Source organism: Centropristis striata, chromosome 16 (assembly GCF_030273125.1).
Source record: "Centropristis striata isolate RG_2023a ecotype Rhode Island chromosome 16, C.striata_1.0, whole genome shotgun sequence".
Classification (NCBI taxonomy): domain Eukaryota; kingdom Metazoa; phylum Chordata; class Actinopteri; order Perciformes; family Serranidae; genus Centropristis; species Centropristis striata.
The window spans coordinates 26,606,307-26,750,485 of NC_081532.1; the positions used below are offsets into that span (position 1 = coordinate 26,606,307).

The 144,179-nt window shown below is 36.6% G+C and overlaps 7 protein-coding genes across 13 annotated transcripts in view; 4 read left to right on the forward strand and 3 right to left on the reverse strand.

Moving 5' to 3' along the window:
- The first annotated feature begins 37,279 nt into the window (after window positions 1–37,279).
- LOC131987784 (cannabinoid receptor type 1B-like) lies at window positions 37,280–40,991 on the forward strand. Its single transcript, XM_059352647.1, has 2 exons — window positions 37,280–37,700; window positions 38,521–40,991. Exon 2 carries the CDS (start codon window positions 38,597–38,599, stop codon window positions 40,025–40,027), a length of 1,431 nt encoding a protein of 476 aa, XP_059208630.1. The 5' UTR covers window positions 37,280–37,700; window positions 38,521–38,596; the 3' UTR covers window positions 40,028–40,991.
- A 2,276-nt stretch (window positions 40,992–43,267) lies between these two features.
- LOC131987786 (akirin-2-like) lies at window positions 43,268–46,910 on the forward strand. Its single transcript, XM_059352648.1, has 6 exons — window positions 43,268–43,421; window positions 43,761–43,940; window positions 44,179–44,322; window positions 44,447–44,596; window positions 46,052–46,123; window positions 46,271–46,910. Exons 2-6 carry the CDS (start codon window positions 43,763–43,765, stop codon window positions 46,279–46,281), a joined length of 555 nt encoding a protein of 184 aa, XP_059208631.1. The 5' UTR covers window positions 43,268–43,421; window positions 43,761–43,762; the 3' UTR covers window positions 46,282–46,910.
- A 422-nt stretch (window positions 46,911–47,332) lies between these two features.
- Window positions 47,333–67,975, reverse strand: orc3 (origin recognition complex, subunit 3). The gene is made up of 20 exons (XM_059352646.1): window positions 67,818–67,975; window positions 66,868–66,919; window positions 64,989–65,086; window positions 62,604–62,742; window positions 60,712–60,816; window positions 59,586–59,740; window positions 58,658–58,797; window positions 57,076–57,235; window positions 55,702–55,815; window positions 55,439–55,572; window positions 54,384–54,447; window positions 54,174–54,290; window positions 54,001–54,080; window positions 53,198–53,331; window positions 52,965–53,053; window positions 52,754–52,851; window positions 52,444–52,585; window positions 50,494–50,610; window positions 48,663–48,742; window positions 47,333–47,561 (listed from the first exon to the last, which is right to left on the reverse strand). Exons 1-20 carry the CDS (start codon window positions 67,839–67,841, stop codon window positions 47,456–47,458), a joined length of 2,148 nt encoding a protein of 715 aa, XP_059208629.1. The 5' UTR covers window positions 67,842–67,975; the 3' UTR covers window positions 47,333–47,455.
- A 3,065-nt stretch (window positions 67,976–71,040) lies between these two features.
- Window positions 71,041–87,386, reverse strand: znf292a (zinc finger protein 292a). The gene is made up of 8 exons (XM_059352645.1): window positions 87,204–87,386; window positions 82,405–82,559; window positions 80,148–80,226; window positions 79,222–79,357; window positions 78,902–79,104; window positions 78,208–78,344; window positions 77,744–77,885; window positions 71,041–77,617 (listed from the first exon to the last, which is right to left on the reverse strand). The coding sequence occupies exons 1-8, from the start codon at window positions 87,351–87,353 to the stop codon at window positions 71,477–71,479; spliced, it is 7,143 nt and encodes a 2,380-aa protein (XP_059208628.1). The 5' UTR covers window positions 87,354–87,386; the 3' UTR covers window positions 71,041–71,476.
- A 1,814-nt stretch (window positions 87,387–89,200) lies between these two features.
- cga (glycoprotein hormones, alpha polypeptide) lies at window positions 89,201–93,177 on the reverse strand. Its single transcript, XM_059353349.1, has 4 exons — window positions 93,120–93,177; window positions 92,363–92,477; window positions 91,447–91,631; window positions 89,201–89,384 (listed from the first exon to the last, which is right to left on the reverse strand). Exons 1-4 carry the CDS (start codon window positions 93,144–93,146, stop codon window positions 89,310–89,312), a joined length of 402 nt encoding a protein of 133 aa, XP_059209332.1. The 5' UTR covers window positions 93,147–93,177; the 3' UTR covers window positions 89,201–89,309.
- Window positions 93,178–106,337: 13,160 nt separating this feature from the next.
- Window positions 106,338–115,476, forward strand: LOC131988120 (heterogeneous nuclear ribonucleoprotein Q). Of its 3 annotated transcripts, none has more exons than XM_059353146.1 (12): window positions 106,386–106,557; window positions 108,806–108,965; window positions 109,955–110,073; window positions 110,375–110,482; window positions 111,154–111,267; window positions 111,523–111,699; window positions 111,837–111,972; window positions 112,344–112,549; window positions 112,652–112,801; window positions 112,914–113,035; window positions 113,135–113,460; window positions 113,939–115,476. In XM_059353146.1, the coding sequence occupies exons 2-12, from the start codon at window positions 108,818–108,820 to the stop codon at window positions 113,962–113,964; spliced, it is 1,632 nt and encodes a 543-aa protein (XP_059209129.1). In that variant the 5' UTR covers window positions 106,386–106,557; window positions 108,806–108,817; the 3' UTR covers window positions 113,965–115,476. The 3 variants fall into 3 exon arrangements, with proteins under 3 accessions (XP_059209130.1, XP_059209129.1, XP_059209128.1); XM_059353145.1 differs by having other exon boundaries at window positions 106,392–106,557; window positions 113,936–115,476; XM_059353147.1 differs by lacking the exon at window positions 108,806–108,965 and having other exon boundaries at window positions 106,338–106,557; window positions 113,936–115,476.
- Window positions 115,477–118,420: 2,944 nt separating this feature from the next.
- The window catches only part of LOC131987726 (sorting nexin-14-like), a 44,480-nt gene continuing 18,721 nt past the window's right edge, over window positions 118,421–144,179 (forward strand). Inside the window, exons 1-20 of one of the 5 annotated variants that reach the window (XM_059352581.1) lie at window positions 118,421–118,698; window positions 118,870–119,053; window positions 119,980–120,100; window positions 122,071–122,144; window positions 123,656–123,734; window positions 123,829–123,872; window positions 123,952–124,039; window positions 124,120–124,204; window positions 125,088–125,244; window positions 125,443–125,518; window positions 127,681–127,725; window positions 127,843–127,923; window positions 129,031–129,145; window positions 130,314–130,469; window positions 131,851–131,975; window positions 133,632–133,690; window positions 135,865–135,891; window positions 137,562–137,708; window positions 139,477–139,609; window positions 142,588–142,774. In XM_059352581.1, the coding sequence (XP_059208564.1) occupies window positions 118,917–119,053; window positions 119,980–120,100; window positions 122,071–122,144; window positions 123,656–123,734; window positions 123,829–123,872; window positions 123,952–124,039; window positions 124,120–124,204; window positions 125,088–125,244; window positions 125,443–125,518; window positions 127,681–127,725; window positions 127,843–127,923; window positions 129,031–129,145; window positions 130,314–130,469; window positions 131,851–131,975; window positions 133,632–133,690; window positions 135,865–135,891; window positions 137,562–137,708; window positions 139,477–139,609; window positions 142,588–142,774 (1,936 nt within the window). In that variant the 5' untranslated portion in view covers window positions 118,421–118,698; window positions 118,870–118,916. The remainder of the gene's footprint in view (window positions 118,699–118,869; window positions 119,054–119,979; window positions 120,101–122,070; window positions 122,145–123,655; window positions 123,735–123,828; window positions 123,873–123,951; window positions 124,040–124,119; window positions 124,205–125,087; window positions 125,245–125,442; window positions 125,519–127,680; window positions 127,726–127,842; window positions 127,924–129,030; window positions 129,146–130,313; window positions 130,470–131,850; window positions 131,976–133,631; window positions 133,691–135,864; window positions 135,892–137,561; window positions 137,709–139,476; window positions 139,610–142,587; window positions 142,775–144,179) is intronic. The other 4 variants (XM_059352580.1, XM_059352584.1, XM_059352582.1 and 1 more) reach the window with 4 other exon arrangements.

The following is a 144,179-nucleotide window of genomic DNA, read 5'->3' on the forward strand; positions in this document are numbered from 1 at the left end:
ATCTATAGAGCACTTTTTATACAAGAGATGAAGCTCAAAGTGATTTATAATACAAAATAAATAAAAATACAACACATTTAAAGAGTTAGAAAATAATATTAGACAATAAAAAGACAGTAGATGAAAAACTATAGATGTTAAAACAATAGAATGAGCCTGTCTGAAGCCATTCTGCCTGGAATAAATGTAAACTGTTGTAAAATTGTATTCTGCCATCAAACGGATGGAAGAATACTTGAGTGACTTTTATTCCTAGGCACGCCTCATCATTTATTGGCCAGTAATTTCATAACAAAACTTTGTTTATAGAGCACTTTTCATACAAGAGACGAAGCTCAAAGTGCCTTATAATGAAAATAAAAATTCAACAAATTAAAAGAAGTAGACACTAATATTAGACAATAAAAAGACAGTAGATGAAAAAATATATAGGTAAAAGAAAAAACAGACAATAAAATAAAAATAAATATTTAATTAAAAGGCAAATTAAAAATAGTTTTTTACAACATACATCACAAAGTAATAACTAGTGCCCATGGTTCTATAGTTTTCTGTGTAATATGACTGACTCTTAAAACCGCATCATGTTAAATCACAATTTTTCCTTTTTTTTTAAATGTTCATCTATATTGCCCATAAAATGACGATATGTTTTGGTATGAAGTAACTTTTGTGCTACTAATACATCGTACTTAATGTCATTCTTCTTATTTTTAATAATTATCTAATTTTATTATTCTTTATGGTCTTTTTTTACTTATATATTCTTTAATCTACTGTCTTTTCATTGTCTAATATTACTGTCTATTTGCCCTTCTTTTAATGTGTTGTATTTTAATATTGTTAATGGTTACCTTGTGATATATTTTTGTCCAGGCATTAATCAGCTTCCATGTAAGCCTCAACTATACTCAACTACACCAGCCCAACAGACAAATATGAACCCTGACAAGTCGTTGATGAGCCTGATTTTAAACATGAGGTTCCAGCTGACTGAAGGAAACTGACAACGTGTCAGTCGTGCTTGCTCTGTCCTGTCAGCATCACTATCAAACAAAAAGCACCCTTAGAGGAGACCCCCAGAAACCCTGCCTGCAACGTTCGATATCGCACAGCAAGCTGCTTGGTAGCCGGAAAATATCACCCGAGGGCCTCAGAAATATGAGTGTGCATGTGTGTGTGGGTGCATGTGCAACTTGACAGTCCCGTTTCTGTCATTAATGTCACATCAGTGCACACAATGTGCCTCTGCGTTCTCCGAGCTGGAATACATTAACACCTCGGTTTATCAAGTTGTCCCTCATCTTCTGGTGGTGGAGTGGGGGTGGGACGGCACTGTACAGCATTTGTTCTTGTTTTTGTGATGGTTTATGATGGCACACTGCTTCAGCCTGGTCTCTAAATAATGTAAACCCACAAAAAACAAGTATATTTTTACACTATCAGGACTTATGCATGTGAATTTGATTAAAAAGTGCCTTCTTGAGAGCCATAATCCACATTTTCATATGCATTAGAGTCTTTTCCAGTAAATGAAAGCTTTCACATTTGCTGTTCCTAACACCCTTGTAGCAAAAAAAAAATCCTCTGGCACACAGATAGTGACACATTTTCTCATCTCGGGTTGCAACAGACAGGAAGTGATTTGTTTGTAATGGATAGAAGAAGAACTTGATAGTCTGCACAGGCGCATAAAGCCATTATTGCTGTGCAGAAGAAGTACGGAGCACAAAATAGAGAAGAAGATTTGAAAAAGATGCCACTGTGATATTCAGACCAACATCACAGTGCACAATGAAAATGTTTCACCGAAATATAAAAACCTAGATTGCTGTTTGAACAGAACACGTTTTTCCTGCCTTGGGTCTGAGTTGTATATATCTTCTTGTCGGTCCTCACAGCTGCCCTCGCTGCTTCAGAGGCAGTCCTTGCCGTAGCAATGCCCTTTCTTTTTTTGACAGCGATGAAAAGGCTGCTGTCTGCCCCCATAACATCACCCTTTGTGGGCAGTGTGTTGAACAGTGGGTGTACGAGTAGTCCCTCCAAACACAGTGGAGACGCAAGCAGCAGGGTGTGTGCACAGTGGAGCTGAAGTGCAGAATTGGACTCGTACAGAGTTGTTGTGCTGGATGGTCTTTTATGACTACAACAAATAAATCAGTGCATTAAAGTGAAATGTAGCTGTTCATCCATGGCAATTAAGCTGATAATAAGGTTTTCTTTTGTATTACACCTTCTTTTACATCAGCAACCAGGAGGAAGGTGTAGTTAAAAAGACAAGAGACTTGTTGAAAACAACTACTATAAGCCCAAAGACTGTTAATGCATTGATTGTGCAAAACAGACCCCACCTTAGCCAGATTTTAATATGACCCACACGTATTACTTTAGAAGGGTTGATACTCTCCTTGGTACACATAGTCTTCAAAATTCACTGGGTGGGATCCTGAGGGGGCAGGATTAATTTCAGTTTTCTGCTCCAAAGGAGGGAAGAAACACCTCCTTCTATTCAGACGATCCCCCAGCGCTGAAAATTGCCACAAGCAGAAACCGTTTAAATAAAACATAGACGACTACGGGGCAAAAAGTCTGCAGAGAGGACTGGGGGAGCAATTAGGGTTCAGTGTTTGTTTCTAATAGTGAAAAAAGGCTAAGACAACAACAGAAATATTAGTTGTTTTTTTTTAACAATTTCTGATGGGCAGGAGGGAAACTGCTGCGTCAGATTAGACCTGCCCACTGTGGGTTTGACAGCCTTTGTGACGCAGAAGAGAGGAGCTGCTTGATGAGATGATTAGATACATGCTAAAAATATATAAAAGTTGGCAGAAGTTCAAGTCAGTACTCCATCAGAGTTACAATTGCCCATATATGATGATTAAAATTGCAGCCAAGTTTTGCCTCAGAATGTTACAGCAATTGCTTGTTGCTAACAAGACTTTACCTGCCTACAGCAGCTATTGTCAACCTTGGGGTCCTGACCCCAATTGGGGTCGCGAGATGATTTCTGAGGGTCGCCAAATCATTTTGGAAGTCAGCTCTGTCTCCACTGTGTTAAAGTGTTCATGTGTTTTAGTCTTTTTCGTCTTTTTCTGTCTTTTTTGGTCAATTGGTGTCTTTTTTTGGGTAATTTTGTGTCTTTTTTGGTCAATTTGTGTCTTTTTTGGGTCATTTTGTGTCTTTTTTTATGATTTTGTGGTCAATTTGTGCATTTTTTGGTCATTTTGTGTCTTTTTTGGTCATTTTGTGTCTTTTTTAGGGTCAATTTGTGTCTTTTTTTTTAAAAATCATTTTGTGGTCAATTTGTGCCTTTTTTGTCATTTTGTGTCTTTTTTGGTCATTTTGTGTCTTTTTTTGGTCATTTTGTTTCTTTTTTTGAGTGATCTGAACTGTGTGTGTGAGATTGTGTTCAATGAGCGAACCACATGCATGTTAAATTGGGGGTCGCGACTCAAAAAAGGTTGAGAACTACTGGCCTACAGAGTAACAAGAGTCAGAGTGTACAGCCATGATGCAATTAACTTAATGCACGAGGAGGGGGCGTGGTCATTTTATACAGTCGATGGGCGTGGTGCATCGGCTGCAGGAGAAAGTTGTGGAGAGGTCTCAGGAGAGCAGCACCAGGTGAGAGTGATTGGCAGACCTGCATCTTGTTAGTTAATCACTCTCTCCTTTTAACACAGTAGCATGCTGGACCTGGGAGGGAAGACCGGCGACAACACTGAGACTGAGGCCATGTTTATACATAGCAGGATATCGTCCATCGTACCGTGTTTTTTTTCTCCCCTGGTGCGTCTGAGATGTTCTGCACCTCTACTGGACAGGGATAAGGCCAATATACTGAGATGACCTGCTTCCATCATGTTTGTTGTTGTTGTTCTTGTCGCCGTCGCAATTATATGACGTCAGATGCTCTGACGCCGTTACTACAGCAACCTGTCAGATCAGTCAATAATGTCGCCCAGTCTGAACAGAGCCATATCTGATTTGGACACTTTGAATTTGAGTAGGAATCTGATTTGAATCAGATTCGCCTGCTTTCTGAACACGGCCTTAGAGAAACAAATATCGTGTGAGCGGCAAGTGGCTAAACGAGACTACAGTGGTTGTCAGGGACATTATTATTATTATTTTGACATCATCACACCGGACACGTGCACAAACTCTCTCACTAGTCCGCCTCACAGCCTCTAGTTGTGTTGTTTAGTGCTCTTGCTAACAATTTGTTAGGCTACGCTCAGGTTTAGCTAGCTTGTCGGAGAGCATCTGAAAGGCTTTGGTGTTTAACCCTTGTGAAGAATATTCTATGTATTATATTCCTTGTCTTAATGGCAAAAAAGACCCACTATTACTAACTTAACTCCTAAAATAAAGCAGCATTATTGTAGGCCTATTTAAAACCCAGACAACCTGTCTTTCATCAAACATTTGTGAATATCTCGATTTTCCCTCTTCACAGTTAGGGTTAAAAAGACTTAGAACTAATTTGGCATTATAGTTATGCAGATTAGCGACAAAATACAAAGCTTTTCCAAGACCTCCAAGGTGTATAAACAACAACAATAAATGGGATAGAAAAATGTAGGAAAATCATCAAATTTTGACATAAATTAAGATAATTTAGTGTTTTTTTGTTGGGAAACATCGTGGCGGGGTCATTTTTTACCCTTAAGACAACACAAGGGTTAAAAAGGTGGTTGCTAACGAGTGGCTAAATGAGACTACAGTGGTTGTCGGGGACATTAAACATCATCATGCAGGACAGAGGCGGCAACTCTCTCACTAGACCACCTTACAGCCTCTAGTTGTGTTTTTCAGTGCTCTTGCAAACTCTTGTATATTGAAAACTATGTAAATTAACAATTTATTAGGCTATGCTAGCTTAGGGTGACCAAGCGTCCTCTTTTGCCCGGACATGTCCACTTTTTACGTCCTGTCCGGGGCGTCCGGCCGGGTTTTGTAAATTCACGAAAATGTCCGGTATTCACTGTTTTTCATAGGACCAGTACACGTTCACGTAAATTGACCGGCGCTTTGCACACAATTTTGCGAGACGTAATTACCAAGAGGCTGCCCTGTGGGCGGGTCAGCGCCGCGCACACACAGAGAGAGAGAGACAGAGAGCAGAGCAGACAGAGGGCAGATCGAACAGCGGAGCAACATTGCACGGGAAATGCCGAAGCGTAAGTGCAGCTTCACAGATGAACTGCAAAAAAATTTTCCGACGTACCGTCACAGGTGGGAGGCGGAGTGCACCGTGTGCAATGCTGGCACATATGTCTCAGTGTCTAATAAAGATGCTGGAGATCTCAAAGCTCAAAGCTCAAAGACAACTAAAGATGAAAAGTATAGATCCTTTTTGTTTAAGTTAGTATCTTTGTGAGACTCTTCTATTATTTATCTTATTGCAGTTATTAAGAGATATATTGTTGAAACTAGATTTTCTAACAGAAGAGTTCATATTTAGAACATTACTTCCTATTATTTATTCATTTATTTGAAAAGAGTCTACGAGAGCTATTATTTTGTTACAAGTTTTTACAGATTTCAATTTATTTTATTACAGAAGTTAATTTTGCACCCTTGAAGCATAATAAAGCATGTTCATCAACCTCCGAGAAGCCTGTCTGAATTTGTGTCTCGAGGCCGTGCCGATTGTCCTCTTTTTTGGAAATCAAAATATGGTCACCCTATGCTAGCTTGTCAGAACCGCTGGTTAGCTTATCGGAGACCATCTGAAATGGAAAGGCTGTGATGTTAAAGTAGTTCACTATAGCATAGCATTAGCTTTTTACTTTTGTCTGCTGCATTAATGCTTCAAACATCATAAAAGTGGTGTCATTTTGTGAAGATTATCCTGCTGAACAAAACACGTAAGAAAAAAAAACAAAGAAACATACTTTTATTTGCTCTCTGTAGACTTCTAAACAATCAGTCAGCCAGTGGAGTCACCTCCTGCTGGCCATTAGGAATAGTTTAAGGTACTTCCACATTGGTTCACGTTTCAGACCTGGAGGTTGCTGCTTGCATGATGTTTCATATCATATCACTCTCTCTTTCACCTCATATCCACTCTTTGTTTCTGCACCATCAGAATGGAGGCAAAAATACTCCTACACATACATTTTTCTTGACATATTTCAGCCCTGACCAACCAACACTGTGATCAATAGAGCCATGCTTTTAGTAAGGCTAAAGAGTCAGAAAAAAAACCTACTGAGAAATACAAGTAGTTCAATTCAAAGAAAAGATTCAATGTCTTCTGTGCATTCAATTTGCACCTAGAGACTCTAGTTCTCACAGAGCACATACCGTATTTCACCTTTATAAATGAATGCCTTTCTGTGTGTATGCCTGAGCTCTTTCTCTCTCTCTCTCTCTCTGCCTGTCCTTCCATCTCTTCACATTCTCGAGCCAGCCATCATGTCAGGGAGAGAAGCTTGAGTGTTAATTGGAAGCTCTCCCACGGGAACTCGTAGGCGTCTTCCTTGTCCTCTGTGTTTATCGGCTAATGTGATTGCCACGGCTCTCTCGGATTCATAGCTACTCCTGAATAATGAACATGCTTAGTATTCCTTTCAGACTCTTGTGACCTGTTGTGCGTGAATGATACTTAAGCTTTAAAAAAATTAAACCCCGACTGACACAACAGGATTTATTGTACTACAACAGACACAGTGGTATGTGGTTTTTCTGATGGCTGCTCTCTTGCAGGGTTAAATGAAATCATTAATGCACGCCCTCCTCTGACACTTGTAGCATACTGATGCTTTTAAAAAATCCTTTGGGATCATTTGGAATATGAAACATGGGGCTAAATTAATAACAGTTTGGCAAAATGTTTATTTGCTTTCTTGTTAATTGCATAAAAGAACATTGGTGGTATCAATCTTCTCGTCCCTGTTGGCCGGAAAGCAAATATTTTTCAAAATGTTGCACTATTCCTTTAAATAAGCCCATTCAGTAATGGCTGATCCTTGGTCTTGGAAGCACGAGATTAATATTTGAGGCTGGATGTCAGAATTTGGCATTTTGACCCAAATCTCATCGATCAGGCTCCTCTGCTTGGCTCAGCGGTGTGATTTGCATTTGATTTAATGCAACAGTTAAAAAAAACTGAATTAAACCACTCCACAAAGATTTAACTTAATATATATAACATATCCTTCTTCTACCGTGCGGCGTGCAGGCCCAGAGGTCCTACTTCTGAAGCTGACGAAGTGAAATCTTCGCATGCATGAATGACACCACAGCTGAAGCGAGATAATGTGCGCTCACAAAATTGCTTTTGTCTAATTTGATTTTGTAGAAGATAAAGTCACAAGAAGTTAATCCTCCTCGTGAGTATTTTCCATTTGTTTTGATATTGTGTTTGATGGAGATTAAACACGGCCTGATGTGTGTGAGTGATATAGTGTTTCATCTTAGAAATTAATCTCGTTATTATTCCTCAGCTTGATGTTTATTCAAACATCATGAATCAATAACATTTGTCAACCAGATCATTTTTAATATGCTCTCTGCATCGCTGGTAGTAATAAATATCAATTTACAAGCATTTATATATAAACTAAGTATTTATAAACTGAATCATGACGCATTTTAGAATCACAACTATATCATAAGCGTTCAGATCATAATTATTATGACTTTAAATCGTTAATGATACTATTTAAATAGCAATAGGTTATAAAGATGAACACAGTTATAATTAAATGTAAGCTCTGGCACACAGAGACTCACTCAACAGCCATTTGGTTCATAGACTCAGTCTCATACAGGATGTGAAGACAGGGTTACTCACCACAGGAAGCTGTTCACAGCCTGATTAGAATAGGAAGCAGCATTATATAATAATAGCTTGATGAAGAAAGAACGCACACAAAATGTGTCCAGTGCAGACGCTCGTTTGGTTCATATCTGTTTTCTTTTTTTGGCTCATTTATCATCCAAATAGTTTAATTTTTGTATCATTGTTTTGCCATATTCTATGATATCCATATCGGCTTTGCTGAAATTGTATTTTGGAGATGGTATTGTATTTGTATTTTTGACTGGAGTTAATATCATTAAGAGCTTTTAAATCTAAACTGAGAGCACTTGAAGACGACTCTATAACATTTACGGGTTTTTCATAATCTGTTTGTTAATGTAATCATTTTTGCTGTTTTGTTTGTCCTTGGTTTGTGTTTTAATTATGTAATTTTGTAACTGTTTTGTATTTGCTGCTGCCTATCTTGGCCAGGCAGTGGCTACACAGGGGCCTACAGGGGCCACTGCCCCTGTGAAGAAGCCCTTGGCCCCTGTTGTGGCCCCTGTGTCAAATTAATAATAAAATTATCAATTTATAGCCATGAACAACAGAACAATTCTAACCTATTTTTTGTTCCAACGATACCTTATTGAACACTAAAAGGAACCCAGAATGTGTCCATTGTATAATAGTTTAATTGTGCAATGTGTGTATATATATATATATATATATATATATATATATATATATATATATATACAATTAGTCTAGAACCGCCACTGTGTCCAGGTCTCCCTTTAAAAAGAGGTTCTTAATCTCAATGGGATTTTCCTGTTGAAATAATAATAAAAAGTTTTGACCCTTTACACATCTCACGCTAAATATCAGATGACACATTCACGCTCCCCTTTGTTTGGTCTGTTGATAATATTTCAAACAGTGCCCTGAGATATCTTCTGTGATGATTTAAGTAAAAATGAAACTGAATTGATTTTAATATTAATCCCACAGTCCAGCAGCAGCCTCAGGATAAACCCTCGATGTGAGTCTGTCACAACTTGTGGAACATCATGTTCTTTGTATTCTGCTGTGGAACCGTCAGCCTTGTGCGTCTCGTTTTGTTTTGTTTGTTTTCCTACAATTGCCTGTATTTATTTCTTTTGCATTTTTAGGATGCCGTCCCGCTCCTTTTGTTTGCTTTCAGCTTCAAGGTAAAACAACTCGCAAAACAAAAGAAAAAAACAGCAATGCTTTCAAATATTACATTTTATTCAGCCCCGACATGCAACCTCCTGCCACTCTGCTTCCAGCTCCCCTGTGTTTATCTCTTTTCAGCACCACTGGGGCTGTATTTCACCACTGAGAAATAGGTGTCCTCCTTTTGGAGGTCATGCTGCTGGCTTTTTCTGAAGGTTTACTATTTTGCTTGTCACAAAAACTATAATTCACCGGGAATAAAAATGTAATTTTGATCCAAATTGCGACATTAGGAGTGGCATGTGAAAATGAAATGGGGACGCTTTTGAAGGTGGATAACATTACTGTGGCTCTTTATGCAAATGGAGGACATACTTTTGCCTTTATTTAGTGTTAATGTTCGTTCTAGAACACAACCAGATGGCTGTTTGGACAGTAATGACACATCAAAAGACAAAATGAGAAACAAATCGCTGCTAATACATTTGCTTCTTCTAATGATTAGAGCCCAAACCTGTCGGCTTTAATATTGTAATATTAGGCTGTCTGTCCCGAGCTCCCAGAGCTCGTACATCAAAGAAATAATTTAGACACCTTCTCTGACGCCACAGACCTCCTCACACTATCTCTCTCACACATCAGCACACTTGGCGAAGCAAGCTGTGAAGTGTACTGAAAGCTTCACATTCAGTCAATGTGAATTTAGGAATCATTGGAAAATGAAGTCGATGAAATGCTGATTTCGTCGTGGGAACAGGTGTCGCCGCGTGACACGTCATTAATCAATCAGAACTTAACAATGAACTCCCGACTCTGGTGGTCATGACCTTTGACCTCGCCCACAAACATGTGTTGGAGAGAGACTGATGAGGGTTGAACCTTGGTGAACCCAAAGCTGGGCTAAAACCGCTGAGCCAAAACTGATGTAACACTTCTCCTAACATTACTCATGTTCTGAACAGAGACAGGAGCAGCCTGCAGATATCACAGGAGCACAGTGTATTTATATGAGAGAAACATGTTTGGTGTGAACATGTTTAACGAAAATGAAAAATTAGATATTAGATAAGTCTGGTAATATTTTACTTTTTCTCTAACATACAGGTGCATCTCAATAAATTACAATATCATAGAAATGTTTATTTATGTCAGTATTTCAATTAAAAAAGCAGAAATAACACATTATATAGATCCATTACACACAGAATGAAACATTTAATATCTTAATTTCTTTCATTTCTTCTATTTATAATGATTATGTCTTACATTTACACTTACACTGATACTCCCCATCTCATCTCATACACACACATGATTGCACTATTGCACTTAAGGACTTGGACTGAAAACATTGTTACTTAGAGATATATATTTTATTTATACATATATTGCTGACACCGTTGATAATGTTGTGTTTTTGTTTTAAGTATTTTTCTCATATTGATATTAATATCAATATTTTGAACTGTGCAACTGGAGGAGGACTGCTCCAAACAAAATTTCGTTGTCTTGTACAATGACAATAAAGTTCTATTCTATTCTATTCTATTCTATTCTATTCATTTAATGAAGACCTAAAATTCAGTGTCTCAAAAAAAAAGTAATATTACAAAAGACCAACTTTAAAAAGTATGTTTAATATGGAAATATTGGCTTCTGAAAAGTATGTCCATCTATATGACTCAATACTTGGTTGGGACTGTTTGACTTGAACTACTGGAAATGGACTTTTCCATCATATTCTAATGCATTGATATGTATATCATTGAATCAATGAATTGTTTCTGAACCAGACTGTTACACTGTGGGACATGTCTCTCTGTGACAATGAATATGGGTATTATCAATATCACTATGAAGTGCTCTTTGGTGTCCTCAATAGAATCCGTCAGTCATCATGAAAATGTAACAAAATAATGAAACTCTGAGGTCTTATTATAAATGGCCAAACATTTACACACATATCAGTACAATGATACGTCGCCTAAAATGTGTTCCCTAAAATGCATGTCCCCCACACTGCTCCGCCTACTACAGTGTTTAGGTTTAGGTTTAAGTTTAGGTTTATTTATTTGCACAGTTAGAATTACATAAAATGACAAAGATAACAAATAGTGTAAAGTGTAAAGGGAGAGGCAGAAAACACAGATGGACTCAAAGCCTCCACCTAAAATGTCATAGTTATAAGAAAGTAACAAAGTAACAATAACAAACTGATAATAGAAAAAAAAAAAAAGTATAACATCAACAACCAGTTATAATGACAATAGAAAAATAACAATATAAAAACAAAAATATGAACATGATATAAAAGCGTATTTGTGTGTCAATTAGAATTTTAAAACAGCAGTTGAATGAGCTTTTAGACATCTTTTGAAACGGTTAATAGAGATGGAGTTCTTTGCCAGATGGGAAAAGGTATTCTATAAGTGTATATAATTAGTGGTAAAATTATGCTATTTAAAAAACAAAAAACATGGTTATATTGTCCACAACAAGTTATTTGATAAAACGAGTCATTTTGATCAATATTTTCCATTTTCATAATCATATCAAGCATTTTTCATGTGTCCCTGAAATTGCAGTCCACCCTGTCATTATGGGTAAACTGCCCCTTTTAGAAACCCTCTCACATTTTTCCCGTCAATTTATCTTTCATTAATGGAGGCTGAAACAGTGGCTAGTTGCAGAATAAGTATTTACGCTTATATTTCGTAATTTTCATCACATTATGTGTGTCGCTGAATGTTGTAATGCTTAACATGTCGACCCTGTCATAGTGAAATAACAATTCATATAAAAACCTTTCTGAAATTTGAAATATATTTGTCAGTACACAGTCAACTTGCCAACTGAAGACCAGGCGGCAACCTCCGGGTCTGAGCAGGGAGGCAAACCAGGAAGTGCCTTAAGCTGCATTCTACCAAAAATTCCAGCAGGGGGCGCTAAGTTTGGCTGCAAAAAGATTTCTGTCCATTCATTTCAATGCAAAATTTGAAAACTTCTCACTTGATTTATTACCTCAGAAATCTTTTTTTAGGACAACACTATGGTCTCAATCACTAGTTAAAAATATTATTCGATTTGATGTTAAAAGTTCTAATAATGGCCCCATTTAGAAGAAAATAGAAGATAAAGAATCGTATGATTTGGGGCGGGGCTACCTTTGATTGACAGGTCACTGACAAGGCAAGCCGTCATCAGGAGAGAACCAGAACAATGCATATCCACGGCAACGTGTCAATAAAGTTATATATATCATTATATAGATATAAAAAAGACGTTTAGCGGTTTGGTCTCACACTTTGACCCTTTCACTGTATTTTCACTCAATGACAGTTTATTTGAACGTTTTGTTCAGTAAAAATGTCTTGTTCAGCGTTTGGTTGGACTAACAGACACTCCAAGGAGTCGCTGCTCAGTTTTCTGAGGTCAGTAACGAACATTTTGTTTTTGTTTTTTGCTAGCCAAAACTAACATCCCAGTTAATGCTCCAGTTTATGCTAACATGAATTAGCAGCAGCTTCTCTCAGTCAGGTTGAGCTGTAGAGAGGCTGTAGTCAGTGATCAGATCCCTCTCCTCCTCCACAGTCCAGATATGGTCTGCTCCCCGTATCGGAAACAAGATGGTGACGCAAGATGGCGACGAGTGTAACGCTGAATTCGATGCTTCCAACGGGCCACAAACCAATGGGTGACGTCACGGTGACTATGTCCATAATTTATATACAGTCTATGCTGAAGATCCATCTATGCTAAATTAAATGCTAAAATTAGCCAAAAATGTAATTTTTGCTGTTTGCATGTACATTGTCTGCCTGTGGTTAATTGATTAAAAATAAGTGTGGTAGCTTGACCAACATGCATTTACATACAGCATAAACATCTACTAAATACAATAAATATGAAGTTCAATGGAAAATCTAAACTTTTTGGGGGGAAATGTGGAAGTCTCAAAGGTACCTTCTCCACCCAACGAGGTCATGTTTTCAGTTTGGTCTGTTTGTTTGTCTGTATGCCAGCAGGATTACAGAAAAAACCTAGTGGCCTGATTTTCATCAAACTTGGTTTAAACTTTGAAGTGGATCAGCATCATCACACCTCTCAGCCTACATGACACTGTGGGCTCCCTAAGTAGCTCCTTCAGCAGCAGACTGCTACACCCATGCTGTAAGAAGGAGAGTTTCCCTCTACAACACCTGCACCACCTCATCATGTTGTAGTTTCAGATCAACACCACACCTTTGTTAGCACTTATCAGTACACTACTCACCATGCCTTTTATATCATCTTGATCTGTGTTTATATTTTTCATTTTTCAAATTCCTACTTTTTTTACCCTCTCCCTCCACCTCCGAGACATGCGCGCATTCACACACTCGTCTCCATATGATCGCTCCGTGTCTCACCTTCACCGCGCCGAACTAAATACTATCAACCTGTCCGGGCGGTCAGACGTCCAAATGCACTGTTGCATTATGCCGTTTGGTAGCCGCCAGCTAACATTAGCTAACAGTTAAAGTTGTTTTAATCACACTAAACTACTGTTTTGAATAACTTCCTGTCGCTAAACGCATGCAGCTTTCAAAATAAGAGCGCAGTGTGTTAACAGAATCGACCACAGAATTGTCCAAATAAAATATACAAGAACCCTTATTCTCCTTTAAAATAATTCTTAAAATATGCAATGATTAAGATGAGTATATATGATGCAATAGTTGCATTAGAATGTATGAGAGGCACCAAATTTGGGCTTTTATGGAAAAAATTCTAGCCAGCTATTTTCCCACACTGGCTGGCTGCTGGAAAGCATGTTGACAGCAATTAAAAATGACAAAGTAGGATAACAAAGATTCTATAATACGGTATCTCCTGACTGTGAAAAATGTTATGTGAGGTGTTTGCTCACATTTAGCTCTCAAAGAGCATGAGATTGATGCATTTTACTTTACAAGAAGATGTTTCTTTACCTGCTTGACTGTTTCGACTGAGACTCCAATCTTCCTCAGAAGCATCAGTGTGTGTGTGTGTGTGTGTCTAGGGCATTTCTTGTATGTGGCTTGCGCATGGCACAAAGGTGTGCATCCTCGATTTTGAAGATTTTTTAATTTTTCAAAACATCATTATTTACGTAGGACGTGTTGCGGCATTGCACTGTTTCCGATTTGACGCCTTTTAGGGGAGCTCCGCCCCATTGTGTGATAGGCCTACACCTGGTCAGTAATGTTCAATGTGTATGTGCTGGATGGTGTGGTAACTTAAGAAAAGTAAGTGTTTTATGGAGTTGCAGACGTTGTAGTGGTCTGCATAGCCACAATATATGAAACACAATAGTTACCAATCAGTCTCTACATTCCACAATACACCTAATAACCCTTACTCACATTATTCACATCCATCTGTTTGTGCTGCATGTAAACTAATTCCCTCCTATATCTGTGTCTGTATATATGTCTAACCATGTTGATGATTAAGTTTCTTTTTCTTAAAATAACTATTTCTGTGTCTCTTTATATCTCAAAGTACATCCATGTATTACCCAATATTCACTTTGTATATTGTATATACGCAGAGTATTACATCTCATTGTACATCCCACTTTAACACACAACCTCATTTGGCCATAATTGAAAAATCTACTTAATCTCCTTCTATACGAATACATACTTCCTACGGGCACTGCACTTGTATATAAAACGATCTGAGTGGGTCCATTCTGCAAAACGAATACTTTTACTTTTAATACTTTAAGTACATTTTGATGCTGATACTTTTGTAATTTTACTTCAGCAAGTTTTGAATGCAGGACTTTTACTTGTAGTGGAGTCATAACAATGTGGGATTAGTAATTTTACTAAAGTAAGAGATCTGAATACTTTTCCCACCACTGATTCTTGGTCAGTGGTTTTGTAGCATAAATTCACAGAAACTGCAGCCTTTTTTACAACCGTGAACTGTACGTGTACGTATAATGCGTGTGCTATTTTTTTGAATTTCCGCTCTGTAAAGCTCATATGTGTTGTTACAGGTGGTATTGACAAAACACACTAAATTATTCCAACTTTATGGGCGACCGTGTATGTTTCTCTCAAACCTGTGGGAACTGAAAATAAAGGTTTTATTATGGCAAAAATAGACAATTTCATTCTCTGTTTTGCACTATTTTCCTGATCATCTTTGCAAAATTTTAATTTATCTGCACATTATTGCATTTATTTTCCTGCAAATGTTTAATTTCACAGTAATGTCCAATTTCTCTGTAAATATTTTTATATTTTAGCAAAGGTTTTACTGTAAATTCTGATTCATCATAGGTTAATCTATGATAGCAGCTTCTAAAAACAAAGTGTAGTGAACAAACAATGCAGTTTCAGTTTTGCTTTTTAATGTTATTAGTGAAAACAAAGGTAGAATATCAACCACATGATCTGTTTAAGTGTAAATCTATCTGAAATGGAGCACAATATAAATGTGAACCACAGCTCTGAATTTGCAGCAGTTTTCCTGAGAGGTTCACGATGACGTATTGGAATTAACTTCAATAAGAGCAAGTTTTTACAGGAGCGGTCACTGTGACCTTGAGTAGCGTCCCCTTAATGAAACCACGCAGACTGATAAAATAGCAAGCATAATAATTTGATCTGTCACTATCGTGTATCCCTAAAAAAAAAAAAAGGTTCTGGCACACAGCATCGACAAGCAAAGAAAAAAGCAATCTAGCCTGAAGGATCCTGACATGTTGATGGACTCCAAATAATAATAAGAGAACCTGAACTCAACACATTCATCCCCTGCTTTCAAACACAGTATCATCAAACCAGCTGTGGATTACTTCTTTTGTGTTGTCTCAGAGTCTCTGCAGAGTTAAACACACACACACACACACACACACACACAATGGTGTAAGCCAGGTGACCTTGTGCAGTTGTGGCGCAGCAGCGTCTCCATGGTGATGCACCTGAAATGCTCACAAAGAAACGGTGCAGCTTTTATAATTTTCTCAGCTTGTAAATCAGAAATAAGATTGATAATTGTTCCTGTCTAGACGCAGGGGACTCGTTTTCGGCAGGGCTTCATGTTATTACTTCAGCGTTGGAGGAGGAATGAATACAAATAGTGAAACATGCAACTAACAAAGTCGCTGAAAGGAAGAAGATTTAGATTTTGAAGCAGCCAGAAAAATGTTAACTACATCTATCTTGGAGGAGAATAAGTCAAGTCAAGTCAAGTCAAATTTTTTTATATAGCACATTTCATACGGCAGACGTAAACTCAATGTGCTTAACCCTCTGGAGTCCATCTATTTATTGAAAATACACATTTTTATTTACAGTAATAACTTTATTTATATATGATTTGTAGACAAGCTGAGAAAGCCAGTTGAAAGTTCAATCATAGGAGCTTTCACAGTGTGCCATTTATGTTTCTAGACCATTTTTACAATGTTAATTTTCTTTCTACAATGAAAACTATTACTATTTTCAATTTATATACAAATAGACTGTTTTGCAGTTTTTCTGCTGTTTTTGTGTGTATAAATGGTTAAAAAAGGTACATTTCCAAAGACACCCGTGTCTTTTGTTTGTATATTCGGTTCCTGGCAGCTTTATACTTTGTTAATTAAAATAAAATGAAAAATCTGACTGATAGCCAAGTTTGTGTGGAGGAAAAGGAGCCATGCATGTGATGTAAGGACAGACTGAAAGATGCTGAACAGAGACAGAAATTAATGCATAGGAAGTTGACAAATTTGAACCAAAATCTCCCGGAATTCAGAGGTTTAAAGTAAAAATCATACATGACAGAAATATACAATATACATACACTAAGCATTGCATTAACATTATATATAAAAACAGTTAAAATAAACCATACAATAATGTGACAAACATAAAAACATATAATATAGCATAAAAAATGAGGGTAGAGTATGATAAGAGGTTGTGGTATTATCATTGTTAAAAGAAACAACAATAGTGCTGCTTTTACAAGAGCCTTTTACCCTTTACCTAACTAAAAGCTTGAGAAAAAAAGATCTGTTTTTACTCTGTTTTTAACCCTTTATAGGGCACTCCTGGAAATTGAAAATGTCAACCCAGAAGTGTTATTGGAGGATATTACAAGACTTTTTCCAAAATGTTTCATTTTTATATTGCAAATCGAGGTCAATTGAGTGATTATTATTATTATTATTATTATTATTATTATTATTATTATTATATTTATCGTAGTCTCTTTCCCACAGCAACCCTAAATAGACAATAACACATCATTTGCATACATCACCAGTTTATCTTTTACCTTCAAACTATTTATTATCTTTTTAGACTACTTATTACATATGCGTAATGTCTGAATGTCTTTTTTAAAGCACCTTATATATGAGAAGCACACGTAAATTTAGTTGTATACTTTTTTAATACAATGTTAATAAAGGAAAGCTTGAATCTTGTGTGATTTACTGATTGGTCAGATGCCACAGTGTCACTATCTGTGATGTAGAAATCCATGTGGTTCTATGAGGAGACCTTTTATAGATGTCCGCTCAAATTACCAAATATGGTTCTTTGCCTGATAAAGGGTTAAAGGAAGACACTGTTGTAACAGACCTGAGTTCATGTGGTAAAGAATTAGGACCATAATGATTGAAGGCACCATGAGCTGCTTTTGTGTTTATTCTGGGTACACTCAAAAAAATGATTCAAGTCCTTCTTAGATGTGACACATTAATGTATTTTTTGTCTAATGAAAATATATCAATTAAAATCAAATCAAAAGTACTTTAAGAAGTGTAACCTAAAATGTATTAATTTACTCCCCTGTCCTTCCCTTCAACCCAAAAAGAAAGAGTTTCAGTTTTCCAATTCTATGTTTTTAGGTTGAACAAACACAATTACTTTATTTTAGCTCTCCTTGACATAAATGAATAGCCACGGAATCACTCAAATTTCCGTGAAACTGACACGGATTTCGCTACAATGGAAGTTAATGACAGTCATATCCCGTGGCTATTCCATGGATATTTTTTCCTATTGGTTTGTTCCAAGTCACGTGACTTTCAAGGTCCCGGCGGTCAGAACAAAAAATATGGCGGACAGTTCTCTCATTTTTAGTGAAAAAAATAATATTTTGACTTAGTTTCTGTAAAAAAATGGATTTTGATCACATTTCTAGCGAGAAATATATGTTTTATTTTCTAAATATTCACTCAGTGAATGTACATAATCACTTTGTATGTTGGAATAGCCCCGGGATAAGACTGTCATTAACTTGCATTGTAGCGAAATCCGTGTCAGTTTCACAGAAATTTGAGTGATTCCGTGGCTATTCCACGGATTTTGAGTTAAGCGAATCCGTGGCTATTTCACGGATTTCTGTGAGACCAATTTAAATACAATACATACATGTTTTTAAATTGAGCTTGACCAAATGTAAAAAAAAAAAAAAAAAGTGAGCTACGTTAACTCAAATACATTATATTGCATCGATGCACTTGTTTTGAGTTTGGGCTACATATATTTGTTGGATGGAAATTCTGCCCACAATTTAATTCAGTTCATCCAATGAGTTATCTCAAATGTGTTCAATAAGAAAAAAGATGAATTCCGAAAAGTTGAAATGACTTTAAAACACATAGAGGAGTTTCTTTACTTCACTGTCTGTAATACAGTGCAGTCTGAGTGAGTAATATCCACAGATGATTCGAAGTTTAGCCCACATACGTGTAAGCCTGAAGTCAATTAGGCCACAAGCTGTGAAGCGATAAGAAGTGGGGGGTTATAGGTATAAAGTGAATAACTGTTGGCCAAGTTCAGCATGATGGCTGGTGGCTGGCTGCCAGCAGGCTTGTTTATGCTCCGTAGCCATCACTCTATTTTCCAGCCCAGATGGCTGTGATTGCTGTAGGAGGGGGAGATATGAGCTCTACCTGACAAGGATTATAATCAAATCTGTCTCCATGTGCTATAACTTTTCTTTGCACGCACTTTATTCATGTACACAGAAATCATATTTTGGCTGTTATAAGCTCGTGTCCAACTGTTGACCCTGCTGTACACCAGGATGTGTGAAAAGGACAATAACACACAATAAAAAACTCTTGGAATCAGCAATCTAACAGTGCAGCATGTGTCAGCTGTACCCATGACACTGATATAAACTCATATAAGGCACGTGTTCAAGTTTTACTACAAAAAGGTTCTTTTTATAACCAGAGAGCCTCCCACAATGCAGCTGGTTTATATGCGAATGTTGAGGATTTTGTGGGCAGCAATAAAGTTAATTAAAGATTTATTTCAGGGGTCAGTAAAATTCCTTATAATTAAGTTTTATTTTGTGCAATGTGAAATAGCCAAAAAAAAAAAAAAAAAATGGGGGGAAAAAATCTGAAAAATCAATGGGCATATTTGAAGCTTCCACCTAAATAATGTTAAAATATCATAATATTATAAAGAAAAAATGTACATACAGAAAAAAAATATGACTTCATAATACCAGTGGTGGAAGAAGTATCCAGATCCTTTACTGGATACTTTCTGTTACTAGTAAAAGTACTAATACTAAACTGTGAAATTACTCCACTACAGTAAAAGTCCTGCATTCAAAACTTACTGAAGTAAAAGTATCAGCATCAAAATGTACTTAAAGTATGAAAAATGTAAGGACTTGTCATGCAGAATGGACCCACTCAGATTGTTTTATATATTCTAGATTTATTATGAGATTATTTGTATTGATGCATTTATGTAAGCAGCATTTTATTTCCTTAAGATATGACTCATTTTAACTACCTTATATGCTGTAATGAGGTTTAATCTAAAACAACAACATATTATCACTATAAATTTATCTTGATTTCCATGTCAAAAGTAACTAAAGCTGTCAGCTGAATGTAGCGGAGTAAAAAGTACAACATTTACCTTGAAATGTAGTGAAGTAGAGCTATAAAGTTACATTTTTTTAAAAGTACAAATACCTCAAAATTGTACAGTACTTAAGTAAATGTACATTCCATAATTGCCTACATTAAATGCAAAAAACTTCCTGTAATTGCATCATAAAAGACAGTTTAAACAGTAAATAAATGTACGTAAATGCTGGAGGTGAAGTAGTTACGATATTATATAAGCAAAATTTAAATATTGTCAAGTTAGCATTGCTGTTTCACTACGTAATATACTGTTATGCGTTTTAAATGATAAAAATGTGTAATTATTTCAAATTGATTGAGTAAATGCACTTTAGTTACATTCCACTATTGCATAATACTGATCTAATAATACTGAAGAAATACTGATAAAAATAAATCAAATAAGAGCAGCAGAAATAGAAGAAATAAAGACAGAAAATCTTGCCAGTTTCCTAGAAAAACTTCATGTATGAACTAAAAGTTAATTGATTACAATAAATGAGGAAGAAATATGAGACCTAACATGGCATTTCTCTAAGTCAGCTATTCTCAACTCCAAATCATTTTGGAAGTCAGTTCTGTCTCCACTGTGTTAAAGTGTTCATGTGTTAATGTCTTTTTTTGGTCATTTTGTGTGTTTTTTGGTCATTTTGTGTCTTTTTTTGTGTCTTTTTTTTATCATTTTGTGGTCATCTTGTGTCTTTTTGTGGTCATTTTGTTTCTTTTTTGGGCAATTTTGTGTCTTTTTTGATAATTTTGTGTCTTTTTGATCGTTTTGTTTCCTTTTTTTGGTCATTTTGTTTCTTTTTTGCGTAATTTTGTGTCTTTTTTGGTAATTTTGTGTCTTTTTGGTCATTTTGTTTCCTTTTTTTGGTCATTTTGTGTCTTTTTTTGGTCATTTTGTTTCTTTTTTGGGTAATTTTGTGTCTTTTTTGGTAATTTTGTGTCTTTTTGGTCATTTTGTTTCCTTTTTTTGGTCATTTTGTGTCTTTTTTGGGTAATTTTGTGTCTTTTTTGGTAATTTTGTGTCTTTTTGGTCGTTTTGTTTCCTTTTTTGGTAATTTTGTTTCTTTTTTGGGTAATTTTGTGTCTTTTTTGGTAATTTTGTGTCTTTTTGGTCGTTTTGTTTCCTTTTTTGGTCATTTTGTTTCTTTTTTGGGTAATTTTGTGTCTTTTTTGGTAATTTTGTGTCTTTTTGGTCGTTTTGTTTCCTTTTTTGGTCATTTTGTTTCTTTTTTGGGTAATTTTGTGTCTTTTTTGGTAATTTTGTGTCTTTTTGGTCGTTTTGTTTCCTTTTTTTGGTCATTTTTTTTCTTTTTTGGGTCATTTTGTGTCTTTTTTGGTCATTTTGTGTGTTTTTGGTCATTTTGTTTCCTTTTTTTGGTAATTTTGATTGATTGTGATCTGAAGTGTGTGTGTGAGATTCTGTTCAGTGAGCGGGGGTCGCGGACAACATGCATTTTAAATTGGGGGTCGCGACTCAAAAAGGTTGAGAACAACTGCTCTAAGTTACAATTTACACTTTTGTTTACTCTCTTGCATGCATTTACAGAAGTTTACCCTGATTAAAGACCAGAAGAAGTCTCATGATTTACACACACACAGCTTACAGAATGAGAAAAAGAAATCAGCAGCTAGATTTCCTGCAGTGGAGGAACATGATTACTTGTTTTGGATATATTTGACTTGCACTTCAGTATCTTGTCACAGCAGTTAATTGTCAATGGGAGTTGAAATGTCATCTGCCACTAATGTTCATCTTCAACCGCAGCCTTTTAGAAAGGAGGTCTCGGCACAGAGTATAGTGATATTGCCATCATGACCCCGAGACTTTATTCAACCTCCTGTGGCTTTGCAGTAATGCCTAGAAGACTGTGCTTGAATAAAATATTCATAGATTATTGGAAGAAAGGGTTTTCTCATAATTGAGAGCAAAATAAATCTAAATTTATCTGTTTGCCAGACAGGCTTTCATGCCTGGAGGCAGTAATAGAAAGTTCAAGGGAGAACGATATAAAAAGGAGAGAAGGAAAACTTTTATCAGCATCAGATGGAGCAAGTTTTTTCTTTTAATGACTCAATTTTGGTTTTGTTCTCTTAACGCTGATGAGTTCACACACAACCCACATCTGACCAACAGTCAATACTAATGCCTCATGTGCAACTGAAGGCAGAAACGCTCGCCAGCATCCATCAAGAAAGACCAACTAAGTCAAACTGCTCTTTACTGCTCACCGCAAATACATTTAGACTGATGGATAGTGTGCTAGACTTGAAATATTTAGCTTTTCCTAATGCACTATGCAAGAAAACATATGCATGCACCAAAATCAGCATTCTTAGCAATCCTATTGTGACAAACCTTTAAGTTGCATGCACATACCTTTCACCACAGTGAAAGCAGAGAGTGAAATTTAAATAAATTCAATGTATGGACTTATTTTAGAGCTCCACACGGACTAAGAAACACAAGAAAGAGAACCGATTTCAACCTCTTTGTTCTCTGTCAGCTCAAATGTGGTGGAGTCTCTTCATCTTGGGATGAAGCTAAAAGCTGATACACAAAGTGTCTCTGTGATGAAAGAACTTCCTCTGGGATGTGAACGCACTCTGAAATTGTTTGCTGGCTGCATTTGCCAGTAATGGGTGAATAAACATGATGGAGTGAGCAGAATGAGAATGGATAAGTGCTGTGGTGGGTATGAAATGTTTTCAAGGACGTGCTAGGTAGGATTCAAGCTCAAACTGTGATACCTGAATATATGATGCAGAATATGAGTGAGAGCTACACACAGTTTACCCTCCTCAGAGTGTTTAACAATGTAGATTATAAGCAAATCTGTCTCATGTATTGTTTTCATTTTTGCACAATATAATAAACATGGAAACCAGTGGAGACTGCCAAGCTCATGTTTTATTTGCTTTGGTAGAAACATCAAGATAAGATAAAATGAGATAAAAAATAAAATAAGATCAAATAAAAAATAAAAAAAGATATAACAAAACAAAATAAAATGAAATTAGATAAGATAAGATTAGATGAGATAAGACAAGATAAAATAAGATAAACATTAAAAAAATAATAATAAATAAACAAATAAATAAATGAAATAAGATTAGATAAGATAAAATAAGATAAAATTTAAATTAAATTAAATAAGATAAGATGAAATAAAATAAAATAAAATAAAATAAAAATAAGATAAAATACGATAAGATAAAATAAAATAAGATAAAAATAAAATATAAATAAATAAATAAGATAAGATAAGATAAGATAAGATAAGATAAGATAAGATAAGATGAGATAAGATAAGATAAGATTAGACTTTATTTATCCTGCAGAGTGGATATTCAGTCATCACAGCAGCTTAAGATACAAATGGGGGAGTAACAAAGACATTTGTTTCCTTAGCCCCCATGTGACCAAAACATTACATATTGAATGAAAAAATGGGGAGGTAACAAACAATTTTCAAGCAAAATTTGCATATTAAAAAAAATATAGAAAATAAGAGATTATATACATGCATAAATATACATACATTATATAGACACATTATATGCATAAAATACTTACATGGCTGCTATTAAACATTATTATTGATATTGCACATTGGGTTTTTCACATATGTTGCATTTTAGATTTCAAATAGATTGCTGTATGTCGTTGCATGAACAATAGATAAAACTAGAAAATTTCCTCTGGGGAAATTCGAAAAGGGCCACGGGGGTTACTGCCGGTGTGTGTACACTATGATGAGATTCTTCAGAGATTTCAAACTATGCCCTTTAACCTCAAAATATGTGTGTGTGTGTGTGTGTGTGTGTGTGTGTGTGTGTGTAATTAAAATCACATAAAGTTACGTGTGTGTGTGTGTGTGTGTGTGCGTGCTTACGCGCATGTGTGTGTGTGTGTGTGTGTATCTGTAACTGTAATCACATCAAAGATCAAAGGCAATCAGATCAAAGCAATCAACAGAATTAACTGACACCTGTTAATGAAAGAGTGACAGCAGCCAGAGGTGGACAGACTGGAATTTCTGGCCTTGAACAGAAAGCATTTTTGGCAAAACCATAATACCTATCATTGATCCGACTTCACTTTGAGCGTCCCGAGTTCTTCCTGAACGTCGACAAATGTTTTTTTTAAGAAAAAAGAAAAAATAGCTTTGTTAGAGCGATCTAAAAAAACTGTTACATCTCCCTTCTTTTAGAAATCTCTCTGCGTTTTTAATATGGGAGCCAATCAGGCTGTTGGTGGTGCATCTGTGCGTCGTACGCCCAAACTATAACTCTGACAGCTTTACCAGAGGATTGTGAGGGAGAAGACAAATTTTCCTACGTTTCTATGTATAAATTATTTCGGAGCTCAGTTTTCAAATTTATTTTTTGACAATTTATTCTCTCCCTCTACACTCTGGCGATGATGTCACACACTGTGACACGAACATTCCGTGCCATACACACCTTACACGTCGCGAAAAATTCGTATTCTGTAGAGAAAAGTAATAGCACACTGATCCCGATCAAACCGCACGTTTTGATGTATAATTTGTCCTGCAACTCTTCAAGTTGTAGGACTAGTAGCGGGACGAAATTGCGTCTGGAAGAGGAAGAAGAAGAAATCCACAGTATAACAGTAGTATAACTACAGCTATTGCTGTATGGGACCAGTGCTCGGTGCGATTGCCCCGAGGCCCTAATAATATATACAAAATAATATGTAAAATGATATATACAGTACACATGGCCCATAAAGATGCCCATAAAGATGGATTGGTTTGTTTTCAGACACAATCCTCTGATAATTGTGGTTTCATTTTCAAGTGTGTTGTTTTATGCTGCAGTCTGCTGGGGACAGACTGGTCTAAAGAGCTGGTTCTGTGGTTGGAGCCAGGTTGGACACACTGGAGGAGGTGGTGGAGAGATGACCTGTCAACATGTTCCAGGCCTTCCTGAAATACCCAGATCATCTGCTACACAAAACCTTTATGGACCAAAAAAGATAGATACAAAAGGTCCTTCTCTCCTACAGCCATCAGGCTGTCTCATTCTAACAGAGATTCTACCAGACTGACTGGATTCACCCTCGGGGATAAATAAAGTAATTTTGAATTTGGTTTATTTTGATTGATTTTCAGTGTGATATGTTTGGAAGAGATTGATCAATATAGTTTTGAGAAGATGTACACTTTATCTGTGAAGAATAAATCACATTGTCACAATCATTTCATGGTAAAAAATATTTTTATTCCAACTTTATGGATGACAGTGAAAAAAAAAAGTAAAAAAAGATGTAAAAACACATATAATATAGAGAGTATGCAGACCATATCAATATATGGTATGCTCTACAGCAAATATGTAAAAGTAGAAAGAAAGTGTGCAATTTAGTGTGATGATAAGTATTGCATAAGTATTATATATATATATATATATATATATATATATATATGTATATATAAAACTTATCTTACTTATTATACTTATATATATGTGTGTGTGTACACAATATACACATTCATACATACATACACACACACACATATATAAGTATAATAAGTTAGATAAGTATTATATATATATATATATATATATTTATATATATATATATATATATATAATACATATCTTGCTTATTATACTTATGTGTGTGTGTACACAATATACACATACATACATACATACATACACACACACACACACACACACACACACACATATATATATATATATATATATATATATTTACTTCTTTTAAATTTTATTTCCACCTAATCAAAACAGCTTATTTGATTTGATGACTGATGCAAATATATATTAAGATTCTGTTACAGCTTTGCCTATTTATCCCTGCTAATGTTTTGAGAGACACATTTTAGTTTCTGTATTTAGTTTCTGTATCTGAAATTTGAGAACATTTTGTGACCAGGCCTCTGTGATTTTGCTGCCTGAAAACAGACAAAGCACCGCCCCGTCCTGCACGTGTCACTCAGTGCATCACACGCCTTGGTGCCCAGAGTGTTTGGGGGTCAAATTGTGTCACTCTGATTGGTTGAAGGTCTATTAAGAGGCATTTTGGTGTGTCAATAACCCCCTTGGAAATAAAAAATGAGCTGACAGCTTTCAGAATAATAAGCATTTGCAAATTAGTTTTTTTTCCTTAGCCCGCAAGTGACCAAAATATTACATACTGAATGAAAAAATATAAAAAATAATATACACAAAAGGATATACACAGTATACATGGTCACCCATAAAGATGGAATAATTTAGTTTTCAGACACAATCATCTGATAATTGTAGTTTCATTTTCAGTGTGATATGTTTGGAAGAGATTGATTAATACAGTTTTTTTTTTTTCTGTCAAAAGTAATTAACATTGTCACAATCATTTCATTGTAAAAAAATATTTATTTAGTGTGTCAATAACCCCCATTGGAAATAAAAAATGAACTGACAGCTTTCAGAATATTAAGCATTTACAAATTACATTGTTTCCTTAGCCCCCATGTGACCAAAACATTACATATTGAATGAAAAAATGGGGGAGTAACAAAGAATTATCAAGCAAAATTTGCATATTAAAAAAAATATAGAAAATAAGAGACTATATACATGCATAAATATACATACATTATATATACACATTATATGCATAAAATACTTACATGGCTGCTATTAAACATTATTATTGATATTGCACATTGGGTTTTTCACATTTGTTGCATTTTAGATTTCAAATAGATTGCTGTATGTCGTTGTTGTATGAACAATAAATAAAATAGTATATACAAAACAATATACGCAAAAGGATATACACAGTATACATAGTCGCCCATAAAGTTGGAATAATTTCCCCCAAGTGACCAAAATATTACATACATGCGATAAGACTGTACAACACCAACAAAACCTGAACATTTTTGCATATAATCTGCACTCTGCACATTTCTCCACTTAATTTGCACTAAGTTGTATATAGTATATTATTGTATATTTTGTATATTGTTAAATGTCTTTTCTTAGATTGTTTATTTTTTATCTTTATCTTATGTGTCTTTATGTCTTCTTTATGTGTGAAACTTTGCGGCTGTAACAAAGAAATTTCCCCACTGTGGGATTAATAAAATCAAATCTGATCTGAAATCTGATCTGATCTGATCTACTGCAGGTTTAATAGGCCCACTTCTACACTACTGATGGGAATGGGAAATTCTGCAAAATGCTGAATATAAGTACAAAATAAGACATGTGTAAAAGGAAGGAGGAGGTGGACAGTTAAAAATAAATTCTCTTTCATATCTCTTCTTCCTGCTGACAGAGAAGGGCCATGTGATTACAGGTGACTGTTGGTCTCATGGCAGTCAGGTCCATTCGGGATTCTCGTCAGTCTCTGCAGCTCTGCAGCTGGGCGGAGGGCAAATTATTTATTCTCTGGCTCTGATTCAGCCAATGGCACAGCAAGGCCATTCTGGTTCATGCCTCTCTTGTTGCTTTGGGTTTCCTCTGAGGCCGCAGGTTTACCGCTCTAGGTACAGAATCACTCTTCCTCCTGAAAAACACAGAAATAACACCGAGAGAAACAGTTCAACTGAGCTGTGATTTGAAGCTCTGCTGCCTGAGTAATTCATCTGTGCCTGTAGCGTCGATTTGCATAGTGTTTGCGCAAGTGAGCACTCACTGAACCACCTGCTAAATCTTTGTGATTACCACTGTGTTCTGCTGAGATAAAAAAGGTCTTTATATGACTAAATGGTGCATGAAGGGGATTCTACCCACTGACCATTATGCTGTTTGTCTGCCTGTTCTGCAGAAAGAAAACACACCACTTCTGCAAAGGAAACACATGCATTGCAGCTGATCAGAAATAAATGAAGTGTTTTGAATTGCATTGAAAATTCTCTATTTTTTTATACTTTAAGTTTTAGTTTTTCATAGAGACACTTGAAAGTAAGTCGGTCACAGAAGGCGTTAAGTCACAACTTTTTCATCCTCTCTGCTGTGCTGTTATTCCCTGCAAGGAAGATCTGAAAATCTCTTGAAAAACATGATGGGGAACTTCTGCGCTTTTTCCTGTTTATCTTTCTGATGTTGTTTCCTGGGTGGGGAGTCATTCGTTCAATTAAAATTTCCGTGGAACCAAGGCCGGCTCTACGCTGGGGCAAGATAAAAAAATAAATAAATGTCTTGCTACCTCGAATTTAGAAGTTGAGAAAGCACATTTTAATATACTCACAAAATCAATATACATTACAATTTGACAAAATTATCTGCAGTAGCGGAAAAATCGCAGAAAAAGGGACACACGATACATGGTTGTTGGTTGAAATCTGGATGAAGGATGTTTTTATTTTTATTTTATTCATTTATTTTATTTTTATTTTTAGGGATTGCCACCTTATTGTGGTCAAGGGGCTTGCGTGCCTCAGTGACCTTAAGGCTGCGTTCAGACTGCAGGCGAATCTGATTCAAATCAGATTCCTACTCAAATCCGATTTTTAGGGCTGACTGTCCACACTGTTTTTAGCTAGTGTCCAAATCAGATCTGGCTCTGTTCAGACTGGATCAGGAACATCTGACAGGTTGCTATAGTAACGGCGTCAGAGCGTTTGACGTCATATAATTGCGACGGCGACAAGAAGAGCCATCTCCCCACAGAGTATTGAGGCATTTCGTATAGTCCTCTGTCCACGGACTGCTGTTTTCGACGTCTTCCATTGACTGCTCCATTGTTGACGTCTAGCTCCACAACTCCATGCGGTCAGGGGAGGGACTGGCGAGTGTTTGGAGCGGTTCAGACTGAGACGCATCTGTCCAAATGCGATTTGAAACTACCTCCCGAAGGTGGTATCAAACCGGTCTGCAAAAATCGGATTTCATGTGATTTGTGACTGTTTAGACTTCAAAAGAGCCATCCAGTTCCAATCTGGATGGGCTAAAAATCGGGTTTTGGCTGGCAGTCTGAACCATAGACTGTATATAAATAATGGACATAGTGACCATGATGTCACCCATTGGTCTGTGGCCCGTTAGAAGCATTGAGTTCAGCGTTACACTCGTCGCCATCTTGGGTCGCCATCTTGTTTCTGATACGGGGAGCAGACCATATCTGGACTGTGGAGGAGGAGAGGGATCTGATCACTGACTACAGCCTCTCTACACCTCAACCTGACTGAGAGAAGCTGCTGTTAATTCATGTTAGCATTAACTGGAGCATTAACTGGGATGTTAGTTTTGGCTAGCAAAAAACAAAAACAAAATGTATGTTACTTACTTAAGAAAACTGAGCAGCGACTCCTTGGAGTGTCTGTTAGTCCAACCAAACGCTGAACAAGACATTTTACTGAACAAAACGTTCAAATAAACTGTCATTAAGTGAAAATACAGTGAAGTTATGAGACCAAACCGGTAAACATCCTTTTTTATATCTATATAACGTTTTATATATAACTTTATTGACACGTTGCCGTGGATACTCATTGTTCTGCTTCTCTCCTGATGACGGCTCGACTTGTTAGTGACCTGTCAATCAAAGGTAGCCCCGCCCCAAATCATACGATTCTTTTTTTTCTTTCTTCTAAATGGGGCCATTATTAGAACTATTGACATCAAATTGTCTTGAAGAAGAATTTAGCGATTGAGACCATAATGTTGTCCTGAAATTTTTTTCTGAGGTAATAAATCAAGTGAGAAGTTTTCAAATTTTGCACTGAAATGAATAGGCATATTTTTTTTGCAGCCAAACTTAGCTCCCCCTGCTGGAATTTTCAGTAGATTGCAGGCTTAAGGCACTTCCTGGTTGGCCTCCCTGCTCAGACAGGGAGGTTGCCGCCTGGTCTGAACGAGGCCTAAGAGCTAAAGCAGCAGGAGCTTAGTCTTCAGGTGGGACACCTGGACAGGTCTGAAGGTAGAGGCCTGACAAAGTCCAATCCACTTCTCCAGGTTGGGGTTGCACACATGGACCCCTTACAATGAAGAAAGCATCGTTACTATAAACACAGAAAAAGTGCTGGAGCATGATGTGTCCACATGATGCCCCCTTCACATTCCTGACTGCCCCCTCATATCTGCTGCCTAGAACCGGCCCTGCTTAGAACAACGCAACACCTTTGATTTTCCTAATTAAGCAGGTTGATGCATGTAATTGTTTGATGAAGTGATTAATGATGAGTCTGATGACTAATGATGATGCACATGACTCCTGCTGTGCACGAAATGGAGAAACACGATATTGAATAAATTTAGTAAACATTATATTTGGGTCTTTTTCTCTTTCCTTGAAACGCTTTGAATTGAAGTCCGTTTCATTCTGCCGTGCTGCAGTATGAAGTGTCTCCAGCTGGGGAGGAACAGAATATAGAAGTGGCAGATTAGGAAACTGTTAAGAGCTGTCAGTGTTCAGCCACAACCTCCTCCCCTTCTCTATTTATGCATTTTTTCCCTCCTCGCCCTCCCTCCCTCCCTCCCTCCCTCCCTCCCAACTCTCTCCCATCTTCCAACCCCTCGACACAAACACATCAGAGTGTACAGACTGTACAGTCTCGTCTGGTTACATGCTGTGTGTGTAAAACTCTTCATGCTCCTGATTTCACAAATAACTTACTTGTCCGTCAAAATGCTCTTGTGCAATGACTTGAAAAATATCTGACAAAAATGTCCCTTTAATTCACATGTTTTTGCATGCAAGTGTATTGCATGAATGTGTCTCTTTTAGAAGATTTGAGCCTTTGGTAATGTAGACAGCCACTCAAATAACAATTGACTGTAAATGGAGAAGGATCAATACTGACTGAGATGCATTATGGTGCTTTTCGTGAGGAATCCTGCGGAAAATCAATCACTGTAAATCACTTGCAATATTCCCCACCGAAGACAGATGGACATGAAACAATAGCAGCAGCCTCCCATAACTGCACGGCCCACATGGTGGAAGAGGATTTAGAAAAATCGAACTTCTACAAAACGCTGTACAGTGAAGCCTTTTGTCAACGCAGACAGCTTTGTCTTTGAAATCCCTCCCTCGCTCACTGATGCTTTGGTGAGAATGACACTGAAATATTGATGATAATTATTATGATGGATGTGGATTGCAATCCCCTCCCCCATGCTTTGAGAGATAATAGATGCTGCTTTCATCCAAAAAACACATTAAAACTTCATCCCGATGAGAAAGAAAACACCAATGAGCAAAGTCTCTTTACATATTAATCATAAATTAATTCTACAATCAACAGCCATTAACAAGATGTCTCACTTGCACTGTCTGTGTAAACTATCTTAGTATTGGGTATACAGTTCTGTCACAAATGATCAATAGCTGCTTGAATCTGCTTAAAGCACAGCATAACAAGTGTTCAGTAATTAGTTGGATGACTCCTCAGCCTCTTCTGTTCTGCCAAAACTGGAAGCTCTGGCATCATGTGTGCAGTCTTTCATTGTTTTCCCATGATGTTGCATCGCCAAATGTCATGTATTTTCCACAACAAGATACATGTAATTTGGGAGATAGCTCTGCTGGGAGTGCATAGTGGAAATAATTGCGCAGCTGCGCAGGACAGGAAAAGGACTCTTAATAGTGTGTGCATGTGACCCCAAACTGCAGCAGATAAATAGATAAATAGTGGAGGGTATTCAGTATGGACTTCTGGTAGCACTGTGGCTCTAAAAATGTATGAAAATGACACTGTATGGTGGCTTTTTTTTAGTTTTACTATCAGCGTGGGCTCACTGTAACACTCATAATTACAAGCCGCAATACCACAATGCAAAAATACTGCCTTGCATGCAAAATTATCAGTTACAAAATGTACTTTTACCACCAAGTATTATGCAGAATGGCTCTCTTGAGAGAAGTATTATGCGTATCTGTCATGGTACTGGTTAAATATCACTGATGCATTAATATATAGGCAGCATCTTAATGATTTCAATTGAGTCTGATGAATATTAGTGCACCTTCAGTTTGTTTGTAGGTCTTTATTTTAGTTTGTAAAGTTTGTAAATATTTTTTTGAGGATTTTACCAGGTTTATTACATGTCTTACTATACACAATAGTCCTTTTCATTTACATTTACATTTAGTCATTTAGCAGAGACTTTTATCCAAACTGACTTACAGGAAGAATAAAAGCAACAGTCAAGGTATAGTGCAATAAGAGCTATTAGTGCATCAATAAGTGCTAGTGACCATTCTTTAAGGAGTAGAATTATCGTGTGGTGGTAGGATATTGTGTTTCCACAGAAGTGCCGCAACGAGCTATGCCATCATTCATACTGATTCCACAGTGGTGTAATATTGGCATCCATTCACATTGCAATCCGGCATTGCAGGGCAAAGTGGGAGGAGATGGTAGCGCTGTGTAACAGAGCAGCGGTATTACCACAGACTGTATATAAATAATGGACGTAGTCACCGTGACGTCACCCATTGGTCTGTGGCCCGTTGGAAGCCTCAAGTTCAGCGTTACACTCATCGCCATCTTGCGTCGCCATCTTGTTTCTGATACGCGGAGCAGACCATATCTGGACTGTGGAGGAGGAGAGGGATCTGATCACTGACTACAGCCTCTCTACACCTCAACCTGACTGAGAGAAGCTGCTGCTAATTCATGTTAGCATTAACTGGAGCATTAACTGGGATGTTAGTTTTGGCTAGCTAAAAGTTACTTACCTCAGAAAACTGAGCAGCGACTCCTTGGAGTGTCTGTTAGTCCAACCAAACACTGAACAAGACATTTTACTGAACAAAACGTTCAAATAAACTGTCATTCAGTGAAAATACAGTGAAAGGGTCAAAGTTATGAGACCAAACCGCTAAACGTCTTTTTTCATATCTATATAACATTCTATATAACTTTATTGACACGTTGCCGTGGATACGCATTGTTCTGTTTCTCTCCTGATGACGGCTCACCTTGTTAGTGACCTGTCAATCAAAGGTAGCCCCGCCCCAAATCATGCAATTCTTTACCTTCTATTTTCTTGTAAATGGGGCCATTATTAGAACTATTGACATCAAATTGTCTTTTTGACAATTGATTTTTTACTAGCGATTGTGACCATAGTGTTGTCCTGAGGTAATAAATCAAATGAGAAGTTTTCTCATTTTGCACTGAAATTAATGGACAGAATTTTTTTGCAGCCAAACTTAGCGCCCCCTGTTGTAATTTCGGTAGAATGCAGCGTAAGGCACTTCCTGGTTTGCCTCCACGGTCAGACCCGGAGGTTGCTGCCTGGGTATTACATGTATAAAGTGTCGGCAGCAGCGAGTGCATACAAAACAATGATGGGCAGAAGAACCGCTCATGGTGCTATTTCTCGCTGTGGAGATTCTACATACAGCAAAGTTGTTCTGCATTTTGCTCAACATGATTAAAGTGAGAGTCGTGTTTTGGATGATACGGTACAGGGTTGATTGCACAAATAACGTACGTCACATATTTTCCATCTTGCCGGCTCCTCTGATTCACATTGATCTCACCTGGAACAGTCTCACCAATTTAATCAAATCAAATCAACTTTATTTATAGAGCCCTTTAAGACAGCGTTAGCTGATACAAAGTGCTGTACATGGCAGGAGAGACCAACAATAAAAACAGAACAAGCAAAAACAACTAAAAACAAAGCTAATCTAATGCTGGGTAAAAACCAATAAATAAAAGTGGGTTTTAAAATGAATCTCAATTTTAAAATTAGTCTTAATTTTAAAATGAATCTTAATTTTAAAAAAACACAAAGAACAAATAAAAACAAATAAAAACAGAACAAAGGCTCATGTTGAGTTAAAAGCCAGTGAATAAAAATGGGTTTTAAAATGGGTTTTAAGAATGTCTCTGTTTGTATCTACAAAGGTACAAAGCTAAACTTGAATTGAAGCAAAACCTGACAGAGTCTGTAAAGGGGTAATGCTATACATTTAGTAAATCTCGTCATTCTTGCAGAGAGTGAACTGCTGCCCCCTATTTAGCATAAAGCATATGGTCAAGAATTGCACATTGGCCCTTTAATGTGTGAATTAACTTGTTAGTATAGCTGTCAGAAAAATGTAGTGCTGTCGAGTAAAGTAGCATGAAATAGTATTACGAAGGTACAAGTACCTCAAAAAGTACAGTTCTTGAGTACATGTACTGAGTTACTTTGCTAGAGTTTTGCTGTGATTCTTGTATCACAAATATAATTTGATTTTATTGCAGGATTAGCCAATCTTTATTCTAAAGCTCAAAATACATACTTACGTTTTTTTATGATATTGATATCTATTTTTTTTTTATAATTGTGCCTTGTTTGTGTTTGTGGTATCTCAGGCCCGGGGTGTAAACATAGTTAAATATAGTTAATTTTAAATGCTCTTTGTGTGATTGGTACAGTACTTTCTACACAGCCATGCCCCTCCCAAATCCTAAACGAAGGTTTATTTGTATTTCTGTCATTGGGGTAATAATAGTTTGTTCATAGGAGATCTAACAGAGGGTTAAACTGTATTTCTTAGTTTGTCACTTCAGTGGTTTTTGAAACATCTCACCAAAGGACTGCAGTTGAAAATGAACCAGCTGGCTAACACTGGCACATTTACAGAAACGTTGAGTCATGTGTGATGTCCTTATAAATACAGAAATGAGATGAAACTGACGTCTCATTGACCCAAAACATTCACAATGTGACTGTGTGGGATAACATAACTGTACATTTTTTTTGACATCGAATGACAAAGCAAAATTATATAGCCTATACCTTCATGCATAGCCTGGATAACAAATAAAACATAAAATGTGCCTTTTAAATGTCAAATGTTTTATAATATTCAAAGGGCAGTATTAACATGCAATGTGATCCATGCCACCTGTTCTCATTACACCAGTAGGATGAAGACTCTTTGAGCCTAATTCCATGTAATGGTCTTTGATCATTAAATAAAATACTTCATCGTGTCCTTGAATTTTTCAATTTCTTAAAAAAAGGACAGCACTAAAAGCAACTTAAAAGAAAACAACCGCTGAAGATCACGTTTTTCTCATAATTTATTTTTTTAAATCCTTGCCCAGTTTGTGCTTTGCTAAATTAAATAAATGAAATAAATGAAATATTTTATTAATCCCGGGCGGGAAATTTGGTTTTGTTACAGTTTCTCCAACCAAGAATCAAAAAAATAAATAGAAAGTATATATATATATATATATATATATATATATATATATATATAAAATGTAACATTAGAAGAAGAAGGGTGACCACGTCAATACTTCTATAGCTACATATTGGATTTATGTCAGAATACACTTAAACTGATTGTGTAGTTGTAGTAGTAGTATTGTTGTTATGTGTTGCCTGCAGCAGTAGTCATAAAAATGTAGTGCTGTCAAGTAAAGTAGCATGAAATGGTACTACTAAGGCAGTAGTTCTCAACCTTTTTGAGTCGCGACCCCCAATTTAACATACATGCTGTCCGCGACCCCCGCTCACTGAACACCATCTCACACGCACAGTTCAGATCACCCAAAAAAGAAACAAAATGACCAAAAAAGACACAAAATGACCAAAACAAGACACAAATTGACCAAAAAAGACACAAAATCACCAAAAAAAGACACAAATTGACCAAAAAAAGACACAAAATGACAAAAAAGGAAAGAAAATGACCAAAAAAGACACAAAATGACCAAAAAACCCCCACAAAATGACCAGACAATACACAAAAAAACAGACTAAAAAAAGATACAAAATGACAAAAAAACACAAAATGACCAAAAAAAGAAACAAAATGAACAAAAAAAAGGACAGAAAATGACCAAAAAAGACACAAAGTGACCACAAAATGACCAAAAAAACCCACAAAATGACCAAAAAAAGACATTAAGTGACCAAAAAGACTAAAACACATTAATACATGAACACAGTGGAGACAGAGCTGACTTCCAAAATGATTTGGCGACCCCCAGAAATCATCTCAAGACCCCAATTGGGGTCCCGACCCCAAGGTTGAGAATAGCTGTACTAAGGTACAAGTACCTCAGAAAGTACAGTTCTTGAGTAAATGTACTGAGTTACTTTCCAACACTGTCCAATAGGGGATTGTTGTTTTGCTGTGATGTTTGTATAATGAATATAATCTGATTTTATTGCAGGATTAGCAAATCTTCTTTCTAAGATAAAAAAACGTACTTAAGATTTTTTTTTAATGATATTGATATCTAATAAATTTTTTGTGGTATCACAGGCCCGGGGTGTAAACATAGTTAAATCTAGTTAATTTTCAAATGCTCTTTGTGTGATTTATTCTTGCTTTTAAAGAATAATAATAATAATAACATAAAAATAATAAAAATATATAATTTAACGTTAAAAGAAGAAGAAGGGTGACCACATCAATACTTACATATTGGATTGATGTCAGAATACACTTGAAATTATTGTGAGTAATAGTAGAATTAGTATTGTTGTTACTGTTTTAAACTGTTTTATTATTGATTTTGAAAAATAATAATAATAATAAAAGAAAAGAAAGAGCATCCTGTAGTGAAGTGGATATGTGTGGCTCCTAGGAAGAGTGTTGTCTTCTTTCTTTACTCCAAACTTGCCTGTTTTTGTCTCCGAAGCCTTGCACAGTGGAATGGGAGCGTTTAATGGCACTTGGGGGTAGAGAGATAAATTGGGAGACAAGCTGGGAGAACATATGTGGCGCAACACATAATTCATCAATCAATTTATTCATATGGAGATAGCTCAGCATACCTTACGCCCAGAATTAGACACTTAATGGGCCAGGCACCACACCCATTCTCTATGTTTTGCTCCCAAAATACAGTAGGGACTTTTATGCATATAATGTGGGACTGCCCCAAGATTTATAACTTTTGGAAAATTGTTGTACGGACACTGTCGGATGTAATTGACTTTAAACTACCCATGGAACCTGCTTTACACCTTCTAGATCAGCTATTCTCAACCTTGGGGTCGGGACTCCAGTTGGGGTCGCAAGATGATTTCTGGGGGTCGCCAAATCATTTTGGAAGTCAGCTCTGTCTCCACTGTGTTAAAGTGTTCATGTGTTTTAGTCTTTTTGGTAATTTTGTGTCTTTTTTTTTGGTAATTTTGTTTCCTTTTTTTGGTCAATTTGTGTCTTTTTTTAGTAATTTTGTGTCTTTTTATAGTCATTTTGTGTCTTTATTATTACTTTTAAATAATAATAATAACAACAACAATAATAATAATAATGCAATAAAATAATAAAAATATAATTTAACGTTATATATATATGTATATATAAAGAAGAAGTGTTACCTAGTCAACACTTGTATACATATTGTATTTATGTGAGAATAGAGTTGAAGTGATTGTGAGTAGTAGTAGTATTGTTGTTGTTATTGAGACAGAGCAGAGAGAAGACCTGGGTTAAAGGCTGCTGTTCATGTGTTGCCTGCAGCAGCTGTGTTGTTCTGTATAAATAGGTGTGGATGAAGCTCAGGAGGGATGCGCTTCTACTGAGCTCAAACACCTCACACCACGTGACCAGCAGGCGCACAAAAAGGAGTCTTAACACCGCCCGCTCCTCAAACACACACAGACACATACACGCGCGCTCTCTCTCCGCCGGCTCCCGCGCGGCTCTTACTGTATCTGACATTGACAGTAGGTATCTGGGGAGTCAACACATGAACATTCCCGGCAAATCAGCAATACAACAACTAGTGAAATTTCACTCTGGCTTCCGGTTCTTTGTGGAGTTAACAGTTAGTGAAGAGAGTGAAGATAGCAGACTGGTTTACACCCACTTTACTTCACTTATCTTTATTTTTCTGTCATGGATCGAGGCAAGATGTTTGTGCTGAGAACATCAAGGTACGTTTTTTTTTTTTTTTTGCTGTTGTTGTTGTTGCTGTTATTATTCTTTTTTTTAATCGTGCAAGTTTTTAATTTCCGTGTTTTTATTTATTTATTTTGTCGTGCTTAATTTGTTTTTATGAGTTTTTATTGTCCAATATATTACCATTGCTTTGATTCAAACTGGTTTTAGACACATTAAATATTTTATTTTCATTCTGCATGACATATCTTTGTTTAATTGTAAGCCACCACTTTTTCTGCTATTCAATTAGACTATGTCGTATTCCAAAACCTTCACTCAAACGTAACTGTTAATAATTAATATAATTATTCCTGGCATTACGTCTTATTCCAAAACCTTCACTCAAACTTAACTGTTAATAATTAATATAATTATTCCTGGCATCCGAACAGAAATGGATCACTGGACAGATATGTCCACTGTTTATCTTGTTTCTCCCTTGATGCCTAATTAATCCAATGATTATCGAGAGAAAAAACAGCTTAATGCCTAATGACCTGCTTTAATTAATAAGAAAGCCTCTCTGTCCTACATACTTAATGCAATGATTTCCCCCGAGGCTGCACAGGTTTGTCATCAACTGTTCAGTTTCCCACTATTGTCTGGGATGCATCTGCTCTGGAGTCAGCTGGTTGATACACAGATTCCCCCCCAATATCTCCCAGCAACAAATTCATTTTGCCCAACATGAATCTCCAGTGTTACTTAATGTATTTAGGAATTTTAAGAACTGAATGTAAGAAGACGTATTCAGTCATTTTTTGCATGGATAATTGCATTCTTTGTGAAAATTAATCATTTTTTTCTCCATAGATGTCCTTTTGCACGGATCTAAAGCTGTCACACTCCACTCCTCTCCACTGAGCATCTCTGCAGCCACAAAGCAGCCATGAAGTTGGCTCTGCACAGGATAGCAGGCACCACAATGAGCACATTAACCACAGGTGTCCAGTATCTCGGCTCCAACGACGCCAGCTACGACGACCCCTCCAGTGACTCGACTCTAATCAAAAACCGATTCCACTTCGAGAAGCCTCACTCCGCCTCCATCAGTAACTCCTTCCACGGACTCGTCCCTGGAAATAAGGAGGTCATTTACAATGGCCTCGGCCCCATTTTCCCCACAAATGTATCAGACTTTCTCCTGAATAACGGCACCTCAGTGGGGAGCGGAGGGGCGGCGCAGTGTGGGGAGGACATGGTGGACAACATGGAGTGTTTTATGATTCTGACTCCTGGTCAGCAGCTTGCGGTCGCCATCTTGGCGCTCACCCTGGGTACATTTACAGTGCTGGAGAACCTCATGGTGCTGTGTGTGATCCTGCACTCCCAGACACTTCGATCCCGGCCTTCCTACCACTTCATAGGCAGCCTGGCTGTGGCCGACCTCATAGGCAGCATCATTTTTGTCTACAGCTTCCTAGATTTCCACGTCCTCCACAGGAAGGACAGCCCTCCCATTTTCCTCTTCAAGCTGGCCGGGGTCATCGCCTCCTTCACCGCCTCCGTGGGCAGCCTGTTCCTCACGGCGATCGACCGCTACATCTCCATCCACAGACCCATGGCGTACAAACGCATCGTCACAAAGACTAAAGCGGTCATCGCCTTCAGCGTGATGTGGACCATCTCTATTGTCTTCTCGCTGCTGCCGCTGCTGGGCTGGAACTGCAAGCGTCTCAACTCCGTCTGCTCAGACATTTTCCCTCTCATCGACCAGAAGTACCTGATGTTCTGGATCGGGATGACGAGCATCTTGGTCCTGTTCATCATCTACGCCTACATGTTCATCCTGTGGAAGTCCCACCACCATGCTGTCCGCATGCTGAGCCGCACCTCTCAGAGGAGCGTCATCGTCTACACTGCAGAAGGGACTAAAGTGCAGACGGTGAGGCCGGAGCAGGCCCGGATGGACCTCCGCTTGGCTAAAACCCTGGTTCTGATCCTGGTGGCCCTCATCATCTGCTGGGGCCCGCTTCTAGCCATCATGGTTTACGACCTCTTTGGGAAGGTGAACGACTTCATCAAGACTGTGTTTGCCTTTTGCAGCATGCTCACCCTGCTTAACTCCACCGTGAACCCTGTGATCTACGCCATGAGGAGCAAGGACCTGCGCAGGGCCTTCCTCAACATCTGCCATATGTGCCGGGGAACCACGACGCCTCTGGACAACAGCGCGGAGAGTGACTGGAACAGCAGGAGTGTGAGAGGCACAGCAGGCGGGGCGGGGAAAGATGGAGCCGGCTGTGGAAAGACTCGAATAAAAGTAGCCCAGGTTACTGTTTCTGGAGGGACTGACACTTCTACAGCAGAGCCTGTCTAAAAGACAAGCTGCCCTGCTCTGCTACAACTGTGAAGTTATTGTATAATAGCCCCGACCCTCCTACTGCTCTGTTACTGTGAAATGTGCCAAAAAAAATGTCTTAGATACAGAACTGAAGGATAAGTTTTGGTTGATTTTAAGCTGAAATCTGTAATATTTATTTTACACCCAGCTGTATAGTGGAGCGTGATGAGACACTAAAAACGGTTCTTTATCTCTTTACTCCGTTGTTGAGAGACGGTTTATTAGGTTGCACAAGTCAGATGGACAATGCCAATTCAATCTAATTTCATTCAGTGAACAACAGAGTCGTCTTCACTGTTTTTTTCTGCACAAACCGTTAAAAGCACAACACTCTGCTCCGTCACATTCGCTGTAGTTTGAATGTGCATAAAGTTACAGATTTCAGGTTAGAAAAATTCTTAAATTCTTTAAGGTAGAAAAATATGGCGTTCCCTTTGGTTCTTTCTTTTTTCACATCACATCATAGCAATATTGTGGCAGTAATGCAAGGTGAAACTGTGTCTTACTTCATGCAAAGTGTCAATTTTCAATGGCAGCACACTGCTTGTAAGTAAAATCAGCATCCCATCAGTGATTTGAAATCAGCTGTTGATGATTTTGTAAGACCATGATATTGTGAAATTTGGCAAATTAATGTTATTTTATCTTATTTATTGTATTTATTTTTTACCTGTACTTTGCAAAGCAAAACTGTTGAGTCAAACTTTGAAATATGAATGGCTTTTTGATCAAATCAAAACTTTAGTCTGTAGTGTTCTGGGAATGTTACATAGTGGCTTATAACATGTGCTTATGAAACAGTTGCGGCATTTTGTGAGAAGCTACACTTTATATACGGTATTTCTGTGAAGCATCCATTGTGCCATTGTGTCTCATAACAGTGTGTACAAACAAGGACATGAGTTCAATAAATATATGAAATGTATCTATTTTTATCATACTTTTGTCAACATTCCTAGTGTCTTTTTTTTAATGAAACAATAAAATCTCAGCAAACCCTCACATCCACACCTGCAGCTAGTAGTGTGAGTGTGTGTGACTCTGTGTTAGCGGTGGGGCAGACCTTTTTGTTTTGTTAAATTGGATCAGATTCAAGTAAAAGAATTGAGATAACAAAATGCTGTTGAATATCTAATCAAAAAGGGAAAAAAGCATGAATGTGCAGAGCAATGATAACATATTGTTGTGGTAATATATAGAATGAGCAGTATAAACAGTGTGATATTGATACACAACCATCTATAGTATGAACAAATGAATGAATGAATGCAACAGAATAGTAGAAACATATATAGTGCAGGTATAAGTACAAGTAATGCCAAAAACAATCGTCACAGGCTGTGGTCTTAATGTGGATGTTAATATTGAGTTCAATTAAATTATTTAACTTAAGGGCCTTAAAGAGAAACACCACCTATGAATTTCAATATGTTTTCCATTTGACCTTGTCCAGTTTAATTAGTCAATATTTGTGAAGATGAATCATTATTTCTTTGAGCCAGGAGCCAGAGAATAAAAACTCAAAGTTTGATGTCACACAGTATAAAATCTGGAGCTGCTCCATAGACAATGAATGGAATACTTATTTTCCTTTTTGATTTATTTTTATTTATACCCAAATGAGCTTTTTTTAAATAGCTGTGACAGAAAATGTATTCAGGGCTGCAACTAATGATTATTTTAATTATCGATTAATCTGTTGATTATTTAAACGATTAATTGATTAGTTGTTTGCTCAATTAAATGTTGAAAAATATAACCACAAGATGACGTCCTCAAATTGCTTGTTTTGTCCACAAACCAAAGAGATATTCAGTTTATTGTCATAAAGGAACAAAGAAACCAAAAATATTCACATTGAAGAAGCTGAAATCAGAGAATTTTGACTTTTGTCTTTAAAAAACTGCTCAAACCAATTATTAGATTATCAAAATAGTTGACAATTAATTTAATAATGGATTATTGTTAGATCAATGGATTAATTGTTGCAGCTCTAAAGATAACCTAATACTCAAAAATTGTACCTGGTTGCTCTCAGTGTCACCTATATCACTTTCCTTATTCATTGTGTGTGGAGCAGCTCCAGACTTAATGCTTGAAGACATCACATATTTGAGTTTTAGCACTCTAGTTCTTGGACTTAAGGGTAAGAGTTATTCATGTTTACTAATATTTGTGGACTGTTATAGACAATAAAAATAATATATTAATTTTGAAAATGGGCGTAGTTCCACTTTAAAAAGTGTAAAAATGTATATTAAAAGAAAATTTCCCTACTGCTCTGATGAAGTGAAGGTGAACTTGTTCAGAGCTTACTGCCCCCCTATGTACACAGCCCCCCTCTGGGTGAGCTATAAGAAAGAGAGCTTGCACAAATTCCAGGTTGCGTATAATGACTGTCTCAGAATCCTGCTCAAGAAGCCCAGGGGTAGTAGTGCCAGCAAGCTTTTTGTGATTTAGAGATAAACACCTTCCAGGCCACACTGAGAAGACTGATGTTTAAGTTTATATGTAGACTGCACGGGTCCCAGAATAACCTTATTATACAGTTGAGCAATCCAAGGTGTAGTTCTGGTAGATACCAATCCTATATGTGGAAACACTGGTATTTGTCTCTTTTATAGGAAGTGTATAGGCACTACTTTTATATGCCACTTTTTACTGCTATTATTCATTAGATGCTTTTTTATTGAATTTGCATAAGCACTTTTTTAATATTAGGTGATATAACACCTTTTACACTGTATGTTTGTTTTATGTATTGTATGTGATTGTATGTCTGTTTGGACGTTGGAGACTGCAATAAAGTTTGATTGATTGATCGATTGATAATTACACCAAAAAAGCCAAAACTTGAGATCTGTGACCCAAGACTTCTGGAAGCCATTGCTTCATAAAGTAAAGTGAACTGTTAGGGTGTGTGTTTTTTGTGTAACACTGCCCCCCTGTGGAGATAAGAGGCTGTAGTCCGTCCATTGTCTTCATTATTTTCCACGTATTGATCATACAGATGAATGAATTCATCCAATGATATAATACGGCTATAATCTAACCAAATTATATTAAAAACGTGAATTTCGGACGATGTAGGCTGTTATTAGGACATCTTTATTTTATTCATTGCTCATCCTTTACCGTTTCACTGCATTTCCCAGAATACATTGCAGCGCAGTTCGCACGTGACGTCAGGAGCCGGAGAAGCCGATAGCCCCGTATCAAAAACAAGCAGCTAAGTTGCTAGCTAACTCTGTCTAACAGCAGACAGTTGGCCCGCAGCCGGCTGGTCGTCACCTCAACTTTTGGGAAGCAACTTTTGGAACAACACGAGTTGTTGATCGCATTTGGACAGAGCAACTTTCCCCCCATCAAGGTAAGAACCAGTTTGATTCAAATATAAACCAGAGCGTACTGTTCTACCAATGGTAGCCACAGCTAACGTTAGCTTTGTTTTCTTTTTGATTGTTGGCTAGCAGGCACAGCTAACGTTAGCTTGCTAGCAAATATTTAAAGCCTCAGCTGCGCAGTATGCTTAGCATGAACTCCTCAGCGAAGGAAAAGGTTTTTAGCAGGACAGTTCCCTCAGTAATAACCAAGTGGTGATAAAGAATATCCCCGGTTAGCTTGCAGTTATCTGAACCAGCTGATGTTCTCGCTTTATAATTGTCCTGTTTGGGTATTTTGCACCTCTTCTCCCTGTTACAAACTCAAGTCATGGCGTGTGGAGCCACCCTGAAGAGGACCATGGATTTCGATCCGCTGATGAGTCCTACCTCCCCTAAAAGACGGAGATGTGTCCCCGTGTCCCCATCGTCCTCCTCCTCATCCCCTAGGAAATATCTGAGCATGGAGCCTTCGCCATTTGGGGAGTCGTCGTCCAGGCTCAGAGCAGGTAATGTTACTAAAGTTGGCCTGTTGGTGACCAGCCAGGGGCTTCAGAGGCATTAGCAACACGTTGAACCACACTGTGATCAACCAGAATACACACATGCTCACCAATGTTGAAGCTAAGCAGTGGTCTCCTAACATGAAAGATTCAAGATCCACTTTATTGTCATTTCACTAAGTATTTTCAGATTTTCTCCGAAAGCTGTTTCTCTTCACTGACACTTTCTCTTTTGTTCCTTTAGAACAAATCCTCAACAGCATCAAGCAGGAGTACAAACGAATTCAAAAGAGGAAGCATCTAGATGCAGGCTACCAACAGTCAGAGTGCTGCTATTCTCCAGAGTCCCCATCCCAGTCGTCTACTATGAATGTTTCCAGCATGCCAGGTTGGTTGAGTAACAAACTGCCTGCAGGAGAGACTGCTCATGCATTACTGGGACATGTCCCCAGGCAATCAGAAAAGCCAACATTTGAGCCACGATGCTTAGCTTTTTTTTTTTATTTGTACAGGAACGTCCTCTGGAGGCGTTTCTCCAACTAGAAAAGAACAGCCATTATTCACCCTCAGACAAGTTGGAATGATCTGTGAACGCCTGCTGAAAGAAAGGGAAGAGAAGGTGCGAGAGGAGTATGAGGAGACCATGACTTCAAAACTGGCAGGTTGGTACACATTGACAGGGTTTTAACAAGGGCTGTAACTAAGGATTATTTTCATTAGTGATTAATCTGCCGATTATTTAAACGATTAAGCAATTAGTTGTTTGGTCAATAAAATGTATAAAAATATCAATCAGTGTTTCCCAAACCACAAGATGACGTCCTCAAGTCTCTTGTTTTGTCCACAAACCAAAGAGAGTTTATTGTCACAAAGGAACAAAGAAACCAGAAATATTCACACTGAAGAAGCTGAAATCAGAGAATTTGGACTTATTGTCTTTAAAAAAAACTGCTCAAACCAATTATTCGATTATCAAAATAGTTGACAATTAATTTAATATTATTGTTCGATTAATTGTTGCAGCTCTAGTTTTAAGGTTAGGAATGTGCTTAAATGTAACTACATACTGCTTGAAATGCACCTTAATCTGGTGTTACATCACACCGCACATGTAAACCAAAAAACAATATTTTCCTTTCCTTTCACTGACCCCACAAGCATTAAATAAACATGATAAAAACACACAAAGTTAATAAACAGTTAAAGTGATAATATCCATTGATTGCTGTGTATTTTTAAATGAATTCTGTAGAGGTTATTTTTTTGCAGTTGCATTATAAGAAACAATGTAGATGTGACGATAAAGACTTCCAGAGCTGAATGTTTTGGTTTTGGTTCCTTGCTTGAATTTTACTATGGACCCTTTGTTGAGTTGTTATGACTCAAAATCAACCAACAATCCAAAATTTAAGGGTGATTATTTTCAAATGATCACAATTGAAAAGCTGGAACCAGTAACCATTTGGAATCTATGCCGAAGGAAACATTGTTGTTGGTCAATTTCCTGTCAATTGATTGATAAGCTTATCTTTGCAGCACTATGGAAATCCTTAAACACTTGAATTTTAGTGTGGTGTTTTGTTGATTTTTTGAATAAAGGGCTAGGCATGCTTACATACAGGTAACACATGAAAAACATGAAAACTATATTGAGTTTTAATGTGTTACCCTTCAGTAGAATCCAATATAATGTGATGAAGAAGTGTAGTACTACTAATAGTAATTAGTAGGCTAGGTGTTAGGTACTGGAAAAGATAGAACAGGTGAAAGAATACTTGTTTTATTTTGATGGTCAAAAATGATCCGTATACTTAATAAATAATTAAGTCTATAACGTGTAAAAAAAAAAAAAAAAAAAGCGAAGACATCTTCCAAATTGTGAAGCTGTAACAGGCAAAAGTTTTTGTTTGCTACTTCATAAAGCCAGATTTAAATATGGAAACAGACTGATTCTAATCCCAGTAAGTAAAATTGGTAACATTTGATATGTCATAGTTAAAAGACAAGTCTCTGGGGAAATGATAATACAAAGGACTAATTACATGAACACAGAAGGCTTCACAGTTAGTTATATATTCATTCTGTCATTTTTTAATCTTCTCTCCTCTACATTTCAGAACAATATGACACCTTTGTGAAGTTCACACATGATCAGCTAATGCGACGATTCGGGGAGCAACCTGCAAGCTGTGAGTTATTTGATTTCATCCTAAATTATTTCCACATTCCTGCCTCGCTGGCAACACTGTGCGTTAGAAAGTCTTGGATCTGGGTATGAGCTCCGCCTTAGTAACAAGTCTGCTTTTTTGATTTTGTTTCATCTCCTTCTTCACCAGATGTTTCCTGAGTGTGGCCCAGAAATCTTTGCAAGACGGCCTTCTTTCGCTGCAAGCTATCATGTGATATCTTAAGAAAGAAGAAAAAAAGAGCTCATCATTGTAAGAGATTCAGTTTAGCTAGTTTAAATGAAACTTTTCTTACTGTGCCATATTTCTGTCTTTGGGCAAAGGTTTATATGAAGCTGTTGTCAAGTTGTTGCCACTCTGTTGTAAGCAACTAGGTGCTTCCTTATGTAAATTAATGGACCCTATCTCTACCAGTGGCCTATGTTCCTCCTGCTGTACGTGTATCTACAGTTATCTCACTTTTGTAATGATTCCCAGCATTCCAAGCTTTGTCACTTGTTTTCTGTTTGTTACATGTAAATATGATAAAGCAGTGCAAGAGTTTTACTTAAGGTTTGCTGGTCAATCTGAGAGGAAGTGGAAGAAACACAGCAGAACAGAGCGAATATGTTTGCAGTTTGTCCTCTGTTCACTGCTTTTAAATTGAGCATTAAGTGGGCTAATTAGATTATTTTCCCTTTTTTTTGTTCTCCCTACCAGTGTTTTATTTATTTTAACTTTTGTTTTGCTGGTATCACTTTGAAACCAATGTACTTATTCGAAAAAACAATAAAAATCTTTTAAGAGTTGACATTTTCTTTTGGTGCATCTTATGATACTGGTATGTTTTTATCAACTGATGTCCATGTTTGTTGTAATAATGTTGACTCAAGTGAAGTTAATTACACCAGTGGTTCCAACCTTCTTTTCCATTTGTACCCCTCCCCACTCATCAGATAAACCCAAGTAGCCATTCATTGAACCCATCCATCCCTCCTTCTTTGCTCCCTATTCCCACCATTAAATTAAATGTATACTATGCATCTGTATTTAAGCTGTGCCTTCAGTATACAAACATATTGGCTCCACCGTACCTAGATAAGGTTTTAGAGATTCTGACCAGCAGATACTGCTAGAAATGTTTTGTGGAACATCCAGTACTCTGTCATGATAAAGGTACAATGTGTTTTGCTTAATACACAGCTATGAATAAAAATAAATGATTATCAGACTTCTCGCATATTTTATTTGAGGGGAAAATACATTACAAAATATAAATTCATGACAAATTTAATAAAGGAGACTACAGCTCCAGAGAGAGAAAGAAGTGCCTGGTTTCTTTTTTTTGGTGCCGGATCAGCAGCCTCCCCAGGTGAGACGAGCCACGTGGTCAGTCTTCTGCTTGGTGGACTTGATGAAGCCCAGAAACTCCATCTCGGACACGGCCCGGATGAAACGAGCACTGGAGAACAGGCTAAGGAACAAAATGACTCCACTGTGGATTATACTAAATCACCACTGACCACCTCATCTGTCATGAAAGAACAGTGAAAAAACATCTCTTAGGACGTATTATGTTCAGAAGAGGACCGGGGTCAGGTAGGACGAAAAAATGAGGATTTTTCCTTTTAGTCATATGCAGTTCAAGAATAAAGTCGATATGACGAGAATAAAGTTAAATTTGATATGAGAATGAAGTTGAAATAGCTCCCTATTCATACAAAAGTTGATATGATGAGAATAAAGTCGATATGATGAGAATAAAGTCGATATGATGAGAATAAAGTCGATATGAGAATAAAGTTGAAATAGGGAGAATAAAGTCGATATTACGAGAACAAAGTTGATATGATGAGAATAAAGTTGAAATAGGGAGAATAAAGTCGATATGACGAGAATAAAGTCGATATGAGAATAAAGTTGATATGAGAATAAAGTTGAAATAAGGAGAATAAAGTTGATACGACGAGAATAAAGTCAAAATAGGGAGAATAAAGTCGATATGACGGTAATAAAGTTGAAATGAGAATAAAGTCGATATGACGAGAATAAAGTTGAAATACGATTTCAAGAAAAAAATTGAAATGACAACTATAAAGTAGAGTAAAGTTCAGTAAAGTTGGAAAGATACTCACAGATTCGTGTCAATAAGTCATCAGGGGTACATTGTTTTAGAGAAAGACATCTATCTGAACAGTTAGGTAGACTGCAAGCTCCAACCTGACTTTCATAAATGTCATAAATGAGCAATAACCACAATATTTAAGGTGTAGTAGTGCTAAAATCCCCCGACACATAAATGAGCTACTCTTGGTAGTAGGTTACCACAACTATTGTTTTGGGGAAAATCTGCTTTTATGTAGTTTATGTGGTTTTTTTGGACATATATTGCATGATATTATTTATTCTATACACATTTTCTCAACATTGTATTTCGACGTTTTCCTCAAACTTAATGATTTCTTTTCTCCTACCTGGCCCTAATCCTCTTCCCTAATTACAACAGAGCTTTGGAATGATGGAAAACAAGAAAACACTTGTAGATAAAGTTACCAAAGGATACTGTTTGACATCATCCACTTTCCCAAAGTTGTCAGACTCTGGATCGTTGCCCTCGGCAGCAGAGACCACGGTGGAGTAGGCCTGAACACAAACAACAGGTTTTACATTCATGTTAGTTTCCAGTTCATTCTGGGCGGATATTCGATTTTCAGATCAATAACGTGACACATTGATCCCCGGATCAATAAAGACTTCTCAACAGCATGAAAACAAACCCGAAAACATCAAAGTTTGCGGGGTTAAAGGTGCTGTTAACGTGTTAACATCATCATTTCTTCATTCATATAGCTGAATTACATCATTAGACAAATATCACAATATTCCAAGTATCAGCATCAAAATTAACTTAAGTATCAACAATAAAAATACTTGTTATGCAGTGTGGACCCATTCAAATTGTTTTATATATTCTGTATATATGACTGGATTATTATTTTTCAATGCATTTACAGCACCAGTCAAAAGTTTGGACACCTTCTCATTCAGTGGGGTTTCGTTATTTTTATTATATTTTCTACATTGTAGGTTAATATATAAAAAAAACAACTTTGATGGAACACAAGAATCTAAAATATAAAACATATTCTGGTTTGTTTAACACTTTTTTTCACTACATAATTCCATATGTGTTCTTTCATAATGATGACGTCATCACTGTTTATCTACAATGTTGAAAATAACAAAAATAAAGAAAAACCATTGAATAAGAAGGCATGTCCAAACTTTTGACTCATACTGTATGTAAGTAGTATTTTACTATGGTCAAGGTAGGTCTTATTTTAACTACTTTATATACTGTTATGTGGTTTAATTCATAAAAATGTGTAATCATTTTAAATTGATCATGTTTTTTATGTTAACTCTTGCTTAAATCAGCTAAATGTAGTGGACTCAACTATTAAAAAGCAATGAAGTCAGGATGTTATGCTTCTTATAATCCTACTTCATTTAACAGTGAGCGATAATTGGGAACTGTGTTGTGTGCACTACTGCACTTGTGTGTATGTTGTACTTGTATTTATTATTTTTTCTTATATACTACTGTCTGTAAATCAAATTGCCCAGCTGGGACATTAAAGTTTTACCTTACCTTAAACAGCACAGTACAGTATTTGCCTCTAAAATGTAATTGAGGAGAAGTTTAAAGTGACTTAGGGGGCTTTCACACCTATCTCGTCTGGTCCGGACTTTAGAACTTTTCAGTTTGATCCGAGCCTAAATTCAAGGTGTGAAATGCACCAAAGGACCAAAGTTTGGTCCGACCAAAAGAGGTGGTCTCGGTCCGGACGAAACAAACCAAGGTCCGAACCTTTTGCAGTGTGAAAACAACTTTTTTTATAGTTCGGACCTTCATATCAATGACAGGAAGTTTTTTTCTTCTTCTGCTCTCGAATTACGGTACAGGAAAAGACTTTGCCATAACTGGCAGGATTGCAAACCATTTTCTCCTCGTCTCCTGTCGACAGCGATACAGTTTCTCATGATGAGGAGGCTCATCTTGTGAATATAAAGCACTCTCACGTATTGCTCATTTAGCTGGTGCTGCTGGTAGCAAAAGACCAGCAAAAGTATTAGCACAGGTAAAAGGTGGCTCGCTGGATTCATTTTGTGTAAACATGTTAAGGAAGTAACACTGACGTCAGAGATGACGTGTCCAGTAGAATTGTCTTGTAAAGTCCGTTATTCCTTTTGCAGTGTGAAACCAAAACCAACAGGACCAAATGTAGACAATGTAACAGAACACGGACCTTGGTTCGGACTTTCAGGTGTGAAAACGCCCTTAATGTACTTAGTTACATTCCACCACTGCATTATTCAGTATATTAACTCACTTCCAGCCAGTCGTAGAGGTTAATCAGCCGGCCACACTCCAGATGGAGTTTGTATGCGATGCAGATATCAGGAGCAGCATTAGACACAGACCCATCTTCAGTCTTTAGACGCTCATTCTGGAGGGAGAGAGAAGATTAAGATTACTTACTTTATTAATTCCACAATGGGGAAATTCAACATCTGCATTTAACCCTTTATCAGGCGAAGAACCGTATTTGGTAACTTTAGAGGATATCCAAAATAAAAAAATAAACATATTTTGAGAAAAAAGTTGCAAATTTACTAGATTAAAGTGGCAAATCTACAAGAAAAAAAGTTGCAGATTTAAGAGATTTAAAGTAGCAAATCTACGTGGAAAAAAGTCACAGATTTATGAGAAAGAAGTGGGGAAAAAAAGCAACTTTTCTCACAGATTCACCACTTTAAATCTCTTAAATCTGCAACTTTTTTTCCTTGTAGATTTGCCACTTTAATCTAGTAAATTTGCAACTTTTTTCTCGACCCCATTTTGATATCCACTGAAGTTACCAAATATAGTTCTTCGCCTGATAAAGGGTTAACCCATCCACACAGATCCACACACCAGTGGGGGGGACCTGTCAGCTCTGGGATTTGGACCGGCAACCCACCGTTACAAGTCTGATTCCTAACCTCTTCTTCCTCCACAGATTAAGTAAGTAAGTAAGTTAAGTTTATTCAAATAGCACTTTTCACAGATAAAATCACAAAGTGCTTTACAGAAGATTAAAAGAAAGAAAACAGACACAGCTAAAACACAATGAAACATACATTTATAAAATAGTATGTTCAATGCATGGTGGTCATCCAAATGCCTGTCTAAAAAGATATCTGGTCTTAAGGTGATTTTTAAAAGAGTGCACAGAAATGGCAGACCGTAGGGGGAGAGACAGAGAGCTCCAGAGTTTGGGTGCCACATATTCAAATGATGGATCACAGCGTGTTTTCAGACGGGAACGTGGTACAGATAGAAGATGTTTGACCTAAGAGACCGAGCTGCTATAGTTTAGCATAATGCTACCTATACACCAGAAGACTTTGAAAAGATTTGGAAAGACTCCTGCAAGACTTTTGTCCCGGCCTAGTCTCAAACTGAGATTCTACAAAGACTGTGAATCTTGCAGGGTCACTATTTACAAGACTACAACTAGATTTCCTTTTCTGACATGAAAAGTTGACAATTTCACGGTAAAAATAGATATAAGGAAGAATAAAGGAAAGGAACATTTAGAAAACAAATCATGATATACATTTATGTCCTATTTAATTATAATTTGTTTAATAAGAATAATTAGACTTATCAGCTCTATCAACTTTCATTTAGTTAATCATACATTAATCATCAATTATTTATTACTTATTTATGTATACATTTATTGATACATTTTAACTGGGTCTCCTTACTGTTCTCTTTACTAAGAAACATCTAAACATATGACATCACTATATTTTTATTGAGGCATTATTGTGATGTTCCTTTTTCCTGTGTTAGTGGTTTTACTGGCCGGTCTGGAACCGGGGACCTTTCCCCCGCTCATCTATTGGTTGGTGATTGTGTTACGTCACTGAGACTTGAGATAATATCAAACATGTTTGATATGATCCAAACCCAAGACTAGGAAAAGACTGATATAAAACAGAGCAGATTACTACCACGTAACCATGGAGATGAGGGGAGCGCAGTGACTCCAGTAAAACTCAGAGATTTACTAAAGAATTTTCAGTTTTTAGTCTGGGACTGGGGAAATCGTTTAGTGTAAACCCAGCATTATCCATGTTTTATTAGCGGTTCAGCCGTGTTAATGTGGGTGGTTCTTTTAGACCTCTGATTGTGCGGTGAATTCTCTTTAGCTTCCGCCACGAGCACTTTAGTTGCTTTCAGTTTCTCCTCGTGTTTCACTATCGATAAGATGAAGATGAGGCACGTGTACCTGAAGGTAATAGTAGGGACAGTTGAGTGCTGCCTGGATGGAGGTGCGAGGTGTTGCGTTGAGGTGGCGTCTCACGGCGGCAGAAGAAGTGTAGTAGCAAACTTCATACAGTGTCTGAGACTCTGGGGGGGACAGGTGACTCCTGGGTGGGAGACACATGTTGGAAAGGAAATTAAGAAACTAAGCAATATCCTGCTTTACCGACTACGGGTAAGCACCTGATACAATACCAGTTCAAAAGGTCCAAACAATCTCTTTAATTGTACAAATTATTACTATTTCAGCAGAGCAAGAACGTAATAAATCGTACTTCACTAAGCCGTCGAAAAAGTCAAGAGCTTCTTTCCGCAGAGCCTCGAACGGACTCAGTTTCTTGGCTCTCCTGGACTCGTTCATCTCCAGCAGTGCCTAGGATACATGGGAATAACCAGACAATTCGTGGCTCAAACACATCAGTTAAGTGGAGAATCTCTTCACAGAAACGCATTGACGATAACATTCTTCACAAAACCTATAAAAACCTTCTTCAGCTGGAACAGGTCGGTTTTCTTTTGAAGATCTTTCACTGGAGAGGTGAGCGTGTCGTCCACACTGGGGGCGGGTTCAGCAGCTGTTAAAAGCAAGAAAATCATTTTTGAAGGAGTGCTGTGTATTCACTACTTCAGGAACTATTTGGGAAAAGAGGTGGTGGACACAAAATGAGGGAAAGTAAGAGTCTATAAATCAGAGGATAAAGTCATTTTTTACTACTTACTGTCCAGCTGCTTAAATTTGGCGAGCATGTCTTCCAGCTGGACACAAGCGCTCTTCAGCTTCTTTGACTTGGCAGGCTGCAGAATATCTGCACACCTCTGGAGCAAACTGATCAGCTCATCTTTAGCCAGCATCCTGGAGGGAAAGCATGCACGGTTTACAATTGAATAGTACAGCGGCTCCAGCTCCAGACTGGGTCGTTTTTGGTTTGCTCACAATAGAAAACCAGTGTCAAACAACAAAGGTACTGCAGTTTCACTGTATATTAATGTACCTATCAATTAATTTGAAACCCATAGATATACTTTTACATTATAGCAATAAAGATAGGAAAATTCAACACTTAATTAAGGATTATTCTAATGGCGAAATTCCACATTCACAAGGCCAAATTTTCCAAAGGTCGACCTTTCTTTCCTGCTTTTGAAATTGAATTCAATAACTACCTTGAATGTATTAAAACAATTGATAACAAATGTAACATAATTCAAGAAATATTTGGAAACATTGATGCCAGTCTTGGTTTGTTCTATCCGACATGAATGTTCTGACTTTATTTGAATTTCTCAATAAAGTTTAAAAAAAACAACTGTATATTAATGTCTATTTGGCCACCAGGAGGAGCAGTATTTATCCAAAAATCCTGGAATATGTTGCCATCTAGTGGGAAAATGTCAAAAGGGACGTGATTATGAAAAAAAGTGGATGGCTTTAGGACTATAACTTAACAGTGGGCATTGATCAAAGTGCCTACAGTTAAAGCCAATTATGTTGTTGTGACACAGGATGAATATCCAAACGTACTTCAGAAGCTTCATGGCCGACTCGTAATCCTCATTCTCCCACACGTTCTTCTCCAGACATATTAAATGGAGCTCTCTGATCTGGAACACACAGATAATTCAGTTTTACTTGAAAAACTTGCTTACAGTCACAACTTCAATACCACAAGAAAATGTCATTTTGTGATTTCTTGCCTGTTTTCCGAGGGGGTACCGAGGTAACGCTGAGGTCAGAGTGTGGAGGCACCTCAGGGTGGGATAATAATTCTTGTGGTATTTGCGGAGGTCTTTTATCAGCTTTTGGCACACCTCCTTAAGAACAGAAAAAACCTAAGGTGTTAAATTCTGTCCAGGAATGAGCACTAATTACTGCCTCAAGTGTAGTGATAAAAACAAAGAATGCACCTTTAGGTGAGTGTCATCTGTGACCAGATTCACTTGTTCCTGAGCTTCCTGCTTCTCTACATACCTGGGGAAAAAACACAGGTTAGACTTGATTTAAAGGCCAAGTTTCACATTTGAAAACACACCATTCAACAAGCAAGTAAAGCACATAAAAAATACCTTTGGAAGTACCCGTATAATGTCTGCTTTCACCTAGCCTGTGGATAAAGCTAGATCAGGTCCATTTGCCTGGTTTGTACAATTCATTTGGGCTGGTATGAAAATCTGATGAGGAACAAATAACTGAACGGAGGTGGTATGATAGAAAATATGTGAATTTTAGCACTACTCAAAAGCTGAACTATCTGTTGATCATGAGATCTGTTCAAGAAGCGATCTTATAATTGATCTATATAAGTTTTACAGGTGTGAAAGATAAGATATAAGATAAGATATGACTTTATTTATCCCACAGTGGGGAAATTTAGTTTCACAGCAGCTCAAGATACAGACACAGATATAGAAAACAGAATAAGAATATAAAAAATAAGACATATATATATATATACACACACACTACAGGTTAAAAGTTTGGAAGCAAGAACAAATTTGTACAAAAAAAGATCATCATTGCTATGCTTTGCAACAAAATAATCATGATTATTACATAAAGAGTCACTTAATAGAACACATTTTTACTATAATTATCAGGTATTTGGGTTTTTATTGTAGACTTTGTGTAACCTTCTTTCCTTAATGTATAAAGTACTCTTGTTTCTTCACTCAGCTGCTTCTTTCTAGCCATTTCTGTGGTATTATGTCAGAGATATGAACACAGTTGAGATTTATTGGGATTTTTGTATCCAAACTCTCAAAAGCCAAAGAGCTAAAGTGAATAATGCAAACTGTGATTTGTTTTTGACTTTTGCACTGAAGTTTTGACTCTTGCAAATCTTCTCAACCCTAAAACTTATTTCCTTTTTAGGCGTAATGTGGTCGGATGTAAACAGAGATAATGCAAATAAACCAGTGAAGCACCTTTACGACTCATTGCACACGTGAAAACCAAACTGTACCTCTTGAATGACGGCAAGTTCCTGATCCTCTCCAAGTCCTGGTGGCCGAGCTGCACCACATTAAGCAGAGCCTCCTCCTTCTTACAGCACAGGACACTGAGAGGCTGGGAGTGAAAGTGCTCCAGTAGGGCCAGCTGCACCAACACAAAGCACAAAGATTTGTCATCACAATCTGAATAAGACCTACAGGCGAAGAGACAAGCAGTGCAGACAGAGGATACACAGATAAGATCTGGATAAAGTCCTCAGAAGCTCCTCTGTACCTGGATGCCCTTGATGAAGTTTCTCACTGAGAAGTCGTGGTAGAGGAAGATGCTGATCAGCACCTGCATCACTTTACCGTTGAGCTTAAAAGGGAACTTAGGAGTCAGGATCAACTGGAGACAGAGACGACAAGAGAAAAATACAATCAACTTCCTGGGGTTTTCAAAGTCTTTGAAAGGTTGTTTTTAATCCTCTGGAGTCCATCTATTTATTGAAAATACACATGTTTTATTTACAGTAATAACTTGATTTATATATCATTTGTAGACAAGCTGAGAAAGCCAGTTGAAAGTGCATCATAGGAGCTTTCACAGTGTGCCATTTATGTTTCTAGACCATTTTGAAATTGTGAATTTTCTTTCTACAATGAAAACTATTACTGTTTTAATTTACATGCAAATGGACTGTTTTGTAGCTTTATTATTTATTCTGCTGTTTTTGTGTGTATAAATAGTAAAAAAAATGGTACATTTCCATAGACACCTGTGTCTAATAAGTGACGCTTATATTATAATCATATTTATTTTGTTGCAAAGTATAGCAATGAAACTATTTTTGTACTTTTTTTGTACAAATTTGATCTTGCTTCCAAACTTTTAGCCTGTAGTGTATATGAAATGTTTTGTAGCTTTGCAAGGCCCATTAGCGATGTATTACCAGCATGTATGATACAAAAACAGCCAGATGTGACAAAAACAAGAGATACCGTAACATAACATTATCATGCATTAGTTTAAACTAAACCCTTAAAGCCCTCAACTTGCCTCGCCCAGAGCTGCTTTTGTAAAATGACAGATGGCCAGGGGGCGGGGCTAATAAAAATGTTTAAAATTAGGTAAAATTAATAAACATTAAACCCATAACTCGTGTTATGGAAGAAGCCCAAATGACAATAAGAATAGTCATTTAGATAATCCATATTATCCTTATTTTTAGAAGATCATTTTAGATATTAAATGCAATTTCGTTGTAAATAGTTTGGTGGCCATAATTTGGCTGCAACCTCTTCCATCATGCAATAACTTAACACTAACACAATAGCCTAACTAACACTATCATACTAAAACTCTTTTAGTGTGAAATACAATTTTTTTTTGTAATTACCTTTTTATTGGGTAAAATAAAATGAAAAATCTGACTGATAGCCAAGTTTGTGTGGAGAAAAAGGAGCCATGCATGTGATGTAAGGACAGACTGAAAGATGCTGAACAGAGACAGAAATTAATGCATAGGAAGTTGACAAATTTGAAACAAAATCTCCTGGACTTCAGAGGTTTAATTAGGCTGCTTAACACAAGATCTAAATCCTCAATAAAATCTCTCTAAGAGATAATGAAAAGGCTCCAGTCCTGAATGCATCTTGTCTGTGTTACCTTGTCTATGACTGTGGCCAGGTGCTGTGTACAGGAGAGGGACTGGAAGAGCTCGATACACAGCAGGGAGGACACGGAGTGGGGCAGCATGTGTTGGATGGTGCTGGGTGATGTGGCGATACCAAAGATGAACATCAGCGGGAGGCGTTCAATGTACCGGCTGCAGAATGGGAAGTTTTAACATTTCTAATTACAGAGCTGAACCAAAACTGTAGCAGATATTCTCTTAACAATCAATCAATCAGACTTTATTTGTATAGCACTTTTCATACAAAAGAGATGCAACACAAAGTGCTTTACATACAAAAGGAGAAAGTAATAATAATAATAATAATAATAACAAAACACAGAAACAAGCAAACCTCCTCCGCCCATCCCCAACCCTCCACCCCAGTACCCTCCATCCACCATCCCATTATAAACAAAGCACAAACTGGAAGCTCCATCTCAACATGGAGCAGTGAGGAAACACTGGAGGCAGCTTAGAAATAAATTAAATAAAAAATAAAGTAAGGTAAGATAAAATAAAAATAAATAATAATAAAAAAGGAAATAATGACAAAGTTTTTTTTAAAAAAGCTAGATAAAAATGATAAAAATAAAAATTAATAATTAAGAAGTTGAGCATGATTATATATATATATATATATATATACACATACATACATATCTATATATATATATATATACACACATATCTATATATATATATATATATATATATATATATATATACACTACCGGTCAAAAGTTTTAGAACACCCCAATTCTTTCAGTTTTTTATTGAAATTCAAGCAGTTCAAGTCAAATGAACAGCTTGAAAGGGTACAAAGGTAAGTGGTGAACTGCCAGAGGTAAATAAAAAAAGGTAAGGTTAACCAAAACTGACAAATAATGTACATTTCAGAATTATACAAGAAGGCCTTTTTTCAGGAAACAAGAAGTGGATAAACGACTTAACTCTATGGAGTCTCGGGCTATTTTGTCCACTTTTTAATTGTTTTCATGTCTTTGTAAATCATTTTGTGTCTTTTTTTAGTCATTTTGTGTCTTTTTGTGTCTTTTTTTAGTCATTTTGTGTCTTTTTTTAGTCCTTTAGTCCAACATAAAATGTGATTTTGAATCTTTTTTTTACTTTCAAAACACTATCATGCTCAATAAAGAATTTTAAATGTTGCAAATGTGCATTAATTTCAGAGTACACTGAGACATTAAACTGCATCATTTTCAATTAAATTCTGGAAAAGTTGGTGTGTTCTAAAACTTCTGACCAGTAGTGTGTGTGTGTGTGTGTGTATATATATATATATATATACATATATATACACATACATATATATGTATATATTCACATATACATATACATATATATACACATATATTTTTACACACACATATATATATACAGACCAATAAATAGTAGTAAATAAATAAAAGAGAAGATGTTATAACACTAAGATGCATCACCAGAAAAAGTTTTGTCACCGATAAATACAGTTTCAGTTAGTTATCGTTTTTTTAATTCTAGTTTTCGTTATTTCGTTAGTTCTCATTAACTATGATAACCTTGGTCTGTAGTTACCTGCAGATGAGAATGAAGTCCTGAAGAACTCTTGGGTTGAAAGCCTCGAAGTCTTTGAAAATGATGACAATGGGAGGCTGCTGAGGGTCATCTCTGACTGGAGAGCTACGCTTTTTTCCAGGAGTACCAGTAGATGATTTCTGAATACAAGAGAGGAAAGTAGCTTCAGCTAATCAGACTCTTTTATGCACCTAATAGTCTAGACGGATTTCAGAATAAAGGCCTCCTATAAGAAGTGAGGAGCATTTATGGGTACAAGTCAGGAACCAGCCTACCTTACATATCTCAAGGGTGCTGAGTCCAAAAAAAATGGTTCCCAAGCGAAATTTTGAGTTTTTGACCTTCTAATTTGTATATCAAATGGCCACCAAATTGCCCATCTTGCTCAGTCTTTGGACCATTTCCCCTTAGTTTTTTTGTAAGTAGACAATCAAGATGAGGAAATTAAGTTTCTGGATCTATAGTCTAGGGTCAGAGCAAGGATATAGTGGAGGCTCAGTGTCTTTTTTATGTCTATATATATATATATATATATATGCAAAATACCAACTGGAACATTTAAAAGTGATATTGATTGAATATTTATGTCGGCCTTAAAAAATGACACAAATAATGCTTAATTTCACCTTAAAAGTTGGTATTTTGCATATATATAAATATACATAAAAAAGACACTGAGCGTCCACTATATTCTTGCTCTGACCCTAGACTATAGATCCAGAAACTTAATTTCCTCATCTTTGATTGCCTACTCACAAAAAAACTTGGGGAAAATGGTCCAACAACTGAACAAGATGGGCAATTTGGCGGCCATTTTGATATGCAAATGAGATGAATGTACCCATAAATGCTCCTCTTTTTCACTTTTTGGACAATTCCGTCTAGACTATAACTGCAAATGTACAGTAGTTATGCTTTAATGTCCCACCCTTGTCTTTGCATTGTACCAATCACAGAGTGTACTGAGGGAGCAGTGCACGCTCCTGTGGAGCTGACCACTGCTCTCCTCTTCTTCATCTTCATCCACAGTCACAACTGAGCCTGTAAACTTCTCCAGGACCTTCTTCATCAAATGCTTCAATGCTGAAATGATAAAGTAAACAGTATAAAGACAAAACATAACAAAATAACAATTATGCCGCTACTATTACTATTCTTTTTTTTTTTTTTTTTACATTTTTTATTTTTATTTTGTGAGAGCATTATCATACAATGCTTACTTTCAGACAATATACAATAGCATTTCTGCCACTCACAATCAAGGTTTTTGGTTTACAAAACAAGAAGCAAGATACAGAAAGTTAAACGTATTAAATTTGAGAACTTTGAACAAACTGGGAAAGGTAGACATATGTAAAAGAGCAAATAGAAAAAAAGAAAAAGAAATTATCCACCATGGAGTTTCAAAATGAAATATAAGTAATAAAAACTAATCATTAGACCCAATAAAACATAGTACAATGTTACAGTACAAAACAGCATTACAGGGTCATCCTTACAGTACTTCTGTCTGTTCCAGATTAACATATTCAACCCACTTGGACCACAGTTTAACACAGGGGTGTCAAATAGAGGCAATACCAAATTATTATATAATTATTGTACTATAAAAGCTGACCTACCGGTATTATACGGCGCATTTACCACTAATACTAGATTTATTATTGTTATTTTATTTTTAAATGTATTAACCTGTTGAAAAACTTTATTTTGATATTTAAATCAGAATGATGCAAATAGAAAAGAGGCATACGATTTTTATTTAATTTTTATTTAATAAATTAATGACATTGATGTGTTTTTTATTTGAAATTTGATTTTGCATGTCTGCACTATTTAGTTATATATTGTATGTTTATAAGCGTTGCTGGTTCCATATTTAATGTTAAAGCAAAACATGTTTGGTATATATTAAAAGGTTAATTTGTTCAATGTTGGCCCGCGATTTTATTCAAGTTTTAAATTTTGGCCCATTGTGTATTTGAGTTTGACAGCCCTGGTTTAACACATTTACTACTATTACTATTCTAATATGTTTCTTCAGAGTTGCTCACCTCCACACTCTTTGGCCTGTACAGAGGCCACATGAGGACTGACTGACTGCTGGAGCAGCTCCGACAGACTCTGGAAGGTCATGTCGTGATCTGGGACGTTCACACCTTTGGAGGATATCAAAGGCAAAGTAAAGCTGGATGATCCTCAGGAAAAAACCTCATAACACATATTGAAAAATATCAAACTCACCACTAACATAAAGCAATTCAAAATATTAATAAAACAGTATTTATCAAAATAAGAAAACATGGTATATTTATATGTATGTAGTATATTTCTATAGATATATGATATGTGTTATTATAATGTATATGCTGTAGAACAAATGTGTATATACAACATATGTATTATGTGTTAGTAGATTTTGTAATGATGTATACATATATGTAGAAATGTGTGTAATATGGATTAATATGTGAATAATTTTTGTTTTGTTTTTTATTTTTATTATGTTTTGTGTTTTCAACTGTATATTTGATACTGTTGGACCCCAGGAAGAATAGCTGTGGCTTTGCTGCAGCTAAAGGGGATCTTAATAATAAACTAAACTAAACTAAATAACACAAGACTGGTGAAGAGTGGAAATGATTTGTTTCCGTGATATTCTAAATCGACTGTTGCTTGGATAAGCAATCAGTAAATATCGTACGTTACTGCCTCGTCAGCAACATACCGAGGTTATTATAGTTAACGAAAACTAGAAAGGAAAAAACATTTTCCATAACTGAAATAAATATGAAAACGAGAGTTTTTAAAAAAAACGATGACTAACTGAAACTGTATTGTGTGGTTACAAAACTGACTAAAATTATGACTAACTTGTAACTAACTTAAGTCATTATGACTGACTTATAACTAAAAATGTCCTTCGTGTTCGTCTTTGTCAACTTTTTTCATACGTAAACCCTTTTTGGTTTTATGACTTAATAAACTTATCGGGGCTGAGATGGATCAGACAAAGGAAATTAAGGAAACATTTATTGTGACTTTTTTGAATCTCACACCTAAAAAATACCCCATTACAAAACAACTAAAACTAACACTAAAACTAATAAAAACGAAACTAAAACTAAGTATTTTCCCAAAAAATAAAAACAAATTAAAACTAACTAGCAAACTCTCTCTAAAAACGAATTAAAACTAACTGAATTTGAAAACAAAAATTGTTTTAATGTTAGCTAATTGTTGGGGTACCATCCGCAATTTCTACTGAGTACATACTTTTTAGGTATTAAGACTACGTGCAAGGCAAGATGCACTTTATATTCTTAAAAATGGGTACTCCCAATATCATAAAATTACCATTGCTGGTATTTAATAAATGTAATGTGTATTGATTATTGTGCATTTAAAATAGCACTTTATATTTACTGTAAAATCAGGCAATCTGCAATATAATTACGCACCTAACACTTTAACACTTCAGCACTCTGCATAGATATAATAAACATAGCGTTTAACACTAGTGAAATATGTTTGGTCCCCTGACCCTTGACCCCTGACCTCTGACCCTTGACCTGTATGTTCCATGATCCACTATACTTTTCATTGTTCTTGCTTCTCTTTTTATTTTCTGTTCTATTGTGCTCAAGGACACGTTTTCTCTCCTCCTGCTCATTCTGGCCATGAAGGCCAACTGCCAACTTGTTGTTATTGATGTTTTATTGATTTTATTGTTATGGTATTGACATCAACCTGCCAAAGGGACTAAAGATGGAAATTAGCTGTTGGCTATAATCTTGCATATTTACATGTATATGTTCATTAATATGTATTGTCCCTGTTTTTTATATGTATTGTCAGTTATAAATAAACTCAAACTCAAAATTGACAACGAAATTAAAACTAAAACTAATGAAAAATCCAAAACTATTATAAGCGTGCGACATACCGAGCACCAGAGCCGCTGTGGGAATCTCACTGGCCCTCATCTGAGACGCCCAGTCACTGTGTTGGCGAGTGGTCGAGCATTTCCTTGTGAAGTCCAGCAAACTGTCCAAAATGTTCCTGTTGAGCTCATCCTGTAAAACCTTACAGGCAGAAAAAAAAATATTCGTTCAACTTTTATTTATTCATTCATTCAACCAAATTCAAATTCAGAAATTGATTATGAGAACATGTCTACATTGATGAAAAACTCAGTTTTAAGAATCATTGTGAACTTGTCTGTTAAAAAGGTTTCAAAATCGTTGGGCATTATAAAAAGGGTTAAACACCATTTGAAAAAGAGCACACTTCTAACATTGTATTACAGTTTAATTTATCTTTACATATCTTACTGTAATATAATTTGGGCGAGCTCTTACCATTCTTATTTACAGGCAATTCATAGATTTCAAAAATCCTTTGTAAGAATTGCCACTAACTCTTCTTATTTAGCCCCAACTAAACCATTATTTAAACCAGTAATTCTCAACCTAATTCTCAAATTTTGAGTCACGACCCCCAATTTAACATGCATGTTGTCCGCGACCCCCGCTAACTGAACACAATCTCACAGATCACCCAAAAAAGAAACAAAATGACCAAAAAAGACACAAAATGACCAAAAATAGGAAACAAATTGACCAAAAAAGACACAAATTGACCACAAAATGATCAAAAAAAGACACAAAATTACCAAAAAAGACACAAAATTACCAAAAAAGACACAAAATCACTAAAAAACTCCACAAAATCACCAAAAAAAAGACATTAAGTGACCAAAAAGACTAAAACACATGAACACTTTAACACAGTGGAGACAGAGCTGACTTACAAAATGATTTGGCGACCCGCAGAAATCATCTCGCGACCCCAATTGGGGTCCCGACCCCAAGGTTGAGAACAGCTGATTTAAACAATTGCAACTACTTACAATTCATGAGGTCAATAAGTATCAAACAGGGTTCTTATGTATGAAGTAATTTGCCTTCCTGCATCTTTACCTAACTTTTTTCATAGTTACTTTGAGTTTAATTCTCATTATCATGCACATCTTACAAGAAGAAAGAATGATTTACATATTCCTTTCTGTAGGACCTCTGTTGCCAAATTCTCATTTGTTTATCAAGGTGCAGTGCTGTGGAATGACAAAAAACATCTAACAGAATCATGTTCCTCTTTAAATACTTTTAAGACCAAGCTCAAAAAATCCCTATAGATGTTCTACACCTTTGTATTTGTTTTGTTTAAATTGTTTGTATTTTTTTATTTTCATCTAGCTATGTAATTTAAGTAAAGTATAGTTACTTATAGACTTAAGAGGGAGGGTTTTGATCTTTCCCGCATTTTCTTGTTCTGTTATTTCCTAACGATTGTATGTTTTTTTAAGTGCAAACAACAATAAATTAAAAAAAAAAAAAGGCTGGGCTAGTGTCTTAAGGCTTCTGTTTACCATCTCCTTTACACTGGAATTTTTTTTGTTCAGCAAAGATGAGCAGAAGCTGCACAGACATTAGAATTCTCATATTTATGAAACATTGATTGAAGATGGGTGCAGTTCATCAGACCTTTAAGACCAGATTTTGTCAAGATAACAAGCTGAAGAAACGTCCACTTTATATTTGATTTCCTTTTTTTTCCTTCTTTTTTGGGGGTTTCCCACTGTATCTCAGTGACTTGAATACAACTGAATGATGCCCAACTGCTAAGGACATTTATATTTATGGGATTTTAGTATCCAAACCTTTAAAAGCCAAAGAGCTAAAGTGAATAATGCAAACTGTGATTTGTTTTTGACTTTTGCACTGAAGTTGTGACTCTTCCAAATCTTCTCAACCCTAAAACTTTTTTAAAAAAATGTAATTTCTTCTTGTTGTTTTATTTTGTTGTTGTCAATAAATTGTATTTGAAATGTTTTATTTCTGTTGTACAGCACCTTGTAACTTGTTTTTGAAAGGTGCTATATAAATATGAATAAAGTTATTATTAAAACTAAGCCCTTCTTTTCTTTTGTTAACATTTATTCAGCAACGGTCTGGTCACACCAATATATACCTAAAGGTGAATTGAGGAAAATGGTTCAATTCAATAAAGGTTAAAAAAGTCTGATCATGCAGTAAACATATCCAAACATCCAGAGGATCCATACGTTTTTTAAGAAAGCCATTGTGAAGAACATATTTAAGTTGCTTCCAAACTTTTGGCCTGTAGTGTGTGTGTGTGTATATATATATATATATATATATATATATATATATATATATATATATATATATATCACTTCTAACTTTTTAAGCCAACTTTTCATTGTTAATTCTGCTGTATGAGCAACATGTTGACTATCTGTCCTTACCTCTGTGTCTGTCTTGATTTTGTCCCACAGCTCCTGACAAAGTTTAAATCTCTCTTCACTGTTCTCAGCCCCTTCACAGCCACTGATGAAATGATCCTCTGTGGAGAAAGGGTGGGTGGCATCAAGGTGAGTGAAACGTCGTCAAGTGATGACACTCTCCTATTAGTCTAGACGGATTTCAGAATAAAGGCCTCCTATAAGAAGTGAGGAGCATTTATGGGTACAAGTCAGGAACCGGCCTACCTTACATATCTCAAGGGTGCTGAGTCCAAAAAAAATGGTTCCCAAGCAAAATTTTTAGTTTTTGACCTTCTAATTTGTATATCAAAATGCCACCAAATTGCCCATCTTGCTCAGTCATTGGACCATTTTCCCCTTAGTTTTTTGTAAGCAGACAATCAAGATGAGGAAATTAAGTTTCTGGATCTATAGTCTAGGGTCAGAGCAAGAATATAGTGGAGGCTCAGTGCCTTTTTTATGCATATATATATATATATATATATATATATATATATATGCTAAATACCAACTGGAACATTTAAAAGTGATATTGATTGAATATTTATGTCGGCCTTAAAAAATGACACAAATACTGCTTAATTTCACCTTAAAAGTTGGTATTTTGCATATATATATATATATATATACACAAAAAAGGACACTGAGCCTCCACTATCTCCTTGTTTTGACCCTAGACTATAGATCCAGAAACTTAATTTCCTCATCTTTGATTGCCTACTTACAAAAAACTTGAGCAAGATGGGCAATTTGGCGGCCATTTTGATATGCAAATGAGAGTCAAAAACTCAAAATTTCGCTTGGGAACCTTTTTTTTTGGATGCAGCACCCTTGGAATAAGTAAAGTAGGCCAGTTCCTGACTTGTACCCATAAATGCTCCTCACTTTCACTTTTTGGACAATTCCGTCTAGACTATGTGAACATAAACATGGTCCCTGCCTCAAAAGTTCTTTGTGGTTAATAAGGTGAAAGAAGTGTCATTTAAAATTATTCAGCGTTGTTACCCGGTGACATCTTTTTTTGTCAAATTCAAATATGTTGATCTAGATCTAAATTGTCCCTTTTGTGACTCCCATACTGAGACTATTATCCATCTGTTTTGGAAATGTAAATATAGCCGTAAACAGTGGCTATAAGATATTTGCAGATTTATTTTCGATAATATCACCTGTGACTTCAAGCTCCTCTTGTAAGATTTACTTTTTGGTTTTAAAATGAGTAACATTTCAGTTGAAAAAGAATATTATTTAATGAATCTAATTATAATCCATAAATGTAAATTTGCCAAAGCGAAACCTTTCTTTTGTGTTTTTATGAAAGAACTGGAGATGTACTTCAAGTCAATATCTAATGCTAAAAACAAGATATATATATATATATATATATATATATATATATATATAATTATTTTTTACTACTATTGTAATCATTTTCATTTTTTATTTCTAATAATAATAATACCTTTATTTATATAGCACATTTAAAAATAGCGTTCACAAAGTGCTTTGACAGAACAAGCATGGATAAAACTCATGCAAGAATAAGAAATCATAATGAAGAAATTAAAATATATATATATATATATATATATATATATATATATATACACACACACACATACACACATATAAACACATACATACACATACATATAGAATTCACTGATTCATATTTATTCATTGCATTAAATATTCATATGTATTAATTTTTGTATTATTTAGATGTTTCTCAAATATTAATATTGTAATGTTTACCCTGCTTCTTCTGTTACTGCACTACTGCTGTATATGTTCTATAAATGAATGTGAAATAATGGTTATATTTAAAAAACAAACAAAAAAAAACATAAACACAGCTCACCCAAACTGAGGCTCTTTTTCTTCTTAGCACTAGGCTTGAAAACAAAGCAGCCCTGAAATATCAACAGACATGAGTTAGAAACAGAGCCAGCTAGCTATTTTCATAAACAAATGAAGTAAACATTGATAGGACCATGTTGTGCCACGACTGCCAGTGTTGTGTCCTTACTGGTTTCTGAACTAACTGGTGCCCTTACTGGTGTTTGCAGCTGTTCTCTGCCACATTTAGCAGATGAGTCACATATTTAATAAACATACAGTCATGGAAAAAATATCAGCCCACCTTTGTTTTCTTCCATTTTTTGTTAATTTTATGCCTGGTACAACTAAAGGTACATTTGTTTAGACAAATATAATAATAACAACAAAAAAGCTGATAAGAGTTTAATTAAAGAGCTGATAGCTAGACATTTTCCATGATTTTCTTGATAATGACTTTGGTTATTACCAATAAAACCATGTTAAATGTCTACATATCAGCTCTTAAATTACACTCTTATGAGCTACTTTTGTTGTTATTATTATATTTGTACAAACAAATGCACCATTAGCTGTACCAGGCATTAGATGAACAAGAAATTGAAGAAAACAATGGTGGGCTAATGATATTTTCCATGACTGTAGAGGTGATGGTTCATGAACAATTAAAGTTTGTTGTAGTGAGTTCGAATCCAGCTCTGACCGATCTTGCAAACATTATATTTTTATGCTTTCTTTTGATTTATAGGTGGGTATGATGTAGTGTTCACTTATACAACAATATTATCCACAGTAGATGGAGATGCGACCTGGAAATCACCAGTTAAATGTTTATTAAATATGTGACAAATGAGGCAGAACACAGCTGCACACACTAGCAACGGTAACCAGTTAGTTTGGAAACCAGTAAGAACACAACACCAGTCTAGTTTCCTAAAGTTAATGCAACAAAACGACAGAATGTTGCGTTACCTTGGACACAGATGACGTAGACATCTCGGCGTTAGCTACAGGTAAGGGCTGTCTAGTGTTTCAGGTAGGTCAGTGAACGTTACTTGTCCTCACGTCTTGCTAACAGTAATATATCTGTATAAAATGCTGCTTGTTCTGTATTTGACACACTCGCTGTTACTTCCCGCCAATGTGACGTCAACGGAAAAGGCAGTGTTCAGCTCATAAAAGGTGACGCGCATGTGTTCATAGTTTGGTCCAGTTTTAAGTAAGCCGGCATGATTTAATGAGCTTTCATAACCAGATTAAAGGAGACAAATGCGAGCTTAAAGTTTTTAGTTTTTAACTTCCCAGTTTAGTTTAGTAACGTTATTCTGTTAACTAGTTTTAGTGTTTTTAACACTGCTGATCTTGAACATCCCTGACCCTTTAAATCATCCCTGCTGTGGCCTCTCTGCAGGTTCAAGTATGCTTACAGATTTTCTCAGTCGCTTTGGTGCATTTCTCACATCACTATTTATATGTGCACCACAGTTAATGCATTTATCAAAACAATTAGTACAAACTGCAAAACCTAGTTGATAACCTGCAAAAGCGTGTCACTTGCTCAAAATGGATCATAGCTCATTCCTCAAAAGCAAGTATTCATGTCTATGAAAGTGTCAGTGTCATCAAGATGAAAAGTCCTGACACCATGTTTATGAACAAGATAGTCAAATGTCTCTGTCATGTTTTCACTATGAGAGATTTACTCTGTAAATTTTTTCAATGCAAAAACGAGTCAGATCTTGCTGACATTACCTGAAAATGCTCCAGACAGACTATATACTATTTACACAGCCATTTGAAAACTACAGTAAAGTTACACTAACTGAATACAACACACCGATTATGTATGTTTCACAATTTTTCTTGCATATGCTCTTTGCAATTCTAATTTGTTTACAGCATTGTGCAAAAGGAAAAAAAATCCTTATTTACAACAAACATAAAGTCCCTTTGGGTGGAGCTGTAACAGTACAGTATCACAGTGTTGTAGAAATGGTCGACACTGTGTCCTGCTTGGTTCATATATGTTGTTAATAAGTGTTTATGGGTTTATGAGATTCAGCTCTGAGTGATTGCAACCAATGATAAGCCACTTCTCTACAAACAATGCTTCACACAGCCCTTCTCATCAGTCAAAGCTGAGGTTCACCTGAGAGAAATTGTTCAATTTCTGAGACATTTTCAGTAAAAAAAAAAAAAAGAAAAAAAGATTTAAAATTTTTTATAAAATTTTCTTGACAGATTTTGACAACAAGTTCAACTTTTTTGTATGTAATGACTCAAGCAATGAAATGAGGACTATTAGTTTTATATGGAATGACTATTCAGCATTCACAAGTATAGTTCATTTTGACTGACATGACATAAGATATGATAATTATTATAAGTTGTATGAAAGCAATTGATGCATGTCCACAAAAATTTGTTGTAAGGAATGAGAAACTGCTACTATGATGAGCACAAACGACTAAATGTTGTGGAGGTTGAACTAACTGTTGTTCAAATGTTAATAGTGATGTGAGAATTGCACCAAAGCGACTGAGGAAAAAAAATGTAATATTCATATATGGCAAGCATGTAAATATGATGCTTAATGCTAATAATATAATTAATATAATAAATATACTAGAGTAGTAATAGAAGTGAATTATTATTTTTTCTGAATGAGATAATTTACGGAAAGAGAAGAGGGAGGGGGGTGTCTGCTCCTTTTGTGAATAAAGGCAAAAAACTTGGGTAATTATCAGATTAATATAGCAAAAGCAGGGCTTAAAAAAATGTCAAGTAAAGTCTGCTGTTTCTCCTGAGTGTTTTTTCCCCATGAAAACTTTTCCCATGATTTTAATTCAGAAAAACAAAAACACTTATTTTTCTCAAGTGAATGCATTATGCTTCTGTACAGAAGTAATGGTATTAGTTTTAAACATTTATATGTACATTCCAATATGTATGCATTTAGTTATTTATGTGGCATATTTAATATTTCACTAGCCCAGATCTGCCAAGTGCTTATGAATGTTATAATATAGGTTTCATAGCAAAGCCTTTTTAATATTTATTAAGTTAACATTGTGCATATTGTACACTGTTAGGTGTCTATACTGCCCTACAAAGTCTAACTGCATTAACTACACAAAAGGTAAAACTGAGAAAAACTGCTTTAAAGTTTTTTTTTTTACATTTTTAACTGGCCAGCCAAATGGGTTATAGGTAGGTAAGTGACACGTATTGTATTACTTATATGTTATGTTATACATTATGTACATATGACACTATGTATTTATGATGTAATTTCTATGCTAAAAAAAAACATGATTTATTTGACCTTTGACCCCAAAAATGTAGTTTCTGCATTGCTGTGAAAGGTTCTAATAGTAATACAGAAACAGAGAGCAACAACTTAAATGTTGTTTTCTTTTTTCAGCTTTTATTTTTTGTTTTCAGTGAATAAACATTTTTAAATTATTTTGTTTTCAGTGTATTTAAGTGTTTAACCACTCTATTCAAAGATGTGCATATTTTAGGGTTAATATTATGAAGTAATGTTATATTAAAGTCATTATATAAGTTTATCTCACTTTTTTACTTCATCACTATCTAGATAATAATTTCCCTTTCAAATAAACATATAATTTCTATTATTTTTATGTTTCAATTAATATATAAATATATATCCAAAGCAGACCGTGGTAAGTGCAATTACTGCTTGGTTTTGAGTTGGATTTAGTGGTTTTTATATAATTATTTCTCTGAAATAAAGCAAAATTGAAATCCAAAACTTTGTCACAAGATAAAACAGACATCAAGGAGTTCATTTTTAGTTATAACTCAATTTTGACCAAAAATTTAGTTACTGCAGTTAGACTTTGTAGGGCAGTACACCATATCAGACAATTTTTTATGTATATATATATATATAAATGTTTTGGATTTGTAGTATTTTCAATAGAACATTCTTTTGTACAAAAAAAAAACCCTGAACTTATACACACAAGGTGATTTCTTTTTTCTCCAAAATTTAACAATGGTCACCTAGAGATATGACATGCTGGCCTTTACTTCACTATTTTCTATATGAAAAAAAAACAGTGCACAAATCCAGGAAGGCTGAGGAAGAAATTTACACTACTTTAGCAAACATAAGTAAGATATTAGGGGGAAAAACCTGCAACACAAAAGAGATCTGCAGACAATATGTTATAAAAAGAACCAGTAACATTTTATTGAACACTTTGTGGAAGACATGTAAATATTACAGATAGGTCTACTAGTGTTGAAAAAGGATGAAATAAATACAAACAGAATTTGAAATCCCATAGGGATATATAAAAACATAGTTTTTCTTTAAAAGTCTCCATTTAGCAAAAGAAAAAAAAACATCTTCAGTACTAAGCATAAATACAAACATGTTTCTAAAATCTATGCCCTATAGATTACCTGGTTATTATAACTAACATACATACTTAAAATCATCCAAGACATTTTTTCATTAAGTACAAAATAGGCCATCTCATCGTTAACTGTGACCATTAATGTTAACAGTTGGAAAGCTGATGCATTAACAAACAAATCATTCTGCAGCATAACTTCTCAAATCCTGAGTGAGATCGAGTTGAAAACAAAATATTGGGCTATGATCGGCTATAAAGCCATTTTTTTATTATGACTATGGGCCTCATGTCTTGTAGCTGCTTTAGCAAAAGATCAGCACCGTCTGTAAATGTTTTATCCATGACAATCTTGACATTACTCACTGATTTGAGATTAAGGGGATTTCTGAAGTCTACTAGATTCCCACAGCCTCTGAATTCATCAGTTATTTTACTTTTCATTGCAGATTTCTGTCTGTGAGGTTGGTGTCTTTTGGACGGCAGTTCAGCACTAGATTTGTCATTTAATTTGCGCTTGGAAGAGTTGGTTGACTCTGAGGTTTCCAAGAACTTAAGGAAAGAGTCCTCAAGTCCTAAAGGCTTGAAAGACCCTGGCGTGACCCCATCGTCACGTTGTTCTTGGGCTGTGGGGGTACCAGGATTTGAGTTCTCTGAACTGGTAACAGTCGTACGATTCCTAAGAGTCTGCATCCTCTCTGGACAAGCTGGTGTAGGTTGTGCAGGCTTTCTGGGACGACCTCTTTTAATTCCTCCTTCTGTCCCAGTGGAAGCTTGAGACTCTGCACTATCGTCGTTAGACAGCTTGCTGTCTTCTTGGCCTATTCGATCCACCAGCTCGTCTGATTTCTGGTCGCTGCTCTTTTCGCCGTCATCTGGTTCTGTCTCCTCAGAAGATGAGCTTGATGCACCCTCTGATTTGCTTGAATCTTTGAATCTGGAGCGTGAGTACTTTTTGCAGAAAATGAACTGGCTCCTCTGGTCTTCAATGTATCTTTCCGTGAGGCCATGAGTGGTGTAATGCTTAAATATACTTCTTTCAGCCCGCTCCACTGCATCGCAGCCTATTATCATGCATGGGTACTGCAGAGCGGACTTCTTGGTGCACATGGCCGATGCCTCCTCGTGTGTTTTTAGTGTTGGCTTTCCAAAACTAGTCCAGTGTTCAATGGACGCCTTCGCCTCTTTCTTTTTAGTGTTTTTCTTCTTCATTTTGAATTTACTTTCAACATTCTCTTTCCCGTTACACCCTGGGAAGAGCCCCACGGATTTAGTCCGTCTTCCGTCACTTGCTTTAGGATCATAAACGTAATCATGCTTTTTTATCAGGTGACGGAGGAGGTTTGATTTCGTAGTGTAAACGCGGTCGCATGACTCATACTCGCACCTAAAGGTTGGGTCAACTGAGCCGCTCTCAGAGATGGCGATCTCCTTGTGGTAGTTCTTTATGTGCTCTATGTACTTTTCCACAGAGTTGAAGGGGAGAGCGCACTCCGGCCGGTCACAGTTAAAAGTCCCTATGGCCATGCTGGCCATCATGGCGGTGGCTTTGTCACGGGTAAACTTGTGAAGTAAGAGGTAATGCTGCACTAACCTTGTGATTCCCATGAACACCCTTGAACAGTTTTTCACTTGACACCTGACTTCATCATCTGTTTCTATGCTCTGATGGCTCTCCTGTCCATTATTATTAACAGCTGTCATTTCGGGTTCAGGTTCAGGCTTGCTGGGTGGCAGAGACGCCTGATGCATGGCCCTGTAATGGAGAATCAAATTTTGCTGGATGGTGAATGCAGCACTGCATCCTTCATGAACACAGCGATATGGTCTGTATGGACTGTAGGCGTTGTCTGTCTCACACATTTTGAGGCTCAACCTTTTCGGAGTTTTCTCTTTCCTCTGTTGCTCATCCTTGGTTGGTGTGCTTTTGGAGCTGCTGGGTTTCTCTGGGGAGGATGAAGCAGATGCAGTAGGAGGGCTCGGCATTGGCTCTACTTTGCTAAATGATGCATCTGATCGTCCTCTCTGCTCCTTTGCTTTGCCAACAGGACTGAGTTTCTCTTTTAAGCTGGATTTCTGTTTCGCATCTGGACTCTTGTTTACAACAGCCACTTTAGTTTGCTCTGGGGGTTTTTCATGAACAGGCGACGCTACCTCACAGAAGGACCTATCAGTTGTGTAGTTTTGAGGTGGTGGTAGTTGTGCGACAATTGATACCTCAGGCATGAAGCACTGTTTATCTGCATCTAAGGGTGAAGTGATTTGACTAGCTTGTGGATTGTTCTCATTGTCTGTTTGAAGGGCGATTGCAATATCAAGTGGTTCTTGTTTAATAGTAGGCAATGCAACTGCAGATTGTGTTGTGCGACTGGAATCGGCATCAGAGGCCGCGCGGCTAATAAAGTCCTCTTTGTTCAGTCTAAATGCCCGCCTGTTTCGCGCACTGATCCTTAGCTTCTGTATTTCTTGCTTTGACAAGCGATGGACTTTTTCGTAGTGAATTCTCAAACCTGTCGTTCTTGTGAATGTTTTGGGGCAAATCTGACAAGGATACGGAGACAATTTGGATGGGGTTTTTTTAAGTTCCTCTATCATGTCGTTTGAGTAGTCATGCATTTTACTCAAGTGTTTGAATAACGCCTCCTTTGTCATGAATGAGTATTCACAATCCTCCTGGTCACATTTAAAAGGTTTGGGGACCTTTTCAGACGGCTTGTCATCACTTTTACTTAGTAATTTACGTTTTTCTTTTTCATGGGCCGTATCACAATGACTGACTTTTTGCTCTAACGACAGAACACTCCGCATCTTCCCTTGTGCAGCCTCAATCAAATCCAATCTTTGAAAGGCATGTGAAATTTCCATCAAGTGATCCTCTTGATACGGTACAGTGAGGGCTGGATTAGCCAACTCTACTGCCTTCTGTTGCTGGTTTTCAGGGGAAACAGACATGGAGTTTGAATAGTCCATTATATTTGTATATTGGGGCTCCTGTTTCAACACCATGGGTGAAGTCAAAGTGGTCAAGCTACATGATTCCTGTGAGAAATCCCCATTTGACATGTTGAATGCTGCTCCATTAGTATCAGGGACATGGGGGTCATTGAGAAAATCAAGAAAAGATGTTGGCAGATCAGCTGTTAGGTCGATTTCATCTACAGGCCTGCACTGTGAGCGTTTTGATAAGTGACCTCCTAGAGACTTGGTGCTGGAGAACTCTCTGAAGCATCTCCTGCAGATGACTTTGCCATCCTTAATGATAGCTGGCCATTTGGTTCGCCTGCTCAGCCTGTTCCGTTTTCCTTTCTGCGTGTTTTCAGGGTCACCGGACTTTTCGTCAGAGTGTGCAGCCTCACAGTCAGCATTAGGACAGTCCTCTTCGTAAGGGATGTCTGTGTGAATGATGCTGTTTGGACTGATCATGCCATCCACAGAGTTGTCCATTTGTTCGTAACCAGGAGTGGACATATTCTCTGTTTTAATTATTTCATTTGGAGCTTTTACTACAACCTGGGCCTCTGGGCTCAGACACTTCATGGGAATATCAACGGACGAGCCTTGAGTAAGACAGGAGTTTTCACTCGGAGCATATGGAGTGTGGTAACTTCCTTCAGGGAGACTATCGATTGTTGAGATACTGTTTCCATTATCCAACTGGCTGGACATACTTGCACTGCTTTTCCCCACATCTACGCTGTCTCCGCTACCCTCTGGATGCATTAGTCCATACTGATGCCCTCCGTTATGTATTTGTCCTCCATTGTCAAGCATCAGAGAGCTGGACACATACTGAGACATCAAACTTGAATCTGAAGGAGCGTTTATCATAGGGGGACCATGCATAGCTGCCATTGAATGATCTCGATCAGACGGGAGAGACGCTGCGTTTTGATATGGGTCTGCCTGCCAAGGAGGATAGCTCCGTTGGGGGTACTCATTCATGTTGTAGCCATCTGGATAGCAGTTATTCATGGGAGGTGAAGTCCAGGACTGGGACATGTCTGACTGCATCATTCCGCTGGGATTATTTGGGCTTCCCCATGACGGGTACAGTGTGGGGTTCACCATTGGAGTGATGGGCACAGGCTCCATTGATCCAGGATAACACTGGGCAGGTGAGGTTGATGATCCCATTGGGTAATCCATTTGCTGCATCCCAGGTTTGTTGCATAGTATTCCTGGCTGACTGGACAGCCTGTTCCCCTGGCTCTGAGGCTGATTAGGTGAAGCTGGCCAACTTGGTACCTTTTTTGCTGTAATTTTGGCCACTTTATTATACTTCTTTGCCAGTTTCCAATCTTCAAATATTTCAGGGTGTTGCTTCTTCACATGCCTAGACAGACTTTTGTTTGTACTGTATGCCCTTGTACACTCACTGTATGGGCAGCAATGCAGGTTTTCATCACTGCTAGCAGTCAGAGCAGGTGTGCTGGATGGATATCCTTGCAGCGAACAAGGAATTTCTGTCTTGATTTGACTTGGAGAAATGATTTGCGGTATAGCTTTTGGAGGCCCGTTGCCTTGTACATTATGAAGCCCCTCACCCTGTTGACTTGCCGCAGGGTTTGTTGCACTTTGTACAGGATTGACTGGCGGGATCTCACCTTGCTCAGCCACATTATGGTGCGCATTAGGGGCCTCTGGTGCTGGTTTGACATCAGCTGGTGTTGGAGTGGGGTTTGTCAGGGGAGTGTAGCATTTCTCTGGTTCTTTCAGATCAGGATTCAGCATGCTTTCAATCGAGTGTTTCACTCTCACAGTAACAGCGTCTTTAGCAAGGTCTTGTTCTGTGCATGGTGATGCGTCTGCCTTTGATGCCTCCATATGTACGTCTGCGTCAATCCTTTCAAGGCAGACAACTGTAGAACAGGTGATGTCTTTGCTCAGGCTGCTCTCAGATTGTGGTTCCACTTTTGTAGTCTCGGGAGGGTTTATATTTTTGATGGGAAAACTGTTCACTTCATCATTACTATGATTCTCTTGGTGAGACACAAATTGAGACTGTGAGTAGAATATTTTGCCACAATTAGCTGTTTGGCAGGTGTAAGTAAGGTAATGCTGAGCCTCGTGATCATACAACAGATAGGCCTCACTGAAAACTTGTCCGCAGTTGGGGAACATGCACTGGGCCTTGAATTCAGGATGTGTTTTTCTATGCATGAGCAGCTCGGAATTGGAGTTAAAGTTGGCCTTGCAATCCAGCTGTATGCAGATGTATGGTTTGCTGCCACAGTGCATCTGCAAATGATCATTAAGATGTCTGACATTTACAAACTGCCGTCTGCAATACTGACATACCACTTTCTGTTTTTGAATCTCCAAAAACCTCATGGCCTCTTCGTCGTTCTTGTGGGATCTGACGTGAGCCATGAGGTTTCGGAAAAACTTGAAAGCCTTGGAACAGTTTTTGACAGGACAGAAACAGTCTTGACTTATATGGGTGTCAGACGTAGTTTGTTCTATCTTAACAGGAGACGTCAACTGTTCGCCAACTTGAGGTTCAATTTTAACAGGACTAATGCTCACCTTGGCAGCAACTTTTGAATTTTTTGATGGACTTTTAGGGGACTGAGGTGGTTTGGTTACCTTCCTAGCAGCTTTCATTGCAGCTAGTCTTTCTTTGCACGATTGCTTTACATGGGATGCTACATGTGGCTCTAAAACCTCCCTAGTTTCAAAACTGTCAGCACAAATTGGACAAAGATACACTCCGTCTTTGAAGTGCTTCTGTGCGTGTCGAACAATTCTGTGACCCAAGAACTCCTTGTCACACAAAACACAATACTGCATGTATGCTCGCCAATTTCTGAACCTTGCAGACACAAAACCCTGCTCACGGAGTTTCTTAGCCTCTCTGTTCTTTTCTCTTTCATCCGTGATTTCATTCAGTTCATTTGTAGTGGTTAGCAGAAAATCCTCCAGGTCTCTGTATTCAGGGAGTTTGCCAAGTGCACTTTCCACCTCCTGTTCGTCTGTGTCATTGAGCGTGTCAATAGATGACACAATAGCTGCCTCCTCGCCCATCAGTGCCAAGCAGTTGCGTTTTAGTGTTTTCCAGTCCCAGAACTCTGGATCAAAAGGCCACTGTGTCTTGAAAGCCAGCAGTAACTCGCAGCGTAAAGAATTGGGCACTGGCAGACTCCCGTCCTCCTCAGGCTTTTGGTCTGGTTCGTTGTACAGTGACTCCACAGCATAATACGAGTCAACGGTAGGCTGGAGGAGGAACTCAGTCAGCTGGCATGCACGTTTAACCTCTAGATCAGTTGGCAAGAGGCAGCAAATAGTCTTGCAGATGGTGGATTTGCTATCTTTGTGGTCACTGGATGTCATTTTCAGAGCTTGAATGCACATTTCCACACACACTGGAAGCCCCACTTCTCCAACCTACGGAAATAAGAAAGCAACATAAATACAAATGGTAACAGATGCCATACCATATGAGTCACTGTTGGTGTGAACTGTTATGTGTGATGGTTGTGCTATCAGCCACAATCAGACTCTTTTTCTTACCTCGTTTTGGATTACTTTGATTAGAAACAGAATATGACAGACGCTTCTACAGAGATGAGCCATCTCTTTGCTCTGTCCAAGAAATGCATCAGCTGACGACTCTAAACGCATGAGTAGCTTACTCCAGAACAGTGTGAGTTCCCTGCAAGACATCACAAACACAACTGTTAAAAAAAATGTCACATAATCAGGTGAGAGACTACTTCAGATCTAAAAGTGCACCGCATAGTTTTAACTTCAACTGTTGCTGTATCAAAGAGAGTGAGTCACTCATTCACTGTTGGCCTATTTTCCCTCAAGTATCAAGTTATTACTATAAGAGACACGGACCTTAAAACACACAGTCGGCCTCTGCAATATGCTCAACAGTGAGTGTGTCTTTCAGGTCAGATAAAAGTCAATATATTTGTTTCATGACCACTGTGGTCCTGAGAGTCATTCTGTGTGTGTTCTGCAACACTTACCAGGCACAATAAACATCTCCTTGAAGAAGCTGTCGTTTGAGAAAGGCAGAACATAAACAGAGAGCTCCTTTCTCATCTCCCTCTGACTCCAAGTTGCAGATCATTTCGAGAGCATCTTTACAGTCTATTGATGCAATCTGTTAGAAAGAGAGAGAGGGATATTCAAAGAAACAGTCACTTTCAATTTCAAAGCACCATCTGTCACATCTGTTTTGCTTGTTAAATTCAATTTCAGTTCAGTTATGGAAAATAACTGTCTGCTTTCACTCCAATAACAATTACCAAAATTGCACCATTTATCATAGGCAAAAACAGGCATTATCATCAGATGTTCAACTTATGTCATTGAATGGATCGTGTGTGACAATCCTTTTTTAATGATTTATTTCATTATAACTGTGTTATACTGCACAAAAGACCTGTTTGAGATCTCTCTACTTCTAGCCATGTCATGTGTGTGACATTTCCAAAGAGGTGCAGGACTTTAGAAACTCCCGAAACTGCTTTGGGTTTTAATGATAATGATAAAGTAAAAAAAAACAACCTTAAAATTGCTTACATTTTCTGTTTGCTGATTCGAAGATTTGCCAGGTTTAAGATACCATCACTAATCAGTTACTGAGCACTTGTTCAAGTGTTAAATGAAACAGCTTTATGTGGAAAAGGAAGTGTGCTGCTGTATGTCAGTTCTCACCTCCTCCATTAGCTGCTCCTGACTTTTTGTCATGCAGATGCAAACCAAGTATGTTTGTTTGAAGTTTCCTTTTCCTTCATATCCCGGATACTCTGAGCACATCTTTGCGAGTACAGCAGCTTTATCGACACTGTCCATTTTGATTAGGTGTTTTATTCTCATGTTCAGGAGCGTAGCACCTTCCAACTCAAGATACTCGTGAACTAAGAAAGTTTAAAAAAAGAGACAAAGGGTGAGAAAGACACAATTATAATAAACACACCGAGCAATTACAAATCCACGCAATAACAGCTGTGTGAGTAAGTGCAGTGTGGACTAACCTTGCTCAGTTTGAGGGTTTTGATTGGACAGGATGCTGCTTAGTGTGGTGTTGGACCAGACGCCATCCTGTTGCGCCAGAACTGAGAGCATGCAAAGCTGTGTGCTCCCACTTTCTTGCAAAAGGCTGTGTGCCAACTGCAAGGGAAGATAAGTAAAGATGTAGTAACCTCATTACCAAAACTTCACTGAGTCATACTTAAAATGTTCACAGTCTAAAAATAACTGTTGTGACAATGGTACTGTAGAGCAGCTATTCTCAACCTTGGGGTCGGGACCCCAGTTGGGGTCGCGAGATGATTTCTGGGGGTCGCCAAATCATTTTGGAAGTCAGCTCTGTCTCCACTGTGTTAAAGTGTTCATGTGTTTTAGTCTTTTTGGTAATTTTGTGTCTTTTTTTGGTCAATTTGTGTCTTTTCTGTCATTTTGTCTTTTTTTTGTCATTTTGTGTCTTTTTATAGTCATTTTGTGTCTTTTTTTAAATCACTTTGTGGTCAATTTGTGTCTTTTTTGTCTCTTTTTTGGTCATTTTGTGTCTTTTTTTGTCATTTTGTGTCTTTTTTTTGTCATTTTGTGTCTTTTTTTGTCATTTTGTGTCTTTTTTGGGTGATCTGAACTGTGCGTGTGAGATTGTGTTCAGTGAGCAGGGGTAGCGGACAACATGCATGTTAAATTGGGGGTCGCGACTCAAAAAGGTTGAGAACTACTGCTGTAGAGAAAGTGTCACCATTCAACAGTTTACTTTGTTTCAAAAGGCTCATTAAATATATATTATTCTTGTAGAGAGAGCCCACAGATCCAAACATTCAGCTCATGTGTTCATTACTCTTCAATGATGAGCTAAACCAAAATGCATTCTAATTACTGAGTGTTTCTTTGCTTATCGCTGCAAAGATAAGCTTCAGAAAAAGTCCCTGGGAGTACTGACCTTCATGGAGGACTGGAACTCCTCCCATAAGGCACCAGGGACATGCTGGGGCAGTAAGAGCAGCAGCTCCGCACAGCTCCTGTGAATCCAACACAGTCATTTGTTACAGCCACATTTAGGTCAAGGATGGGCACGGGCACAAGCACACACACACTCCACAAATTAAGGGTAAGCAAGCATACAAGAATAACTATCACAAAGGCTGGTGCTGTAAAGTCAGTGTGACATTTTGGAAATACAATAAAGATGACAAACAGGACAAACGGGGCTGTAAATCAGCAGCAGTGAAGCACTTGAGCAACAAGGATCAATAAAGGTGTACGTGTAGGTGTTATTAAATAGTTGTTTTTCATATGAAGCTTAGGTTGGCGAAAATCAGTAATTGCGATCAATAATTTATTTTAAAAAGTAACATCCTTGACATTGATAATCACTTCCTCTGATTGTCTTTGTGTGCGCTGCATCTCTGTGTGCACAGTATAGTCTGCAGCTCATCACAAATATGTCGAAGCTCCCCAAGAGGTAGCCTACATTTCTATTCCGATTACAGCCTCAAGGACTCTGCCTTCGAAGCTACTTCAAGAGCACATTGTGTGATAGGGGAGTAGTTCCTGTATACTGTTTGCAGAGTATTTTTAAACTTTTCATGTGTAAATTTCCTTTGGGATTTTGGTGCGTTTGTTTAGAAGTCCTCTGTAAAAAAGGGCCGTCTGACGGCAGCATAAAGAGAAAGTGAAAATATGTCAAAACATTGCGTTCAAATCAACTGATTTTTATTTTTTAAGGTGGGAAAAATGAATTTGCTGCTTTCCCTATCCACAGCAGTACATTGTAGAGGGCCGATATTTGCGATTTTTACTTGCATCGGACGATACGTGCGTGCGTTCGCCGATCAATTAGCCCGTTTCACTGAGTCAACACCAGGCGAGGCTCGGTGCAACATCTGCCATTCTCTGGTGAGCTGCTGCTGATACCAGAAAAAAGAAAAACATCAAATATGTGGATCATCTGAGGCGCCACCACCGCCAGGCCCAGAACAACATACACATTGTTTGCTCTCCAACTGTTAATATGTTTTGTTTGTTTTGTTAATAAATGTTTCTTTTTTTGTTTAAATTGAGACTTGTGTAACATTTGTTATTGTGTCATTTTTATCATGTAAATGGGGGGAGAAAAGGCAATATCGGCTTCAAGAATCGGCCCCAAAAATCGGCATATATCGCACATATCGGGGATCGGTTAAGACTGATAATCGGTATCAGCCTTAAAAAACCTGTGTCGGTCGACAACTAGTACATTGCTTTTTTTCCATGTCAGTTCTCCTGCCTGCATCTCCAAACTTTACACACTGATTGTGGATAATAGCCTAGATGGAATTGTCCAAAAAGTGAAAGTGAGGAGCATTTATGGGTACAAGTCAGGAACTGGCCTACTTTACTTATTTCAAGGGTGCTGAATCCAAAAAAAAAAGGTTCCCAAGTGAAATTTTGAGTTTTTGACCTTCTCATTTGCATATCAAAATGGCCGCCAAATTGCCCATCTTGCTCAGTTGTTGGACCATTTTCGAGTAGGCAATCAAGATGAGGGAATTAAGTTTCTGGATCTATAGTCTAGGGTCAGAGCAAGGATATAGTGGAGGCTCAGTGTCTTTTTTATGTATATTTATATATATATGCAAAATACCAACTTTTAAGGTGAAATTAAGCATTATTTGTGTCATTTTTTAAGGCCGACATAAATATTCAATCAATCACTTTTAAATGTTCCAATTGGTATTTTGCATATATATATATATACACATAAAAAAGACACTGAGCCTCCACTATATCCTCGCTCTGACCCTAGACTATAGATCCAGAAACTTAATTTCCTCATCTTGATTGTCTACTTACAAAAAAACTAAGGGGAAATGATCCAATGACTGAGCAAGATGGGCAATTTGATGGCCACTTCAAATTAGAAGATCAAAAACTCTAAATTTCGCTTGGGAACCATTTTTTTTTTGGACTCAGCACCCTTGAGATATGTAAGGTAGGCCGGTTCTGGACTTATACCCATAAATGCTCCTCACTTCTTATAGGAGGCCTTTTTTCTGAAATCCATCTAGACTATAAGTGCCATACCCTTTAATTCTTATTTTCAAGTTCAAGTTCACTGTGTGTTTGCATTCACCAGTACACCGCCAAAACCTGTAGCCCATTCTTTGCCACACGGGCGTAACACTACTACAGAAGAGACTTAATGATTTTCTACTCACAGTGCTAACTTTTCAAGTAGGAGTGGCACGTTTTCACATTCGGAGGAGAGACAGGAAGCGGCCTTAGCAAAGCTGAGGATGGCCACAGTGTAGACCTCCAGCAAAGGCAGTGGATCCTCATCAGTTTTCCAACGGCCAGCATGTTCCACAAGGACCTGGAAAACATTCAAAGGAACACATTTAGGATAAAACAAATGATAGAGTGTTTTTCTCTCATCCTAGTACAGAACAGCAAACACCATGTGGGTGATTCTCATGAACATGGTACAGGTCAAATCCAAGAGCATTGAAGACATATTTTCTTTTACCCTTCAATATGAATTTATAATCTATGATTTTTTAGAGACACTGTGAGCAAAAAAATCATTATGGTAACGCATTTTTAAATAGAGATAAATATGAAATATATTAAGTTTAATAGAGTATGTCCTTATAATCTTTATAGATCTAGCTTAGACTGGCTTCATGAGAATCACCCACTTGCAATATTACTTTTAATATCAGCAATATAACCTTACACACTTTTACCCTACTTACTCTATTGTTTCGGTTTGTTTTCATATGTATGTTATATATATATATATGTTGTTGTATTTTCGAGCAATCACTGTCACAAGAATTTCCTTTGACATTAATGAAGTTCTAATTTATCGTATGTCTTATGCGTATAAATTAGTAATGTTATTTCTTTAAGGCTAAAACATTTAGTCCTCCACCAAGCACACATGTAGAACATTCTCTGTTTGCCTCTCAAGTGTGAGGATTTGCTTCTTTTATCATCATTTTATTATTTTAAATGTTTTTTGGCTGGATAAAATAACACTGGGGAAAGTGTGAAAGTCACACTTTTCTGACATTTTAAAAGTACAGCAAATAATGTATGCATGTAGCTGTATACATACAGCTCAACAGTTGTAAAGGTGCAATTACATATAAATAAATTAAGCCCCTTGACGAATAATATAAGCCAAGAAAACGTTGGCCTTTGTAGTTAAAGACCAAATGTGGGCATCATTATCATGAAAGTATTACAATCAAACATGTTTAGTAATTTCAAAAAAATCTTTTCTTCCTCTGTGCTAGAACTTAAAATAGTAATATGTCAAAGGAAATTACACACACTGTAAACAGTCCAACTTTTAACTTTGTGGTTCGCTTTGATTTTCAAAAAGCCCCAGCTTTTTTTTATGAATGAAAACTTCTGAACAGTCACATGTCTAAACAACTACATACTAAGTGGATGCCTGCAGCTTTTACTCTTGCCCAAGAGTGTATTTTATATATTTATTTTGTGCACATGGAGAGACAGCAGTGCTCTACACATTCAAGACAACCCTGTTGAAAATGGCTCAACTTGGAAAATGATTTAACATGAATAAAGATAGATAAGTATATCTCAGGGTAAATACCCTTTGCAACAATACACTTTTCTAGTGTGAGAAGCCGGGAGGCAACAAACAAATATGGCGACGGGATTGTTTCATTTAATATATTAAAAGATTTCTGGGTGAACATGAGTGATTGTGTAGACAAGGCACCAGATTATGTAGAAAAATCAAGCATTTTAAAAGCAGCATATTCAAATGGAAGCATATCTCAAACTTGAAAACCTTAAAAACTTTCAAGACTTTGTGCAAACCTTGTTAATAAAGCCTGTAATAAGAATAATGTACATCTATACATTAACTGTAAGCTGGAAGGTTTATGACCTGTAGAGGCTTACACTTCTTTTTACTTCTATTTTCCTATATTATTAGATATTTAACAGTGTTTTTAGTTGTTGTTATGTCCATTATTGGTGGATGTTTCCTTTGGCTTCGCTTCTGTAAGTTGTTGTTGTATTTGTTTGTTTGTTTTTTCCAAAGTACTGTTGCTTCCTTACTAGTTTGTTCTGCTACTGCTGTTCTGTCTGATTTCCATTTGTATATGCATATAAAAGAATTAAAAAAAAAACTTTATATGAAGAAAAAAAAATCCCTTTCAGAAATGATCATGGATTTAAAATATGCCTGTGAAGCATTATTTACTGTTATTATAAGTTGATTACATAATTCAACCAAGATGTAGACACAGAAAGACAACAAGGCACCAAAAGTCGTGCGTTGCTCTGCAAAAAAAAAAAAAAAAAACTTTTCATCCTCTCTTTTCCCCCTATCAGCCAGCTCAAATAACGCCTAACCTTCATCAATGAAAACTCCCTCCATTTCTTCCACACACAAATATTCATACAGATCCATTTCATCCTGAATGACTCCATTATTCCTGCAGTTTTACTCTGAATCTCCATCTGCACACAACTACAGCATGCAGCCTGAGGCTCGTCCCCTATTACTCAAATAACTTTAAAGTTGAATGAATTCCTCGCTGCCGGTTAATGTGCGATAGAAACCAACCATTAATCTAAACTCATTTGGTGCAATGACAGTGATCGGTGCAGTATCAGTGCGATATTCAAGGTTTGTAACCTTTTTCAGTGGTCAATTCAAACACTTTTCAAGGATTTTAAGGTCCATTTTCAAGCTTTTCCAGTACCTTACAACGGTTGTAAGTTGCATGTTTTAGATGAGTACTTACATGCTAAAAGCGGTAATTTCACTCAACCATACCAACAGCGATGGTATTACACTTTTAACCCTCTGGAGTCCACCAAAGCACCTTTACATTACTTCTTCATGAGGTGAAGACATAAAAATGAACCAACGTCGAGCCTTCAGTTTCCCTCTAAAGTTCTGGCTTGAAACTCCATGCCAGATTTTTTTTGATGATATTCGGCCGAGTAAAACCGGAGCTAATATCAAATATATTTAGTATAAAAACATAGAACTAGATATTATCCTCATTTTACCTGTTGTATGTTATATTTGCAACCTGTGTTCATATTTGCAACATTTAAAAATTTGGCGTTTTTTAAGACCAGATTTTATTTTTTCCTTTGTTTCTTTTGGGTACAAAATTTTGATCAAGTAAGTCAAAGTTACAAATGAATTATCAGGACATATAGGTGAGGTGAGGTTGTGCTGAAAAAACTGATAACTGACCAACATGACATGGTAAGAGTTTTTAACTCATTTTTTTTAACCGACATAATAGCCAAAGATTTCAAAGGGTTAACAACCAAAAGTACAGTTTGCTAATCTCAATATTCAATTTAGTATTTTTTTCATTGTACATGTGATTATCTATAGTCAGATCGCACGAGAAATACAGTCAGAATTTCAAGCATTTTCAAGCACTTTATCCAAAATCCAAGCACTTTACAAACCTTGATAATACAACATTATAATTGAAGCATTTTCAAGGATTTCAAGCATCAGTATGAACCCTGGATATCAGCTAAATGGAGACCTCACATGATATTTTCGTGGTCAGGGCAAATTAATGAGCAGGATGTGTAATGGAGTCACTGACCACTGCCACACTTTCCCTTTTAAATCACAGTCTCAGCAGCTGCAGGCACATCGGTTGCTCTAACATTGACATCATTTCTACATCTGTAGCTGCTACTGGCTGCAGGGTTCGTACACTTTTTCAGTGGTCAAATTCAAGCACTTTCAATGACTTTCAAGGTCCATTTTCAAGCTTTTCCAGTACCTTTCAACGGTTGTAAATGGCATGTTTTAGAGGAGTACTTCGATACTAAAAGGGGTAATTTCACTTAACCATACCACCAGCAGTGGTATTACACTTTTAACAACTAAAAGTAGTTTGCAAATCTCATAAAACATACTGGTATGGGAGTCTACGGGCATCTAGGAGCGAAAGTAAGCTCACAAAAATCATCAACCGGCAGCTGGTGGAACTAAACACGACCCAAACTAGGAGGAAAGACCCACAAATAGGCCTACTAGAGGACCCCTCACATCTACTATGAATTAGAAAAACTCCTTCAGAAAGAAGATACAGGGTAGAGCAACAAGAAACATCTCAGAAACAAGAAGACGCAAGCGGAGCGGTCTTCATTTCAGATAGGCTATAGGCTATTCACTTTATGTAGTTTTTTCCATTGAAAATGCGGGTTTCTATAGTCAGATTGCAAGAGAAATACAGTAAGAATTACAAGCATTTACAAGCACTTAATCCAAAATACAAGCACTTTTCAAACCTTGAAATCCAACATTAAAATTCAAGCATTTTCAAGGTTTTCAAGCATCCGTATGAACCCTGTTATGGCTGTAATAAACCTCTCCGATGGCTGGTTAGCTGGATTAATTAGTGCAAAAGGCCTGGGCTAGCACCTTGGGGAAAAATCATTGATCTTTCCGTACAATAAAACAGCTTCACAAAAGTAACCCCTTTTTACACCAAGTTAAAGAATAAAGCAGCGTGAAGATGCATCGTTATAACGTTTGAATAAGCTTTTGTAGGGAGGATGGAGCGTTATAATTCAGTGCACATCCATGCAATCGCCCTGTAAAATTTCGCTAACGTAGCTACCCATTTTTTGCACAGCATGACCACTGCACAGGACAGGGGGACCCTGCATACCAGCTAGCAGCATTCATCTGCTATTAGCTATCTGGCCTGGAAAATACCAGTAATGCGTGCACGGCGCGCACACACTGATGTGACTTGTCGCCGCATGGATAGTCAGACTTTGCAAATAAGTTCATGCCACAGGCGAACATCATTGAGAAAATGGCTGAAAATCACAGAGGAGTTTTTTTCCCCATCTTGAAACGCTAGCTAGGCAGCTAGCTCCTTAGCTACATTGTTGTAGCAAACGTAGACGCGCATCCTCGGCCAGGAAGCCAGAGGGGCTGCAGGCTGCCCGGGATGAGCAGCAGGAGAAACGGGCTAACCTGGCAAAACTCCTGGCAGAAATGCAGCGAGGCCTCCAGCGGAGACTGCGAGCTCTCTTTCAAAGCTGTGGTCAAACCCTGGAACCGCTCTCGGAGCTCCTCGATAGCTTTCCGTGTGTCATATTCCTTCTCTGTCTCCCCCTCCGCCATCTTCACAACAATCACGACCGCGTACGCACAGATGTTACGCTGCCAGACTCGCACACGCACGCGCACGCAGAGGGGGAAGGGAGAGCACACAGTGTGCTCCACATACACAAGCCCCTGATGTCAACAAAGCATCCATGGCCTTACTGTAGTGACACACAAAATCACACTGTGCACACAGACTGGACGGGAAGTGTTTGCTCATCAGATCATCTCTGCTGGATCCCCCTCAACACTTCTGCTTTCACCATCCATGCAGAGATACTGCAGGTCAGCTGTGACCTCCAGGCACTGAGCATCTGCAGACACAAAGCCTCCAACAGGAAGCTAAATCTATTATATTTTCACAAACGTTATAATCAGGCTCAATTAGCCCGAGGCGTGATATTCTCGTCTTTCCTGTTCCTCCGCAGTAGTCGGAGAGAACACCAGGGTCAGGTCCCTGATTCAGTGTGACTTCAGCAGGACATGTTCACTAACAGGGCTCAGTCAGCTGAAATGCTCCTGGTTAATCACCTGGCCTAAAATAAGTATTCTTCTCTCCTCTGGACAGCGGTGCAGGGCTATTATGTCCAAAACATCACGTCACCTCCATAGTTTTTCCCCCTAGCCCTCCTAAATAACCCTTAAACTTGGACTCCATTGTACTTTAATTTTATTTAACACTGCACTATCTCAATTCCTATTAATGTTTTGCTCATAATGGTACTGTTTGTCCTTGTATTGTGTTTTTGTCTTTGTTTTTGTCTTTCTGTTTTACTGTGTGTTGCCTGCATGGAGGAGACCAATTCAAATCCCTAATGGCAAAATGAAGTTGAATTGAATTGAATTGAAAAGGCACAAGTCAACTTAGTTGTTGCTCAAAACATTACATTTTAAGGGTCTTCAAGCTATTTTTCAGCCTATCACACAATGTTCATCAGCATATATTGTTTGCTGAGTTGTCATGGGATTGTAGAGGTTAAAATTACCACTTTTTTCCATTTTGAGCATTCAATAACTACTCTCATGTTGCTTCAACTGTAGTTTCAGTGCTGTTGTTAAAATGGCTACTTGACATATATTATGGCTGCCACTTCTGACTGGAGAGTCAGATTTGCCATATAAACTATTAAAGTCGCATTAACCTCAAAGTAAGTTATTTCACTTTCAGACTAATGTGACAATTCCTCAGATTTGATGCCTTTAGATTCATATTCACAGAATCAAAAAAGATTTGGACCAATGACTCATGACTTTACTTTGAGCTGTTTGGATTTAAAAAAAAAACTTGATAGCTTCCCCCAAGCACCAAAGATGAAAAAGTGTGTTATTTAAAAGAGTGCCATGGATCAATTTGTTTCCCGAATCAATAACATTAATGCTGTTATTAATTCCCAGCAAGTCAACACTTCTCGGATCAACCTTCTTTAAACTAATCCGACGACATCCAACCAAGTTGCAGGAGAGAACCTTAAAGAAAGCATTTATGGGTTTTTTTTTTGTAAATGTGAAATGTTATAAGCATGTTGTTAAATTGTATTAGTTTTGATGGAGAGTGCATGATGACTTATTCAGGATTTCAAGCTCAAAGTTTAGGACTTGAGAATTGTCAGTCTTGACTAAAACAATGACTTGGTCCCACCTCTGCTATTCCTTACATTGACCTACATTCATTTTGCAGACACATTAGTCTAAAGCAACTCAGAGATTCACAAAACACCCCAAAAATTGCTACTAACACACACCACAGTCCCATTCATTCCAGTGAGAGAAACATTCATGAAAATGCAACATCTTTATTGCACATTTTAATTGCTTTTCAATCTAAAGTACAGCTATCAACACAAGAATATAGGCTAATTACTCAGAAACAGAACTGCTACAAAAATATTACCTATGTTAACACATGGGACAGACATTTTAAAACAGGAATGAGCTTGTGCAAATGTCACACGATTTGTTGCCAAGTCTCAATCTTCATATCTTGTGAAAGTAGCAGGTGCTGCAGTGGCAGTCTGTATGGTTTCTCACCCTGATGCCGGCCACCTCCGTCTGAAAGAGGCACAGATGAGGAGGAAATGTGATAAATAACAAAGTCATGTCAACCTACAGCAGTAAATAAGCAGCAGTGTGAGCAGTCCCAATATTCTAAACATCTGTGAACAAAATGAATCAGAATTAACCCTCTATGGTACGACGTTGCCATATGGCAACAAACCCATTTTAAGCCTTCTACATAAAGACAATACATCCCCAGTTATGATGCAATGAATTTAAAGAGAGGTGGGATTCTAATTATACCAATAGCCAACCATTTACTCATGATATGGCACAAAAATTTGAATTAAATTATGAAAAAATTATTTTTAAATAGTTTTTACTTTCATGCATTCAGGCTACTGGGGATTGTTCAGACTATAACATTAGTTTTTAAATAAATGTTAACACAATTTTAAACAAAACTCTCTTGTTTTCATTACTTTCCCACTATCGTACGGTGTTGCCGTATGGCAACGAACCCTAAAAACTACTAAAAAAATAATATTTTTTGAAAATGTCTCTTGATTATGTTTACTTGGTCTATTTTAAGACAAAAAACACCCAAAACATTTTTTTACCAACTGGGACCATAATGCATACCATAGAGGGTTAAACCACAAACTACATTAAAACCGAATATTATCAAAGTAATGATTGTAACAGAAGTACTCAAATCCATTCATTTAAACTCCCATTGAAGTATTCTCAGCTAAATGGAGAAAGGAGAAGGAAAAGGCTGTTGCAATGATTATATCTGAGCATTGTTTTAAGACAGGATTGAAAAGTTGTGACCCTCTCCTTTAAAGAACTCTGTAATATTCTGCTGAATAGTTAGACCCTGAGACTGATGATATATTACATTGTTATAGGGTCCAAATAAGAGTTGGCAAAGTTGAAGTTTTGCTACTTAAATCTGTCCTCACATCTTTGTTTTTTTGTGAAATGTTGCATAATTTGGACCAAGAAGGGTCACTTAAATGAAACCATCTGAGGAGTTTAAGAGGAAATGTCTCTTTGGTGGAAACATGAACAAATAAAAGATATCTGAAATATGGCAAGCGACCCTAAGCTAACACTGCTTTCTTTCCTGTACGCCAAAGGCTGGAGAACCACTGTTTTTTTAAAGTTGTTACAATATAATATTTTCCCCAGAAATGCAGTGGAGTAGAAGTTGCATGACTCAATTATTAAGTTAAGTGCCTCAAAACTGTATTATGTAAATGTGCACAGTTTCTTTCCACTGCTGCTGGCCCCAAATATCCTCAAAGTAATCTAAAAATCTATGAATCTACAGTCATGGAAAAAATTATTAGACTGCTTTTTTTCTTCAATTTCTTGTTCATTTTAATGCCTGGTACAACTGAAGGTACATTTGTTTGGACAAATATAATAATAACAACAACGAAATAGCTCATAAGAGTTTAATTTAAGAGCTGATATCTAAACATTTAACATGATTTTATTGACAATAACCAAAATCATTATCAAGAAAACCATGAAAAATGTCTAGATATCAGCTCTTAAATTTGAATTTTATCAGCTATTTTTGTTGTTTTAATTATATTTGTCCAAACAAATGTACCTTTGGTTGTACCAGGCATTAAAAATGAACAAGAAATTGAAGACATTTTTAGGTTTTATTTTGTGTTCAGATTAGTTTGAGGATATTTGGGGCCAGCAGCAGCGGAAAGAAACTGCATATTTACAAAATACAGTTTTGAGGTACTTAACTTATAAGTTAACTTATAACTATTATATTGTAACAAATAAAAAAAATAAAAAAAACAGTAGTTCTCCACCCTTTATCATTATATTTGTCCAAACAGATGCACCTTTAGTTGTACCAGGCATTAAAAATGAACAATAAAGTGAAGAAAACAAGGGTGGTCAAATAATTTTTTCCATGACTGTATATACCTGATATTAAAATCCATTATATCAAATTTTAGTATTTATCTGCAGGTTGATATTTAGACCTACAAATTCTTTTGATTCCTTCAACATGCATTTCTATCTTTTTCTTGTAATTTTTTAAAGAAAAGTTTGTCTGACATGTTTCTTTCTGTACCTGTACCTCGTAGCTGTGCTTTGCGACACAGCATGTAGCCTCCGAGGTGATGTTCTTGGGGATGGTCATGGTCTTCATGGCCCTGAGAGGTGTTGGGTATGCTCTGGAGAAGCAGCATCCCATGCACTGGTAGATGGGACGATCCTTGGAGAAAACACTGTTCTTCCTCAGTGTGCACTCCTCGCAGCCCACTGCAGAAACACGACACTATTGATCATGGACAGCTCGTCATACAGTGCACAGTGTACACTGAAAAAAGTGATTTTGACCCTTCGTAAATGTTACATATATTATTTAAGCATATTTTAATAGAAATTATGTGTTATTTAACTCCATTGTCAGAATTATGACATTCTTGTTTAGTTTAAATAAATGTAGCTCGAAAAAATGAAGTTAATCCAAATTTTTAAAAAAAATTGTCAGTTTTTTGACTGTTCATTCCATCCTTATGATTCTGGTTGACAGAATCTGAGCAGTGTGTTTCTGCTTTCTTCTGTTTGTATCATATTAATGTTGGTGGTCTACACATCTTGTGGTTCTCTGTCATGTATGATGGCTAGAAAATATTTAATTCGAATCAACTTAATAAAAAAGGTACAATTTAAACATTTTGAAAGAGTACAATATATTTAAAAAACATACCCAATTTATTTAAGTTCATTTAAAGTGGGTTTAATTGGATTTACTAAGAAAATTTGAGTAAAATTAACTAAAAAATAATTGAGAAAGAATTCCATAATATATTTTTTTTCTTAAAATGTATAAGTCCAGTCAACATAATAAACATATCTAGATTCAGATAAAATTATTTCGTGCAACCACTTGTCATAATAAAATCATGTTCATTCAACATTTTTTTGAGTGTACAGTCTTTGTACACACAATATACACATTTGTATCATAAAGAATTATATCATCTTACTGTTTGATAAGTCAATGTTGGGGTAAGAGTCAGCTATGTAAAGAAGAAAAGACAGCAGAAGAAGAACAGACAGTCCAGCTGATTTCACTGAGCCCATCGTTGTTGTCACGGTTACCTAGAGACAGAAGAAATGCTCAATGAAAAACCTGTTGAATCAAAGCAAAAGTGAGTCAGATAAATGAGAGAGTATTACAATGTTGAGAGAAAGTTTCCCCTTCATTTTGCCTCTGTGCTGGACGGCTTTTTATTGAGGTCTCCTGCTTGCCCTCATGTCGTTTTATACCCGAGTCCTTCAGCCTGTGACCACGTCCTGGATTATGTAAAACCTACCAACCTTATCAATGATCTCACTGACTCACTGGTCACTTTGCTACCTTTCTCATAATCCCTTTAAAAGGGCAAAATGATAAGAACAAGTTGTGGAAAGTCAAAATACCATCCTTCCAGCCTGATTACGGATGCTGCATTTAATCCCTGGGGCTTTGTTACCTGGTAACTGAGGCCTGTTATAATTTGTTATGTCACAGCAAAGGCAGGGTCATTAGTTTGAGCCTTTCTTGGGCATTTCTGTTTAATAGGCTCAACGTAAAAAATAAAAAAATAATAGCATCATACAAAAAAACAATAAAATTAATCAAATTGGCATGCAATTTTCTTGGATTTCCATCATTAAACTATATTGTTGGTTTCCTTTTATATTATTGTAAATTGAATTTTGTTGGTTTTTGGACTTTTAGTCAGACAAAACAAGACTTACCATGATAGGATGGCCATTTTCGCACATTTAAAAAAATATTTTATAAACAAAATAATTATCAATTACTAGCAAAACACAATCTGCACACTAATTATACATGGTTGCCCATAAAGTGAATGATTTTACTCTATTAATTGTGGTTTAATTTTCATTGTGATATGTTTGGAAGAGATTAGTTAATAAAATTTTGAGAAGATATACACTTTGTCTGTCAAGAATAAATCACATTGTCACAATCATTTCATGGAAAGGGGTAAATATATATATATTATTCCAACTTTATGAGCGACAGTATAATAAGAGTATTCATTATTTGTAACCATACATCAGTCAATTAATGCAGTTTTGACATCACACTGCAAAAAGCCACCTCTCAAAAACAAGAAAAAAAGTACAAAAATGAGGTGTATTTTGCTTAAAATTAGCAAAATGATCTGCCAGTGGAACAAGAACATTTGGCTTGTCAAGACTTTCCAAAACAAGTAAAAATATCTAATCTTAATGAACCCAAAAATACCTTAGAATTAGTGTATTCTAATAAAAAGTGCATTTTTCTTGATTCTAATGAAATACATGTGACCTATTTTCTCAATATGTTGAAAAATATTCTTGAGTTAAGTAAATGCTAGAGCCATCAGAGGACATAATGATATGCATAGGCATTATATTTCTTGAAACCAGCAAAGTCAGACTTAAAACTAGTGAACTTTTCTTGATAAATATTTACATCTGGCTGCTTGTTTTATGTGAAGAGGTCAAATTATGTCAAAGTTATGATTTCTTAGTTATGCTTGAAATAAGAAATTATTGGTTTGAAATAGCAGTTTTATACTTGTAAGTGTTGATGAAACAGCTTTGTGACTTTTGATATTCTAGTTTCAAGCATGTATTTACTCAGTATAGGTCATAAAATCTCAGTAACAAGCTGTAATATCTTATTGAGATAATTAAGGAACAAAACACTTAAAACAAGTGAAACAGTCGAACATAAAAGACGCTGACTAAGAAGAAATATATAAACATATATCCCCTTAATCTAAGATATTTAATCTTACTTAGATTTCAGTTTTTGCAGTGTGGATACTGTAGAAATATTATGTAATTCATATAGTGGTGGAATGTAACTCAGTAACCAACTTTTACTTACTGTCCTTCAGTACAATTTTACATAAAGTTGTAATAATTTAGTTTTCAGACACAATCCTCTGTTAATTGTGGCTTCATTTTCATTGTGATATGTTATGAACAGATTAATTAATAAAGTTTGAGAAGATATACACTTTATCTGTCACAATAAATCACATTGTCACAATCACTTCATGGAAAGAGGTTAAAAAAAACATACATTAAAATACATATGATGTACTCATATTATATGATGCAGTAGTATACTACTAATACACTCAGGAGTATATAAAATACTTTAAATTTGCATCACATTAATGAACTGCAACATTAAAATGCACTTACACAAATTCATCAATCTTTATTTCAGACACACAGAAGGGTCCATATTAACCCTTTGGAGTCTCTAAAAGCTCCAAAGCATGACTTCTTCATCACATCCAGACGTAAAAACAAAGCAGAAAAGACACAAAATGACTAAAAAAAAGACACAAAAAGACAGAAAATGACAAAAACAGACACAAAAAGACAGAAAATGACCAAAAAAGACACAAAATGGCAAAAAAAGAAGACACAAAAATACAACATGGCATTTAAACATTTTTAAGTGGTTTATACAGGCAGGATGAAAATGATTCAAAAATGGACAAAATAGCCCCAGACTCCATAGAGTTAAAGTTTACTCCATAGAGTAAAAAAACATACACATTGTAATTCATCAATGATTAGAATATGGAAAAAAAATCCATACAGTATAAGTCAAATCATTTTTGACTTATACTGTATGGATATACATTTGGCTGATAATATTCCTCTTCTTTTTTCTTCAGTAACAGTATGAATGTTGCTTATGGAGTATTTTTAGACTGTGGGGTCCTTTTATGAAAAGTATCTGAGTACTTCTTCCACCACTGGGTGCCTCTGTCAGACCTGTGATTTTTGAACTCTATACTGGGTCTCAGCTTTAAAGATAAGAAATTCCATTTAAAGATAAAACAAAAAAAGATAATAAATCTAACCAAAGTCCAGTGAAACATTACAGCAATCATTTATTCTGGGTGTAATCATTTTACCCATTATCTGAAACAGGGCCTATATATGTTGAAGCAAAACTAATTTCAGTTCCGTGGCTTCTTCAGAGCTGGAGGAATTGATGGATGGAAGAAGTCATGAATAAATGGAGAGATATCTGATAGTTGTTAAGGCGTATCCATCTGTCCGCCTCCAGCATCCGAAATGTCAAGGATGAATATGAATTTATTTTGTATTTCATCTGTCTGTTTACTAAATTACCCACGTCCTGTGTCCTTGGTTGTGCTGGTGATAAATCCTCGCCCTCAGACTCGTAATTCAATAAGAGTGGAGATGTTTTTTAAATCACAAGGATGTTGAAAGGCTGTTTTTTTTTTTTTTTTTGCTTTTATCGCAACATTTGTAACAATCTCCTGTCAGTCAAATTTAATTGACACACTATAAAATAATACATGTTTTACTATTAAAACAGAATCCAACACATCCACGGATGAAAACGAGTAACATCACATCACTCAAGGTCTAATTCTATTCCATTCTTATATAACATCAGCCTTTTATTTGCAGCAATGTCTAAAATAACTGCTTAAAATCACCTCAGTGGACTTTTCAGTGTATCTGGGATGGGTGAGTATGCTGATGTGAGAGAGGAGATGTTATAATAATATAATAATCTTTATTTTTAGAGCACATGTTACAAAGTTATTTACAAAGACAAGTTAAAAACAGATTCTGTGTAGTTAAAAGACAGCTCAAGGGAAGTTAAAATTCAGGTAAAATCAGGAAAGACTCTCCGATAATAGTATGTTTTAAGAGGAGACTTAAAACATATCACTGACTCTGGGATATTAAAAATACAGACTGGTGTGTAGGGTGTTAAGAGGTCAGAGGTGTAGCAGGGAATGAGGCCATGAAGGGACTTAAAAGTAATCAGTAAAATCTTAAAATCAGTTCTGAAACATACTGGGAGCCAGTGTAAGGACGCTAAAACAGGAGTGATGTGATCATGTTTCTGTTATGAGATATTTAAGACACTTACAGGAGTGCTGCAGCAGCTCATTGACAAAAGAAGGTGAGAATAAAATAGCTCATAAATTTAGAGTTTAATTCAAGAGCTGATATCTAGTCATTTTCCATGGTTTTCTTGATAATAACCAAAATCATTATCAAGAAAACCATGGAAAATGTCTAGAGTTCAGCTCTTAAATCAAACTCTTATGAGCTATTTTTGTTTTATTTTGTATTAAAATGAACAAGAAATTGAAGAAATAAAGCGTTCTAATAATTTTTTCCATGACTGTATATTCATAGGTTTTAGGCTTTATTTTGTGTTCAGATTAGTTTGAGGATGTTTGGGGCCAGCAGCAGCGGAAAGAAACTGTGCATATTTACGTAATGCAGTTTTGAGGTACTTAACTTAATAATTGAGTCATGCAACTTCTACTCCACTGCAATTCTGGGGAAAATGTTATATTGTAACAAATAAAAAAAACAGTTGTTCTCCACCCTTTGGCGTACAGGAAAGAAAACAGTGTTAACTTAGGGTCGCTTGCCATATTTCAGATATTTTTTATTTGTTCACGTTTCCACCAAAGAGACATTTCCTCTTAAACCCTTCAGATGGTTTCATTTAAGTGACCCTTCTTGTGCAAACCATAGACCAGGGGTGTCAAACTCAAATACACAATGGGCCAAAATTTAAAACTTGAATAAAATCGTGGGCCAACATTGAACAAATAAACCTTTTAATATATACCAAACATGTTTTGCTTTAACATTAAATATGGAACCAGCAACGCTTATAAACATACAATATATAACTAAATAGTGCAGACATGCAAAATCAAATTTCAGATAAAAAACACATCAATGTCATTAATTTACAATAATAATATAATAATTTGGAATTTGGCCCGCGGGCCAGAGATTGACACCCCTGCCATAGACTGTATAAAATGGTGCAAACAAACAAATGCACCTTTAGGTGTACCGGGCATTAAAATGAACGTGGTCTAATATTTTTAAATCCTCCTGATTTATGAAACAAAAGAAACAAAAACTGGTCATGCTCAGTGAAACACTACACTGCAAAAAAGCCAACTTGTATTTTTCTTTTTGCCTAAAACAGTGATTAAATTGGTAAAACTTGGAAATATAAATGATTGACATTTAGGGCAATAATGTAAGTTAGCACAACAAAGGAAGCCAGTTGTTTGCTCAAAAACAAATTTGTGAGTTATTGTTACTTATATATTTAAGTTGAGGTTCAAAACAAGAGGCAATAGTTCTGCTAACTCTTATTTCTTTGATGTGAAATGCAGGAAAGCGGTGAAATTCATTAGCGAAAGCTAGGCTAACTGATGCTAGCGGCGCTGCTTGTTACAGCTACAAGAATAGCCATTAGCGTATCAATGCTAACTCAAAATTGCGGTCGCAACATTAGCTGACATTTCATAGCGGCGTTACAATCATGCCAATTCAGCACATTGCAGAAGTAAGGATTAAAAGTTATTACAATGTAAAATTATAATTGTAAAATCTTAATTCAGAGTTGAGCAGACTCAAAAACAAAACTTAAAATATTTAGTTTAATTGTCCAACTTAAAATTTTATCGAAGTTTGTTGCCTTGAAATTTTGAGTTCACCCGACTTTTCTTTTTTTTGCAGTGTAGTCAGATTGATCATCAGTGTCCACACATTGTCACTGCTGCTGTGCAGCAGAGAGCAGGAGGCACTGAGAGGTTAGCAGGTCATGTCTGCACTCAGAGCCAAGGTGCTCTGTATGACACCAATAAATCCATGTCACCAGGCAACAAATACACGATTTATCAGATATCTGTAGTTCTTTTGGCTAATGTGATTATTAAGAGTCAGAAGATATCACAGAAGATATCAACAAATAGGGGTTATACAATACAGCTCTTATCTCATCAGCTGTACATACAGTATACATTTGTAATATCCTAATACCAGGAAGAAAGAGGGGCATAAAAAGTAAACAATAACAAGACTTTATCCCTTTGATGCACACCAGATAAACACCTTCTAATGCACAACATGGGTCACAATGACCTGCATTCATTTCTCATGTTATTTAATGCTGCTGTGTGTTTTAATTTTTTTTATTACAACAGATCATTAAATCCATTTTTCCTTTCATACTTTCTGAAGAAAAATAGTTTTTTATTATTACATCAAGTTTACACACATGGGTCAAAAATGACCAACATTAATTTCCCATGTTATTTCATGCTGGCTGTGTGTTTGGATATCTTTTTTTTTTTTTTTATTACAACAGATCATTATATCCCTTTTTCCTTTCAAACTTTATGAAGAAAAATAGTTTTTGTATTATTACATCAAGTTTACACACATGCGTCAAAAATGACCTTGTGCATGAGAAGTGTAGTGATACAAAAAGGGTTTTTATCATAGATTGTATAGGTTTTTATGCAAAAAGTAAGAAATGAAAACAAAAAAATAGGACGTATGATGATCAAAAACAAGTTAATTGAGGAAAACCTGCAATGCTGATTGATGAAATTAATTTATTGCAAAGATACAGAATATAAAAACTTAGTTGGGTCACTTTAGACCCATGTTGTGCATCATAGGATTAAGAATGACATAAAGTCCATATTGGTGTCAGTCCAATTTTTTCATAATGTCAGCTTTTCCTTTCCTTAAATGAATATCCATATGACTAACACATACAGATCAGGGAGGTCATCAAAACCAAAATATGATCTAGTTCAGTAGTTCTCAACCTTTTTGAGTCCTGACCCCCAATTTAACATGCATGTTATCCGCGACCCCCACTCACTGAACAGAATCTCACACGCACAGTTCAGATCACCCAAAAAAGAAACAAAATAACCAAAAAAAGTAAACACAATGACCAAAAAAGACACAAAATGACCAGAAAAGACACAAAATGACCAAAAAAATACACAAATTGACCAAAAAAAGACACAAAATGACAGAAAAAGACACAAATTGACCACAAAATTACAAAAAAAAGACACAAAATGACTAAAAAGACACAAAATGACTAAAAAACCCCACAAAATGACTAAAACCCCCCACAAAATGACCAAAAAAGACACAAATTGACCCCAAAAAAAGACACAAAATGACAAAAAAAGACACAAAATGACTAAAAACAACCCACAAAATGACCAAAAAAAAACCATTAAGTGACCAAAAAGACTAAAACACATTAACATGTGAACACTTTAACACAGTGGAGACAGAACTGACAAAATGATTTGGCAACCCCCAGAAATCATCTCGCGACCCCAATTGGGGTCCCGACCCCAAGGTTGAGAACAGCTGATCTAGATTATGAATGAGTTGACTGGTAAGCTATGAGAGGGAAGGAACAAGGAGAAATAAAGGACCAAAGAAAATACCTAAATAAACAACACAAACACACACAGATAATACCCAGAATTTTCTTTAATTCTGTATTATCCGTATTCACATAAATCCATTTGGACCAGTACTTCTAAGACTACATCTACATATTATACATTTCCAAAATAAAAGAGTAGCAGGCAGTCACAGGAGTCTGAATTTGATATATTTAATGTATATTAGGTCTGATAAACTAATCAGAAAATACAACTTATATTTTATTTTTCCTAAAAGCAATGCGCCACTTTGATGTCATATAAATGTCACAACTTATCTGAGGAATGTCACATCATCCATGCAGGCAAACACACTTATTGTTGTTTATTTTAGACAACAGTGCAACAAAGAAACATAAAAGACTGAGAGGGTGAACAGAGGTTTTGCTAAATTGCTCAGGAGGCAGATTATTCCTCTCGGGACAGTTTCTCCACACGGTGGCATGAGAGATCTGTCCTGTAGGGACAATGATGGGCCTTTATCTCAACCATAAAATAGTGGCTCTGCTGGCCATCAGAGGCAACTGTACTTACTGTATAACACGTGTAGAAACAAAGCAGGGATTGTCAGAGACAGACAATAAAGCCATAATGTTTTTATAATCATGCAAATCTGATGTTGACATATTAACTCTGAGAGATCTGCTACAATCTCTGCACACATTACTGTATTTACACTCTAAGAAAAGATTCAGGAGGTTAGTTCGTATGACTTAAAAACATGAGCTTTTTCAGCATATTAAATGCAATTTGTTACATGTCCATTGTTTTATTAAGTTGATAACTTATTTCAAAAAGTTGATCCAAATTAAAAATGAAGAAAGATGTCTTAACTCAGAAATATATTGATTTTGGATAAGCATTTCTGCCTTCACTTAACAAGGAAAGTATTAAGTTGATGAAACTTAATATTGTATTACAATATGTCTGACTTAAGTGAAATAAGCTACTTATACTCAATAAAATTGAGGTAACAATTTGCATGGACTTTGCTGAGTAGAAAGAAAGTAAAATAAAGGAGTTATATCAACTTAAATAGAGTCATTTGACCACTTATTAACACTAAAACGTTGATATAAAAATTGAGTTGGTTCAACATAATGAAGCTTGTTGAGGACAAAACAAATCATGTTGGTTGTACTAGACTAACTGAGTTAGTCGAACTATAAAAGTCTCATTGGAAATACTCAATAGTTGGAATTAGTTAAAAAGATAAATGCAAATTGTTTCAACATTTTTTTTAAGTTGAGACAGTGTCATTTTTTAGAGTGTAGGAAGCTAGTGGGCTCTGTTTTAGAGGGTTTCTGAGGAGTTTTCAGAACAGAAGTATATTTATTTATTTATTATATATTCATTATATATTCAATGAAAAACTCCCACAGAGTTGATTTTAACACTTTTTCAGGGTTTGTATAGCTCCACACTGTCTTGACTCTACAGAGTTAGATTAACATTTTCAAAATAGTCAATTATTTAACACTGTGTCAAGAGTTCCTTTTTAACTAACTAAACTGGGTTAAATTAACACTACATAGTTTGAAAAATAATACCTTTATAATACAACAATAATTAAAAATGACAGTATAATTCATTCCAAGAAAAATACATTTTCAAAAACATGTATTTTAAGGATCTCTGTAGAGATGCTCTTTACATCTCTACAGAGTTAATTTGCTTGGGCTTGACTAACACTGTTAAATAACTCCAACACTGAACACCATTTGAATCACAATGTGTTAAAATGACACTTTGAGAGTGGAAATCAACTCTGACATGTTTAACACTGAAATTTCAACACTCCAATTTTTGCTGTGTAAATGTTGAGAGTTTTTGGAACCATATCTGGGCTGTATCTTGATTGAATCTTCCTGTTAACCTTCTAAAGAAGAATAAAAAAGCAACCCAAAACCATAAACCTACCCTGATATCAGTTTGATATGGAATACGCCTTTATTGACTCTAGGTTAAAGAGTAACTTTGCCAACTCACAACATTTTCATTGTAATATGTCAAAAGCTACCAACTAAAAACTAAATTACATCCTGGAGCTCTGTTTTCCTCATTATCTTGATCAGCTGTTCTCAACCTTGGGGTCGGGACACCAATTGGGGTCGCGAGATGATTTCTGGGGGTCGCCAAATCATTTTGGAAGTCAGCTCTGTCTCCACTGTGTTAAAGTGTTCATGTGTTAATGTGTTTTAGTCTTTTTGGTCACTTAATGTCTTTCTTTTTTGGTCATTTTGTGTTTTTTTTTTGTCATTTTGTGTCTTTTTTTTAATCATTTTGTGGTCAATTTGTGTATTTTTTGGTCATTTTGTGTCTTTTTTCGATCATTTTGTGGTCAATTTGTGTCTTTTTTTGGTCATTTTGTGTCTTTTTTGATCATTTTGTGGTCATTTTGTGTCTTTTTTGGTCATTTTGTGTCTTTTTTTGGTCATTTTGTGTCTTTTTTGAACATTTTGTGGTCAATTTGTGTCTTTTTTGGTCGTTTTGTTTCCTTTTTTTGGTGATCTGAACTGTGCGTGTGAGAATGTGTTCAGTGAGCGGGGGTCCCGGACAATATGCATGTTAAATTGGGGGTCGCGACTCAAAAAAGTTGAGGACTACTGATCTTGATAATACTTTCATGAATATGATGCTGACTTCAGAAACTGGGCTACTTTTTCATAACAGAAAGGTTTATTTTATAGTTCTTACATTTCAGACTCGTAAAATTCAGCTTTTGGTTTTGGCTAATACCTGACAAATTAAACTTCTGCCTTTAAAAGCTGGATGCAAAACTTTCTGGACCAAGTGTTTGCACTCCAAAATCTGTCTGAGCTGAGTTTGTTCTCTGAGGAGCCTTAACAGACAGGAGCAATAAACATATTTTAGTTGCATAAATCCAGAAAGACATTATTATGAGCTGTACCTGTAGACAAAACTTATTCCTTTACCTCTGATTTACATTTTCTTAACCCTTTGGAGTCCATCTATTTATTGAAAATACACGTTTTATTTACAGTAATAACTTTATTTATATATGATATGTAGACAAGCTGAGAAAGCCAGCTGAAAGTTCAATCATAGGAGCTTTCACAGTGTGCCATTTATGTTTCTAGACCATTTTTATAATGTGAATTTTCTTTCTACAATGAAAACTATTACTGTTTTTAATTTACATGCAAATAGACTGTTTTGTAGTTTTATTATTTGTTATTTTTTCTGCTGTTTTTGCGTGTATAAATAGTTTAAAAAGGTACATTTCCAAAGACGGTTCCTGGCAGCTTTATTGTTAATTAAAATAAAATGAAAAAATCTGACTGATAGCCAAGTTTGTGTGGAGAAAAAGGAGCCATGCATGTGATGTAAGGACAGACTGAACGATGCTAAACAGAGACAGAAATTAATGCACAGGAAGTTGACAAATTTGAACCAAAATCTCCTGGACTTCAGAGGTTTAATCCTTGCGATACCCTGCTATTGACTTGTGTCATTCGAAATGTGTATGTTTGTAATTTTGCATTGCTTTTTAAAACTATTATCACTGAATGAGGAAAATGAACCAGGAAATCATATTACTCCCCAACAGCTGCGTAAGTTATTCATCTAAATCTTCCTGCCATCATCATCCAGCTGTTAGTGCTCTATACCTGAGGGGGCTGTGAGAGTCAGTTACCTGCTAAAGTTTTATTATTTCAGCCATGAGCCAAACATTAAAGCCATGATTCACTCTGGCTGTGATGAAAATAGCATAAATCCCAATCCCAAATTCATACTGTGCATGGTATTGCACTGTAAAAAGTATTGTCAAGGATCAACAGTGACACAATCATTTTCAAATGATAATAAACTTATATAATAACCTCGGACAGTCCAATTATGTGAACCTAGAAATTGCAACTTAAAATGGAATTTGAGTTGTTTTTTTACTTGCAGGTTTGCCAGCAGTGGAAAGTAACTAAGTACATTTACTCAAGTACTGTACTTAAGTACAATTTTGAGGTACTTGTACTTTAATTGAGTATTTCCATTTTATGTAACTTTATACTTCTACTCCACTACATTTGGCTGACAGCTTCAGTTACTTTAAAGGTTGAGATTTAACATAAAAAACATGATAAAAATACATTTTTTAATTAAACCTCATAACAGTATATTAAGTAGTAAAAATGAGCCCTTCCTTGAGAAAATAAAACGCTGCTTTCATTAATGCATCAATATAAATAATCCAATAGCATATTTGTAATATATAAAACAATCTGAGTGGGTCAATTCTGTATAACAACTACTTTTACTTTTGCTACTTTAAGTACATTTTAATGCTGATACATTTGTACTTTTACTTCAGTAAGTTTTGAACGTAGGACTTTTATTTGTAGTGGAGTCACTTCACAGTGTGGTATTAGTACTTTTACTGAAGTAAAGGATCTGAATACTTTTCCACCACTGCTTTTAACCCATAGCAAGATATTGAAAACAAATAACAATTGTTTGTAAACTATATTTTCTGCAACAAACATACACAAGTAACAACTTTTTAATCTGATCCAGTTTGTAATGTATGCATGATGACAAATTGACTACAACTTAATCAATCAACCAACCAACCAACCAACCAACCAACAAATCAATCAATCAATCAATCAATCAATCAATCAATCAATCAATCAATCAATCAATCAATCAATCAATCAATCAATCAATCAATCAATCAGACTTTATTTGTAAAGCACTTTTCATACAAGAGAGATGCAACACAAAGTGCTTTACAAAAATAATAAAATAAAATAGGAAAGTAGTAATAATAATAATAATAATAATAATAATAATAATAATAACAAAACCTAGAAACAAGCAAAATACACAAACAAAGCAAAAATAGTAATAGTTTTCATTGTAGAAAGAAAATTCACATTTTAAAAATGGTCTAGAAACATAAATGTCACACTGTGAAAGCTCCTATGATGAACTTTCAACTGGCTTTCTCAGCTTGTCTACAAATCATATATAAATAAAGTTATTACTGTAAATAAAACAGTTTCCTTTCCTTTCATGATGTTGCAGAAATATTTTTCGCCAAATCATTAAAAAATTGCAATGTGGATTAACATAAAGAGTAGCAGTGTAAACAGTAGTGCAAACGTTTGTCGCTAACGTTGTTTCTGTCGTAACAAACAAATACTCATATCATTTTCTATGCCAGCTATTCTCAACCTTGGGGTCCCGACCCAAATTGGGGTCGCAAGATGATTTCTGGGGGTCGCCAAATCATTTTGGAAGTCAGCTCTGTCTCCACTGTGTTAAAGTGTTCATGTGTTAATGTGTTTTAGTCTTTTTCGTCATTTCATGTTTTTTTTGCCCATTTTGTGTTTTTCTTAAAATATAATTTTGTGGTCATTTTGTGTCTTTTTTGGTCAATGTGTGTCTTTTTTGGTGATTTTGTGTCCTTTTTGGTGATTTTGTGTCTTTTCTGGTCATTTTGTGTCTTTTTTTTAGTAATTTTGTGTCTTTTTTGGTCATTTTGTGGGGTTTTTTTGGGTCATTTTGTGTCTTTTCTGGTCATTTTGTGTCTTTTTAGGTCATTTTGTGTCTTTTTTTGATAATTTTGTGGTCAATTTGTGTCTTTTTTGGTCATTTTGTTTCCTTTTTTTGGTCATTTGTGTCTTTTGTTAGTCATTTTGTGTCTTTTTGTGCTAATTTTGTTTCTTTTTTGGGTGATCTCAACTGTGCGTCTGGGATTCTGTTCAGTGAGCTGGTGTCGCGGACAAAATGCATGTTAAATTTGGGGTTGCGACTCAAAAACGTTGAGAACTACTGTTCTATGCAAAGACCCAAGCCCTGACCTATTCTTTTGTTCAGTGTTAAATCAATGAGAAGAGTGACACCGTGTGGTAGAGTGTGTGACCTGCCTCTCTGGCTCCAGTCAAGCCCTGTGCTTTATATACAGTCTATGTGCTGAACACTGTAGCATAGAGGCTGGGGCTGCACGGTAAAGTACAAGTGTTGCTCTGTTGATGCCCCACATACACTATCATGTTCTGGATTTAAATATGTGTGCACTGGCACATTTTTTTTATGAGAATACTAACCATTTAAAAATGTTTTAGTTCATTATTACTGGTGGTGGGGGTAGATTATTATAAAATATGAATAATAAGCTAATTTATGTGATTGTTTGCTTATTTCATAGTTGCATATTTTTATATTCAAGTTCAGTTTTTATTCTCACTATTTTGTTTCTGTGCCTAAGCTTTTAAATGTTGTATGAGTATTAGTTATTAGTCACCATAACGGTGCTGTTGTGGTGAAATGACTCGTCGTTAGTATTTATGATGGATGCTTTGAATGACCTGCTGCTCTTTTTTTCCTTTTTTTTTTTTTTTTTTAAACTTTATTAGAGCAACATGGTGCCATACAAGACAATACAGCAACAAAACGCCGTCAGGGGGTTTCAACAATACAGAGGCAAGCTTTCATACAAAAACATTATAAAGTGTACATAAATTCAAAGTTTTTATAGCTTTCATGTTGGTAGGTTTCTTAATAGACTTAATATATTGTTTGGTTTCATTTTCAAAGACAAGAAAGAGGTTTTTTGATGAACGTAACGACATTTATGGATATGCCAGTCGGCTAACTGCATCATGAGACTGAGACCTGCTCCTCTTCTGTAAAATGCATACAAGGCGAGCCCGTGCGGGGCTGTCCAAGAAACCCCATCGACGAGACAAAACTCGAGGCGTGAACGTGGCAGCCATTTTACATCATCAAGAGTGAATGACTGAAGCCGGATCAGTGCCGGGAGTTTTACACTTTTTCTGTCTTTTAAATATCACATTTATCTTCCTAAATAATCAACACCATACACGTTGGTGATCCAGCGGCAGGTAGGGCGAATGCTACTGTTTTGTCACGTGATTTGTTGCTTAATTGATTGCTTAAAAAGTGTGAATCTAGCGGTGCTGTTTGAAACAATGTGGGAACTGGTGGTGGTCGGGAACGAGTTCTCCACACCGGCTTTTTGAAATGGACTCTTCCTACATGGCGGCACGTTGACAAACCACGCATCCAGCAGGCTAAACCTCTAGCCCTCAAGGCCTCGTTGAAGCGAATTAATTTTAAAAGCCATACTTTGTCAATCGGTGAAGTCCGCACCGACAAATGATGTTGTAACAATGGCCTCAATGAAACTCCGTTCGGATTAGCATGCTAGCTCAGGCTAGCCTATTTTGACAGTTCATGGAATTGACATGCTCATTGTCATCGTGTGCTAACAGCAGCTAGCTGGTAAAAGCCAGTTATCTCAACAAGAATATGCGATCCAGCGTTGCTCCTGCACTACCTGAAATTGCCCTTGCTTACTAACCCTCAATACTAAATGCAGATGTATTGATAGAAACGGTATACTAGCGTCTTGTTATTGTCCCCATGAATGTCCCTAGTTAGCTTCAATGCTACAACATTAGCTGTGCAAACTAGCCCGCTAGCTAGCCTCAACGTGTCCCTCCCCGCGAAATCTAACGTCTACATTTCAGTTGGAAATAATTTATTCCTAGATATTTCTGAACGCTAGGTAGTAGAAAAACAAGTCTGCTTTATAATCAGGGGATCCTAGTTGGTTTTAACGCTGCAGAGGTGTTTTTACCACAGAGTAAGCACGTGGTTTCTCATATGAAATGAAGACTACAAGATATCGGTTGCTTTATGTGCTTTAAGATGTTAGAAAGGGGAAGCGTTGGCTCGGTTAACGTAAGGGAAAATACAAGATTGCCGTCCACGTTCTGCTCAGTCCAGCGTTGCCACATATAGTAATGTGATCAGAGCAGTTAGGTTGCTGTTTGCACAAGTTCATGCCCCAGTGTCGGCCGATCCAACTCATGGGAAGCAATTGTTGGGTTGTTCAATAACGTGACAATTAAAGTATATATCTGAGTGTCACAGTATCTGCTATTAAAGTGTTAAGACACAAATGCTAAAGGGTGCATACTTGGTCATTGGTCAGTTACCGGAAACCGGCTTTACTCTGATGGAACACGTGTATCAGCTATCTAGTCTGTGCTGAAGTCAGCAGTGAGAAGGTAAGTTAACCTACGGAGACTTGGGCTGTTCACTTAGTTTTTGAATATTTTTCATTCTGCCACTTTACTAATGTTTACCATGCCATGTTGGTATCATTTTTTCAGCACGACCTATATGACCTGATAACTATTGATTTTACTTAAATTTACTGGATCAACCTTTTGAACCCAAAAGAAACCCCAAAAAACATAAAATCGGATATCTAAAATGTTTTTTTTTTTACCTTCAAAACATAATCACGCGCAATTAAGAATTTTGAATGTTGCAAATGTGAACACATGTTGCAAATATAAGATATAAAATTAGGATACTATCTAGTTCTATATTTTATACTACATATGTTTGATATTATCTCCGGTTTACTTATTATCATCAAACAAAAACTGGCATGGAGTTTCAAGGGAAGTGGACACTGCTGGTTTTTAAGTTGTGACGTCAGGAAGAAATGATGCTCCGCTGCGTTTGTGGACTCCAGAGGGTTAACATATAATTTAGAGACCAAAGCAGACGTTTACACCACTAGCGACCACGAGGGCTAACGACACAGGCGTTAGCAAGTGAACTTGGCACCTTTTGCACAAAATTCTTAACCCAGAACAAACCAGGATGGAAAATACTGCCACATGGACACAACCCCAGTAGTTTTTGCTGTTTTTACAAGATGTCATTCAATTGATTTCTGTAGGGAATTTGCTATATGCATTGTCTGTCTTGCGTGCAATGTTCAAACATCTGTCAACTGCCTATATACAGGTTTCTGGGCTTCTGCCTCATGCAAGCTAAGAGCTGCAAGTGTTATGTCAGGATAGTGAAAAGTCTCCAGACTGTACAGGACCACACAACCATCATGACTTGTTTTGCACGCATCCTGTCAATTAATAATTTGTATTAATTAATACAAAAGTCACTCAGTATCCAAGATCATAAATGGTAGAACTAGTTCCCCCTCATTTTTTATAAAATTTTCCTGACAAGTCTGAGACTTTGCACTCCTCTGAAAACATCCCAAGTCTTGCCCTTGACCCAGGATTAATTTGGCTCATTGCATTTACACAGATTTCTGGAGACATGGCCACAGAACATATTAATGGAAATGGTCCAGAAGAACCAATGGACACCTCTGCTGCAGTTACCCATTCTGAGCACTTCCAGACTTTATTAGAAGCTGGTTTACCACAGAAAGTTGCTGAAAAACTAGATGAAATTTACATAGCAGGTAAGGCACGATGAATATACTTGCATATTCAAATATGCAATTTTTTTTGTTTATCAATTTCTTGCATGTACTGTCATTTTATCACCTTTTTGAATGGGGGAATTGGGATCATGAAGCAACTTTTTGTGGTTTCCTTCCAAAATGGGTACTGCAGTGCTACAAAATATAAAATTACACATTACCAATGTGAAAATGTGTAAATGATTGCAGCATTTGCATTCCCAACATGGTTGCATGATCACTGGTGTCAGGGCAAATGAATTGTCCTCTCCCTGGGAGTGTCTTGGAGAGCCTGCCTAGTCTATTAATTCATTTCTATGAAGTTTCTCCGCATTCCATAAAAATATGGCAGAGGGATGGACTTGTGTATGTAAGTATGATGTCAGCTTAGGGCTATGAAGCTTTGGTCAGACCTTTACCAGTTTGTATGGGGTGAGCTGCAGTGACAAAGTCCGGGGGTCATTTTAGGACTTGTTTGGTCGGCCAGATCTAGAAAAGTACCGGTCTGGCCTTTTCAGCCAGATGGGGCCAAGACAGAAACAATGGCAGCAGCTGTCTGGTGTGTGGCTGCCTGGGACAGGTGACGGCCCCTCCATAGAGGAGAATGCAGACCGGCTCATTAGAAACTCCCAGGCACAGTATAGAGGGGCACTGGCATATCAAGTTGCACTGTCACATCTGTTGTGATTAGTTCTGCAAAAAAACTTGCTGGTTGGAGAGTAAAGTGCAGCCTGACTACTGAATAGTGCCCCGTTAGAATAGGCTGGTCCTGCTCCTCCATCCTAATTTAAGTAATATTTTTTTTATCCACTATACAATGCAAAATATATTTGTTATGCAAAATAACTTGCATGCAAATGTTTCCCTTTGATCCATTCAGTTGTACTCAAATTTCTGTGCTTGAATGACAAGGTAGTAATGCCAACTTTTTCTCAGTCTTCCCTTCCTAGTAGCTCATCGTTTGTCTCTCCATCTTGTCCCCCCTCCAGGTTTGGTGTCACACAGTGACTTAGATGATCGAGCGATTGAGGCTCTGAAAGAATTCAACGAGGAAGGTGCTCTGCAAGTCCTTTTGCAATTTAAGGACAGCGACCTCTCACATGTTCAGGTATGCATGTGGCGCTGTTTGTTAAGATTGCATAGACCTTTAATTTCTGATGCCCGCATACAAAGTGGATAATTGTCCTTCGTGCAATGTGGTGTATAATAGCATGTAGTTGACATGTGGTTGCGGAGTAGCTCTTAGCTGTCATTGATCTCATTTGCAAGAAAGATATTTGCGGCCATGTTTAACAGCTTATTGATTTTAAATGGAGCCAAAAATCAGAAGTTGGTCAAATGATGTGTACATTTTTTATTCACATACTTAATGATGGATAGTACTTATGTGATTTTTTTTTTCCTTCCAGAACAAAAGTGCCTTTCTTTGTGGCGTGATGAAGACGTACAGACAGAGAGAGAAACAAGGGACCAAAGTGTCAGACACCAATAAAGGACCAGATGAAGCCAAAATCAAAGTGAGAACTAACTCTAAAATCTGAGAGTTGCATCTGATTTATAACAAATTGTGTGAATGCTGATAAAATGCTTTCGGGAGTGAAAATATACACCCACCTGCCACTTTGTTAGGTATACCTAGCTTGTACCAGTTTGGGCTCATTTTTGCCTTTGGAACTTCCTTAATTCTTCGTGGCATTCATTCAACAATCTGCTGGATACATTATTCAGAGACTCTGGTCCATGTTGACATGATAGAATCACGCAGTTACTGCAGATTCCTCTGTCATTTTCTCTTCTTTGGACACTCTGTAGCTTCTAGAGATGGTTGTGTCCAGTATATCAGCACTCAAACCAGCCTCTCTGGTACCAACAACCATGTTCAAAATCCCTTAAATCAACATTCTTCCCCATTCTGATGCTCTGTTTAAATTTCAGCAGATTGTCTTGACCATGTCTACCTAGGTGCCTAAATGCATTGAGTTTCTGCCATTTGATCAATTTAGATACTTGCATCAACGAGCAGTTGCAAACGGGTGTAGCTTAAAAAGTGGGCGTAGCCCCTCTCTATAACAAGGATGCCCTTTGAAAATAGGAAGGATTAAAACTGGATTTTTTTCCTGTCCCCTGTGGAATTTTTTATTTTATTTTTTATCACTGATTGTTCTTATCAATGTTTTCTTATCCTCAGGCTTTGCTGGAGAGGACTGGCTACACACTTGATGTGACAACAGGCCAGAGGAAGTATGGAGGTCCCCCGCCAGAGTCTGCTCACTCAGGGGCCCAGCCCACCATCGGTACAGAGGTACAGACCACGTCACCTTGAGTTGTACCCTCAATTTACCATGTTAATTGTATGTCGTTGGCTAAATGCATTCAGGTTTCATATGGTGTCCAAATGATGAATCTTTTTTGTCACCTAAAGTAACCTTGGTTACACTGATAGTTTACCGCTAAGAGCTGACTGGATACCTGTGTTCCTAAATGTGTGTTTACCTCACATGTCAAGGTAAAGACTTGCTCTAATACACCACATTTATATTTCCTCTCAACCTGGCAGATATTTGTAGGCAAAATCCCCAGAGACCTCTTTGAGGACGAGCTGGTTCCGCTGTTTGAGAAAGCTGGCCCCATCTGGGACTTGCGTCTGATGATGGATCCTCTCAGTGGCCTGAACAGAGGCTACGCCTTTGTCACTTTCTGCACTAAAGAAGCTGCACAGCAGGCTGTCAAATTGGTACGTTTACTCCATTGCAAGTGTGGTGAGAAATAAAGGAAGTGATGGAATGGTTAAAATGCAGACAGTAGAATTTAGCCAACAAGTAACAAGTAAGCTAAGTTCATTTTCTTCTCTTACCCTCCATACTTCCACAGTGCAACAACAACGAAATTCGACCGGGTAAACACATCGGCGTTTGCATCTCTGTGGCCAATAATAGACTGTTTGTTGGCTCCATCCCCAAGAGTAAAACAAAAGAGCAGATTGTTGAAGAATTTGCAAAAGTCACAGGTGAGTCCCCATTTTCCTTTGACTTCTCTTTATATAGCTTAATAGCTTAATTCCTACTTTTTAATATATTTAGGTTTGAAATAAAAGAATCAGTGAATGAACATTTGAGTTTGTTCAAAGCATTTCCTGTTTGTGTCCAAATGATGACTACATTACAAAGCAGGAGTGACTCACGTTACCATGACGGCTTACCGCTAAGATCTGACCGGACACTAAACACATTCTGAGTGATGGAAAATAAAACCTGCAATTATTTTTAATGTCTCTAGTTTGTTAGGCCATTGATGTAAGCGTGATCGATGTTGAATAAATCCAGTTAACCCTCTGCTGGCTTTTCTCCACCTCTCCCCCCTTGTTTCTTGTCTCTACAGAGGGTCTAAATGATGTCATATTGTACCACCAGCCAGACGACAAGAAGAAGAATCGGGGCTTTTGCTTCCTGGAGTATGAAGACCACAAGACGGCAGCTCAGGCCCGCCGCCGACTGATGAGCGGCAAGGTGAAGGTGTGGGGGAATGTGGTGACCGTAGAGTGGGCGGACCCCATTGAAGACCCAGACCCAGAGGTCATGGCCAAGGTAAGCCGCAGGCCAGGAGGTCATTAATAGCATACTGTTGAGTCAGTTTTCTTTCTAGAACGGTCTATTGCACATAACTGAACCTTGTTTCTCCATTACCAGGTCAAGGTGCTTTTTGTGAGGAACTTGGCGAGCACTGTTACGGAGGAGATACTTGAAAAGGCCTTCAGTCAGTTTGGCAAGCTGGAGCGGGTGAAGAAATTGAAAGACTACGCCTTCATCCACTTTGAGGAAAGAGATGGTGCTGTGAAGGTACGGACATAAAAGCCCCTGTAACTGGACCGATACACAAGACGTTTATCACCAGCTTAAAGTGAAGTTTGTTGCAATTGCAGTGAAAACACAATCTCAATCAATTTTGCAGGCTCTGGCTGATCTCAACGGCAAAGACCTTGAGGGAGAGCACATTGAAATCGTCTTCGCCAAGCCCCCCGACCAGAAGAGGAAAGAGCGGAAAGCCCAGAGACAAGCTGCCAAAACACAAATGTAAGAAGGAGCAATGCAACTCACACCCTTTTGTCACGCACTTATCAAACTGGCTATAAAGCAAGACGTCATGTTTACATTGAGTGTGTCATCTTTCAGGTATGATGAATACTATTATTACGGGCCCCCCCACATGCCACCACCCACGAGAGGCAGGGGCCGAGGCGGGCGGGGAGGCTATTCTTTCCCCCCCGACTATTACGGCTATGAAGACTATTACGATTACTACGGATACGACTACCACAACTACCGGGGCGGCTACGACGACCCGTACTACGGCTATGATGACTTCCAGGGGTCTGGGAGAGTACGAGGAGCGAGGGGAGGAGTCCGTGGCGGCGCCAGCCAGACCAGGGGCCGCGGCGGTGTCACACCAAGGGGCCGAGTAGGCTTCTCCCAGCGAGGGGGCCCTGGAACAAGCAGAGGTATATTACATTTTTCTGTGTGATAATGTGAGTTTTAAATGAAATGAGCCTCACTGCGGTGGCTAATGAGGCTTGATTTTGCTGTCCAGATAGCTGTTTACAAGTGCAAAAGAACAAATGAAAGCAGCTGTAGAGGGATGACCTACAGGGCAGCTATTGATTGTATTGTAATTATGTTGGTAGTAATTATAAGGCTGCACTTTAACTTAAGGTACACCTGCTTATTGGCCTCATAACTAATCCCTGACGGGTGTCCTCTTTCAGGGCAGCCAGTCAGTTTGTTGGCCAGCAGACAAAGGTCATTGACAAGAGAAGAGTGCCAGCCATGTGGCAAAACACTGTCCTCAGTCTGAAGTTTTGCGGAATTTCATTTAACTGTCAGCATGATGATGGATGGGGAATGTGTGCAACACGGGTGTCGACATTTTCTTTTCAAAATTCTGTACTAATTTTATCCTCCCTCTCATTGGTCCAGCAGGGAAACGGGGCCGAGGGCGGTCCTGACCTGTCACAGTGGATACTGACTTGATGTGTGGGGTTACACCGTAAGCTGCAATGGATGTTGAAACAAAAAAAAGAGCACGACAAAAAGGTCCAATGATATTCCAGCCTTACAGAAGAAGCATCTCCTCTCCCCCTCCCCCCCATGTTTTTTTATTTTTATTTTCATTTGTTTTTGAAACTGCCACCTTAAAAAGATGACCAGAGGATTCTAAATACTCGCCACAGCCTCTTTGCCCCCAGCCCCTGTACCCAGCCCTGATTTACAGGGCTGTATGTATTGCCCTTACAATCTTCCCCTTCCCTGTCCCTGAACATGCCATTTTTAAATAATTATTGAAAAAATTGCACTTTTAAGTTCTTGGGTTTGAAGTGGCTCAAAGGAGCTTGATGCTATTGTATATTTTTGTGCTAATCGCAATTTTTATTGTCGGAATATCCATGTTCTTAATCGTTTGATCTGGATGTTTGACAGAGAACATTTGCAGGTTTTTAGGGTGTACCCACCTGGCATGGATAAGTCAGGCATTCCAGGAAAGTGGTTCTTTTCAGAACTTGTCTTTAAAGGGTTGGTTGACTACCTCAGTACAGAGGACTAAACTACCCGGCCTGTACTGTAAATAGGGAAACTATATTGATGAAAGCAGGGCTTGTTTTCATACAAAATATGCACAAGAGCTGCAGCGCAAAAACAATGTACTTAATGTAATATAGTCATTTTAGCTGCAGCTCTGACACTGCAAACAGTCAAACTGGGCATGCAAAACAATCTCATGAGATGAGTCTGAACAAGCCCTGCTTTTATCCTATTTTGAACTGAATTAGCCGCCTTGCTTCTTCAGAGTATGTAGTTACTGGTTGTATAGTTTTTCGGATAAAATGTTACTTTTGTAAAGGCTTACACATCACAGGCATCCAACTGCCTTTGATTTAAAAAAAAAAAAAAAAATTAATAAAAAACAAAAATAAAGCCCTGCAGTGTCCCTTTTGTGCCACTGTATTATTCCAGTGGGTTTGTTTTTATATTGATACATCTTCAAACAACGTCAGAATCATGTAAAACAACCTAATCCAATCCTACATCATATAAGATCATGTTAATCTTGAATGATCCCTTTCCACCTCCCAAGACAGCAACTTTGTGAAAGATTTCTGAGTTAATCTTGATAGATGACTGAATTGCCATATTGCCCAGCCAGTGAGCATGTGTGCCTAACGTTAGCTGCTATGATTTGGTGAGGGATCATAGTCACATAGTGGTAGAAGGGATACTGCAGTGAAGGATTTCTATTTCCCGGGTATAGCATAAAGGAAACTGCTCTTCAATCCCAGTTTTCTATACAGTTAACTCCCTCAATAAAATCATAACAACCACCTTTTGAAAAAAAGATGTTAGCAGTTTTAAACTATTGTTGGTGGCCAACAACGTTTTTTGCATTCCTGCAAATAAATTGTTTTATACTGTAAAATGGAGGTGAGTGTAACTTATTTTTGTAATAAAGTTTTTGATTTCTATCTGTGTCTTAGTCTTTGGATAAAAAATCTTTATGCGGTGCAAATGCTCTGCTAATAATTTAGTTGCTGCTTGATTCAGATTTGCAACAGGTCTATTTGAAGCTTCTCATTTTGCATTTGGTTGAGTGATCTAAATTCCTCTTATGATGTGAAGACGTGTTTACTATATTGAGGACAAATGCCTGCAAAAGAACATCACTGGAAACATTACACCAAGGAAATATGAAGCACAATGACGTTTATATCAGGCTTTAACTAATTAACAGGTTTAATTTTAAAAAAATCTAGACATGAGCTTTTCTTGCCATGACTTATAAAATACTGCAGTGAAAATGGTTTATTTATAGACCCAAAGGCAATGTAGGTCAATTATTGGGTTCCCATTTTCACTTGCATTTATGTGACTGGGAACGTGGCTGCCCTAAAGAGCATGTTAATATGATTTTTATACTATTTCCTAAATATAATTACAGTATTGTAATCTTTATAAATATGGCAAGTAAGATAATTCCTTATTAGCTCCCTGGTGTCGCTAAAATTGTCTTTCTCTATTATCTTAACGCCTCAAACACATTAAGGCTCAACACTAACTAAATAAGGTGCTAAATATTCAGGTAACCATAGCAACATGACTGATGTGATTACCGCAGCTGAACTAATTAGCTTCCAGCTTATGGGCAGTTAACTGGTTAACCCCACATTTTTTCCACGTTAGGTTGACACTAAAACGTAAATAAAATGGATTTTCAGTGTCCGTGTGTAGTTTTCTTGAATTAACTGTGCAGCTAAGTTATTAATCAAGCACTTTGAGTCCATTATTTAAGTAAATAATACGAAATTGACACATTTGAGTAACGGCTAAATTAGGACACCTAGTTTAGTCGTGTTTTCTGTTTATTTGAGGTAATTTGTGGCTGATACACTTAGACGACAGAGTGTTACAAGCAGCCATGGACAGAATTTAGATTTCAGAGGTGGGGACACAATATCTTTAATAAAACTCTTTCACTTCACTCTGTTTTCTAGTAACTCTTCTAGTTTTCTATTGTTACTTTTAAGTTTACTGTTCCCTTTGTGGTTTGACCTTTATCACCTATATCTCCTCCAGCCTCTCCTTCTATATCTCCTCCAGCCTCCTTCTATATTTCCTCCTGTATCTCCTCCAGCCTCTCCTTCTATATCTCCTCCAGCCTCTCCTCCTATATCTCCTCCTGCCTCTCCTCCTATATCTCCTCCTGTATCTCCTGTATCTCCTCCAGCCTCTCCTTCTATATCTCCTCCAGCCTCTCCTTCTATATCTCCTCCTGTATCTCCTCCAGCCTCTCCTCCAGCCCCTCCTCCTGTATCTCCTCCAGCCTCTCCTCCAGCCCCTCCTTCTATATCTCCTCCTGTATCTCCTCCTGCCTCTCCTCCTGTATCTCATCCAGCCTCTCCTCCTGCCTCTCCTCCTGTATCTCATCCAGCCTCTCCTCCTGTATCTCCTTCTAAATCTCCTCCTGTATCTCATCAGCCTCTCCTCCTGCCTCTCCTCCTGTATCTCCTCCTGCCTCTCCTCCTGTATCTCATCCAGCCTCTCCTCCTGTATCTCCTTCTATATCTCCTCCTGTATTTCCTCCAGCCTCTCCTCCTGTATTTCCTTCTGCATCTCTACTATCCATCACCATATTGATTCATGACATGAACAGTGTGACATTTTGCGGTGTAACAATCATCAATTTTATTGTTACGGTTATAGAGGAAAAAACTTAGTTTCACAATTATGAGAATGGATGTATAAAATCACATTTGTAATCCGAGGTTTTATTGTATTTTTCCCTAAATCTTTCATTTTTGGTGTTTTTTAAACAGTTGCTGCCTTTCAACACACATGAAAATAATGAATAAAAATAATCAAAAGTGTATCTCTTTGGCATTAAATGTAAGCTTTTTTTAAAATCTCTGCATTGTTGAGCTTCTACAGTTATAATAATAACAATTATACATTTTATTTATCAGCACTTTAACTCTTAGGAGTCCACGAAACCACCGGAGCAAGACTTCTTCATGACGTTGCAACGTAAAAACGAAGCAGCATGGAGCCCTGCTGTCAGCTATTTCACAAGTTTCCATGTCCAATTTAGTGCATCAACCCTTTTTCAGCAAGGTTTAAAACACCTCGACCTAGTGTAGGTTTTTGCAGCGATTTTTCAAATTTTGCAGTTTGCATTCAGCATTTTTAATACAATATTTTGTCTTTAATGTTTTTTGTGTGGTCTTTGTAAATTTTTGTCTGTTTTTGTGTGTTTTTTATGTGTGCTTTCGTGTGTTTTTTTGTTATTTTTGTGTTTTTATGTGTTTTTTTTTGTTGTTTTTTTGTGTGTGTTTTTTTGTCATTTTTTGGGTGTTTTTTGTAAAAAAGAAAGAAGAAGTATGCATATTTGGTGTGTTTTTGTGTGTTTAAAATCTGTTTTTATGTTGGTTTTTTTTGTTTAAAAAGTGTGTTTTTGTAATTTTGTGTGTTTTTTGAACAAAAAACACACACAAAATGTTGATCCAGTAAGTCAAAATGAAAAAAATAATAATCAGGTAATATGGGTGGAGTTGTGCTGAAAACAATGATACCAACAGGACATAGTGAACACTTTTTAAGTCGTTTATACAGACAAAATGAAAAGCAGCCAGAAACCGACAAAATAGCCCCAAACTCTAACGGGATAAAACTCAAAAACACTTTACAAGATTACTGAGAGCTTTGTAATTGATGAGGCGGATCTTGAAGTGGATGCTGCTCTATTGGGAGCCGGTGAAGGTGTTGCAGGATGACTGTAATTTGAGTAATTTACACTTTGACTTTTAAAGAAGTCTCTTATGTCCACTTTCAAAAAATGCAGGGGACATGTCCCCTGTGTCCCCCCAGAAATTACGTCCGTGCAAGCAGCTGCTGTGAGCGAAGCGGAGGTGACATCACGCGTCTCCAGCGCTGCAAACGTTGCCTCTCAATGGACAGAAATGACAGCTAAAGCGCCGCAGCCATTAGACAAACAGCTCCAGGACAGCCTATGCACGGGTGATGCTGTGTAATTGCCTCTAATCCTGCTGTGGTTTCCAGCTGTGAACGCCACCTCTCCTCTCCTTCGCTCATGCTACAAACAGCCAACCTGCGCATTTATTCTGCACATTCATGATGGTGTCGCTGCTGGACTACAATGAAAAATGGCCCTTAACATCCACCGTACACTTACAGTAAGTGCTGGAGTCGATAAATAAAATCACTACAACCTGCTTGGTATGTAAAGTAAAGAAGATGTACAGAATTACATGATTTTTTTGGAGCGACGGTGCTATGTGTCGCTCTTTTAACGCCTTTATTTATTCTGAGACAGTCGCTGCATGATGTTTTTCTTTATTTGACAGTAATATTTAATAGGCTACATGTGAACGGGCGCACTAAAGCGACCAAGATGGGATGCATCAGGGCTTGTTTGCAGAAAATAAGACGCACAGTGAAGCTGGAGCGGTTCAGAGAGCTGGGCCGACAGTATCCAGTCTTCTGCTTTCTGCTGCTACTGCTGCTGATGACCACTGTGCTTTTAAACAGGTAAACACACCTACAGAACTGTTATTTCTCTTGTTACTTATTAGGGTTGTCACGATACTAAAATGTTCAACTCGATACCGATACTCAGGAAAATATTCGATACTCGATACCACAAGGATAGAAACAAAGACCCCCACAATTTAACAGTAATATTTTTATAAACAAGAAAAATGCAATATGTAAAAATTAACAGAACATTAACAGGTTAAATATTTATAGTAAAAATCAGTTGTGCTTAAATAAACTGCAACTATGATAACAAGCTTCAGCTCTGAGGTAATGCAATGAAGAAATAAATAAATACAATAAACAGTAACAATTAGAACAATATTTTGAGGTTGTATGGTTTAGCTGCTTAATAAGTTGTTGGATCGATACTTTTGAAAATGAGTATTGTATCCGGATACAAGGTTTTAGTATCAATACTTTTTTGAGCATCGATACTTTTGACAACCCTATACTTCATATACACTGTCAAAGAAAAATCTGTTTATTTTACGGTACAATACCTGCAGCTGTGGTTGCCAGAACTTCACCGTAAAAGTGACAGTGAGTGGGTTTTCTAGTGTAAATTGAAATGTAAATATCTGCAAAAACTGTAATTTAGACTGAGAAGTCACTTTAGTTTTAGGGTATTTGTGTCCTTGTGACAATATGGTATTTCTCCATTAATTTTAACCTGTAAATATATATAAAAATATTTTTACAGTAAAATGTATTTTTCTACAGTTTTTCAAAAGTCTTGTACTATTCCTTGTTTTATGGTAATTAAAAGTGTCTACTACGGTGATATGCAAATTATAATTTTATGCCGTATTTCTCATGCAATTTGACTGTGTTTTATTGTAATTTCTACAAACATTTTTTACAGTGTTTGTACAATGTTTTACTCAGTTAACTGCTGTTTGTTTCTTCTCTTTTGACAGATATATTCACATTATGATGGTGTTTTGGTCCTTCCTGGCTGGAGTCGCCACTTTCTACTGCTCTTCGGGGCCCGAGTCTCTACTGCCAAATGTCTTATTCTCCATCAAACCAAAAATCAAGGTACCTCAGAAAGCAAGAATTGCTGAATAGAGTTGTCTGATGCTGACTAAATTATATTGGGCAGCATTTGTGACTCTGTCAGGGTTCCCACACGGCCTGGAAACCTGGAAAATGATTGACCAATTTTCCAGTCATGAAAACATATGGAAAATGAAATAAAAGGTCAAATGTCCTGGAAATTATTAAGTTATCCTGGAAAATTATTTATCCTCCCCCTGCCTTATATTTTTTATTTTATTTCCACTGTTTTTTTTTTAACATAAATGAATGTGATTTAACATGGCTAAATTGGCATTACAGCAGTCAATCAGTCAATTAGAGAGTCTTTATTGTCCTTATACTGGATAACGAAATATACATGTACATGTTAATAAATAAAAAGTATTGTATATTAAGGCACACATTAAATAAAAATAAGAATAGGACAAAATTATTTATAAAGGTATGGATATATGGGGGCTGGGAGTGAGAAAATAAAGTGCACTGTGTGTGTGTGTGTGTGTGTGTGTTCTTGTACTTCCTACATAGTGAGGACCAGAACACGTTTTTAAAGTGAGGACATTTCGGCCGGTCCTCACTTCTTTAAAGGCTTTTTTGAGATTTCAGACTTTATTTTAAGGGTTAAAGGTTACATGATAATGATAATTAACTGAAACTGTATTGTGTGGTTACAAAACTAACAAAATTATAGTGAAAATGTCCTTTATTTTCGTCTTTCTCAACTTTTTTCATACATAGTGAAGATGGATAAGACAAAGGAAATAAAGGCAAAATTTACTGTGACCTTTTTTTATCTCCCACCCAACAAATACCCCATTACAAAAAACTAAAACTAATAAAAACTAAACTTAAACTAAAGCATTTCAAAAAAATAAATACTAAACTGAAACTAGCAAACTCACTCTAAAAACATGAAACAAAAATTCACAACGAAATTAAAACTAAAACTAATGGGATTCACTGTTCCAATGAGGGCCCTCACAAAGAAAGAAGTACAAGAATGTGTGTGTGTGTGTGTGTGTGTGTGTGTGTGTGTGTGTGATTTTGTAACTTTTAAACAAATCAAATGCAATTCAAAGGGCTTGACAGGTTGGTTAAACAACAAAAAGCAAGTTACAACAGTACAAAGGAACACTTCCAAAGAATGAGCAGTACAGGGGAATGTATTAATGTATGACATAATAACTTGGATAACCTGGAAAATTCCTGTAAAATAATTTCAGGTTCGGAGTGGGAACCCTGTCTGTGCCTTGATCATTACAATGTGACAATACCTTTAGCGTTTGTGTGTTTTTAAAAGGTTTTTACTCATAAGTCCAAAGTTTACTGAGATTACTATGGTGTTTAATTGATTGATTGACACATATTCCCCATGATTTAGACAGCTCTGCAGCTGCAGGGAATGATGTGTAGGTTCTCCATTAACCCTATAAAGCCTGAACCGTGAAATAATTGCCAGAAAATTCTAAATTTCCAATACTGGAGTGTTTGTTGAACTGGCTAACATTTTTTTAAATTCAATATCAATTTTCATATGAATTTAATTTGGATCATATTTGATACATCAGGTCTTTTTGTGCAATTTTTTGCTCACAATTTGCTTTTCTTGAACTCACATAATCATATAAAACCTAATATTTTTAAACTTTTCCTTTTAACATTTTCCTCAAACATACAAAATATTTTTTTCCATATAAAACAACATCATACATCTGCTGATATGAAGTTTTCACGCAGCAATGACAGATCCACCAGTGGAACCAGCAAATCTTTTTTGTTACATCTGGTATTTTTGTGAAATTTGTTGCTCAGTTTTTTTAATCATCAATTCATGTATTCATCAGGTTTTTCAGGAAAAAAATATCACACTGATGATGTAGAGGTCTCAAAAACTTATGTATCAAATATGATACACTTGGCTTTATAGGGTTAAAGCTGTTAATACACATGATTTTAACTTTCTCTTGCAGTCATACCAACAGGAGCTGTTTCCTCTGGGCCACAGCTGCGCAGTCTGTGGAAAAATCAAATGCAAAAGGCACAGGTAAGATACCTGACTGTGTTGTGGTGCAGTGGTACTTGGGGTTAGTGTGGTTGTAGTGTGCTGTTTATGACCTTTTTGTGTCAACAGTAGTTATGCTGATAAGATGAACTCTTAATACCTGCAGACACAACAGGGCACTCTATAGCAGTAGTCTCAATGTTTTAGAGTCGCGACCCCAAATTGAACATGCATTTTGTCCGCGACCCCCACTCACTGAACAGAATCTCACAGTTCAGATCATACAAACTCAGTTGATACGACGAATTTTGAACAAATAATGAAGCAGACAACAACTGAAACATCTCTCTGTCTGTGCATTTATATATATTTTTTTATATTTTATTGTTACAGAAAAGACATAAAATTACCCAAAAAAGAATCAAATTGAAACAAAATGATCAAAAAAATACACAAAATGACCAAAAAATTACATAAAATTGAGCAAAAAAGGACTCAAATTGACAAAAATGACACACAATGACCAAAAAAGACACGAAAATTACCAAAAAAAGATACAAATTGACCAAAAAAAGATACAAAATGACCAAAAAAAGACATAAAATGACAAAAAAAAAAGACACAAAATGACAAAAAAAGACACAAATTGACCACAAAATGATCAAAAAAAGACACAAAATGAACAAAAAAGACAAAATGATTTAAAAAAACACACACAAAATGATCAAAAAAAGACATTAAATGACCAAAAATACTAAAACACATTAACACATGAACACTTTAACACAGTGGAGACAGAGCTGACTTCCAAAATGATTTGGCGACCCCCAGAAATCATCTCGCGACCCCAATTGGGGTCGGGACCCCCAGGTTGAGAATAGCTGCTCTATAGAACTGGATATTCACTGTGACTATGTACTCTACCATACTCCTGTATAACCTGGGTTTACTTTTACTAGTCAAAGACAGGGTACAAATAAAACAAAGTGATTTGTTTGGAAGCGAAAAGAGAAAAGTTAACTTGAAAATAGTAATCTGAATTAATTATAGATGGACCCATGATGAAATTCTGCCTTAAACTTATTGTATTTGTTTTTTTTTTTTTAAAAAGCATTTAATGTGGTCAATAATACACTGTTGTTTATTATGAAGTTATTGAAGATGTTACACTGCCCTCTAGTGATGGAAAAGGATTCTAATGATTTTCAGAATGATCAGGAGTTGACCTTATTTTAAAGTACTAGAAAATAATAAAACAAATAAGCGTAAATAGGCAGAAAGTGTAGTGAATGGATATGTGAGGTTGTTGACTGAGTTTATGGTTGCAATTAAGGTGCAATATGAAAGCATAAGATACGGAAGAGTAATAAAAAATAGAAAATAATAATAATAATAGAGTAAACTAAGTCCAGTTTATATGTAGTGGTCAGATACATAAATAAGTGTTCTGGCTGACTTGATGTGCTGATAAAATAATCAAAAGACAATTCTGAATCTTTATTACAATGTATAATCCTGTGATCTTTGTGGGTTTTTTTTCAATGTCCTGATAGACCTACTTTATTACTGGAAAACTATCAACCATGGCTAGATCTGAAAGTTCCCTCTAAGGTGGATGCTTCTCTTTCAGAGGTAAAACATGCATGGATAAAACATATATTTAAAGTTATTATTAGATAAATAGACCAAATGATGTCATAGTCTGTTTTATTTTTATTTTTTCAAGATTCTGGAGCTGGTTCTGGAAAATTTTGTGTACCCTTGGTATAGGTAAGCCATTTTTCTGTATTTTTTTAACTGGTATATTGTGTTATAGAGACATGTGTGACTGTATGTTGTTTCTTTTCAGAGACATCACGGATGATGAGGCATTTGTTGACGAGCTCAGAGTGACTTTGCGCTTCTTTTCAGCTGTGTTGGTGCGCCGAACTCAGAAGGTGACAAATTAGACTGTGAGCTGTTCAAATTTTGGGATGCTGATTGACTGAGCATTTATTATTTTTAATCTGTTTTTCAGGTGGATGTGGCATCGCTCATCACACAAAAGCTTCTTAAAGTTTCCATGAAACACATTGAAATAATTAGCAAAGCAAGACAGAAAGGTATGTAAATCAGTGTATCATTCGTTCTTTCCATTTTCAATTGGCAATCAAAAATCAAATAATGAAAAAATGAACTGGTTATTTTGTTATTTGTTATTATTATTATTATTTATTACACAAAAAAACGGGAAAAAACATGTTTTTTCATGTTTCAATATTAAGCTCAGATCAAAAATAAAAAATGGAAAAACGGGCACCCGGACTGAATTTGAATATCATGCAATTAATCTTCTTTCCATATTTATCTGGTATTTGGCCTGGTTGTGTAACACTTTATTCTGAAAACTGAAAACCGCACGTCGACAAAACAAATACATTTTCGAAGCGACGTAATTTAATTATTTCACGTGGTGTGTTGATGTAAAGTTAATACTTCATCTCCTCTCTGCTGGTAAGAGTTTTATACTGAAAAAAAGTAATAACGAATGACACTAAAGTGTTTATTCTTCATGTCAGCTCACTTGGAGCAGTTTCAATGAATTTACCGTAAATATCACAATATGGGTGCAATACATTATATAGTGGCGGCTGGTTTGACTACGGAGAAAGCGAATGACGGCTCACCGGACCGCAGTCAAACTTCCGGGTCACGTTAACCCGACCAATTAAATATTAAAATCAAATTCATTCCTGGTGCCCGTTTTTCCATTTCGTATTATTGATCTGAGCCTAATATTAAAATATATGAAAAAAACAAGCATTTTTTGTGTTATTATCAAAAACAAATAACAAAACAACCAGTCAATTTTTCATTATTTGATTTTTGATTGCCAACTGAACATAGAAAGAACGAATGGTACACGGATTGTATGCATCACCCTGTTTTCAGTCTTTTCTTTATGTTCAGCATAAAAAGTAACCAGCAAACCTCTCTCCTCTATAGTCAAGAACGCAGAGTATCTTCAACAAGCGGCCCTGGAGGAATACGGTCCTGACCTCCATGTAGCACTCCGCAGTCGCAGAGATGAACTCCTCTACCTCAGGAAGCTGACTGAAATGCTCTTTCCCTACATCCTGCCACCCAAGGCTACAGACTGCAGGTAACTCAGTGCTGTGACAATAAAAACCTGCCTTTGTATATTTGCCAAAGTGCTGCACAAACATCACAGCATCAACTCCTTAACTGTCCCCCAAGGAGAAAGTCTGACAGCATTGACACTAATCAAAAGTAGATAAGGATCAGTCTTCACGCTCTTATTTTCTTATTTCCTGCTGCATTATGTCTTCGCTCCTCTTAGATCTCTTACTCTCCTGATAAGAGAAGTCTTGGCTGGTTCTGTCTTCCTTCCTTCAATGGACTACTTGGCTGATCCTGTGAGTGTAGTAGACACATTAAGGGCAGATTTTCTGAATTTAAAAAAAAAGTCACTTAACCCATAAGAACCCATGGTGACACGCGTGTAACTAACACTTAAAATGTTCTATAATCTCCCACACTGCAAAAAAAGAAAAGTTGGGTGAACTCAAAATTTCAATGCAACTTCAATAAAATTTTAAGTTGGACAATTAAACTAAATATTTTAGGTTTTGTTTTTGAGTTTGCTCAACTCTGAATTCAGATTTTTGTCAACTCAACTGTAAGTTGTACTAACTTATAATTTTACATTATAAGTTATAATAACTTTTAATCCTTACTTCTGCAATGTGCTGAATTGGCACGATTGTAACGGCGCTATGAAATGTCAGCTAATGTTGCGACTAAAATTTTGAGTTAGCATTGATACGCTAATGGCTACTCTTGTAGCTGTAACAAGCAACGCCGCTAGCATCAGTTAGCCGCTAGCATCAGTTAGCCACTAGCATCAGTTAGCCGCTAGCATCAGTTAGCCGCTAGCTTTCGCTAATGACCGAATTTCACCGCTTTCCCCGCATTTCACAACAAAGAAATAAGAGTTAGCAGAACTATTGTCCCTTGTTGTGAACCCCAACTTAAAGATATAAGTAACAACAACTCACAAACTTGTTTTTGAGCAGACAACTGGCTTCCTTTGTTGTGCTAACTTACATTATTGCGCTAAATGTCAATAATTTATATTTCCAAGTTTTACCAACTTAAATCACTGTTTGAGGCCAAAAAATACAAGTTGGCTTTTTTTGCAGTGCATATACAGCTTTATGCCTCACCTTAACTCATTAAGTCTCTAAGCAAGACTGTTTGACTGTGACAAGAAGTGATTTCTCCAAAATATGGGTGTGACTGGAATAGAGTTGTTCCAATACCAGTATCGGAAATTGCTCCGATACTGCCGAAAATGCTGCATCGGTATCGGCGAGTACTGGAGTCCAGACACCGATCCGATACCACGTAATTTATTAAATTAGTAATCTATTTACTGGTTCGCTCCGTTAAGCTCTGGCACAGTTCTTCTTCGCCGCTCTTAAAACAGTGGCGATGTGCTGCAACCTCCAGCCTGCAAACACATGTAGCTTTCAAAATAAGAGCACATGGATGTGTTAGCAGAGTCCACCACAGAATTTACAAGAAGACTGTCAAAATAAAATGCCTGAAATAAAACATAGAAGAACCCTTTTTCTCCTTTACAATAATTCTCTAAAATATGCAATGATTAAGATGGAATAGTTCATTAGAATGTGCGAGAGGCGCCAAACTTAGGCTTTTAGGTAAAAAATGTTCTAAGTTGCTGTTGCACTACTGTTTTATATGTTTTATTTTAAAATAATTGTACAAATAAATGGCTTGAATCTGCTGTATTTATTAATGTTTTACAAAGGGTTTATCCTGAGCCAGGCCTTACCACAATGATAATCATATCACAGTCATGCAGTATCATGCAGTAGTATGAATTTTTTTTATTACATACTGGTATCGAATCGGTACTCGGTATCGGCCGATACCAACAGCACAAGTATCGGTATCGGGAGGGAAAAAATGGTATCGGAACATCTCTAGACTGGAAACAGATATGTGAAAAAGTAGCTAATTTCAAAAAGCTTATTTTTTGTTAGGAGGCTAAGTTTAAACCCATTTAACAATTAGGGTGTCCTGTATTGCATTTAACCCGTGTTGACCATATTTCCTGAAAGGCAAAGGCAAATTTGTGTTTCTGTAAGCAGAAAAGATGTCTAGTTTATTTATTTTAAAATAAGAAATATCATAAACATAAATTCCATAAACGCCCAATGCATCGTTTATGTCACATCACAGACCTTTAACATTTAGGGGTAGAATTTTTTTTTTTAAAAACATCATAAATGTGTTCTATGTGGTCCACTTGGTCTGTGGTCTAGCCCCTATAATTTTCCTTTAAGGATAAATCGGTCTGGGTTCTTATGGGTTAAAGCCCTTTGCTGATACAGTTTGTCAATAAATGGTGATTTGTATTTAATAATGCAACGTGTCAATAAATGTTATGAGCATGCAAATGGAGGACAAAGATGTGTCTTCAGACCATCAGAAGTACTTCTAGTGTTCTATGTGAGTTTTTAACTTACAGACTGCTGTTTGTTTTTTTTAGGACACAGTGAATCATTTACTTTTGATATTCATCGACAACTCCCCTGTAAGTACATGTTAAACTGTGAACAGGCACTTTAATTTAGATCCTGCATATTTCAACATATTGCTCCAGAGTGTATATTCATTGATGGAGAAGATGAACATGTTTTGTCCCCTCCAGCCTGAAGAAGCCACAGAGCCTTCTTCAACATTGGTTCCTTTCCTGCAAAAGTACTCTGATATTCGCAACAAAAAGCCTTCTGTAAGTATTTCCTCTGATCCACTGGGAGGTAATAATGAAGAGATTCTTAAAATCATTTAAGTGCAAACAACCTCTGATCACTTCAAAACATATACTGTAATTCCACCTCTTCAAAAAGCCACAAAATACCCGATTTACTTCATTAAATCAGGTCTCAGTGACCTTAACCCTTTATCAGACAAAGAACCATATTTGGTAACTTGAGCGGACATCTATAACAGGTCTCCTCACAGAACCATACGGATTTCTACATCACAGATAGTGACACTGCACTGTAAAAAAAGATAAACAATAGCTACTCAATAAAATTGAGGCAACAGATTGCACGCAATATTATTAATTAAATCTAACTACGTTACAAGTTGAGTTAATAACAACTTAACAGGAAGTGCCTGTCAATTAAAAACAGACTAATTCTATTGTGTTGGATTCATTCAAAATTATCTTGATTTAGAATTGCATACACATAAAGATTATATTTAATGTGATTAAAATAAGTAGATTCTATCTCAAACATTTTTTACATTAAAGTTACTTAAACAACTGCCTCAAAATCAAGGACACATTTAGATGTAATACATTTTATCAAATATATTAAGTAAAATGAAATGACTACATAATCATTTATTACAGTGTGTGGCATCTGAACAATCAGTAAATCACACAAGATTCAAGCTTTCCTTTATTGTCATTGTATTAAAAAAGTATACAACTAAATTTACATGTGCTTCTCATATATAAAGTGCTTTAAAAAAGACATTCAGACATTACGTATATGTAATCAGTAGTCTAAAAAGATAATAAATAAGGTAAAAGATAAAGTGGTGATGGATGCAAATGACGTGTTTTTGTCTATTTAGGGTTGCTGTGGGAAAGAGACTATAACAAATATAATAATAATAATAATAATAATAATGACTCAATTGACCTCGATTTGCAATATAAAAATGAAACATTTTGCAAAAAGTCTTGCAATATCCTCAAATAACACTTCAGGGTTGACATTTTCAATTTCCAGGAGTGCCCTATAAAGGGTTAACAAGGAATTGGAAGGACTGTTTAAAGAACACAGCCTTTGGTAACTGTGATCTCTGTTCTCTCTTTCAGGTGCTGAAACTGGAGCTGAAGGAAATCAGAGAGCAGCAAGACCTTCTTTTCCGTTTTATGAACTTCCTGAAACAAGAAGGGGCTGTTCATGTGCTCCAGTTCTGCCTCGCAGTAGGTAAGTGTGTCCTGAACCTTTCAGATGAAGAAACCAACTACCAACCAGTAGTGACCACATCTGGGATAAACATCATCTATTAGATTATACATTTTAAATGATAAATGTGAAGAATTTTAAAGGGGACATGAGCTCATTTGTAGGATGATACTTGCATAGTGGGCACTAAAATATGTTTACATCATGGGTCTCAAACTCGTGGCCCGCGGGCCAATTGCGGCCCTCGTGATGATATTTTGTGGCCCCCACCTTGATATGAAAGTTTAATGTGAGTTTTATATTAATGGCATTTTACCATGTTGTGTGTGGAAGGTCCCATTAATTATTTTTTGGTAGTTTTGTGTCTTTTTTGGTAATTTTGTGTCTTTTTTAGTAATTTTGTGTCTTTTTTGTCATTATGTGTCTTTTTTTGGTCATTTTGTGTCTTTTTTAAGTAATTTAGGTTTTTTTTCTGTCATTTTGTGTCTCCTTTTTTAGTAATTTTGTGTCTTTTTTTGGTCATTTTGTGTCTTTTTTAAGTAATTTTGGGGTTTTTTCTGTCATTTTGTGTCTCCTTTTTTAGTAATTTTGTGTGTTTTTTTGGTCATTTTGTTTCTTTTTTTGGTCATTTTGTGTCTTTTGGTCATTTTGTGTCTTTTTTAAGTAATTTAGTTTTTTTTTCTGTCATTTTGTGTCTCATTTTTTGTCATTTTGTGTCTTTTTTTGATCATTTTGCGTCTCCTTTTTTAGTAATTTTGTGTGGTTTTTTTTGGTCATTTTGTTTCTTTTAAAGTAATTTAGTTTTTTTTCTGTCATTCTGTGTCTCCTTTTTTAGTAATTTTGTGTCTTTTTTTGGTCATTTTGATACTGCCTCCAGCGGCCCCCAGGTAATTTGAGTTTGAGACCCCTGGTTTACATGCTGTAATGTAAAAAAAACCACATTATTTTTCTCATATTGCTTGTCTGTATATGCACAGGCACTGCAAAAGTGGACTTTTCATAATATGTCCCCTTTAATGGAAGAAAGCCTTCTCTAGCCCTTTCTCTCACCTCTTGCCACACAGTCAGTCGGAAAACATCAGCAAAACTCACTCAACACTGTCTATAATCTTGACACTTGCTCCAGTGATGCATTGTTAAAGGGCCTGACACAGTGAAACTGAGCTGTCTCACTCTTTTAACTTCTCAGAGGAGTTCAACGACAGGATCCTGTGCCCAGAGCTGTCTGACACAGAGAAGATGATGCTTCATGAGGAGCTGAAGAAGATCTATGAGACTTACTGTTTGGACGAGAGCGTCGATAAGATCCGCTTCGACCCCTTCATAGTGGAAGAAATACGCAACAGTATGTCACTCAATTCATTTATAATAAGTATAATTTTTATAAAGGGCAAATGGCTACTTTTAATATGTTTTTTATTAAACCATGAGAACCCAGACCCAATGTTATTTAATGCTGCTGTGTGTTTCTGTGCTCTATCTTTTGATATCAACTTATTTTATGATTGAATCATCCAAGTATTCTTTAAATATCTTGTTTTTGATAACAACTGATCATTATTTACATTTTTCCTCTCATACTTTATGAAGAAAAAAAAGGTTTTGTATTATTACATGGCTAACTACTTGGCTAAGTAGCTTGCTAAGCTAACTACTTAGCCAAGAAGTTAGCTTAGTAGTTAGCTTAACAAGCTACTTAGCTAACTACTTAGCCAAGACGTTAGCTAAGTAGTTAGCTTAGCGAGCTACTTAGCTAAAAATGGATAGTATGTGTCATTTTTGACCCATGTTGTGCATTAGAACAGTAGTGACACAAAAAGGGATTTTATTAAAATATGAATAAAGGAAAACGTAAAATTAGGATGTATGATGATCAAAAACAAACTAATTGAGGAAAACTTGGAATACTGAATGATGTTGTGCATCAAAGGGTTAAAGGAAAATTATGGGGCCAAGTGGATCACGTAGAACACATTTATGATGCTTTTAAAAAAATACTACCCCTAAATGTCAAAGATCTGTGATGTGACATAAACATTACATTGGGCGTTTATGGTTTTTGTGTTCATAATATTTCTTATTTTAAAATACAGAAACACTAATTTGACTTTTTCTTTACATCTCCACAACATATATCAAAATTGTGACATTAATAGTGATGTCTGGAGTCTCCAAAAGCGCCAAAGCATGGCTTCTTCATCACATCCAGACATAAAAACAAAGCAGACCAAAAAAAGACACAAAATGACTTAAAAAAGACACTAAACGAGAAGACAGAATAACAACAAAAAAAACCCATAGAAGACACAAAATGACACAAAATGACCAAAAATGACACAAAATGACCAAAAAAGACACAAATGACTAAAAAAGACACAAAGTGGCTTACAAAGACACGAAAATACATGAAAAGGATTCAAAAAGCCCAAGACTCCATAGAGTTGACAACAAATTAATTTTCAGATTTGTTTTTAAGTAGCAAATTAATAATAAATAAAAACAAATAACCATTTTCCTTTTTGTTTGCATCTCCATAACATATATCAAAATTGTGACAGTAAATATGGTCAGAACAAGTTAAATGCAATACAGGACACCCGATTAATCGGTTAGAATTGTGAAATTGGTTTAATCTTAGATTCTAGAAGATTTAAAGTGTTTGTTACGAGGGTGTCACCATGGGTTCTTATGGGTTAAAATGTATTTATTTTTGTTGAACTTCCCAGTTGCAGAGGGTCCGTATGCGGAGGTGGTGAAACTGCAGACCATGAGATGTTTGTTTGAAGCCTATGAGCACGTCCTGTCCCTTCTGGAGAATGTTTTCACCCCCATGTTCTGTCACAGTGATGAGGTTAGTGTCTACACCACAAAATAAATCACTCAACTCACTGTCACCCAGCTTGACAACACATGCCTCCGGCTCAACCCAATTAATGAATCCCCTCTTTCATATCTGTGTTGCATCTGTCTGTCTGCAGCCTCAGGCATGCCCTTTCAAAATATGTTTGTTTAAGCACAGATACATATATATAAAAATATTAATATAGTTCACCATTTTTAGTTCTGTTTGTGCCAGATTTAACAAACAATATCTGCAAAGTGCTGGAATCAGAGTTGATGTGGAATTCAGTGAATCTCTTGCGCTATCCTCTTCCGATCCCTCAGCCACCAACCACTATCGGCCATGTCATCAATACCAGACGCGCAACTGGCCAATGAGCCGACGCTGGCACTATGCCAAGCTGCCAAGGCAAATTTCACCCCTCAGAGGCTGTTTCGTTGAATACAGCTGGGTGGACCAGTGCTTAGCCATTGTCCACAGCAGGCCACTGCTCTGCATGAATAGAGTGTTTGGAAAATAATGATTTTATTTGATATTTTGTTTCCACTCCTTTTCCTTCTCCAAAACAAACAGTGCAGTCGTGATTATTATAAAGGCACGAATAGGTCATTTGATACACAGGGCATTATGTTTCTTTAATTTTACTCATATAGTGTCCCAGAAGTTGCATATGGGTCAATGAAGTGATCTAAAGCAGTGTCAGTTGGTGTAACCAGTCATTTTTTCCCCCATAAAAATCTGATTATATACTGGGAAATAAATATGAACTAAAATGAGAAAAAACACAATCCACATTTATATTGCAACACTATGGTATATAACACATTTTTACATAATTTGTCAAAACTTTTGAAAAAAAATGAATTTGATGTTTAACCCTCTGGAGTCTCCAAAAGCGCCAAATCATGACTTCTTCATCACATCCAGACTAGAAAACAAAGCAGCGTGGAGCCCTACTGTAGATTTACCTCTAAAGTTCTGGTTCTGACAAAATGAGAAGACAAAATGACACAAAAAAGACACAAAAAGACACAAAATGACCAAAAAAGACACAAAATGACTTACAAAGACACAAAATGACCAAAAAAAGACACAAAATGAGAAGACAAAATGACACAAAGAGACACAAAATGACCCAAAAAGACAAAATGAGAAGACAAAATGACACAAAAAGACACAAAATGACCAAAAAAGACACAAATTACTTACAAAGACACAAAATGACCCAAAAAAGACACAAAATGACCCAAAAAGACAAAATGAGAAGACAAAATGACACAAAAAAGACACAAAAAGACACAAAATGACTTGCTAAGACACAAAATGACTAAAAAAGACACAAAATGACCAAAAAAGACATAAAATGACCAAAAAAGACTACATGACACAAAAAAGACACAAAATGACCAAAAAAGACATGAAAAGACATGAAAAGGATTCAAAAATGGACAAAATAGCCCACGACTCCATAGAGTTAAAATGAAGTAATTATATGTATAAGTCCACTTAAATACAATGTAGGTGGATGAAGTATTTAATTATCGTTTTTTTGTGGTTACACCATTCGACATCTTGCCAACCCTTGTTTGTCGCTGCCCCATATGCTGTGTTTGATTGACTTGAAATTTACAAAGCTTTATTTGCTCTTTCCGTATCATTCTCCAGTATTTCCGCCAGCTTCTGAGAGGGGCCGAGTCCCCTGCCAGGAATTCCAGGATGAACAGGTAGCTTTCACTTTACCAGTTTTTGTATTTTTTGTGGAGCAATATAAGCTTGACCATAATGGCTACCAGTATATTGATTCATCAGTTAGTATTTGATAGAAGGTACAAGTGACTTTTGATAGTCCAGTTAAAACAAAGAGCCTCACTGCTATTTATTGAGGCAGAAAATTAACTGTGTCTGCACCACATGCAACATAAGTTATTTTAATCTGTCTGAATTTCAACGATCATTCATGAAACTTTTTAAAATATTTACAACTCTCTGTATCCCAGTAGCCTCTGCAGTGTGAAGGCAGAATATATTATGTGCCAGCTGCATTCATGAATTCACTTTAAGCTTGGCTTGACCCTTGTGCATCAATCGGGACATTTCTGGCTATACTATTTTCCTGGTTTTCATTAGTTATTGCTGCTGTATTTTGGAGTGCTGCAATGTTTGATGCAAGGTATCAAAATCAATGTTGTCACTTATAACTGACATATCCCAGACTGTGATTGCTTATGTAGACAAAGGGGCATAAATAGAGGGTAGAATTATGAAAATGAATGTATATTTGGTACTTATGGTCAGAATGATTGGGTAACTTTACAATAACCATCATTTATAAATGGTAAACAGATTAATGTTATGTTATTAATGTTTAATCATCATTTATAAACTGTATATAGGCCATTTAGAATGGTAAATACATCATTTATTAATGTTTAACTAACTAAATCATTTATAAATGGCAAATAGATGGTATATTAATGTAAGTTTAGAATTAATTTACCATTAACAAACAATTAAATTATAATTAATAGTTCATTAATAGTTTTAGTTTCACTCATTATTACATTTTTAACACCATATTTAGTATGTTAATGATTTTGAAATGATTCATATACCTTTTAAGAAATCGGTTGAAACCATTTAAAGATTAAATATGTATAGCAGTTGGTAAATGGTTAATAATTGGTTTATAAACCATCTATAAACATTACTTAGATGGTTATTGTAAAGTGTTACCAATGATTGTTATAAAATTAACTCAGTGAAAGTAAATAATATTAGTATTATTACAGCAAAAGGGGACATTTTTGTCTTCTAAGGTAACAAGTGGGAGTTTTCTTTTTACAATCTAGCCAAGCACAAAAAATGAAAAAACAATAAAAACAATGTTGGTAATCACTGGCATATCCTAGATTTGGAAAAGATTTACATTTACATTTAGTCATTTAGCAGACGCTTTTATTCAAAGCGACTTACAGAAAGAAAGGGGAACAATCAAGGAATAGTGCAATAAGATCCATTAATAGTGCAGTAATAAGTGCTAGTGACAATTCTTTCAGGTAGTAGTTCTCAACCTTTTTGAGTCGCGACCCCCAATTTAACATGCATGTTGTCCGCGACCCCCGTTCACTGAACAGAATCACGCACAGTTCAGATCACCCAAAAAAGAAACAAAATGACCAAAAAATGGAACCAAAATGACCAAAAAAGACACGAATTGACCACAAAATGGCAAAAAAAGACATAAAATGACAGAAAAAAGCCAGAAAATGACCAAAAAAAGACACAAATTGACCAAAAAAGACACAAAATTACCTAAAAAGACACAAAATGACTAAAAAAAGACACAAAATGACCAAAAATACACAAATTGACCACAAAATGACCAAAAAAGACACAAAATGACCAAAAAAACCCACACAAAATGACCAAAAACCCCCACACAAAATGACCAAAAAAAACACAAAATGACAAAAAAAGACATGAAATGACCAAAAAGACTAAAACACATTAACACATGAACACTTTAACACAGTGGAGACAGAGCTGACTTCCAAAATGATTTGGCGACCCCCAGAAATCATCTCGCAACCCCAATTGGGGTCCCGACCCCAAGGTTGAGAATAGCTGCTTTAAGGAGTAGAATTGTCGTGTTGTGTGGAAAAGATTGAACTCAAACCTCAAAGGACATCAGAGCAGCTTTTTTTTAAACGGATGCACAAGGGTTAACGCAGCCTAAAAGAAGCTCTAAATTAGCAATTTTACTTTGAAGTACAATGAAACTTAAATACGAAGTGAAATGGCCTGAGCTCAGGGATCGACTGTCATGTTTCTATCACGGGGTCTGGTGTGTATGTGGCCACGGGGCCCTGCCACTAACTCCTTGTGCATATTGTTCCAGAAATAGCCTCAGTATGGATGACATTCGGTGAGTATAAGGCATCAGTGTGCTGATCAAAACAGTGGCTGGCTGAACAGTGCTGCTGCACGCAAGATACAAGCGACACTTCATTCTTGCCTGACTGGTCTAAAGAGAAACATGTGCTGCCTTGTTAATAAATTCATTGTGCTCTGGGCTCGCTGCAATCAGGGCTTCAGTTCAATGAGCACTGCTAGATCATAAGTATGTGTTTTATTTGGTGCCTGTGCTGTAAATGGAAATGAGAAAAGATTAAGTAAATGGGTAATCAGTTAATCATGTTAATCACAGCATGAGTCATCATTATAATATGTTAATCAAGCTAATCAAGAGTGATTGTGCTGAACATATGCAATATAAAAACTTAATTTGAGAAGGTGTCGGCTCGATTTCTAAGAATTTTCTTGCTAAATCTTTCAAACTTAGGTTTGCTTGCTTCCAGAATGACAGAGTTTAACATAAGGGGAACTTCAGGAGAACTTCAGGAGGGGTGTTAGTTGATTTTTTTTGTTTATTTTTCCATATTTCACCACGTTTAGAATAGAAAGCTTGTTATGTCAGGCAGTTTCAAAGCAGCATGAAATATAGTCTAGACGGAATTGTCCAAAAAGTGACAGTGAGGAGCATTTATGGGTACAAGTCAGGAACTGGCCTACTTTACTTATTTCAAGGGTGCTGCATCCAAAATAAATGGTCCCCAAGCGAAATTTTGAGTTTTTGACTCTCATTTGCATATCAAAATGGCCGCCAAATTGCCCATCTTGCTCAGTCGTTGGACCATTTTCCCCAAGTTTTTTGTAAGTAGCCAATCAAAGATGAGGAAATTAAGTTTCTGGATCTATAGTCTAGGGTCAGAGCAAGGATATAGTCGAGGCTCAGTGTCTTTTTTATGTATATATATATATATATATATATATATATATATATATATATGCAAAATACCAACTTTTAAGGTGAAATTAAGCATTATTTGTGTCATTTTTTTAAGGCCGACATAAATATTCACTTTTAAATGTTCCAGTTGGTATTTTGCATATATATATATATATATATATATATATATGCATAAAAAAGACACTGAGCCTCCACTATATCCTTGCTCTGACCCTAGACTATAGAACCAGAAACTTAATTTCCTCATCTTGATTGTCTACTTACAAAAAAACTAAGGGGAAATGGTCCAATGACTGAGCAAGATGGGCAATTTGGTGGCCATTTGATATACAAATTAGATGGTCAAAAACTCAAAATTTCGCTTGGGAACCATTTTTTTTTGGACTCAGCACCCTTGAGATATGTAAGGTAGGCCGGTTCCCGACTTGTACCCATAAATGCTCCTCACTTCTTATAGGAGCCCTTTTTTCTGAAATCCGTCTAGACTAATATGCTACGCAAAGGAGATAGATGAGACAGTATAAAGGGTCTCTCACTGGCACTCTGTTAGAAAACCGCTGACAAACTTCGAGCCTCAACCCCCTCCATGTCTGCAGTTCAGTAACCTCCCTTCCACTCTGCCCGTCTGTCCGCCTGTTACCCCATATGTGTATTACCACCACCGTGCTGTGTCTGTGACTGTATGTCCACTCTGATTCTGTAACCACCATACTGCCTGCCCCGGTATGACCCACGGCCCTCTCCCTCCTCTTGCCCGTGGGGACGCGACCCTGTTCTGCTTATAGTTCCTGGGACTGGAGCCCCGAGTCCCCGTCCTCACTGTTCACCGCCTCTGGCAGCTCTTCACCTGCATCTTTTAACTCCCTCCATGCCCAGTCCACGTTCACAACTTTCCCATACGGCTCGCTATCCCACCGCCACTCATCACCCAAGTAAGTCAGGGTCCATCTGTGTGTCACAGGTCATGCTGTCCACTCTCAGTCCCAGCCACACTCCTGCATGTTTTTTATTTGTCATGTGTCTTTCCTCCAACTTTGTTGCCAGTGGCGGTTCTAGACCAATTTTACTGTGGGGGCCAAGGAGGGGCCAGTGTTTAATCAGAGGGGCACATTAGCCCATGAAAAAATGGCAAAGATGATATTCAAGCATTCAAAATCTTTGAATGTCTTGAAAAAGACACAAAATGACCCAAAAAAATACACAAAAAAGACACATAAATGACACCAATGACAAAAAAAGACACAAAATAACAAAAAAAAGACACAAAATAACAAAAAATGACACAACAACAAACACAAAATTACCACGAAAAAGACACAAATGTATAAGACTCCATAGAGTTAAACTATTATACAATGTACACATTCTGGGTTTCTTTTGTGTACAATGAGATATTGTTTGAACAAAAAAAAAGGTTAGAATTGTTCCATTGTTCATTGTTATAAATTGATCATTTTATTATTAATTTGACACAGGGGCCACAGCAGGGGCCAAAGGCTTCTTTACAGGGGCAGTGGCCCCTGGAGGCCCCTGTGTAGAACCGCCACTGTTTGTTGCGTTGTTTAGGCTGAAGACTCGTCTGTTGTTTCTGATAATGCAGTGACTTTTCAATGTTCAGTCTCTTGTGTATGGAGTACATCACCATGTGTCATATGGTGGTTTTTATTTCACTTAACCCTTTGGAGTTTGGGGCTATTTTGTCAGTTTTTGACTCCTTTTCACTCTGCCTGTATAAACCACTTAAATATCTTTACCTTGACGTGTTGGTATTATTGTTTTCAGCACAACCTCACCGATATGACCTGATTATTTTTTCATTTTGACTTACTGGATCAACATTTTGAACACAAAAAAACCACACAAAATCACAAAAAAATTACAAAAAACACACGTAAAACACATAACATGAAAAACAAACCAAAAGCACACACAAAATTACAAAAAACACATACAAACACACACAAAACACACTAAAAACACAATAAAAATACAAAAAACACACAAAAATGACAAAAAAACTGATAAAAACACAAAGAAATTACAAAAAACAGTAAACACGAAAGATTGCATTGCAAATGCTAAATACACAAAGCTAAATTAGAAAAATCTCTGCAAAAAAAGTAAAATCATGTTAATACACTTCCAGGTGTTTTTTAATTTTTTTTACCTTTGCTAAAAAAGGGTTAATGCATTAAATTGGACATGGAAACTTCTGGAAAAGCCAAAACTTTAGAGTTCAGCTGACAGCAGGGCTCCATGCTGCTTCGTTTTTGCGCTGTGACGTCATGAAGAAGTTGTGCTCCGGCGTTTTCATGGACTCCAGAGGGTTAAACAGGCTATTCTGGTTGACTGGTAACCAATTTTTGCGATCATTAAAATTTGTAGACGTAGACATCTACTGTTCATGAAATCACTGCTGTGTGTTGTGTTTGCTTTTGGCCCCGCAGCACTTTAACAACTAACCAGGCATTTCATTGTGAGATGGCTGTGAAGTGACATTTTGGCTTTGGGTTTGGCTATCTGAGCTTTTTTCTCCCCTTGTACAGTCATGATACCGACGCAGTGTGTTGCTCCTCGCTTCCCCTCCTGTCCTCTACGGTTCCTTCCCCGTCTCCTCTCTCAAGCTGCATGCGCTTTGCCGAAGCCATGCGTATCTCCTCCATTACTCTTTGTTTACTGACTCCACTGTTTGGCCTGCAGAAACACGTCAAAGAGGGGCGAGTCCTTCGGGATCAGCCGCATTGGCAGTAAGATCAAAGGAGTGTTCAAGAGTACAACCATGGAGGGAGCCATGCTGCCATCCTATGGCCTAGTGGAGGGAGAGGACGATATGGTGAGGCATTATTAAATTATTTAAAGTGTTTGTTATTATGCTTACCGGATGATAGGTCCTAAAGATCCTTTAGAGCAGGGGTGGGCAATTAATTTTCCCAAGGGGCCACATGACCAATACCACGAAGGTTGCAGGGGCCGGACCAAAACTCGGAACTAAATTCTGCTCAATATTAATTTAATCGCTTCATAACATAGAGTAAATTATCTGGTTTTGAGCTGCTACTGATAGGAATACATGTTATGATAAGACTGTTAATGTGGAGTAAATCAAATATAGCAGTAAAAAGTAGTAAATACTCCAATCACTATATCACTAGTCCATTTATTTTAAACACAACTGTAAATGACCTTTAGTAAGCTTCCTATTTATGTTTTTGTATTATATAGCTTGTTTTTCATGTTTGTACATTTTCAAGGTGTTTAACAATGTTGAGGTGCTTTTATTTTGAAAAAGTGCCGTCCAGTGTGAAACGGGTGCTTTCATTTTGAAAGGTAGTGACAGGAAATAACCGGTAGAACGGTTAAATGAAAAAACGACCGGTAAATAATAACGAGTGCGTCGTAATTGATATAAAGTTGATATAAAGTATGAAAAAGGCTTCTATAGTGGCTGGCTGACAGGACACAAGGTTTGTTAAAGTTTATTTTCTTCTGTCATATATATTAGTGGCTATATTTGTTGTCTTAACTATAGTAAAAGTGTTGTTAGCTAGTGCTAATGTTTGCTATTTTTTTTTTCAAAATAAAAGCACTGCGGTTATATGGATTTCTAATTTCTCGGTAACATCACGCGGGCCATACAAGGACAGCCAACGGGCCGGATGTGGCCCGCGGGCCGCCCAATGCCCAGGTCTGCTTTAGAGTCCAGGTTTAAACACAAATGATCCCGTTTGTTCCTCATTCTTACACATGCCTCTGATTGATCTGAGCTTTAAGCAATGCTTTAAAAATAGCAAAAAGTAATCAAAAAAACATTTTCCTGTTTTGATTGGACATCCTTTATTGACTGGCCCGAGCTATATTTTCCATGAGCCAGATTCATAATTTTACATATTAATTATTTGGTAACACTTTAGATTAGGGAACACATATTCAACATTAAGTAGTTGGTTATTAGCATGCAAATAAGTAACATATTGGCTCTTAATTAGACATTATTAAGTACTTATTAATGCCTTATTCTGCATGGCCTTATTATACAACCAGTAAGCCATTAACCAAGAGTTTTCCCTCAATAACCTCAGAATTATTGCTTATTAGTAGTAAGTAAGGAAGTAGTTGTATATGAGTTACGATATTAATATGCTTTATTATTATGTTTAACACGGTATATCTTCTTCTCTGTTAATAAGCCTCTTTGTTGCTTTGTGCTTCCTTTCCCTTGTTTTTGTGATTGAGTATACATAAAGGTTAAATGAATCAATAAGTTTTGATTAGTATAAAAAGTAAAATTTAAACTGCAGCACTCCTCTACACCAACACTGTAGTTACCACTTGGCGGCGTCGGAGAGTAGAGAAAGGAAAGCCAAACTGTTCACTAAATCTGCCTCCCATGTGTCAACTCCAGAGTTTCCTATTTTGATGATATCAGAGTCAGAGTCAGCCTTAGGTCACTGTTTGTGGATTCCCAAGATGTTTGTGTGATTCCGGAAAGTAATCTTGCTGTTCGAAAGATGAACAGATGAACTTTCATTTTCCCAGTGTTTTCCAGAATTGTATGACGTGTTGTCCAGGTTGACCAACATTTTCTGCAAGTAATAAAATACATGACGTATGTCTATTTCCCCAGAGTTCCACTGAAACATTAAAATCCATTTTTGTGCTCAGTGAATGGTTAACATAACTTCAGGTTTTGTTTTATGAGTTTGTATGCTCATGCAAATGGTTGTGTGATGTTCAAGGAGCAAGTATTTCCCTATGAAAACATACCAGACTCATGAAAATTGCTAAACAACGGCTTTGGTTGAGATAAATGTAATCAGTGAGTGCTTAAGTGTTTGAGATTGTTGTACAAATATTGTGTATACAAAAATCAACCATATATAATGACCTGTCTTCTAGAAATTCATAGATGAATTAGTCAGCTGTTGGTATTGATATGAAAAGTTTTTTTACACAGCATATAATGCAGAAAACAATGCTTGAAGTGGTTTAGAAGTTATATTTATTTAATCTTTATTTATTATTCAGCAATTGACTGATACTGAAAAATGTACTGATGCTTATTTAGCAATACATTTTTTAAATAGTCCTTATTTGCTCTGTTTTAATCTATAGGACTGATTGATAATGTAACACAATCTAATACATTGTTTGTATGATACATAATTATGTGAAATATTCTTATATATATATATATATATATATATATATATATATATATATATATATATATAATTTTATGATATATATTATTATATTATTATTTTTTAATATAGCAGCCTTCTTGGTTGTGGAAATTGGTGCACAACCCACATAAAAGAGGTCTCTCAAAAATTCACTATATCAGCCGCCATATCGACAATCTATGAATTATTCCCCTAGAAAAAACAATATCCATTTCAAAAATCCCATATCGGTCGAGCTCTATTATTTTGTATAGCTGGTGCAGTAAAACAGGACCTGTAACTGATTATCTGGAAATGTCCCTTAATTGCACTTCCTGAATGTAATGTTAGGGGATATGCTATGTTTGCTTTGCATTTCCCTTTTTTGTGGCTGAGTCTCAGCTGACCTTTGTCTTATGGACTTATTTCCTTTATAGTAAATGTTATAGATGTACACTGTATGTTTTATGAGTTACAATGGTGTCATGGTGAACACGTTTGAATTGTAACTTAGTATGAAATAAGCATTACTTCAAGAACAAAATGAATCCAAGAATCAGAAATCTAAGATTTTACAGCTGTTTTTACTAGTTTTAACCATAATCTATTTCTCCTTGGCCTTGACCTCTCTCACTTCCTTCCATTCAAGGTGGAGGAAGCCATGATGGTGCTGGAGGATGACTCCCCCATGGAGGCAGCCTCCACCCCCAGCACCCCCCGAAACCTGTCAGCCTGGAACATCACCATCCCGTACATTGATTTCTACGATGACGATGTGAAGAGAGAGAGGATTCCTGTGTTCTGTATCGATGTAGAGCGCAATGACCGGAAAGCAGGTGAGGTTAACACACCTGTCCTTCTGTCTCACTTATTGTCATCTGACAGGGCTCGTTCTGCTCTGCTGCATGGCAGAAAATGTCTTGATCAGTAAGGACAGCATCTTTTAGAGGCCAGCTTGCTGCCTCAGCACACAGCACTTTATATCCATTTACCTACCCTGCATCGGGTCACTTTAGACCCATGCACAACATGGGTCTAAAGTGACCTGATATGTATGAGTTTTTATGTTCTATATCTTTGCAATGAATTATTTTCATCATTCCAGGTTTTCCTCAATTAGTTTGTTTTCCTTTATTATTTTTGAAATAAAATCCCTTTATGTGTCACTACCCTTCTAATGCACGACATGGGTGAAAAATGACCCATATCCATTTTTTAGCTAAGTTACTTGCTAAGCTAACTACTTAGCTAACTTCTTGGCTAAGTATTTAGCTAAGTAGCTTGCTAAGCTAACTACTTAGCTAACATCTTGGCTAAGTATTTAGCTAAGTAGCTTGCTAAGCTAACTACTTAGCTAACTTCTTGGCTCCGTATTTAGCTAAGAAGCTTGCTAAGCTAACTACTTAGCTAACTTCTTAGCTCCGTGTGTAGCTAAGAAGCTTGCTAAGCTAACTACTTAGCTAACTTCTTGGCTAAGTATTTAGCTAAGTAGCTTGCTAAGCTAACTACTTAGCTAACTTCTTAGCTCCGTATTTAGCTAAGAAGCTTGCTAAGCTAACTACTTAGCTAAATTCTTGGCTAAGTATTTAGCTAAGTAGCTTGCTAAGCTAACTACTTAGCTAACTTCTTGGCTAAGTATTTAGCTAAGTAGCTTGCTCAGCTAACTACTTAGCTAACTTCTTGGCTACGTATTTATCTAAGAAGCTTGCTAAGCTAGTTAGCTATGTAATAATACAAAAACTTATTTTCTTCATAAAGTATGAGAGGCAAAATGGAAATAATGATCAGTTGTTATCAAAAACAAGATATTTAAAGAATACTTAGAATATTCAATCATAAAATAGGTTAGTATCAAAAGATAGAGCACAGAAACACACAACATTAAATAACATGGGGAATGAATGCGGGTCATTTTTGACCCACGTTGTGCATCAAAGGGTTAACATAGCCTCTGTTGTGTATTCTGTTTCGATGTAAATGAGTTTAATGTGTCCTTTCTAATAGCAGATTTAACACATGCGAAGTTAAGAAAATTTCAGATTTTTGCATGCAAAAAGTAGGCAATAAAGTATATTTTACCCTATTGTTTTATTCTTGTTTAGAATGAGCTGTGGTATCCTTTTCTGAAGAATATAGTTTGTATATAATATGTATAAATACTGTAGTGTAAGTGCTTGTGTTTAATCCCAGGAATAATTTATGTGTAAATAAGCACTGATCAAAAAAAAAAATTAGATTAAA

Coding starts and splice junctions, on each gene's coding strand:
- LOC131987784 (XM_059352647.1), top strand. CDS start 38,597: ATGAAGTTGGCTCTGCACAGGATAGCAGGCACCACAATGAGCACATTA.
- LOC131987786 (XM_059352648.1), top strand. CDS start 43,763: ATGGCGTGTGGAGCCACCCTGAAGAGGACCATGGATTTCGATCCGCTG. Junction 44,323..44,446: donor GAATGTTTCCAGCATGCCAG/GTTGGTTGAGTA, acceptor TTATTTGTACAG/GAACGTCCTCTGGAGGCGTT. Junction 44,597..46,051: donor CATGACTTCAAAACTGGCAG/GTTGGTACACAT, acceptor TCTACATTTCAG/AACAATATGACACCTTTGTG.
- orc3 (XM_059352646.1), bottom strand. CDS start 67,841: ATGTCTACGTCATCTGTGTCCAAG. Junction 65,087..66,867: donor GAAAAAGAGCCTCAGTTTGG/GTGAGCTGTGTT, acceptor CTTTCTCCACAG/AGGATCATTTCATCAGTGGC. Junction 57,236..58,657: donor GACTTCATTCTCATCTGCAG/GTAACTACAGAC, acceptor CCCATTCTGCAG/CCGGTACATTGAACGCCTCC.
- znf292a (XM_059352645.1), bottom strand. CDS start 87,353: ATGGCGGAGGGGGAGACAGAGAAGGAATATGACACACGGAAAGCTATC. Junction 79,105..79,221: donor AAACCCTCAAACTGAGCAAG/GTTAGTCCACAC, acceptor AAACTTTCTTAG/TTCACGAGTATCTTGAGTTG. Junction 77,618..77,743: donor TCAAAGTAATCCAAAACGAG/GTAAGAAAAAGA, acceptor TTATTTCCGTAG/GTTGGAGAAGTGGGGCTTCC.
- cga (XM_059353349.1), bottom strand. CDS start 93,146: ATGTGCGAAAATGGCCATCCTATCATG. Junction 92,478..93,119: donor AAAATGGCCATCCTATCATG/GTAAGTCTTGTT, acceptor TTCTGTCTCTAG/GTAACCGTGACAACAACGAT. Junction 89,385..91,446: donor TCGCAAAGCACAGCTACGAG/GTACAGGTACAG, acceptor TGCCTCTTTCAG/ACGGAGGTGGCCGGCATCAG.
- LOC131988120 (XM_059353145.1), top strand. CDS start 108,818: ATGGCCACAGAACATATTAATGGAAATGGTCCAGAAGAACCAATGGAC. Junction 108,966..109,954: donor AGATGAAATTTACATAGCAG/GTAAGGCACGAT, acceptor TCCCCCCTCCAG/GTTTGGTGTCACACAGTGAC. Junction 112,550..112,651: donor ACCCAGAGGTCATGGCCAAG/GTAAGCCGCAGG, acceptor CTCCATTACCAG/GTCAAGGTGCTTTTTGTGAG.